This window comes from Ovis canadensis, chromosome 2, assembly GCF_042477335.2.
Source record: "Ovis canadensis isolate MfBH-ARS-UI-01 breed Bighorn chromosome 2, ARS-UI_OviCan_v2, whole genome shotgun sequence".
Lineage (NCBI taxonomy): Eukaryota > Metazoa > Chordata > Mammalia > Artiodactyla > Bovidae > Ovis > Ovis canadensis.
This window is the reverse complement of record NC_091246.1, coordinates 149,530,038-149,674,216: the sequence shown is the minus strand read 5'-3', so window position 1 is coordinate 149,674,216 and position 144,179 is coordinate 149,530,038. Positions and strand designations below refer to the sequence as shown.

Here is a 144,179-nt window from a genome sequence, read left to right as displayed (position 1 = left end):
AAGTTCAGCTCCACTAACACTCATTGTCATGGGCAATGCTTGGCACTAGATGTTCTGAGAAAAATGCCAACTGTACAGTGGCAAACCCAGTGTTACCAAACTTAGCTTCAAGAATCCAACACTGAGACACAAGTGTTGGATAAAAGGAAAGATAACTATTGAGGAAACTGTCAATTCTGTGGAGAAGGTGGACACTTAAACCTTATCTATTTCAGAACTTGATGTGTATTTGCCTCCATCTTTTCCTGAATAACTCTTGTTGCAAAAAAACCAACTCCCCATCTCCCCAGGTTTTGCTCAGAGATTATAAAGGGAAAAAAGAAAGAGTTACCTGTTGGAGACAGGGTAATCTTCTATTTTCAGAGATGATTGTCTTGATCATATGGTTCCAAGTAGCCATGATGTCTCGCTGTGACCTGAGGCATAAGTCTTTGGTCAGCTAGCCTTTCTGGTTCCAACTCACCTGGCCTCTATACACTTGTCAATATACAGTCACTGTTTTCCACCTGGTGGGGCTTTCAGTATCTGCAAAACATCTCAAAGGGTAGGGCTCAGAAAATTGTCCATAGCACTTGAGAAGGATCTAAAGGTCCTTCCTTGACTTAATGGCTAAAGTGTTGTTACTTTTATTTTTTTGACTGTTTTCCTTTTTTTCTGTATTTTCTTACTTCTCTGATTAAATTTATTCTTTGGTTGGAGTTTTTCCACAGACAGGAGGCAGGTGAAGGACATGGGGTGGGAGAGGACTGTCTTGGAAGGCCCAGGGGGCTCTTCTCAGTTACATATCTGCCATCACTTCTCAGCTCAGGGTACTTTCAAGGGATTATATTCTGTCTGGTTTTAAGTATTTCCCTTTGAGAAATACTTATTTTATAATGTTGTAATTTTCTAGTAAGTCATAGGAAGCACAAGGCAAGACTTAGAATATTTTTCAGATTCCTGCTCTAAGCAAATATGCTAGAAGAATATTTGAGAAAGAGATAATTGAGATAATGGGGGGAGAATTAAATAGAAGAGAAAATTCCAATATTGATCAAGACATGTTTTCTTGGATAGAACTCCAGCTTTAACAGTATTTTAACCCAACTAAACCCCAACTCAGTGATCTTATCACACTTTCACTGTTCTTAATGTCCTCTTTCCTTTTATTAAATAAATTCTATGATCACTCATAATAATCACTCCTTACATACACACTTAACAAACTCTCCCTCCCTCTTTTTTAAATTTTCTGGTGAAATCCCCTCCTAGTTATATCCAACTCTCCCCTTACTCCGTGTGCAACCATGTAGCTGATCACAAGCACAAAACTCAAGTGGGCCCTTGATGCCACCCAGCAATCATACCACTGTTCCCTAGACCACTCATATCCCAGTTTCCTGGGCTTGGATTTCATGCCCTTTCTTTTCCTCTCAAACCACCAATACGTCCTACTTCATGTTCGCTCTTAGTCGACAACGTTGTTTCCTGAGAAAACTGAAACAATCAGAAGATATTTTTTCCTTCAAGACTTTCCTCACTAAATGCATTCCCCCACCAAGTTCTGCACCCACATATTCTGACTTCCCACCTGTTACCTTAAATCAGCTACCTCTGCTTCTACCTAAAACAATCCATGATCTGCGAACTCGACCCTCTTCCTTCTTACCTACACGAGACTCCACTTCAGCAATTTTTTTCTCTCTCTCCTACACCAGTAGGTTTAGCTTCTTACTGTATGATCATGCAAACATTTTATTATTACTCCTATATAAAAATTTTTTCTTCCTTCACCAACTACTTCTCCATTTCAGTCCTCCCCTTTTCAAAATTACTTATCAAGAGTGTTTGTTATATTCTATGTCCATTTTTCTCCACCCATTCTCTTTTAGTGAAGTTTTCACTCTCACCATTTTACCAATTCTTGATCAGAGTACAGGAACCACCACATTGTCCGATGGTCCACTCTGTCTTTGTCTTAGCTGAGCGCATTGCTGTATTGGAAATAGCGCATCATTGCATTTCCCTTGAGATGCTTCCTTCTCTTGGATTCCAGGACAGCACATGATCTTCCATTCACTCCTCCACATCACTTTTCTCTTTACTCTGCCTTTCCAAAGTTCATTACTTATGAGTGTCCCTGATCCAGTCCCTGATTCTCTTTTTTCCCTCTATCTTCATCACCTTCTTGTGATTCACTGAGTCCCGTGGCTTTAAATACCATGCAAATAATCATAATTTCCAAAAGACTTATGTGTCCCACTGCTTATTTGACATGTTGACTTTGATATCTCAAAGAGAACTCAAAGTTAACATGCCCTAAACTATATTTCTGAATTTTCCTCTCCCTGACCAACCTGATCCACTGCCCTGCCTTCCCCATTTTACTTCTTAGGGGATAACTCTAGTCTTACTTTGGAGAAGGCAGCGGCAGCCCACTCCAGTACTCTTGCCTGGAAAATCTCACGGATGGAGGAGCCTGGTAGGCTGCAGTCCATAGGGTTGCTAAGAGTCAGGCACGACTGAGCGACTTCACTTTCACTTTTCACTTTCATGCATCAGGGAAGGAAATGGCAACCCACTCCAGTGTTCTTGCCTGGAGAATCCCAGGGGCAGTGGAGCCTAGTGGGCTGCTATGGGGTCGCACAGAGTCAGACACGACTGACGCGACTTAGCAGCAGCAGCTAGTCTTACTTATCCTCAGGCTAAAAGCTTTAGAATCACTTTTGAATGTTCTCTTTTTCTCATATCCTATATCCATTCCCTACGGAATTCCTGTTGATTTCATCTTCAGAATACATCCAGAAGCTGACTACAACCTGGCATCTTGACTACTACTTCCCTGGCCCAAGCCATTATCATATCTCTCCTGGATTTATGCCTTAGTCTCTTAAAACTGGACTTTCTTCATCTGCTTCTTCTCCTTCTACTGTCGACAGATGGGAGTAAGATTGTGCCGCGTCTCTGCTCAAAATCCTCTAAGTAATGCTTCTGGCTCTCAGAGTAAAAACTACAGTTTCCGTTAAGATTCAGTTGAATCTGGTCTCTGTCACATTATTTCTCTGACATTATCTCCAATTTCTCTTTCCCCTGTTCATTTTTACTATTTCTTGAATGTTTCAGGAACACTCACGTCTTTAGGGAGGTTCATCTTCCTGGAAGGCTTCCGCCTCAGATATTTGCATAACTAATTCCTTCACCTGCTTCAAGTCTGTGTTCAAATGGCATTTCTAAATGATGTCTATTCTGACTATGCAATTAAAAATATCAGCTCCCTCCCCCTACTCCATTCTTTTGATTCCCCTGTACTCTGCTGCACTTTCTTTTTACTTTTTGCTTTACCTTTTTTTTCTTTCATTTCCTTTTTTTCATTCCTTCCCTTCTTAAAAAAACTTACAACTTCTAGCACACTGTGTAATTTCTATCTGCTCTGTCAATAATGTAAACTCCAAATGGACAAAGATTATTATCTTTTTGGTGCACTAATTTATCACATGTGCTCAGAATGGGTTCTGACATATAGAAGTAAATAAAATTATATTTGTTGAGTAAATGAATGAACCAACTTAAATTGTATTCCTTTGAGCGTGCTTAGTGGTACTCTCAAGCACCTAGTCCACTGCCTGGCACATAAGAAATTTTCAAAACATACTAGATTAATCATAGACTGAAAATAATGAAAATTTAATATTGATCTAGTGTATACTATGTGTCCTGAACTTTCTCCATGTAGATTCCTTTAATTCTTGCAACAACCCTGAGGAGGAAAGTGTAATTTTCATTTTTACAGATGTGATAAAGTTTTCATTTTTACAGCTGTTTGGGCCGGGACTCTATTCTTTCTCAACTATTTCTGTATCCTCACTGTATAATCTTCAGAGACTGTATCATAGAAAGTTAAATCTATTCCCTAGTTTAGAGATGACTAGAAGTAACAGTTTAGCAAATCTTTAGCATTGTGAATAATAATTAATTTTCTTTTGTTGTCTTAATAAGTTAGGAATACTGACTTTATATTTGTCCTTTTAACTCTGTAACTGTTATAAAATTATTTACTATTTAATATACATCAATCACCAGGATTTTTTCCTATTTTTGTTGTGATATAATTGATCCATAACATTGTGTAACTTTAAGGTATACAACATATTGATCTGATACACATATGTTGGCAAAATATTACTAATGTAGTGTTAACTAACACCTCTATAATACTACATAATTATTGTTCCTTTTTCTGTGGTGAGAATTTTTAAGATCTACTCTCTTAAATTTTTGACTATGTAATACGCTATTGTTAATGATAATTTAAACAATAATTACAACACTGTACATTAGATCCCCAGAACTTGTTCATCTTCCAAATGGAAGTTTATATTCTATGACCAGTATCTCTCCATTTTCTTCACTGTGTACCCCTAGGCCTTGATAACCATCATTCTCCTTTTTTAAGAGTTTGGGTTTTTTAGATTTCACATATAAGTGATATTATACAGTATTTTTCTTTCTCTGACTGACTTCGCTTAACAGAATTCCCCAAGCCACTCATATTGTCACAAATGGCTGAACTTTTCTTCCTCATGGACGAATAATATTCAGTTGTATATAGAATATGATATACGCCACATCTGCTTTATCCTTTCATTCATTGATAGACACTTAGGTTATTTCTGTGTCCTGGCTATTGTAAGCAACACTGCAATAAGCAAGAGAATGAAGCTATCCCTAAGATATTTGGTTTCATGTCCTTGGATATATGTCAAAAAAAGGATTACTAGGTTATATGATGGTTTTATTTTTAGTTTTTTGAGGAACTGCTGTACTGTTTTCTATTGTAGTTGTACCAATTTATATTCCCATGGATGGTGCACAAGGGTTCCCTTTCTCCACATCCTCACCTCTACTTGTTATCTCTTGTCTTTTTGATTATAGCTGTTCTAATAGATGTCAGTGATATCCCATTGTGTTTTTGACTTACTTTTCCATGATGTGATGATCAGTGATGCCAAGCACCTTTTCATGTATCTGTTGCCCATTTGAATATCTCCCTTGGAAAAATTCCTATTCGTGTCCTTTGACATTTTAAAATAGGCTGAGTTTTTCCTATTGAGTTGTATATGTTCTTTATATTACTTTGGATATTGGCCTCTTATCTAGTATATGGTTTGCAAATGCTTTCTCCCATTCTGAAGGTGGCTGTTTCGTTTTGTTCTTTGTCTCTCTTGCTGTGCAGAAGCCTTTTAGTTTGGCGTAGTCCTTTTATTAATTTTTGCTTTTGTTGCTTATGCGTTTGGTGTCATATCCCTCCAACAAAAGTTGTTGCCAGACAAGTGTCAAAAAAAATTCCTATTTTTTCTAGTAGATTTCAGTTTCAGATATTATGTTTTAACTCTTCATTTCAAGTTAATTTGTGTATGTGGTGTAAGACAGGAGTTCAGTATCATTCTTTTGCATGCGATTTTCCAGTTTTCCCGGCACCATTGATTGAAGAGGCTATCCTTTCCCCACTGGGTGTTCTTGGCTTCTTTGTTAAATATTAGTTGGCTTATATGTGAGGGTTTATTTCTGGGCTCTCAGTTCTATTACAGTGGTGTATGTGTGCATTTTTATGCCAGTGTCTTTCTGTCTTGACCATTATATCTTTGTAATATGGTTTGAAATCAGGTGATGCAATTCTTCCAGCTTTATTCTTCTTTCTCAGTGTTGCTTTCACTATTTCAGGTCTTTGGCATATCGCACTCTCACAGAAGTAGTTTTGCTTGTGGACAGATGCCAAATTTTTGTTGTTGTGTGGGAAGAGAAATACAAGGGACATCTTATGATGACATGTCATTAAACCACTATAGTTGAATTGAAATTACCCAGTTTAGCTGTTCCAGAGTCTTCATTGATGTCTTCTAAATTTCAGCTTAGATATTTGTCTTTAAAGGCCTATATGTGTCTTTATTACTTTATTTGTAGAAAATTCTGTCTATAAAATATATAGTCTATAAAATATATGTCTGAAATATATGTCTATAAAATATATAGTCATATAGAAAATATATGACTTTCTAATTAATCATACTGAAAGATATATCCACTGAATATACTTATGTCCTCAATAGATTCCAGGGTTCCAATGAAACAATTTTTTAATAATATTCCATGCTTCAGAATACATATGTGAACTTTTGCCCTAATTAGATCTAACTTAAATGTCACTTCCTTTATAATGCTGTCTCTGATGTTTTCACATGCAATGCCACATTTTCCTCTAAACTTCCATTGCATCCTGCAGCTCTCTCCACACTTGTCATAATGTGGACTAGACAGATTTATGTGCACCTGGGTCATCTATCATGTAAAATTGTTTACCGCATAAGAACGGATGTGTGTCTTATCAGCCTACTGATCTATCCAGTTCCTACATATACTGTCTTCCATAGAAGGTGATCAGTACATTTGCTGAGCTGTGGTCATTTAAAACAGTCATGAAGGTACTATTTGAAATGTCTTACTTTGACAGCATAACTATGTTCTACTTTAAGTGAATCATTAAAATAGTTTTTAATTGTTTGCTTTAATATAATTGGCTTAAATGGCTTTTAAATTTTGTGTTTTAATAGATTACCTGGTGATGTGTAAAAGAATATGGATGCAGAATATATTTTAAAATTTCAGAGAATAGTAATAAATATAGTTGTAGGGGTCTCTCTCTTTCTGTCTCTCTCTCACACACACAGTGTCTATTTCAAGATATCATTCATAAGGAATTCTCTTACTCCGTGACTGAACAAGGTTTATAATCAATAACAGAATTAATCAGTGATGGTCACACAAACACATATGCATACACACAAATATCTGTGGTCTTTCCCTCTATTATTATTAAAATATTATAATCATTATTATCAAACTTTAAAAATGCAACCTAAAAAGTAAATTGACCAAATATCTGGAGGAAGTAATAAAGTGTAGATTGCAATACTATTCTGGTGTCATGTCACAATAGTGAGGGATGTGTATCTTGTAGAATGCATCAATTCCTTAATTGCAGAATTAAGACAACACTTTACTCAACCAATACAGTTTTTTTTTAATGTTTTTGAAGGTCTTATTTTGGATTAATTTTAGGTTTGAAAAAGAGTTGCAAAGATAGTGCAGAGCATTACCCCACATATCTGTCACCCAGCTTCCACTAATGGAGACCTCTTATAAAAAAAAATAGGACATTTATTAAAACAAAGAAATGAGCACTGCACTATACTGTTAACTGACTACAGGTGTTAGACTGCTCTGTTCTGGGTCAGACCCAGAACAAAGCATAGCATTAGTCTCTCTGCCCCTTTGTCCCGTGCAATCTGTGACAGCTTCGCAATCTTTCTTTGTCTCTCTTGACCTCAAAACTGCTGAGGAGTGGTCAGATATTTCCTAGAATACTCCTCAGTTTGGGTTTTGTCTGATGTTTTCTCATGTTACACTCAGATTATGGATGTGGAAGAAGAGTACCCCAGAGTCGGGTGTTTTTTCCTCATACCATGAGGGGTGCCTGCTATCAGCATGATTTGTCACTGATGATGGAAACCTTGATCACTTGGATAAGGTTCAGCCAAGAAATTTAATCTCTGGTTCCATGTCATTCATCATTTTCCCATGAGCTTATGGTTTCTCAAATTCCTGACCTTGGCTAAGTCTTAAGAAAAATAGTGACATAATTGTATTGATGTAATTTTGATTTGAAACAGACATTAACAAGTAAGAAGGTTTCTTTTATTTCTCTGACAAAAAGAATGTATGATAATTTATAAGTAAATATGAGACATTAAATGCCATTTTAGCATCTGGATATAGTTCATATTCTCTATTGATTCACTGACATAATATATTTCATGAATATATTTTCTAATATTGTATTATTTTTTCATGGCTATTTTGGATGTTTCTTTTCGGTGTGCTATTAAGTAACAAACAGATTTTGTTTAAGATTTTTGTATCTGTTATCACTCGGAGAAGGCAATGGCACCCCACTCCAGTACTCTTGCCTGGAAAATCCCGTGGACGGAAAAGTCTGGTGGGCTGCAATCCATGGGGTCGCTAAGAGTCAGAAACGACTTCACTTTCACTTTTCACTTTCATACACTGGAGAAGGAAATGGCAACCCACTCCAGTATTCTTGCCTGGAGAATCCCAGGGATGGGGGAGCCTGGTGGGCTGCCGTATGGGGTTGCACATCACTAGTGGTGTTGGTTGTAGATTCCATTTCTGGTAAGGTTTTACTATGAAGTTTATATTTGTTTCTTAAGTCTTTCAGATAATTTGTTTACCTCTGCTTTGAGTCAATTTAAAAATGTGGAAATAAAGTGCTTCTGTATAATGTCAATATTTATTTTCTAGAAGATATCAATAACTTCTGTAAAGCAACACCTTTGTTGTTATTATAACTTAGTTTTACATATTTTTTCAATTAGTTGCCTTATAATTTGTCTGATCAAATTTTCTACTTCTTATACGATATTGACAATTTCATTTTCATGCATGTTATACATTTCAGAGAGAAAGTTAAAGATTTATAAATTTCAAGATATGTTTTATAATGTGTTGTAGCCAAGGAATGTGGGCTAGGTCTGAAAATTCTACCTTTTAGAGTTTATTAAGTTAGGATATTTTATTTGTTTAGTTGGTTTGTTGCTTTGTTGCTATGCAATTGATCAGTTTTAGAAATTATAAAAGAACTTTTCTCTGTGCAGTAGAAGGATTGGTACCTAGTTATTAAAACAACAGTAACAATTATTTTATTCAAATCTTCAATGCTGCTATCTTACTCTTATACTTGATCTCTCAAAAACTGAGAGAAATGATATCTTCAACAGTTGTGTTGATTTATGTTGACTTTCTAAGTTTTGCATAACAATGTACTACTATTCACTTTACAAATTGATGACTAGTATAACTTTACTGGAAGATTTGCCTTTCTAAATATAAAATTACATTATTTATCCATTTATTATTTTTGCCTTGACATATATTTTGTCTCTAATAACACTGTAAAAACCTACATTTTTGTTTGTATTTGCCTGTTATATTTTTGCCCATTTTTTATTTTTAATTTTGGCAAATTTTTCTATGCTTCTTTTAAATAAACAGCATATGTTCAGCTTTTACTTTGTGATCTAATTTGGTATTTTTTGTTATTTAATGTGAATAAACCAAATCACAATTTATTATCATAAATTTTAGGTATATTTGGCCTTTCTGTTTTTTCTGATAACTTGTCTTGTTGTTTCTACTTTTATTCTTAGTGTTTTTCCTGATTTTTCCTGGACTGTATCAACTATCATTTTTTGCTTTCCTTTTTTCTCTCACTATTTTTTCTAGTTTTTGGATTACATTTATAGCCTCATTTTATTCCATAATTTTAAAAGAAATTGTCACCATCATAAATGAAACAGTATCTATTAGCTATCCCCTTATAAGACAAAAATATTAATTTTTCCTTCACTTTCCAGCTATTCCCTAGTGTTTTGAAAGGTAATCTGGAATTTTATAAAAATTTATATAAATGTCTTAAAAAGTCTATTGTTTTATAACCATCTTGACAACAGTGATTTACATATTGCTCTATAGTTTAACTCTACGTCCTGAGAGTTCTTTTATATACAATTTCACCATTTTTTCCTCATCATCTTCTGTAGAGCCAAAGTATATCTTAAAATCATCTTTTTATGAAGGATACATGCTGATATATATTTTCTTAACTCTTGTTGTGTGAGACTGTTTCTCCAGTGCCTTCATAGGGTAATAACACTTTCATTTGGTTCAGTTCAGTTCAGTCGCTCAGTTGTGTCCGACTCTGCGACCCCATGAACTGCAGCACGCCAGGCCTCCCTGTCCATCACCAACTCCCAGAGTTCACTCAGACTCACGTCCATCAAGTCAGCGATGCCATCCAGCCATCTCATCCTCTGTCGTCCCCTTCTCCTCCTGTCCCCAATACCTCCCAGCATCAGAGTCTTTTCCAATGAGTCAACTCTTCCCATGAGGTGGCCAAAGTACTGGAGTTTCAGCTTTAGCATCATTCCCTCCAAAGAAATCCCAGGGTTGATCTCCTTCAAAATGGACTGGTTGGATCTCCTTGCAGTCCAAGGGACTCTCAAGAGTCTTCTCCAACACCACAGTTCAAAAGCATCAATTCTTTGGTGCTCAGCCTTCTTCACAGTCCAACTCTCACATCCATACATGACCACTGGAAAAACCATAGCCTTGACTAGACGGACCTTAGTCGGCAAAGTAATATCTCTGCTTTTCAATATGCTATCTAGGTTGATCATAACTTTCCTTCCATGGAGTAAGTGTCTTTTAATTTCATGGCTGCAATCACCATCTGCAGTGATTTTGGAGCCCCAAAAATGGTAGACATTTCATTTGGTATACAACTATTTTTCTTGGAAATGAATCATTTTTTAATTCCACATAATTAAAAGAGTTATATCTTCATCTATTCCCCTCTCTAGCCTAACAGAATATGTCTGAGTTTCAGTTTGTTTTCATTGATGTGGGCTTCCCTGATAGCTCAGTTGGTAAAGAATTCTCCTGCAGTGCAGGAGACTCCCGTTCGATTCCTGGGTCGGGAAGATCCACTGGAGAAGGGATAGGCTACTCACTCCAGCATTCTTGGGTTTCCCTTGTGGCTCAGCTGGTAAAGAATCTGTCTGCAATGTAAGAGACCTGGGTTCGATCCCTAGGTTGAGAAGATCCCCTGAAGAAGGGCAAGGCTACCCAGTCCAGTATTCTGGCCTGGAGAATTTCAAGGACTGTATAGTCCATGGGGTCACAAAGCGTCAAACACAAGGGAGTAACTTTCACTTCACCTTGCTGGTCCCTTATGATGTACAGAGTCTTTTTGATACAAAGATTTCATTCTTTCTGGAGATTAGAAACTGTTGAAACTATCATGTTTGCTTTAGTTTTCCTTCTGAATTGCTAGTTTTAGTTATAGTATCTTCTTGGATTTTGCCTCATACATTTTTTTGTATTTTTAATAATGATTTCTATCTCATTTCTCTTCCCTTTTTAATCTCTGGAAAGAGATTGTCTTTTCCAGATTGTCTTGAGTTTGCCTTCTGTTTTATTTAGTGTATTTAACTTCCAGCATTTTCACATCTACTTTGTATTGTTTGTATTGTACTTATGAATTCAGCTGTTTTGGGAACTATCCTTTGGGTTTCCCAGGTGGCTAGTGGGTGAAGAAGCCACCTACAGTGCAGGAGGCGCAGGAGACATGGGTTTGATCCCTGGGCTGGGAAAGATCCTCCAAAGGAGGGCAGGCAACCCACTCCAGTATTCTTGCCTGGAGAATCCCATGGACAGAGGAGCTTGGCGGCTTACAGTTTATAGGGTCACGAAGAGTTGGACACGACTGAAGTGACCGAGCATACTTGCACAGAAGTATACTTGCAGTCTCCAGTAGGACTCTCTTGCTGTCAGCTTTTCTTTCATATTTAAGCTGTCCTCTTAATTAGAGTATATTTCAACATTAGCATGTCTTGTTTTGTAGTAATTTTGTTTCATAAGGAGGCATCTCAGTCGATTATTACCAACATACACCTTATTTTGAACAATCATATGTCTGGTCATTTTTCTCTGTTCATTCGCCCTTCCAGAAAAAATTCTATGCTGTAAATAATGGATTTGTGATGATTCTATCAAGTATTGTTGATTTCCTGTAATTGTCTAGAGATCTTTTAGGCAGAAGAGAAAGATTTAAATTCCCAGTTGTTATAACTTTGCCATTTGAAAGGTCCTGTGCCAAAGGAAAATAAGAGCTAATCACAGCAGGGACTGGTAGGTTTGGCAGCCAGAATCAAATCTTGGGAAGTAAGGCATTTCTTGAATTCAGTTGTCTTCACGGAGAGCAGTATTCCTGTTCTTTACTTGACATGGCTGTCTGTACATATTGTAGGCTACACATGGACTTTGCCATCTAGTGAACATCCTAGAAATATTGGTGAAATCTGTAGTGTTCTATGATTGCTGCAAAACATACTCTTCTTCCAACATTTGTCACAGGCTCCAGCAGTGATTGTGCTATTCTATGGGCACATCTTTCATTTATTTCTGAGTAAAAACTGATCTTCCTTATGCCCGCAGTTCTGCATATGTTTGGTTTTCTTTCAGTCTGCTGCTGCTGATCTATATCTGGAAAGACACTTACAGCATGTGCAGATCTGGCTTCCTAGTTTCCAGCAATGATGCACATTCTCCCTCCCCAACTCACTTCAGAATGTGCAGTGCTCTTTTCACTTGCATCTGGCAGTTGAGAGGGTGGTGCATTGAAAGGAGAGGAATTAGATGTCTGTGACTGAGAGACTGTTTCATCCAAAAGTAAATGCCTTCAAATCCTAAGATTATCCATGAATAAAGGAAAGAGATTTAACAGAAGTATTGACTGACTTGAATAAATAGGTAGTTTTGTTTACTTAATAGATAATAAAGTCCCATTTTTATTTTCAGCTCAAATAACTTTTGTTTCTTCTCTCTCTCTGTTTTCTTTAAATCTCACAGTTTCTTTAGAGATAACAAATCATTACTAGTGAAAAGAAGACTGGACTGGGTGTTAGAAAAACAGAATTCTGATCACAGATCTGATACTATCTATACTCTTAAATTCGATTAATATAAGTTTCAATTTTATTACCATTAAAATGAAAAAAAAATGGACTACATCTCTGCAAAGCTACATAATTGCCCTAGTTCACATTATTAGAACCATTGATGATGATACATTTAAAAAATTAGAGCTAGAGGTTGACAACACTATTTCCTTCTTTAGAAAACAAGAAGTTCCTCTCACTCCAGGTCTGAAATAGTAGGAAGACATAATTTATGCAGTAGGTAGACAGTGTTCTGTAAATTACTTATCCTTGACTTTGTCCTACTAACTTTTTCTGTCCTATTGATTTTGTATCATTTCCAAAAATAAAATATGCTGAATTACCTCAAGTAGGGGTACATTTATGAGGTGAGAGTGAATTGGAGCATGCTTATACAGACTTTTTGCTGTTGTTGTTGCAAATTATCCTTAATAGAGAATATTGCTGTGTTCCAGTACCTCCTTGCATACCTTCCTCACATGCTTGATCATTTATAACTTTATCATTCTACATCACTACATATAATGTTGAATGTTTTAATTGTTTGAAGAAGACAAAGGGGATGATCTTTCTATCTCACTCAAGTGTTGATTTGTAATAAACAGTAATTTACTATTACTATTTCTTTGATTATTGTTTAATCTGTGCAATGAAAAGTACTATAGTTATCTCTCAAAAGGAATAGCCTCTATTTTTTAACTGATAATCAATGAAAAATATTGCAAGTGAAAAAAATTGTAATATCTTATTTCTTTTACAAACAACTGGAAATCTGCTTATCAGTGATAATTAATTAATTAATTATATGACGGTGGCTTAGACGGTAAGGCGTCTGTCTACAATGCGGGAGACCCGGGTTCGAGCCCTGGGTTGGGAAGATCCCCTGGAGAAGGAAATGGCAATCCACTCCAGTTCTATTGCCTAGAAAATCCCATGGACAGAGGAGCCTGGTAGGCCCCAGTCTATGAGGTCGCAAAGAGTCGGACATGACTGAGAGACTTCACTTCACATATGACGTATTATTCTTTCCTATGTCCATAGTCATTCAGGCACTCTGTCTATCAGATCTAATCCCTTGAATCTATTTGTCACTTCCTCTGTGTAATCGTTAGGGATTTGATTAGGATCATACCTGAATGGCCTAGTGGTTTTCCCTACTTTCTTTAAGTCTGAATTTTGCAATAAGGAGTTCATGAAGAACCTAGACATCATATTAAAAAGAAGAGACATTACTTTGCTGAGACAGGTCCATCAATCAAAGCTATGGTTTTTCCAGTAGTCATGTACGGATGTGAGAGTTGGACTATAAAGAAAGCTGAGCACCGAAGAATTGGTGCTTTTTGAGCTGTGGTGTTGGAGAAGACTCTTGAGAGTCCCTTGGACTGCAAGGAGATCCAACCAGTCCATCCTAAAGGAAATCAGTCCTGAATATTCATTGGAAGGACTGATGTTGAAGCTGAAACTCCAATAATTTGGCCACTGGTGCGAAGAGCCATCTCATTAGAAAAGACCCTGATGCTGGGAAAGATTGAAGGCAGGAAAAGGAGACAACAGAGGATGCATCACCACCTCAATGGAAATGGATTTGAGCAAGCTCCAGGAGATGTGAAGGCAGGGAAGCTTGGTGTGCTAAAGTCCATGGGGTCACAAAGAGTAGGACAAAACTGAGCAACTGAACAACAAAATTATTCTTTCCTGAATTTTCCAATCCAAGTCTTCTTTTTTTTTTTTTAAATCAGTATCTGCATAGGACTTTACTCAAAAAGATTAAGGTGATCAGATGAATTTGATCTTCTCCATTGTGAACCTTAATTTAATCGTATTTCTATCCATTTACTCTGATTTTGTCCCATACTTACTGTTATTTTTCTTGATTTCAAAGCTTAATGACTTCTTCTTTGTTCTTGGCCCTGTTCTACCTCATATTCCAAGAGAAATTCCCCGTAAGCAAGTACTCTCTCAATATCTTTAATTTCCTATTCTTCATTAACTCCTTTTGTTGCGCCTTTGAGCAAGTATAGCTCTTTCTTACACTGAAAAATGAGCTCTTTGGTTTGGTTTTTCTTCCCTTGAAAGTGAATTTCTTAAACAAGTTTTGCGTGCTAAATTTCTTTATTTCTTTATAACATGTGCATGCGTGCTCGGTATCTCGGTTGTGTCCAGTTCTTTGCAACCCCATGGATTGTGGCTCATGAGGCTCCTTTGTCTGGAATTTTCCAAGCAAGAATGCTGGAGTGGGGAGCCTTTCCTCCCCCAGGGAATCTTCCCAAGGCAGTTATCAAACTTGCATCTCCTGCATTGGCATGCAGATTCTTTACCACTGAGCCACCTGGTAAACTCATCTTTATAACCCAATTGTTGCTTATCCACTCTCACTACTGTATTAAAATTGTAATCTTAAATATGTACTAATATTTTATAATATTTAAGATATTTTATAATAGGCACTTTTTCCCTTAATATTTAATTTTCCTTCTTAATGACTTCAGCAAATTACACTGACTTTTGGCATTTTTTAAAATTTAATTTTATTTTTAATTGGAGAATAATTACAATATTGTGATGGTTTCTGCCGTACATCACTGTGAATCAGCCAGAGATATACACACATCCCACTCCTCCTAAACTGCCCTGCCACCTCCCTACCCATCCCAACCCTTTAGTTGTCAAGGAGCACCAAGTTTGTGTTCCCTGTATCATACAGCAAATTCCCACCAGCTATCTATTTTACGTATGGTAATGTATATGTTTTAATACTACTCTCTCAAGTCATCCCACTGTCTTCCCCCCCGACTGTGCCCATAAGTCTGTTCTTTATTTTGTGTCTCCTTTGCTGCCCTGCAAATAGGATCATCAGTACTATCTTTCTAGATTCATATATGGGTTAATGTACAATATTTCTCTTTCCCTTTCTGACTTACTTTACTCTGTATAATAGTCTCTAGGTTCATCTGCCTCATTAGAACTGATTCAAATGCATTCCGTTTTATAGCTGAATAATGTTCCATTGTGTCTATGTACCACAGTTTCTTTATCCATTCATCTGTTGGTGGACATCTAGGTTGCTTCCATGTCCTAGCAATTATAAATAGTGCTGCAATGAACATTGGGATACATGTATGTATTTTTTTATTGTGGATTCCTGGGGGTATATGCCCAGTAGTAGGATTACTGGGTTATATGATAACTTTATTTCTAGTTTTTTAAGGAATCTCCATACTGTTATCCATAGTGGCTGTGTCAGTTTCCTTTCCCACCAACAGTGCAAGCTGGTTCCCTTTTCTCTACACCCTCTCCAGCATTTATTGTTTGTAGGCTTTTTGACAGTGGCATTCTAACCAGTGTGAAATGCTACTTCATTGTTGTTTTGATTTGCATTTCTCTAATAATGAGTGATGTTAAACATCTTTCCATGTGTTTATTACCCATCTTTATGTCATCTTTGGAGAAATGTCTGTTTAGTTCTGCCCACTTTTTGATGGGTTATTTGTTTTCAGGTACTGAGCTGCATGACTGCTTGTATATTTTGGAAATTAATTTTTTGTCAGTTGTTTCATTTGCTATTATTTTCTCCCATTCTGAAGGCTATCTTTTCACCTTGTTTAGTTCCCTTTGTTGAGCAAAATTTTTTAAGCTTAATTAGGTCCCATTAGGTTTATTTCCATTAATCTAGGAGGTGGATCACAGAGGATCTTGTGATTTGTGTCAAAGAGTGTTCTACATGTTTTATCCTCTAAAATTTTTATAGTTTCTGATCTTACAAGTACGTCTTTAATCCATTTTGAGTTTACTTTTGTGGAAGGAGTTAGGAAGTGTTCTAATTTCATTCTTTCACACGTAGCTGCCCAATTTTACCAGCACTACCTGTTGAAAAGGCTGTCTTTTCGCCATTGTGTATTTTTGCCCCCTTTGTTAAAGATAAGGTGCCTATAAGTGCATGGGTTTATCTCCAGACTTTCTATCTTGTTCCATTGGTCTATATTTCTGTTTTTGTGCCAATCTACACTGTAATGATGACTATAGCTTTGTATTATAGTCTGAAGTCAGGAGGGTTAATTCCTCCAGCTCCATTCTTTTTGCTCAAGATGGCTTTGGCTATCCAAGCTCTTTTGTATTTCCATATAAACAGTGAAATTATTTATTCTAGTTCTGTGAAAAATACCATTGGTAGTTTGATTGGGATTTCACTGAAGCTATAGATTGCTTTGGGTGATATAGTCATTTTCAAAATATTGATTTTGCCAATCCAGGAACATAGTATATCTCTCCATCTGTTTGTGTTGTGTTTAATGTTTTTCATCAATATCTTACAGTTTTCTGCATACAGGTCTTTTGTCTCTTTAGGTAAATTTATTCGGGAAATATTTTATTCTTTTTGTTGCAATGGTGAATGAGATTGTTTCCTTAGTTTCACTTTCTGATTTTTCATTGTTAGTGTATAGGAATGCTAGGGATTTCTGTGTATTACTTTTGTATCATCATGCAACTTTACTGTATTCATTGATTAGTACTAGTAATTTTCTGGTGGCATCTTCAGAGCTTTCTATGTAAAGAATCAAGTCATCTACAAACACTGAGAGTTTCACTTCTTTTTTTCCAATCTGGATATCTTTTATTTCTCTTTCTTCTCTGATTGCTGTGGCTAAGACTTCCAAAACTGTTGAATAATAATGGTAAGACTGGGCACCCTTGTCTTGTTCCTGATTTTAGAAGAAATGCCCCTAGTTTTTCACCATTGAGAATAATATTTGCTGTGGGTTTGTCACATATGGCCTCTATTATGTTGAGGTATGTATGATCTTTTTAATGTGTTGTTGGATTCTGTTTGCTAGAATTTTGTTTAGGATTCTTGTATCTATATTCATCAGTGAAACTGGTCTGTAATTTTCTTTTTTTGTGGCATCTTTGTCTGGTTTTGGTATTAGAGTGACTGGTGGTTTCATAGAATGAGTTTGGGAGTTTCCCTTCTGCTGCAGTTTTCTGGAAAAGCTTGAGTAGGATAGGTGTAAGCGCTCTGAAATTTTGGTGGAATCCAACTGTGAAGACTTCTACCCTGGCTTTTGTAAAGAAGAGTGTTTTATTAAAATTTTCAATTTCTGTGCTTGTGATTTATCTGTTCATATTTTCTATTTCTGCCTGGTTGAGTTTTGGAAGGCTGTACTTTTCTAAGCATTTCTCCTTTTCTTCCAAGTTGTTCATTTTATTGGTATATAGTTGCTCATAGTAGCCTCGTATGATCCTTTGTATTTCTGTGCTCTCTTTTGTGACTTCTCCCTTTTCCTTTCTAATTTTATTGATTTGAGTCTTCTCCCCCCCTTCTTTTTTTCTTTTGATGATTCTGGCTAACAGTTTAGAGTATTGTTTATCTTCTCAACAAAACAATGTTTAGCTTTATTTATCTTTCCTGTAGTTTCTGTCATTCTTTTTCATTTATTTATGATCTTAATGATTTCTTTCCTTCTATAACTGTGGGATGTTTTTACTCTTCATTTTCTGGTTGCTTTAGGTATAAGGTTAGGTTGTTTATTTTATGTCTCTTTTGTTTTCTGAGGTAGGCTTGCATAGCTATAAACTTCCCTCTTGGCACGGCTTTTACTGCATCCTAGGTTTTGAGTTGTCGTGTTTTCATTGTCATTTATTTCTAGGCATTTTTTGATTTCTTCAGTAATCTATTGGTTATTCAGAAGTGTACTGTTTAGCCTCCATGTATTTGTGTTATAGTTTTTTGTTTGTTTGTTTCCCATATAGTATATATCTAATCTTATAGCATTGTGGTCAGAAAAGATACTTTAAATGATTTCAATTTTTAAAAAATTTACCAAGGCTTGATTTATGGCCCAAAATGTGATCTATTTTGGATCATATTTTGGAGAATATTTCATGTGCACTTGAGAAAAAAGTGAAATCTACTGTTTTTGGATGAGATTCCCTGTAGGTATCAATTAGGTCCAACTGGTCCAATGTATCATAAAGCTTGTGTCTCCTTATTAATTTTCTGTCTGAATGATCTCTCCATTGGTGTGAGTGGTGTATTAAAGACCCCCCCCCCACACACACACACACACTATGACTGTGTTACTGTCAACTTCCCTTTTAATCAGTTCAGTTCAGTTTAGCCAGTCAGTTTTGCCCAACTCTTTGTGACCCCGTGAACTGCAGCACACCAGGACTTCCTGTCCATCACCAACTCCTGGAGTCTACAAAACTCATGTCCATTGTGTCGGTGATGCCATCCATCCATCACATCCTCTGTCATCCCCTTCTTCTCCTGTCCTCAATCTTTCCAAGCATTAGGGTCTTTTCAAATGAGACAGCTCTTCGCATCACATGGCCAAAGTATTGGAGTTTCAGCTTCAACATCAGTCCTTCCAATGAACACCTAGGATTGATCTCCTTTAGGATGGACTGGTTGGATCTCCTTGCAATCTAAGGGACTCTCGGAGTCTTCTCAAACACCACAGTTCAAAAGCATCAATTCTTCAGCACTCAGCTTTCTCAATAGTCCAACTCTCACATTCATAGATGACTACTGGAAAAACCATAGCCTTGACTAGACAGACCTTTGTTGGCAAAGCAATGTCTCTGGTTTTGAATATGCTGTCTAGGTTGGTCATAACTTTCCTTCCAAGGAGTAAGTGTCTTAATTTCATGGCTGCAGTCACCATCTGCAGTGAATTTGGAGCCCCCCAAAATATAGTCTGTCAATGTTTCCATGGTTTCTCCATCTATTTGCTATGAAGTGATGGGACCGGATGCCATGATCTTCATTTTCTGAATGTTGAGGTTTAGGCCAACTTCTCACTCTCCTGTTTCACTTTCGTCAAGAGGCTCTTTAGTTCCTCTTCACTTTCTGCCATAAGGGTGGTGTCATCTGCATATCTGAGGTTATTGATATTTCTCCCGGCAATCTTGATTCCAGCTTGTGCTTCATCCAGCCCACCATTTCTCATGATGTACTCTGCATAGAAGTTAAATAAGCAGGGTGACAATATACAGCCTTGACGTACTCCTTTTCCTATTTGGAACCAGTCTGTTGTTCCATGTCCAGTTCTAACTGTTGCTTCCTGACCTGCATACAGATTTCTCAAGAAGTAGGTCAGGTGGTCTGGTATTCCCAGCTCTTTCAGAATTTTACACAGTTTATTGTGATCCACACATCAAAGGCTTTGGATACTCAATAAACAGAAATAGATGTTTCTCTGGAACTCTCTCTCTTTTTTTGGTGATTCAGCAGATTTTGGCAATTTGATCTCTGTTCTCTCTGCCTTTTCTAAAACCAGCTTGAACATCTGGAAGTTTACAGTTCATGTATTGCTGAAGCCTGGCTTGGAGAATTTTGAGCATTACTTTACTAGCATGAGAGATGAGTGCAATGGTGCAGTAGTTTGAGCATTCTTTGGCATTGCCTTTCTTTGGTATTGAAATGAAAACTGACCTTTTCTAGTCCTGCGGCCACTGCTGAGCTTTCCAAATTTGCTGGCATATTGAGTTCAGCTCTTTCACAGCATCATCTTTCAGGATTTGAAATAGCTCAGCTGGAATTCTCTCACCTCCACTAGCTTTGTTTGTAGTGATGCTTCCTAAGGCCCACTTGACTTCACATTCCAGGATGTCTGGCTCTAAGTGAGTGATCACACCATCGTGATTATCTTGGTTGTGAAGATCTTTTTTGGACAATTCTTCTGTGTATTCTTGCCACCTCTTCTTAATATCTTCTGCTTCTGTTAGGTCCATAGCATTTCTGTCCTTTATGGAGCCCATCTTTGCATGAAATGTTCCCTTGGTATCTCTAATTTTCTTGAAGAGATCTCTAGTCTTTCCCATTCTGTTGTTTTCCTCTATTTCTTTGCACTGATTACTGAGGAAAGCTTTTTTATCTCTCCTTGCTATTCTTTTGAACTTTGCATTCAAATGGGTATATCTTTCCTTTTCTCCTTTGCTTTTGGCTTCTCTTCTTTTCACAGCTATTTGTAAGGCCTCCTCAGACAGCCATTTTGCTTTTTTGCATTTATTTTTCTTGGGGATGGTCTTGATCCCTGTCCTCTGTACAATGTCACGAACCTCATTCCATAGTTCATCAGGAACTCTGTCTATCAGATCTAGTCCCTTAAATCTATTTCTCACTTCCACTGTATAATCATAAGGGATTTGATTTAGGTCATACCTGAATGGTCTAGCGGTTTTCCCTACTTTCTTCAATTTAAGTCTGAATTTGGCAATAAGGATTTCATGATCTGAACCACAGTCAGCTCCCGGTCTTATTTTTGCTGACTGTATAGAGTTTCTCCATCTTTGGCTGCAAAGAATATAATCAATCTGATTTCGTTGTTGGCCATCTGGTGATGTCCATGTGTAGGGTCTTCTCTTGCATTGTTGGAAGAGGGTGTTTGCTATGACCAGTGCGTTTTCTTGGCAAAACTCTATTAGTCTTTGCCCTGCTTCATTCTGTGCTCAAAGGCCAAAATTGCCTGTTACTCCAGATGTTTCTTGACTTCCTACTTTTGCATTCCAGTCCCCTATAATGAAAAGGACATCTCTTTTGAGTGTTAGTTCTCGAAGGTCTTGTAGATCTTCATAGAACCGTTCGATTTCAGCTTCTTCAGCATTACTGGTTGGGGCATAAACTTGAATTACCATGATATTAAATGGTTTGCCTTGGAAATGAACAGAGATCATTCTGTTGTTTTTGAGAATCCATCCAAGGACTGCATTTCAGACTCTTTTGTTGACTATGAGGCTACTCCATTTCTTCTAAGGGATTCCTGCCCATAGTAGTAATTCCTGCCCATCTGAGTTAAATTCACCCATTCCAGTCCATTTTAGTCCACTGATTCCTAAAATGTTGACGTTCACTCTTGCCACCTCCTGTTTGACCACTTTCAATTTGCCTTGATTCATGGACTTAACATTCTAGGTTCCTGTGCAATATTGCTCTATATAGCATTGGACCTTGCTTCTATCACCAGTCCCATCCACTGGTGGGTGTTGTTTTTGCTTTGGCTCCATCCCTTCATTTTTTCTGGAGTTATTTCTCCACTGATCTCCAGTAGCATATTGGGGACCTACCAACCTCGGGAGTTCATCTTTCAGTGTCCTCTCTTTTTGCCTTTACATGCTGTTCATGGGGTTCTCAAGACAGGAATACTGAAGTGGTTTGCCATTCTCTTCTCCAGTGGACCACATTTTGTCAGAACTCTCCACCAGGACCCATCCATCTTGGGTGGCCCCACACAACATGGCTGTTTCATTGAGTTAGACAAGGCTGAGGTTCATGTGATCATGATTGGCTAGTTTTCTGTGATTGTGGTTTCAGTCTGTCTGCCCTCTGATGCCCTCCCTCAGTGCCTACCATCTTACCGGGTTTCTCTTGCTCTGGACGTGGGGTATTTCTTCATGGCTGCTCCAAAGCTGGCGCTGGCCAGTGGCTGCATGGGTGCTGGTGCAGCAGCTATGCTTATGCACTGGAGCGGCTGAGATTAGATACCCTATGTCCAAGGTCAGGAGCTGCAGCCAAGAGGATATACCCCACATCCAAGGTCAGGAGCAGTGGCCATGAGGAGATCCCCTTTAATAGTTGTTAGCAGTTGCTATATGTATGGAGGCACTACTGTGTTGGGTGCATATCTATTTTTAATTGTTATATTTTCTTTTTGGTTGATCCCATGATCATTATTTAGTGTCCTTCTTTCTCTCTTGTAACTATCTTTATTTTAAAGTCTATTTTATCTGGTATGACTACTGCTACTCCTGCTTTCTTTTGATTTCCATTTGCATGGAATATCTTTTTCCAGACCTTCACTTTCAGTCTGTGTGTGTCCCTGAGGTCTGAGGTGTGTCTCTTGTAGACAGCATATATAGGGGACTTGTTTTTGTATCCACTCAGCCACTCTGTGTCTTTTGGTTGGAGCAGTTAACTCATTTACAGAGAAGGTAATTATTGATAAGTATGATCCTGTTACCTCTTACTTTATTGTTTGAGCTAAGTTTTATAGGCCTTTTAGTTCTGTGTGTCCTGTCTGGAGAAGTTCCTTCAGCATTTGTTGAAGAGCTGGTTTGGTGGTGCTGAATTCTCTTACCTTTTGCTTGTCTGTAAAGCTTTTGACTTCTTTGAATCTGAATGAGATCCTTAATGGAGAGCATAATCTTGGCTGTGGACTTTTCTCTTTTGTCTCTTTAAGTGTATCCTTCTATTCTCTTCTCTCCTGCAGAGTTTCTGTTGAAAGATCAGATGTTAGCCTTACGGGGATCCCCTTGTATATCATTTGTTGCCTTTCCCTTGCTGCTTTTAATATTTGTTCTTTGTGTTTAATTTTTATTAGTTTGAATAATATGTGCTTTAATGTGTTTCTCCTTGGATTTATCCTGTATGAGACTCTCTTGATCTCATGGACTTTGGTAGCTGTTTGCTTTCCCATTTTAGGGACTGTAATCTCCTCAAATATTTTATCATACCCTTTCCTTTTGTCTTCTTCTGGGGCAAATGAGTAAAATGTCGGGGCACTTAATGTTGTCCCAAAGGTCTCTGAGGCCGTCTTCGTTTCTTTTTCTTCTTTTTTCTTTATTCCACTCTGCTTCAATTATTTCCATCACTCTATCTTTCAGCTCACGTATCCGTTCTTCTGCATCAATTACCCTACTGTTTATTCCCTCCAGTGTATTTTTAATCTCAGTTATTTGATTGTTGATTGTATATTTGTTAATTTTTCTAGGTCCCTGTTAAACATTTCTTGCATCTTCTCATTCTGTGCCTCTAGTCTATTTATCCATGCCTCTATTTTGTTTTCAAGATTTTGGATCATCTTTACTATTATTACTCTGAATTCTCTTACAGTTACACAACTATTGCCTTCTCATTTGTCTGGTCTGGTGGGGTTTTACCATGCTCCTTCATCTGTTGCATATTTCTCTGTCTTTTCATTTTGTTTAATTTACTGACTTTGGGGTCACCTTTCTGTAGGCAGAAGGTCATAGTTCCTCTTAGTTGTGGAGTCTGCCTACCGTGGGTGGGGTTAGACCAGTGCCTTGTGAAGACTTCCTGGCTGATGGGGGGAGGGTACTTGTGCCTGTGTTGTGGTGGATGGAGCTGAATCTAGTCTCTTGGGAGGGCAATGCTGTGTCTAGTAGTGTGTTTTGGGGTATCTATGGGCTCGGTATGGCTTTGAGGCGCCTGCCTGTTAATGTGCAAGGTTGTGCTCCTGTTTTGTGAAGGATTGGTGTGGGGTGTCTTGCACTGGTAGTATTAGTGATGAAGATCCACCTGCCAGTGCAGGAGACATAAGAGTTGTGGGTTTGATCCCTGGGTGGGGAAGAGCCCTTGGAGAAGGAAATGGCAAACACTCCAGTATTCATGCCTGGAGAATCCCATTTACAGAGAAGCCTGACAGACTATAGTCCATGGAGTCACAAAGAGTCGGACACGACTGAAGCAACCTTGCATGCAAGCACGCATGCATTTCCTGCACTGCAGCTTGCTGGCTCTTGAGTAGAGCTTGGTCTCAGTATTAAGATGGAGGCCTTTGGGCATGTTCACATCTGTTAATGTTCGGTGGGGTCGGAAGTTCTCTAATGGTCCAAAGTCCTGGAGCTGAGTCTCTTGCCTCTGGGGTTCAGGCCTGACTTCTTACAGTAGCACCAAGACTTCCCATAGATGGAGGAGCCTGGCAGGCCACAGTCCATGGGGTCGCAAAGAGTTGGACATGACTGAGCAACTGAACACACACACAGAAAAGCAGGTTATAAAAATAGAAATTAAAGGAATAAGAAAGAACCATATTAGGACAATATGAGAATAAAAGGGGAAAAAATAGGGGACGAGAAATATATAGAGAATGATAGTGAGAGGAAAGACCTAGTGATTCCTCCATCTTCCTGCTCCTGTCAATTTGTGTACTCGGAAAGTCCTGCAATATACCTAGGAAGGTCTTTGGGCCTGTTGTGGGCACAGTGGAGTCAGTTCAGACTGAGATCTTCCCTAGTTCCAGTTTGAACTTGCTCTTGCAGTCTGCTGTTTTCCATAAAGGGCACAGCCTCAGGTTATTTAAACTGTGCACATGTAGCCCTTTCCTTTGCTCGTGCTTTTGCTTTGGTTTTGGTCCTACCTCTGCTTGTAGATCTCTCTCCGGTGTCTGATCTCTCCCGTGTCATGGGGGAGGGAAAGTGGCTGTTTATTCAGTCTCACTTGCTCAGTTGCACCGTGGAGAGGAAGGGATACTGCAAATGCCGGCAGGGTATGTGGGGAGTGCTGACCACGGCTGGGCCACAAAGGGGTTCCCACAGCCTGAAGCAGGTTGTGCACGCCCCCAGAGGAGTTGAACCCGGGTTGTGACACCTTTGGCAGAGCTGAGCTGCTCAGGATCCCAGGAAGATGTGGGTAGCCATTCGCAGCCACTCACAGATTGGTGGAATTTGCCATTTCTGGTACGGTAGACTGCAGCTGAATTGCCCCGCTTCGATTTTCTAGGGCATGGTCCTTTGTCCTGTGAATGCCTGGAATTAGCACAAAGAGTTAGAGCCTTCCAGCAGGAATACTCTTATTTCTCTGGTGGTCCCAGGGTTTTTCCTGTTCTGTCTCTGCTGTGCTATTTTAGCCCCCTCAGAGTATCTTCACAGCAGTTAGCCCCAGTCCTCTCCCTGAGGACTGAGCCCCAAAGCCCGAGTCTCCGCACCCAGCCCTCACTTACTGCAGATGAACACAAGCCTGTGAGCCCCTTCTTACCTGGGAATTGCTGTTTGGCCTGATCTCTGTAGTGAATTTTCTCTGTTTTGCCTTGTTGAGCTTCCTTCTGAGGATCCAAAGTTCCCCCCTTACCTCACCTGTGACAGGGTTTCCTATTGTGTGGAAACTTCTCCTTCAGGACTCCCTCCCTGGGACAGGAGTACCCATCATGAAATCCTTTGTCTCCATTTTTATCTTTTGCTATACCTCATTCTGAGGAGATTAATTTGCCTTTCTGGATGTCTGGGTCTTCTGCTAGTGTTTAGTGGGAATTATTCCACATACAGATGATTTTTTGATGTTTTTGTAGGGGAGAAGGTGGTCTCTTAGTCTTATTCCTTCACCATCTTGAAGCCACCTCTTGACCTTTGGCATTCTTTGTGACACTTTTTGCATTCTCACCTCTATTATTCTTCCCTGATTAGATATGCAATTTGCTCTAGCCAAGAACATCCACTCTAGTCCAGTTAGATCTTTTCATTTGCTCTTTCTCCAACCTGCCTTGTTCTCTCTTGTAGGTTAGAGCCAGACCCTACTTAGGGCTGGGCCTTTGATTATGCTTTCCCTTCCAATAGGATTGTCCACTTCTTCTGGTATAACCTTTAAAGCTGAGCCTACATTCTACCTCATCTAAGAAGCTTTTGTTTATCTTCAGCAGTCAATGACTTTAACCTTTTTTTAAATAGCAAGGGACATAAAATAAATTCTTGTGGGGGGAGGTAAGTCAAAATATGCAGGTTGCAGTCTTGCATCTGTTATGTATTTGCTGTGGCCAATAGCATAGGCTGACTAAAAGCTTAGTTTCTTCATCTGTAAGATGAAGCTATTCATACCTCCCTGAGCTACCCCCTGCGGTTGTTGTAAGTGATAAATATAGCATATATAAAAACATTTTGTAAGATTTTTAAAAATTTATCACAAACAAATCCACTTGTTAGTTGTATTGTTTTTGTATGTTGCTTTCTTGTGCTGCTACTGGACTCAGTGCTGTCATTTAAATTTCCATGTGTTTATTTGGAATACTTAATTAGGCATTGAATTCTCTAGGGGACAAGGAATATTGATAGTGATATGATCAAAGGCCAAAAAAAGCCAACTCCCAATTATCTTAGAACTAATTATCTTAGATACATAATTGGCTCATACTGCCCTTTAAAGTGTGAATCCGTAGCAAGGGAGCTTATACTCTTATCTTGACCACATAGAGAGAGTAAATTGAAGGTACCTGATGGGAACACTCTATCAGGTGAAAGAGGGTCAACAAGAGAGTGAACAAAGATGGGTAGCCTGTCTCAGCTTACTGAAATCTACTTCATGTAATCACAGACTTACTGGAAAACAGGAAGTAGGAGAAAGGCAGTAGAGCTTGGGCTTATCATGTTTTCTTTACAGTATAATTTGCATAAAATAAAATATAATTAGGTTGAGTCTTGACAAATGTATTTCCTGTGTAACCGCCATCTTGATCAAGATGTGGAACATCTCTATTTCCCCAGTGTCCTTTCCTGCTAAATTCCTTCTGCCCCCAGAGACAACTGCTGTTCTGACTTCTATCACCGTATTTTAGTTTTGCCTGCTCAAAAACTTTCACATAAGTGAAACCATAAAGTATGCAGTGTTCTTCTCTTGGGTTCTTCCACTCAACACAGTGTTTTGTTTTTAGATTCAACCATTTTGTTGTATGTATAAGTAGTTCATAACAATTTCATTGTCAAGTAATACTCCATTGTATAAATACGTCTTTATTTTTCACTCTCCTATTGATGGACATTTGAGTTGTTTCTGAGTTTTAACTAGTATGAAAAAGGTGCTATGAACATTCTTATATAGGTCTTTTTCATTACATTTGAGATTCTCAGCAGACTGGATAAAACACAAAATCCAATGATATGCTATTTATAAGAGACACATTTTAAAGACAATAATGCAGGTGGATTGAAAATAAAAGAATGACAAAAGGTATAGCATGTAAACACTTAGCAAAGAAAGATGAAATGTCAATATTAATATCAAATAAAGTAGACTTCAAGACAAGGAGTATTAACACAGATAAAAATGGTAATTTCATTGGAATAAAAGGTCAGATTTGTAATAAGACATAACAGTCTTAAATGTTCATGACAAAATCATGACAAAATGTATATGACAAACACCCCAAAACAGAAGAAGAAAAAATTGACAGAATTAAAGTGAGAAATACACAAATAGGTACATAATTATTTTTAGAGATTTTAACAATCTTCTTTCAGTAGTTGATAAAACCAGTACAAAAGAAAATCTGTAAGGATATAGGAGATGAATAGTATTCTCAGTTATCAAACATGAGGCTCTAATTTACTTATAGAATATTCTATATTCTGACCTTTTATTCCAATACACTTTCTTTTTTTAAATTTATTTATTTTAATTGGAGGATAATTGATTTAAAATATTGTAGTGGTTTTTGCCATACATTGACATGAATCAGCCATGGGTGTACATGTGTTCCCCATCCTGAACCCCCCTTCCACCTCCCTCCTCATCCCATCCCTCTGGGTCATCCCAGTGCACCAGCCTTGAGCATCCTGAATCATGCATCAAACCTGGACTGGTGATCTGTTTCACATATCATAATATACATGTTTCAATGCTATTCTCTCAAATCATCCCACCCTCTCCCTCTCCCACAGAGTCCAAAAGACTGTGCTATACATCTGCGTCTCTTTTGCTGTCTCACATATAGCGTTATTGTTACCATCTTTATAAATTCCATATATATGTATTAGTATACTGTATTGGTGTTTTTCTTTCTGAGTTACTTCACTCTGTATAACAGGCTCCAGTTTCATCCACCTCATTAGAACTGATTCAAATGCATTCTTTTTAATGGGTGAGTAATATTCCACTGTGTATATGTACCACAGCTTTCTTATCCATTCATCTGCTGATGGACATCTAGGTTGCTTCCATGTCCTGCTTATTATAAACAGCCAATACACATTCTTTTTAAGTGTATATATAGCATTGGCTCAGAGGTTAAAGCGTCTGCCTCCAATGTGGGAGACCCGGCTTCAGTCCCTGGGTTGAAAAGATCCCCTGGAGAAGGAAATGGTAACCTACTCCAATATTCTTGCCTGGAGAATCCCATGGACAGAGAAGCCTGGTAGGCTATAGTCCACAGGGTTGCAGAGTCGGACACGACTGAGCGACTTCACTCTCACTTTCTTTCAGAGCATTCACCAAAAATTATATGCTGGGCCATAAAGTAAGTTTCAATCTATTTGGTTATTTGGCTACAATGGAATTAAATTAGAAACCAATAACAATAAATTATATAGAAAAAGTCCTTTTTTTTTTGAAAAATTTAGCAACACTTAAATCAATCTATGAATAAAAGAAATCATAAGAAAAAGTAGAAAGTGTTCTATACTGAATGACAGACAACTACAACATGATAACAGTCTGAGTTTTCTCACACTGGTCAGAATGGCCATCATTAAAAAATCTACAGACAATAAATGCTGGAATGGGTGTGAAGAAAAGGGAACCCTCTTACAGTGTTGGTAGGAATGTAAATTGATGCAGACACTATGAAAGACAATGTGGAGATCCCTTAAAAACTAGGAATAAAGCTACCATATGTCCCAACAACTGCATATACTTTGAGGAAAGCATAATTGAAAAAGACACATGTACCCCAGTGTTCACTGAAGCACTATTTACAATTGCTCAGACACTGAAGCAGCCTAAATGTCCAGCAGATGAATGGATAAAGGAACCGTGGTATATATATGCAATGGAACACTGCTGCTGCTGCTGCTGCTAAGTCACTTCAGTCGTGTCCGACTCTGTGTGACCCCACAGATGGCAGCCCATCAGGCTCCCCCATTCGTGGGATTCTCCAGGCAAGAACACTGGAGTGGGTTTCCATTTCCTTCTCCAGTGCATGAAAGTGAAAAGTGAAAGTGAAGTCAGTCAGTCATGTCTGACTCTTCGTGACCCCATGGACTGCAGCCTACCAGGCTCCTCTGTCCATGGGATTTTCCAGGCAAGAGTACTGGGTAGGGTGTCATCACCTTCTCCAGCAATGGAACACTACTCAGCCATAAAAAGGAATGCATTTGAGTCAGTTCTAATGAGGCAGATGAACCTAGAGCCTATTATACAGAGTGAAGTAAGTTAGAAAGAAAGAAACAAATATTGTATTTTAATGCATAATATATGGAATCTAGAAAGATGGTGCTGATGATCCTATTTGCAGGGTAACAGTGGAGACACAGACAGAGAGACAGACTTGTGGACATGGCAGGGGAGGAAAGAGAGGGTGGGATAATGGAGAGAGTAGCATGGAAGCGTACACACTGCCATATATAGAATAACCAGTGACAATTGGCTCTATGACTCAGCGAGCTCAAACCAGGGCACTGTGACAACTACAGGAGTGAAGTGAAGTAAGAGATTCAGAGGGAGGGGACATATGTATACCTATGGTTGATTCATGTTTGATCTATGGCAGAAACCAACACAATATTGTAAAGCAATTATTCTTCAATTAAAAATAAATTAATTAAAACTACAAAAAGAAAGCTTGTGTGTTTATGGTTTTTAATTACAATGTTTTCTCAAGAGCTGATTAATCAAGTTAACATTACATTTTCTTCAGAAGAACTTGGGCAAGAGAATAGGCAGAAAAGCAGTGTCAACTGAAAAAGTGATGCACAACATGACACAGTTGCAAGTTAGATTTTATTGGGGGCAAAATGAGGACTGCAGCCCGGGAGAAAGCACCTCCAACAGTTTTGAGAAACTGCTTCAAAGGGATAGTTGGGGAAGGTCAATATATGTACTGAGTTAAATTCACCCATTCCAGCCCACTTTAGTTCGCTGATTCCTAGAATGTCGACGTTGACTCTTGCCATCTCCTGTTTGACCACTTCCAATTTGCTTGATTCTTGGACCTAACACTCCAGGTTCCTATACAGTATTGCTCTTTACAGCATCGGAGCTTGCTTCTATCACCAGTCACATCCACAGCTGGGTATTGTTTTCACCTTGGCTCCATCCCTTCATTCTTTCTGGAGTTATTTCTCCACTGATCTCCAGTAGCATATTGGGCACCTACTTCCTGGGGAGTTCCTCTTTCAGTATCCTATCTTTTTGCCTTTTCATACCATTCATGGTGTTCTCGAGGCAAGAATACTGAAGTGGTTTGCCATTCCCTTCTCCAGTGGACCACATTCTCTCAGACCGTTATATCTACTACTGCAGGCAGGAAACCCTTAGAAGAAATGAGTAGCTATCATGGTCAACAAAAGAGTCTGAAATGCAGTACTTGGATGCAATCTCAAAAATGACAGAATGATCTCTGTTCGTCTCCAAGGCAAACCATTCAATATCACAGTAATCCAAGTCTATGCCGCAACCAGTAATGCTGAAGAAGCTGAAGTTGAATGGTTCTATGAAGCCCTACAAGACCTTTTAGAACTAACGCCCAAAAAAGATGTCCTTTTCATTATAGGGGACTGGAATGCAAAAGTAGGAAGTCAAGAAACACCTGGAGTAACAGGCAAATTTGGCCTTCAAATGCGTAATGAAGCAGGGAAAAGACCAATAGAGTTTTGCCAAGAAAATGCACTGGTCATAGCAAACACCCTCTTCCAACAACACAAGAGAAGACTCTACACATGGACATCACCAGATGGTCAACACTGAAATCAGATTGATTATATTCTTTGCAGCCAAAGATGGAGAAGCTCTATACAGTCAGCAAAAACAAGACCAGGAGCTGCCTGTGGCTCAGATCATGAACTCCATATTGCCAAATTCAGACTTAAATTGAAGAAAGTGGGGAAAACCGCTAGACCATTCAGGTATGACCTAAATCAAATCCCTTATGATTATACAGTGGAAGTGAGAAATAGATTTAAGGGACTAGATCTGATAGACAGAGTGCCTGATGAACTATGGACGGAAGTTCGTGACATTGTACAGGAGACAGAGATCAAGACCATCCCCATGGAAAAGAAATGCAAAAAAGCAAAATGGCTGTCTGGGGAGGCCTTACAAATAGCTGTGAAAAGAAGAGAAATGAAAAGCAAAGGAGAAAAGGAAAGATATAAGCATCTGAATGCAGAGTTCCAAAGAATAGCAAGAAGAGATAAGAAAGCCTTCCTCAGTGATCAATGCAAAGAAATAGAGGAAAACAACAGAATGGGAAAGACTAGAGATCTCTTCAAGAAAATTAGAGATACCAGGGGAACATTTCATGCAAAGATGGGCTCGATAAAAGACAGAAATGGCATGGACCTAACAGAAGCAAAAGATATTAAGAAGAGATGGTAAGAATACACAGAAGAACTGTACAAAAAAGATCTTCACAACCAAGATCATCATGATGGTATGATCACTCACCTAGAGCCAGACATCCTGGAATGTGAAGTCAAGTGGGCCTTAGGAAGCATCACTATGAACAAAGCTAGTGGAGGTGATGGAATTCCAGTAGAGCTATTTCAAATCCTGAAAGATGATGCTGTGAAAGTGCTGCACTCAATATGCCAGCAAATTTGGAAAACTCAGCAGTGGCCACAGGACTGGAAAAGGTCAGTTTTCATTCCAATCCCAAAAAAGGCAATGCCAAAGAATGCTCAAACTACCGCACAGTTGCACTCATCTCACATGCTAGTAAAGTAATGCTCAAAATTCTCCAAGACAGGGTTCAGCAATACGTGAACCGTGAACTTCTAGATGTTCAAACTGGTTTTAGAAAAGGCAGAGGAACCAGAGATCAAATTGCCAACATCCACTGGATCATGGAAAAAGCAAGAGAGTTCCAGAAAAACATCGATTTCTGCTTTAGTGACTATGCGAAAGCCTTTGACTGTGTGGATCACAATAAACTGTGGAAAATTCTGAAAGAGATGGGAATACTAGATCACCTGACCTGCCTCTTGAGAAACCTATATGCAGGTCAGGAAGCAACAGTTAGAACTGGACATGGAACAACACACTGGTTCCAGATAGGAAAAGGAGTACGTCAAGGCTGCTTTTTTAACTTGTATGCAGAGTACATCATGAGAAATGCTGGGCTGGAAGAAGCACAAGCTGGGATCAAGATTGCCAGAAGAAATATCAATAACCTCAGATATGCAGATGACACCACCCTTATGGCAGAAAGTGAAGAGGAACTAAGAAGCCTCTTGATGAAAGTGAAAGAGGAGAATGTTGAGCTTCAGAAAAGGAAGATCATGGCATCTGGTCCCATCTCTTCATGGGATATAGATGGGGAAACAGTGACTGACTTTATTTTGTGGGGCTTCTAAATCACTGCAGATGATGATTGCAGCCATGAAATTAAAAGACACTTACTCCTTGGAAGGAAAGTTATGACCAACCTAGGTATCATATTGAAAAGCAGAGACATTACTTTAGTCAAAGCTATGGTTTTCTAGTGGTCATGTATGGATGTGAGTTGGACTGTGAAGAAAGCTAAGTACCAAAAAATTCATGCTTTTGAACTGTGGTGTTGGAGAAGACTCTTGAGAGTCCCTTGGACTGCAAGGAGGTCCAACCAGTCCATTCCGAAGGAGATCAGTCCTGGGATTTCTTTGGAAGGAATGATGTTAAAGCTGAAACTCCAGTCCTTTGGCCACCTCATGGGAAGGGTTGACTCATTGGAAAAGACTCTGATGCTGGGAGGGATTGGGGGCAGGAGGAGAAGGGGACGATAGAGGATGAGATGGCTGGATGGCATCGTAGACTTGATGGACGTGAGTCTGAGTGAACTCCGGGAGTTGGCAATGGACAGGGAGGCCTGGCGTGCTGCAATTCATGGGGTCGCAAAGAGTCAGACACGACTGAGCAACTGAACTGAACTAACTGAATATATGTAGTTTTGGTGAAAGAGGAGTTCACACCATCAACACTTCTTTTACAAAAGGTTTTCTGCTATTCAGAGGAGCTGATGTCAAGGAGGAGATGTGAGGATTGGGATCATGATATCAGTTTCTGAAAATATCTATCTAAGGACCTATTCCGCCAGTTTTCCTGGAGCACGAACTGCCTGATTCCCCACCCTGAAAGCCCCTCAGGGCTTTTGGAAGGTCAACAGCTATAGCAGCGCAGGATTCAATCTCCCAAGTGGCATGTGGCAAAATGTTCTCGGCAAGTGACAATTTGTAGTTACCAGCAGACTTCAGGTTTAGAATTGTAAGGATCATGCTTACTATTAGCTAATGGTTTTATTTTACTACAGTTCTTATTGAGTCACTGTATCTTGTTTGAACTAAAAGGTACTATCCTTTCAATGTTAATAAACAGAATGCTAAGTAAATGTTTTGGCAATTTTACCTTGATAAATCCCATACAGGGGTGTATATGGTGCTTCTCTTTCTATACAATGAAACACTGACGGAAATAGTCTGGATAGTGTTAATATTAACAGAGCTTATAACTAAAGAGTAAGTTAGATGGTGTTTAAAGTGTTGAATAGACAACCAAGGAAAGTTGTGAAATCTCTGTTCCGAGATCTGAGACAAAGCCATCTGTCTCTGATTTTAGTTCAGTCCTTAATGAATAGAAGTAGTCTGACTAAATGATCTCTTTGGAGGCTCCCTTCCAAACACAAAACCTATGATTTTAATTAGCATTGGGAAATGGCACCCCACTCCAGTGTTCTTGCCTGGAGAATCCCAGGGACAGGGAAGCCTAGTGGGCTGGCGTCTCTGGGGTCGCACAGAGTCGGACACGACTGAAGTGACTTAGCAGCAGCAGCATAGTGCCAATACAAGGGGAACTTTTTTTCTCAGTGCCATAAAGAAAGTAGAGGTTTAACTCTGAATATAAATCATCTCTTCTAATTTACAAATTCTTTTATTTGGATGAACATTTTCTTTGTATTAATAGAACTCAAACCATTCTCTATCTCTCTCTCTCTGTCTCTCTGTATTTTTTTTTTACGAGAAACCAAAAGAAATTTCAGTTTGCAATTTGTGATCAAGATTTGAACTTTTTAAAAAAGTGTGAGTCATTTCTTGCCCTTCAATAATTTCCAAGTGATGAGGCTGCTTTTACAGATCAGTTCTTGCTTTTCATGATTTCATTATATTTTGTCTGATTGGAAGTGAGAAAAGCAAATGGGAAATGTCATTCATGAATATGAGCCTGGAAATGAGTATGTAGAAGGCAAATGGTCACTTTGCTGGGGGAGGTGGTATGTTTTCCTCACTTTGCCCTTTTCCCTTCTCAGACCTGCTGTCCTTCCTGCTTTCGTTTTCAGGTGAAACTGCCACAGCAGTATGGCGGGATGGAAATCACGTGACCTGTCATGTGTGGGCTTGCGCATCTATGTGCATGGATAGAGAACTCTTTAGAATGTACCCATCTTAACGATAACCCTGTATGCGAGACAGCAAAAGAGACACAGATGCATAGTACAGTCTTTTGGACTCTGTGGGAGAGGGAGAGGGTGGGATGATTTGGGAGAATGGCATTGAAACATGTATAATAAATATCATATAAGAAATGAATCACCAGTCCAGGTTCAGTGCATGATACAGGATGCTCGGGGCTGGTGCACTGGGATGACCCAGAGAGAGGGTACGGGGAGGAAGGTGGGAGGGGTTTCAGGATGGGGAACACGTGTACACCCGTGGCGGATTCATGTTGATGTATAGCAAAACCAATACAATATTGTAAAGTAATTAGCCTCCAATTAAAATAAATAAATTTAAATTTAAAAAATAAATAAAATCTAACCATCTTATGAGTTCTAACCATACTTTTATAAATCACATACATGGAATTATATAGGGAAACTTTCAAATATAGAATGCAAGAGGTCATTTCATTTAAAAAACTCTTGCTCCATTCATTTCTACTGGCAAATTATGTTTTAATAATATTAAGAAAAAGGATAAACAATGTTATAATGCTTTAAAGTTCAAAAAATGGTTTACTGTAAATAATCAGAATTCATCCCAACAGCAACATTATGATTTTGGTCAGGATGGAAGTTATCCTTGTTTTAAAGGTTAGGGTGGAGCAGGGAGGGGGATGAAAGAAGAAATAGGGAGAGACGGGAGGGAGGGAAGAGGTAAGGAGGAAGCCCCTAAGACTTAAGGGCAGAGTGGCTGATTCTCTATTTGTTCTCTCTAAAATGTATTAGGAGTGGTTAGAAGCCAGGGAATTTGCTAGTGAAGATAGCTGCCAACAGATTGAATAGACAAATGTAATACCAGCACACTTTTTACACATAAAAATGAAAAATTTTGTAGCAGTATCTGTTACACAGTTTTAATTTTAATTGGTGTTATATCGTTTAACAGGTCTATTTTAAAACTGCGTCCTGGTCCACAAAAAATACCCCTTTTCTAATCTTTTAAAATTGCAGCAAATATTTCCAGGCATCAAGGATAGGCAACATTTTGCTTTGACTGCTTTACTGACGTTGAGCTGTTTCTAGCTGCTAAATTTGGCCTCGTACTCCCCATAGCTATCCATAACTTGGTTCTCGGGTCCCACCCTGCAGATGGTCATCCAGGCTTAGATTTTTCTGAGCTGTCAGGAATGGCTATCCTGCTTTCAACATCCCTTTTTGTGCTCAGGCTAAAGGCACTGAGTGACAGTGAGCTTTTCTATCTGTTTTGATCGCTGCTTCTCAGGGTCTGGCTTGGGCTCTGATCTTGACATTTATGTCACAGGTGTCCCCGGTGAAACTGCTGGGCAACCAGATGGCAGGCCTAACTGAGGCTGGCAGCGTCTGCTGGTGTACGCACTGTCCCCACTACCTGTTCCAGTTTCTTCTTCCTGTTGACATGGTGGTGTTTTTGTGCGGTCATTTCACTCTTTCAGTGTTACTTACCTTGCTATAGGCCTCTCCAAACGTGAGTACCTTCCTGTAACTCTGCAATGCTTTGGCTCTGCTTGGAATCACATCATCCTGGAAGGCTTATGATATGGCTGTCTTCCGTGAATCCTTCAAGGCTTTGGCTTAAATGTTACTTCCTCAGCAAGACTTTCCTTGACCACTCTATTTAAAGTTACCCCATAGCCTTCTTCTCCCTTACTCTCTACATTGGTTTATTTATTTATTTTTTTCCTCTCTCTTTCTTTTTTTCATAGCATGTACCTCTTGCCTTCTATATTCTATATGTAATTTTCTTATACATAATCTGTTTTATTAGGATACATAAAATATAAGCTCCATAAAGGCAGATTGTCTGGAAGCATCTGGACAACAGTGGCCTTTAGTGAGCACTTAAAAGTTTTATTTGTTAAATGATGGACTGGATTGTAAATTGCAAAAGATTGGACTTCAAGCTTTATATGTAGGCTTATTTATTCTGCCTCATACAGTATTATTTGGAAGAACTTGAAGGGTGTAGGAAAAAAGTGGGATAAGTAACATCCTCTGTGTGTGCTGGGTAACTTATTTCTTCAATTCTCACTATAATCTAAGTACTTTTGCTCAAAGAACCATAGCTGGAAAGTAGCAGAGTAAAGATGCAAACTAGTTCTGGCACCAAAGTCATTGCCTTTTCTTCAGAAGCCTGGTGCTCACCAAATAACAGTAAGGCAGTTAGAGTACCTCAAAATGAGTGATGTTGCATAAATCAAGTGTAACTAGAAGTTGAGTGCCAAAGAAGTTTGGTGGGAAAAAAAAGAACTCTAAATTATCTTCCTAGAAAACAGGCAACAACCCCAAAAGAAAAAAAATCCAAAATTGTTTATAGCCATAGCCCTCTTGGCTTAAGTGCCTGGACCACCAACACAACTAATTTTAAAAAAGAAGACGTGTATCTGGACATATATTTTCACATTTTTGCTGAAAATATGTTGTTTACAATGTGAACTCAACAAAGATAAATAGATTCATTCTCGATCCTAAAAAGAGGCAAAAAAACTTCTTAGTATTGCTTTTCAGTGTTTTCTTATTGCAGTCCCCAAAGCAGTAATTGATTGTTATTTTTAAAGCAAGTCAGCTTTTATTGTTAAGATCCTTTTTTTACTGTGTCCTCTTTCTGACCTCTTTTGGTCTAGTTATGCAAATGCAAATTAAGTCTCATTTTTAATTCAGTTTCACATATTTATGGGGAAACCACATGATACAATGAGAAATGGAGAAGGAGGTGGATAGCAGTTCCAGACGAGCTCCCTGCCCTCATGCTGCTCATCACCAGGCAGCAGCAACCACTGATCAGGGAGGCAACATGTCTTCTCACTGACTTCTGGATGTTGAATGAGCTCTAACCCAGAATTTATGTAAAAAATCATAATAATTCATTTAATTCTGCCTTCATTTTTCTCACTTTGGTAAAAGATAATTAGGTGCTCTGCTTTTTTAGGCAATCATACAATCTGGAGGTTGAAAATATTTTTGGAATTATGTATTCCAATTATTTGCCCAGACAAGCATCCTTTCTATAGTACCGGCTTGAGTATCTCCAGTAACTGAGAATTACTTCTTATTAAAGAGTAGTTGTTTAGATTTATGCAGGTCTAATAATTTGAACATTATTATTTATAGTGAATCAATTTTTTCCTATGACATATTCATCTTAGATCTGTTCTCTAGAGTCTCAAGAGCCTGTTTTACATCCAGGACCCCTTCAACGTCACATGCTAAGCTGCTTTAATTGTTTCTGATTCTTTGCAACCCTATCGGCTGCAGCTTGCCACGCTTCTCTGTCCATGGGATTCTCAAGGACAAGAATACTGGAGTGGGTTGTCATGCCCTTCTCCAGGGGATCTTCCCAACCCGGGAGTGAACCCATGACTCTTACATCTCCTGCATTGGCAGGCAGGTTTTTTAACACTAGTGCCACAGATTATTCAATACTGCCTTTTGGAAATATTCTGTTGTTTAGTTCTTTTGTCTACTTTGTACAAGGTATTTCTTTATGAACTTTTAGAGTTACCAAAAGGAGGGCTTCATAGACTTACTTCAAAGCAGTCACATTAATACATCAAATAGTGTGTAAGAAACAAGTATTATTTGGCTCAAAAGTGAAAGGACGTATTCAGATGGAAGGATGTGGAAGTACTTATGGAAAATGTAGTACTTGAGATTTAAAACTGCTATTGTTTTATCAGGTTGAATTGCTAATATAGTGAATTTCAGGTCATGAAAACAGCATAAACACTAGCTTGGAAGTGAAAATATAGAAAACATGATGCAAGTTTAGGAAAACTTGAACAAATTATTGTGTCTTTACAACAGGTTGTAATAAGGGTTGACAGGAGGAAAGACTGGAAAGGACATTTGGAATATTCTTTAAATATCAGCCAGGAGAATTTGTGCTTTATAATATGAAGTGGTAATGAAGAATCAGTTGATAATAATCAGATGAAAGTGACAGATGTCAGGCTATACTTTCATTAAAACTGACCAAGAAGTAGTTTTAGGGACAGATTAACGCAAAGAAAAATATATGTCAATGTATGCATTAAGAGGTTAATGCTGTGATATTTTTTCTTCTTTAAATATTGATATAATGGAAATTCAGAAGAGGAAGAAAAATCTCCAGAACAATGGCTTGTGATGAATTGATAAGATTGTGAAAGGTAGATACATGAATGTTGAACTTCCTGGGCTGCTGAAATAAGCTAGAGAAGCAGAAACAAACACATCTATATATATGTGCATGCATGTGTGTGCATATGTGTGTGCACGTGTGTGTGTGCGTGTGCATGTGTGTGGTGTGTGAATGCACATGGGTTGGACGGAGAGGGGAGGCAGTGAAGATAGTAGTTGCCTTTAGGTTAAGGGCATGGATTAGGTAAAGTAAGCTTAGTATATGGAGGTGCCATAGATGTACGAAGTCACCTGTAAAGTCCTATATAACTGAAACAACAACAACAAAATCAGAAATCTAAAATTAGTTGGTGTCATGACGCAAAAATTATCCTGGAAGGAAACAAAGACCAACCAAGAAAACTCCTGAATAAATACGGGGTTACAACTGTTAATTCATTGATAATTTACTGAACACTTTATCTCAGATAAGTACTATGCTAGACCCTGGAAACCACAAAAGATGGGATAAAATAAGGAAGATGGGACAATGGAGAGATGGGCATTACAGAAATAACTTTAACAAAAAGTTGAAATGACAAGCAACAGCATTAAGGCATCTCTGAAAAAAGGAAAAAAAAATACCCAGCATTTACTAAGCATCTACTATGTCTCAATCATAGTGCTTAGTTTATTCTTTTTAAATTTGTTTCATAAAACTCAAAATGAGCCTTCATTTCCACTGATGTGAAATCTGAGGTTAAGAGAGTTTAAATCTTATTCCAGTCAAGCTAGCCTCACGATAGCAAGATTATGAAGGGGAAACAGTAATTCCTGGTAGGCCACCAGTTTGTTTAATAGTAGTGGGTCTAGGGTGGGCTTCCCAGGTGATGCTAGTGGTAAAGAGTTCACCTGATGACGCAGGAGATGCAGGACACGCGGGTTCAATCATTTGCTCAGGAAGTCCCCCTGGAGGAGAAAGTGGCAACCCACTCCAGTATTCTTGCCTGGAAAATTCCATGGACAGAGGAGCCTGGGGGTGCTACAGTCCATGGGGTCCCAAAGGGTCTGACTCAACTGAGCACCCACGCAGGCATTCACACACCCACAGGCGTAGAGTATCCTATGAATATCTGAGCTATAGATGGGGATCCATGACTTTAAAAATCACATGTATCTCACAATACCCTTCTCAGTTTGTGAATCAGTGGTACATTTCACACTCTTGATGGAAAACGGGACAACGAAGTTTATTTAGAATTTGACATCAGACCCATGTGAGTTTAAATGCAGGCTCTGTGTGACCATGCCAGGTTACATAGCCTATCATAAGCCTGTGTCACACCACACATTAGGAAAGTGACAATACTACTACTTCTTTCACGAAATATTACAAGAATCAAGTGTGGTAGCCAGTAGAACCAAGTAGACTGCCAGAATTTAGACCATGTTAACGTGACATGAAGAAACAAATCTGTGGCCTCTTTATGCATTCCTTCTCATCTCTCTCTATTGCTCTGAGGCACACACACGCATCACATGCGCACACACACGTGCACACACACAGTGGCATGCACAAGTTTTGTATCTAGGACACTCTGGAATGCACCTATTTTTTGAGAGCACTGTTTTTTCATTCCAAAGACCTTCTGCTCTTGGCTCTGCTTGCTTGTTCTTTCCTGGGGAAGATGCTCTGACATTCAGATCTACTATCCCACTTCAGAGTTTAGAAGGCACTTTTTTCTCTCCTATTAAAGAGGATGGAGGGTGAGGGGGACAGTTTTGGGTAGCAGTACTCAGTGACACGGAAGGACTGAAGAAAACTGAGCTAGAAATATTAAAGAATTTGGAGCACATGGAAATGTCTCATTCTCATAGGGAGGAACATACCTTAGGAAATTTTCTTCCTTGCTTGACTATTAATATCCAGAAGTAGAATTCTGTAATTCCAATATGATTAATCCATCGAAAAGCAAATAGGTATGCGATCAGATTAGAGGTGGACTTCCAGCTGATAAGTCATTTAGGCAGAGTTGAAGTAGTTCACAGATATGAATCTCTGTTTAATACATCTGAAAATCAAGAAAGGGTGTAGAAACAAGTTGCCACTCTACTTTCAATAAAATAAAAATGCTTGTATAAAAATAGAGACGTATCTCATATATAATGCTTTTTTTTCCAGGAAATTTTTTTAAAGTGATTATTGTTACATCGAATAATATTTCCCAGGGATCACGATAACATCAGAGTACATTTCTGTTAAAGAAAAACAAAATGTATTTAAAACATAACAGTCATTTAAAGGAAGACTGAACAGAACACACTGAGCCTATGTCTTTTGTTTTCTGTTATGTTCTTCCTCTAATCTGTAAACACATAAGTCTAGTTACTCAGATCTTTCTTGCTCTTATGAAAATTGTTAGTTACAGAAATGAGCTAGTGGATCAAGGTTAAAAAGATAAGGATACGCAGAAACACAGCAAGTGACAACCAGAGAGTTTGTGAGAAAATAGACTCAAACCTATGGAATAAAGAAACTAGAAAATACAGAAAATAAATCTTCAGGAAATATTTAGCATATCTTTCCTTGGCTTGTTACCAGTATTAATATGCTGAAGAAAACTCAAAATAACAGTTGTAAAATAGAATTAAAAGATCACTTTCAAAAAAAGAGATCCCTTAGTCTTTCTCAGCTTTTTTAACTCTTGGTTTTTAAATCCTCTAAGTTTTTAAAACACTATCCACAGTCAGTAATTATGATATAAACTTTTATAATTATTTGTTTATGAAATGTAATAAGTCAATAATTTTCTTCATATGAATTTAACTTTGGAGTACTTATTTATATAAATGTAGATCTTCATGGAAAGAAATTAAAGTCATATACTATTTATTACTTCTTTGTTTTGTTATTGCCCTTTCATATAAATGTAATACTATTTTATAGATATCATTATGTGTAATAGCATGGCTTAATTTTTCTTTTATATTTCAATCTAGAAAATTAATATTCCTCTTTTATACTAGACAAATTTTAAAAAGAAGGAACTGAAAAGGAAACATAGAAATGTCATCAGAATCTAGAAATCCAATTCTAACTATTTTTCCAACTACTTAAAATAACATTGCTTGCCTTTCCCATTATTTATAGGTCTTCCCAAATATAGCCTCTGGCCGTGAAATTTGTAATACAAAATCTTCTGCCTATAAACTAGTACAACTAATGAAATTTAGCATTCTCATAAAATGTCAGTATGATGTTAACCAAGGGCAGAGCAAATGCAAGAGAAACTAATACGCGTGACTTCTGAAAATCTCATCCTAGAAAACCAGAAACAAGAGACTATGATTCCTATCTATATTTTACAAAAGTCAATTTGAAATGGAAAAAATATTTAGATGTAGTTCATCATATGTCTTGGGTGTTTTGGTAAAATATTGTTGGTTTATCCTTTTAAATATCCTATGACACATTCACTGACTAGGAGTAATGGGAAAGAAAGGGGTGACCATACAACTAATGTAAACTCACATATCTTGGAGTGTTTGTGAGAGTGAATAATTCTGGAAAATGACTTAAGAAGCAGCACATGATGGTTAGAACATAGATTCTGTAGCCTGGGAGCATGGGTTCAAATCCTGATTAAACTTCTAACTGTGAGAATTTATATATGTTGCAAATTACTTAACTTCTTGATACCCCAGTTTCCTCTTGTTATAAGTGAGGATGATCACAATATCCACTTTATCAGATAGTTATAAACATTAAATGGTCCAATATTCTTGCCTGGAGAATTCCATGAACAGAGGAGCCTGGCAAGCTATACAGTCCATGGGGTTGCAAAGAGTCACACACTTCTGAGAGGCTAACACTTTCTCTTGGGCTTCTCTGGTGGTTCAGATGGTAAAGAATCCACCTGCAATGCAGGAGACCCAGGTTCAACCCCTGGGTCAGGAAGATCCCTTGGAGAAGGGCATGGCAACCCACTCCAGTGTTCCTGCCTGGAGAATCCCATGGACAGAGGAGCCTGACAGGCTGCAGTCCAAAGGTTTGCAAAGAGTCAGGCACAACAGAGTAACACACCTCAACACAACAACATAGTTCTTAAAATAATACCTGGCAAAAAATAAACACTATCTATGTTGGTCACTGACCCCCAAATATATGGCAAAACAGTTTGTAAATATTTTGCGTCTTAGTTTACTTTTTGAATTATTAACAGACTCTTTTGTATAACAAGGTAGTCTATTGTTGAGCACATCTGTAAAATAAGACTAGAATATTTAGATACAGGCATATCTTGTGTTTCTTTTAATTGTACTTTGCTTTATTGTGTTTTTTACAAATTAAAAGTTTTCAGCAACCATTTGCTGAGCAAGTCTATCATCATCATTTTTCTAACAGTCTTTACTCACTTCCTGTCTCTGGGTCATACTTTGGTAATTTTCAAAACATTTCAAACATTTGACTATTATTATATTTGTTATGGTGATCAATGATCAGTGGTCTTTGATGTTACTGTTACAAAAAGATTATGACTCACTGAAGGCTCAGATGATTAGAATTTTTAGTAATTTTTAGCAATAAATTAAGTTTCAATTAAGGTCTGTACATTTTAAGACATAAAGCTATTGCACACTTACACTAAAATATAGTGTAAACACAACTTGTATATGCACTGGGAAACCAAAAAATTCCTGTGACTGACGTTATTGTAATATTCACTTTATCGCAGTGGTCTAGGACCAAACCTGAACTATCTCTGTAGTATGCTTGTGTTCATTTGCTAAATGAAGTTAGTGCTCATCATAGAGATTTGTAAAATATTTTATTGTGGTAGGACAAGTTACTCTGAGGAAGTAATCTAAATTTCTTGCCTGGTTTCTAAGTTTTTAAAATGATATACATGGAAGGCAATGAAACTTTTCCTAATGAAAATGATGAAGCTATAAAATGATATAAATGTATATACATACCCTCCATGCTCTCCATACATATGTGTATATACACCTACACAAACACACACAGAGCTACTCTCTTGAGTATTGAGACACGGCAAATATGACCACTCTCTGACCAGCGTGCGTAATTATTTGCTTGCTTGTTTTTGTTGACCAGAATCAACCCCCTTTTGTTCCAGTAATAGTACACAAGCTCTGCATTTCAGGAATGTTGCTGTGCCACCACCACAATCCTCACTGTTCATAGGTTTCAAGTAGAACTTCCTCCTAGTTCCAGGATGAGGCACTGGCTTAGGAGAAGCCAATCAAAGCACAAAGCATGGCATCTCCCTGGACAGAGTGATTGCTTCAGGGATAAGCATGTGACCCAGCTGAAGCTAATGAGATGCAATGAGATTTTTTTCTGGGTCTTTGTCCCTGTTGGACTTAAATCTGGGAGACTGGGAAGCCAGAGATGCTATAGCATCTTACTATAGCAAGGAACGAAAAGCTATCACCATAGAAGTTAGAGAGAGCCAAAGCATACAGCATAACTAGATTCTGGTAACATCAGTTGGGCTTTCAAAGCATTTTATGCCTATAGATAGCCTTAGACAACAAACCTTGGCAATGAATTCCCATGTTCCTTTTCCTTTCTTTTCTTCTTTTTCTCCCCTCCCTCTCTCCCTCCCCACTTTCCTCCCCCCACCCCCCTCCTAATCTTTTCTTCTTCTTCTTTTTTCTTTCTCTTACCTAAGCCATTTTGGGTCATTCTTTTGCTTCTATTACCAAAAGAGACTTGCTAGAATGAATTACAAAATTATTTTTTGGCAATATCTGCTTCTTGCCCATCTTAAACAGTTTTTCTAAAGATACAAATGAACTTACCTGTGAAAGTAAAAGAAAAAGACTCAGAGACTTAGAAAATACACTTTTGGTTGCCAGTGGAAGGGATAGTTAAGGAGTTTGGGAAGGTCATGTACACAACACTATGTTCAAAATGGATAACCAACCTATTGTGTAGCATATGGAACTCTGCTCAACGTTATGTGCCAGCTTGGGAGGATGGGAGGGAGGAGGCGTAGGGGAGAGTGGCTATGTGTGTGGGCGTGAATCCCTTTGCTGTGGACCTGAAGCTATCACAACATTGTTGGATCAGCTGTACCCCAATATAAAGTGAAGAGTTTAAAGTTTGAAAAAAGAAAATCACAGGTCTGACACTTAAAAAAAATACCCTTTCTAATGAAAATGGTGAAGCCAGAAAATATGCAAAAAATGTAGATGTGGTCAGTTGCTCAGTTGGGTCTGACTCTCTGAAACACTACGGACTATAGCCCACCAGGCTCCTCTGTCCATGAATTTTCCAGGCAAGAATACTGGGGTTGGTTGCCTTTTTCTACTCCAGGGGATCTTCTAGACCCAGGGATTGAACCCTAGTCTCCCGTGTCTCCTACACTGGCAGGCGAGTTCTTTACCACTAGCACTCCAGTTATGACTGTTTCTGATTATAATCGTTTCCTCTTACTGATTTTATTTAATCTTTATTTTAGGTTTACTTACATAAGCAGGTGTTTCGGTTTTTGTGTTGTGTATAATTGAATAAAGCTCACACATTTTGAGTCTGAATCCTGACTGTGTGATTTGAGGTAACTTCCTAACCTCGATGTATTTCCTTTCTTAGATTTTAAAATAAGGATCATGAAAGCCTTTATCTGATGGGATTATGGGGAGATGGAATGATACAGTATATGCACACTCAGCCCAGTCAGTGACTGGCACAAATTAGCCCTCAAATCTTAACTATGTTATTAATCTAAGTACTGGAATTTAGCCTCCTTTTGGCTTTCAGGTTCTTCTGGTTACTTTTCAGCCACTTAAATTAGAGATGAAATAAGATTGGTGTCCTATTAGTTTAATTTTATTTCTAGGGAAAGTTAGTTTAGCTAGGTCTTTGTTGAACTAGCAAAGGCCTTTATTGGATTTCAGAGACTCTGGGGCTGAGGTTAATGTTAAATCCCATGTAGGTAAGACTTTCATTAATATAATTGCTGTTTTATAAGTTTTTACTTTTAACCCTTTATTATTTACCTTCTTTTTACTTTGAATTATTTTTATCCATTCAGTGACTTTTGGCTTAGCAAATAAAAAGCATGAACAGAAGCATTATTCATTAACAAAATTAGTGATTGAAACCGGCTAAGTCTTAACGTTCGAAGAAAAGCCTTTAGAAGATCACAGCTCCATTACTGAGAGCTTTGAGCTGCTTCAAACACGCTTCTGTGTGTACATTGAGGGTTTTCTCTTCACAGCTCCTCTGCCCTCTAGTGGTAGCTATAATAATGCCATTTTGTAGTCCACACACAGGAAATGCCTGGTCTTACTTCAGTTACCAGAATCCTTTCACAGGAAGTTAGGTGTGGTCTTTGAAGGAGAATTTTTAAAAAAAAATGAAAAAAAGAAAAAAAAAAAAAAAGCATGATGGAATTTTAGCTGCAGTCTTCTTGGTGCCAGCTTATCAATCCTAAACTCTGGGTGTAAAAGACTCTGCAGGGGTAATGTTTTAATATTCTTATTATGCTTATTTTCTGTGATGCTTCTCTACCTTTACAGTAGAATCCTGGGGGAATCTGCAGAGGACCACTTTCATTTTGAAGCTGCTGGCTGCATGTTTTAGCATGTCTCTTCTATTAGAGCATCCAGGCATGGCAGTTTCCTCCCTCAAGTGTGCCGGGACCTTCTTCATTCCTGTGCCTGTCGCTAGGCATAAGGGTCTCTGGGGATGGGTGAGGAAAATGAGGGATGTTTTAGAGGCACTGTGATTCTAAGAGGGCAGTCTGCTAGCTGGTGGCTGAAAGGTCCTGGTCTACTTCAAAAAAAAATGTGGAAATGATGCAGTAATTATGTTATTTTAGATTTCCCTATTTGGTCTGACATATGCTGCAGGAGTGACCTGGATATGAATGAATTTTACTCTTAGATAATGCACCTTGTATAATTAAATGGTAATGCTCATTCCTGTAGGGTAAGGGTTAAAATGGACTGATATTTTGCAAAGAAGGAAAATAGATAAGTGATTGCATATAGGTGGCATTCAGGAGTCAAGATTTTAGTTATATTATTTCAGAAAGCACAGAAACTCTTGCCACTGATGCAGAGATAACGTTTGAAATGATTGGTGTGCTCACTTAAGTTATATATGCTAGCCCAGTAAAATATGGTTAGAATACAGGAAAACCACATTTATGTGACCACAAAAACCAAAATAAATGGAGCTCATGTTAAAGATAAACTATCTTAAACTTATTATTTTTTCAAGTCCAAATCAGCTATGTGGATTTTTAAGAAATGGGTACCATTTGAGAAAATGAGCTATCTCTACAGTATTTCCTAAGGTACTGCAAATTTGTTAATTTAAGAAGCAATTACACTAGCTAGCAGCAGGTGCTCAACCAGGGGGTCCAAGCTCCAGACCTCTGACGTGGGTGACTTCCTGCCTGGTTTGGCAGGAGCCAGGTCCCTTCCTGTGTAGCTTCCGAGCAATTCCAAATACAACCGGGCATTCCCTGCTCCTTCCCGCTCCTTGCTTTCAAGCAGAATCTACCTAGGTTTCCACAGCCTGGCATTTCAGGATTTCCAGAGCTCTTTACCAGGTGCATTGATTTTCAAATCAGCTCTTTAAACATGGAGAGTGGGCCAAAAGGAACACGGAAAAAAAAAAATGGAGAGATATATGCAAGATCTTCACACACCCCAGTTCTACAATTTTGAGTGATTATTCATCTCTTGTTACGGATCTCTGATATTTTCTTTTTTCAGAAAGGATGCTGAAAAAGATGGCTGCCAAAATAATTCACACAAGTGAAGCAGCAAGCACAAACCAGTATTATCCATTTCTGAGCTCCGAGTTGGATATTTTCACTTAAAACATTTTGGGAGTGGGAGATTAGATTACCTCATAGACACCTACTGAATGTGAAAGATAGATCTCCATGCAAGCAGACGAACGCATGCAGGCGAATCCCCTGAATGCCAAGTGCAGCTTCCTTAGTAAAATATTACAGATAGCTTCATTTATATGTATGTTATCTCAATATCATGTCATTGCCCTTTTATCCTAATGACCATTGCTTTTTTTTCCCCTCTCTGTCTTTCTCTCTCTCTCTGTTGTTTCCATAGCACTTTCTTATGCAAGGAGCTAAACAGTGATTAAAGGAGCAGGATGAAAATATGGCACAGTCAGTGCTGGTACCGCCAGGACCTGACAGCTTCCGCTTCTTTACCAGGGAATCCCTTGCTGCTATTGAACAACGCATTGCAGAAGAGAAAGCTAAGAGACCCAAACAAGAGCGCAAGGATGAAGATGATGAAAGTGGCCCAAAGCCAAATAGTGACTTGGAAGCAGGAAAATCCCTTCCATTTATTTATGGAGACATTCCTCCAGAGATGGTGTCAGAGCCGCTGGAGGATCTGGATCCCTATTATATCAATAAGAAAGTGAGTTCTTAGTCAAGTTGCCTTTATTTCCTCTACTTCTAATTGCTTCTGGGCTAGTGGCAGGCATGTTAGGTGGAGAATGTTGTGCCGCCTCCCCTCTGTCTGAAGCATCCCTATGGTAGTAATGGGCTTGACCATGCCATGGCCCTGTTGCCCTAGAGTCTTTGGGAAGCGCTTATTCGAACCCACAGCCAGGACAGGCAGAGAGCTGAAAGAGCATCTTGCAGTGGGGGAAATGAGGAAGGGCAAAAGTCTGCTGACCTTACAGTGTCGTGAAGCAGAGAGTAAAGACAAGGAGTTTATTTTTTATGCATTAAAAACAATATCTTCAGTAGTATCCAAAGTCCTCTTTACAATATCTAGCTCCACAAAAGGTACTTTGATCTTCAGCAGGTTTCTTCCTTAACAGCATAAATTTTGCCCATTCCATGGTTCCCTCAAGAAGAAATAAAAGCAGGTGACTTCTAAGTGCCCCCTAAAAACATTTGATCAAATAGCACCTCCAGAAAACACTGAAGTTCCTGTGAGAAGGCTTTTATCAAATTGAAAAAGTAATCAAAGCCTCATTCTTGAGCTCTTTGTGAATTGTAAGTACAGTTTGAAAATACTGATATTAAAACTTGATGGTGATGCTAAGTATTCCTTGGGTAATAACTATACATTTTCTTGTTCTTTAAACCCTCATATCTCTCACAAAATTAGGGGAGTTTATAGCATTCAGAAAGAGAAAATACGTAGCATCATGTCATATGTTGGTAGTTTATTATTATTTTATAAAATCGTATTTCTAAAAAATCGTGTCACTTTTTTCTCAAGTTGTTCTTAGTTTTAATATTGCATTTCTAAATTCTGTTTTATGTGTTTGTTTTCTTTTTCAGACATTTATAGTATTGAATAAAGGGAAAGCAATCTCTCGATTCAGTGCCACCCCTGCCCTGTACATTTTAACTCCCTTCAACCCTATTAGAAAATTAGCTATTAAGATTTTGGTACATTCATATCCTTTTTTCAGTCACTTATATGATTTTGCTCTTTGACTGACTTACTGAGTTGGGAATTTTTCAAAAATGTATGTGGTTGGCAACATTATGTGCTCTTTCTTTTTTTCCCTCTTCCTCAACAGTTTAGCGTTATTGCCAAATGGGATCATAGGTAAGTGAACCACTTTTCCCCATCTTCTAAGTATTTCTCCTCTTCTTGACTCACTATTTATTTCTTTCTTCCTCTGCTCCCTTCTGAATTGCCTACTACATTCAAGGCTTCTTCATTAACTTTGACAGTGTTACCAGGCTCTCCTTTTATAAGTCTTCAGACTTTACAAGGTTGTATAATGGATAAACTCTGTGAACTAATTTTCTTTACTACTTTTACATTTGGAATATATCTGCATAATTTGAATTATACAATTTTATTTCTTTTTGATCTTAATTTTTTACTTTCCGCTTTTCACTTTAGTATTTGAAAGCTTTGAGTTACAAATGTTTATCATTGTGATATGACTGTGTATGCATTAGTCTTTCAATTATTTCTTCCAATTCTTTTCCTAAGTGTCATTTGCATTGATTTTCTATTTTATTTTTCTTTCTTTCTTTTTTTTTTTTTTTGGTCACTTGTTCCTGTGTTTTATTCGACTCACAGGTCCTGCTGCAGTTATCTCTTCCCACGTACATTCTCTTTTTATTCTTTATTCTCCTTAGGAAGTATCTACTTCCTAGAAATGGAATTGATGACACCTTGGTGGGAGATAGTGATTTCATTTACGCTAAATAGAGTAGTTGTAAGTGAGAAGTTTTCTTCCAGACCAGGGACAGTGGTCTGAGAAAGCCAGGCCTGGAAAACCAAGGAGGCAAAGATTTGGAAGACAGGCTATGTCAGTCAGGGACATTTACAGGAAGAACACAGAAGCCTTGGGATAAGGAACGGATACATGTCAGGAACCAGAGGTAAGGAAGGGGAAACCGAAACTTAAGCAAAGTCTCAGATAGGACAACTTTAAATTTTGTTTCCTAATTAGAAAGAGTCATCGCCTTTGATTTACAACATGGTCAGTCCAGGGCCTCCTTCAAGGCTTACAGTGTAAAAGCTTACTTTCCCTAGCAGGCCTAGAAAATAATTCAATTTGATATGGTAGGGAGTTAGATAAGATAAGGCATTCAGGAGATAGAATAAACTTGATACAGGGAACTCGTCTCAGTTCTGGGTGTTGGGCTGTGAAACATGTCCCCAGACTTGCCTGGCAATGTGGCAAATGACATCTGTAGAAGCATGGCATTCTGGAATTCAGTTTCCTTTCAACCTCTGGGTCATTCCTCTCCATTACCCCCAGGTTTTGCATAGACATATTTTAATTTCATATTTATGTTTTAAGATTTAATAATTTTCTTGTGAGTTTTTTTAAGCAATAATGATTCCTTACGTCTGCTATTCAAATAAAAGAAACATTTTACAGAAAGAAAAAAATGTTTTTAAATGAATAATAAGCTTTAGGAATGAATAATAATGTTGAGATTTAGATTTGAGTCTCATGAACTATAAGTTATGGTCCATTATGATGTTTGAGTAGTTAAAATCTGTACTCTGAATAAATCTTTCCATAAATTATTCGTTGTATCTAAAAATAATTGTTCATCCCTATGTAATTGCAATTTATACATGAAATCATGTCAAAAAATTCAGACCTAGCCCGTTGCTCTGTTTATAGTAAATACTGGGAGAATATGAATTGAAGAAGAAGTGACAAATGAGTCAAGAAGTTAAATGATTAGATGCAAAACAAGTGACAAAATGGAAGTTTTGAAGAGGTCAGAAAAATCTATTTTGCCTTCAATATGAATGAAGAAATAACATTAAGAAAGCTCAGTATTAAAGAAAAAAGGCAGGACTGTTGTTGTTATTGTTGTTTTAAAACTTTTGTGGGGAGATAGCATATTTTTTTGAAAATTTCATGAAAACTATTATATCATTGCCACTCCAAAACATTCTAGGAAGTTAGAAGACCCAGGAATCTTAACACTAAAGCCTTCTGGGAAAAGAAACTTCCAGTGGTAGAGGATGAGAGTAGATTTAGAAGTTCTGAGCAGAGACTCTGGGCATTGAAGACCAAGTTTACGGTGGGCTCTCTTTAGGAATCAGGATACTATTTGAATTTGAAGAATTTGAAAGTTTGCACTTACTTCTCAGAAGAAAGAAAACCTTCAAGGGGCACAGCTGTCAGGAGGGCTGCAGTGGTGTAAGTTGAAATGTGAAGGCAGCCGGATAAATCTAAGATTTGCTGAACTGAATGTTTGACTCTCCTAGAACCTTACAAGTGGCATGGAGCTACACATTTCTTCCAATGCAGAAAAAGTAGATTTTTTAAAAATCTCTGATTGCCTGAATTAGAATATTCTATCTCAGCTATCTTACCTTGGAGTAGAGATAGAAGATAGACACATTCTTTGGTCTTTTGGTGATAATGCACATTTGACGGTATGTCCTAGTAAACTTTGCTGTAAATAATACTGGACAGTGGCAGGTAACTTTCTCAGTGGCTTTGTCTTATTCCTCACAATGCACAGCCTAAGCTCAAATCCTGGTTTTCTAATTTTAAGTGCCTTTTGCTATAAGATAAAAATGCTTGAGGTTGCTATCTACATTTTAGGCATAGTTAAGAGGGCATTGTGTATTTATTATCATTAGTTTATAATCCATAAAATGGTCATTCACAGTTTAAAAAAAATGGCATTTTAAACCTAGACTGGTATCTCTATATCCAATGAAAACCTTGACTTATTTCTTAAGGAGCTGTTATCTTCATTAGGCATTCTTGCATATCAAATTAGCTTTGTGTCTTGATTTTGGCAGAAAAATCTTAGCTTACTCTATTTTTGCCAGAGTATATTTTGAAAACTGAAAATCCTTTTGATGTGCCTATTATCTTGTTTTGATAGTTAAATAAAATATGGTTATATTTTCTAGATAGTAAACAAGTAAAAATGTATCCTTATTCCTAAAATTTCCTATCAGAATTTTCAGTGTGTTGCATGTCAGTTTTTTATTATTTTAGCTTAATATGCACACTCTCCTTCACTTTGCATTTGTTATTCATTTTTTCATTCGCAAATATTTACTGAGTACCTACTGTGTGGCAAATGTTCTTCTGGACACTGTGATGCAACATAAAACCTGCTAGTCCCTACTGTCAAGTAGTTGTATTCATGTGTATATGTGTGTTTGAGAGGAGAGAGATAACACAAACAATTCAGCTAGTGTCAGCTAGTGATAAATGCTATCAAGAAAAATAAAGCTGTATAAAAAGAGAAGAGTAGCGAGGTACTGTTTTATATCATATGATCAGGGAAGTCCTCTCTGAAAAGATAGCATCTGAGTAAAGATCCAAAGGAAGTGAGGAAGTGCAACGTGGAAATCTAAGGAGAAATGTGACTAGCAAATATGAAGGCAAAGGATGAACATAGAAGTGTACCTGGTGTATTTGAGAGTCAACCAGGAGCCCAGAGTGCCCGGAGAAGAGTGGGAAAGGTAGAGAGTAGAAGGGGATGAGGCCATTGAGAGTGGAGATCAGGGCTGACATTGTAGGTGGTTGGTAAGACACCCAGTTTACCCTGAATGAGATGGAGAGAGAAGACCAGAGGGTTTTCAGCAAAAGAATGTCATCACCTGAGTCAGATTTGAAAAAGATCACTCTGGCTGCTGTGTAGAGAATAGATTGTCTGAGGGGAAAGGGTGGAAGTAAGAAAATAGATTGGGGGTTTACTGCCTTTATGAAGGCAGAGGATGCTGGTGGCTTTGGTGGAAACGATGAGGGTAGCAAATGTCATCAAATTCACTTGTGTTTTTCAGAAAAGCTGAAAGGTTATGCTGATCAATTGGATGTGGGGTGTGGGGGAATGAGCAGGACTAAGGAGGACTCTAGGTGTTTAGCATGGTCAAGAAAGAAAAGTGTAGCTCCTTGAGCTTGGGACAGACAACATTAGGTGGAGAGATATACTGGGTAAAATCAAGAGCTGGAATTTGAACATTTGTTTGTTTATTTGTTTTTGAGAAGCCTGTTAGACACTCAGTGGAGGAGCAGAGATGTTAAATGGAATGCAAGTCTGGAGTTCAGGAAAGGGTTGGGCTGGAGGTAAAACAGAGATGTAGTCATCGTGATGTTGCTGTACAGATGGTATTTGAAGTGATGAGAAAGACCTAAAACACTCCAAATCACACAGTAATGCAGAACTGCCCGTCATTCATACAGGTTAGGAAAATCAAAAACAGATTTCGGAATCAGAAAACCGGAATTCAAACCCTACCTCTGAGATTTACTTATTGGCTCTATGACCTTGGTCTGAGTTACTCCAGATGTTTTGAATCTCACTTTGTCCATCTATATTTTGCGATCATGATTTAAACATTAATAATAACTAGATAAGTACCTGACACTGTGACTAGCACTGGGTTGTTGTTCAGTCTCTCAGTCATGGCGGACTCTTGCAATTCTATGGGCTGCCTATCCTTCACCATCTCCCTGAATTTGCTCAAACTCATGTCCATTGAGTCGATGATGCCATCCAACCACCTCATCCTTTGTCGTCCCCTTCTCCTCCTGCCCTCAATCTTTCCCAGCAGCAGGGTCTTTTTCCAATGAGTTGGCTCTTCATATCTGGTGACCAAAGTATTGGAGCCTCACCTTCAGCATCAGTCCTTCCAGAGAATATTCAGGGTTGATACAGCACTTGGTTTGATGACTTGTAGCTAGGACAGCTATTCTTGGTAGTACTAGCTACAATTCTAGGAGCAAGTGCTGCAAGATTAGCAAAGAAACAGTTTCATATTATTTAAGGAATTCCACACACAAATTCCGTACAAATCTCTAGTCTCTTGAGGCTTGATTTTGCAAACAGAATGTTTATACAGCACCAGAGTTAGAAGCTGCTGAGTGGCGGAAACATAATGTGGTCAGTCCCGACCACAATCTCACTTTGCAGATGAGTTCACTGAGGCCCAGACATGTTTAGTCACTGTTTTATAAGACTGCATTTTATGCAAGTGGCAAGGCCAAAACTTCAGACTGTCTTTGATTATCAGCCCCGTATGCTTTGCAGTTTTTATCTAACAGACACTGCAGTTTCTATCTATCTTTGCTGTTTCTATCCAACAGATTTCTAAGCCCTCAGGTATGAATTATGTATTAGGGGTACATAATTTACCTACCTGTGTTTCTGTGTATCTCAAAGGTTGTTTTCAGTGGCTCCAACTTACTAACGATGAAACAGGAAGTGAGCTTTTTAGCTCATCCCAAAATTGTATGGTATCTAGTAGAAATCAAAAACAACATGGTTTTCTGTACAAATATCATAGAGGCCCGTGGGAAAGGAGGCTGCACATCTTACTGATTCTGTTTCTCTTGCTCTTGATGCTCAAAAGTTACCACGGGTCATCACATGGTTAGGAATTTGTTAATAACAAAATTGAACAATTCAAGAGTTAACAGTATACATGTGACATTTAGTTGACATTTCTGCTGCCTTGCAAATATGTACGACTAGGTAGAAAGAGGCCTATCTTACTTTGCTTAAATTCTCTGTGTTAGAAATCTCTTAGATAAAACTATCTTCTGCCTCTAGTTCATATACATTTTAAGTAAAAAATGTCTCTGCAGCTTCTCTGGATATTATGTATTATTACAAAATCCCTGAACAGAACAATGCCTTTCCCTTCCTTAAGAAAACAAAGAGATGCCCTATGTTTTTATATTTAATAAACAAAGGATTAATAGTAATAAAGATAACTATTCACTAAGAAAAGTATTGGTATTATTATCTGTATTTGCATAAGAAAACTGAGCCTTAAATAATTAACTTGCTGAAGCCCATGTGACTGGTAAAGGATGCATCTGATCCACAGTTTATTGCTTTAAAACTCAAGCTGCTGCACCCTACCCACGTGGATATAGGGGTAGGCATGCCAGTACTTTAATCATCTAGTTCCCAGGTCAGAGGTTATATAAAGCATTTTCAATACGAATATGAAGACATCTTTCCTCATCATACACACAGGAAATATTTAAGACTTGCCAGCTGACAGGTTGCTACCAATCAAAATGTTAACACATTTTTATGAATACCTGGTACAGAGAAATTAATAGATTTTAAAAATCCTTTTTTTATTGATATTATATGAGGTTACCCTGCCTCTACTTTTATTTATATGCAAAGTCTCATAAGGAAATAATATTCTAGGATTCATTGTTCTTCTGAAAAAATGTACTTTATGTGCTATATATTTAGAAAATAAATACATGCATTTTGGGCTTTCCTGGTGGCTCAGTAGTAAAGAACCCACCTGCCAGTGTAAGAGACAAGGGTTTAATCGCTGAGTCAGGAAGATTCCCCGGTGAAGGAAATGGTACCCTACTCTAGTATCCTTGCCTGGGAAATTCAGTGGACAGAAGAGCATGGTGGGCTATAGTCCACGGGCTTGCAAAAGAGTTGGACACAACTTAATGACTAAACAACAACATATGCATTTTGTTACTAGTTCTGGCCCTTTGAAATCTGCCTTGATGTGGAATTTCCATATTTTTTCAGTGTCTGGTATCACCAATACCATTTCTATACTTTTTTAAAATATTTGTATATTTGTTATCATTATCTGAAATCTTACTATTTCAATCACTCACCAGACTCCAGGTAACTTAAAGGTATGAGACTCCAGGTATGAGACTGGTAAAATAAATTTATAGTGATTTTAAAAAATAATGGATTTTGAAACTCTTTATTTGGAGATTATCTATTAAACGAAAAGCATAAAAAACAGACTCTAGTTATCTCTTATTTGATTTAAAAGAAAAATAGTTTCATTTGGGTTCCTTTTTGATCATTTGTCAGGATCGTAAAGTTAAATATTTTTTTTAATTAAAAATAGTCATTTATTGATAGTCATTCAATGTACAAAACACTAATTTGAGTGTAACAATTTATTCATTTTGACTTACTGGGTAATATTTACTCTTTCTATTTATTAAAGTTTAAATATATATTTTACTTTATTATATATACTTAAATTTTATCATTATAAGCAGTAAATTTTTTAAGGGACATAAAACCATGGCTCAGTGTATCATGTGACGTAAATCTCATGAGCCTTTTAATTTCCACTTTGTATTTATCCAGTGTTCTTTCTTTCAAAAAATATAGAAACCTGTGCACTTGATATATGTGGAAACAAATTTCATGCTGTATTTTTGATCCATATTTATAAATATATCACTAAAAAGGAAAAATGTACTTCACTAGTAGGAAACAAGGTTCCAAACTAACATCATTCAATAGTCGACTGACTGTACAAGATGGCAAGGGTGTATGATGGTGAACCATATAGACATGGACCTCATGAAGTTGACCATCTAGTGGAAAAAAAAATCAGTTAGGCACTCGAAGAATAGCATCTGGTGCTACAAGGATATATTACTGATGGATATATTACTGATAATCATGAAAGGTGCTATTGTGCACAGATTTTACTGAAAATAACTTCTAATCTGAGTGCTGGAGGAAAAGTTTGAGTTGGCGTGAGGTAAAGAGCATATTCAGGGGAAAGAGGTAACATTTGTTAAGATCCTGACTTGAAAAAGAGTTTGCTTCATTCCATGACCTAAAACAATGGCAATAATATCAGCCTTGGGAAAGTGAAATGAGGACTAAGGAAGCTGAGCTTAGGGTGGACAAGAATTAGACCTCCTAGACTCTCTACTGTTTGTTTGTTAATATATTTGGTCATCATCCTAAGGTAGTAGGAAGCTATTGAAATGATCCAAATTAGATTTACAAAGGTCATTTTGGTACAGTGTGCAGAAAGGATTGAATAGAGTCAAGCATGGGTTCGGAAAGAACAGCTTGGGTGAAATTACAGTAATTTACATTAGATTTGATGGATACCTAGACTAGGTAGTGTTATGAGGATTGTGGGAAAAGTGCACTGAAACCAGGCATAGCAGGTAGAATTGACAATATTTGGTGTTAAGTTGAATGTGGAGGTTCAGGGAAGAGAAAAATGCAAGATGGCTCCTAGGTTCCTGGCTGAGTCAGTCAGTCGGTTCAGTCTCTCAGTCATGTCCTCCTCTTTGCAACCGCACGGCTGCAGCACGCCAGGCTTCCCTGTCCATCACCAACTCCGGAAGCTTGCTCAAACTCCTGTCCATCAAGTTGGTGATGCCATCCAACCACCTCATCCTCTGCCATCCCCTTCTCCTCCTGCCTTCAATCTTCCCCAGCATCAGGGTCTTTTCCAATGAGTCAGTTCTCATCAGGTGACAAAATCTCACATTCATCCTGGCTAAATCATGTGACATTATGATACAGAGATGTCAAAGAAGCAGTGTTTGAGAAGAGAAGAGGGATAGGAAAAAAACATTGTTAGTTTATTTTTAGAAATCAAAAAAAATGTGAAGTGTCAATGAAATAAGTGCATGTAAGTGCAGATGTAATATGGAGTTGGGTGATATGGATTACTGAGTTCAGAAGAACTCCAAATGAAGTGAAAGTAGCCAAAGTGAAGTAGCTCAGTCATATCCGACTCTGTGACCCCATGAACTGTAGCCTACCAGGCTCCTCCATAGGATTTTTCAGGCAAGAGTGCTGGAGTGGGTTGCCATTTCCTCCTCCAGGGGATCTTCCTGATCCAGGGATTGAACCCAGGTCTCCCGCATTGCAGGCAGACGCTTTACCATGTGAACCACCAGGGAAGCCCATAGCTCCTCAAGCTAGAGAGGGCTAGTCTGGAGAAAAACACTTGAGATCAGTATGTATGTAAATATATTTGGAGCTATGTGTGTTAATGAGCTCTACTAGGATAAATACAGCAAGAGAGGGAAAATGACTTGGATAGCCTCTGTCCTTCTTTTTAAAAAGGGAAATAAAACATTTCAAAAGATATTAAAAAATTGTTGCCCATGAAGCATAAAAAATCAAAGGATTGGGATCTCATGAAAGCAAAAGTAAGAGAACATAATTAAGAGGGGAAGAATCGGGCCTGTCACACTCTATTAGAGGACAAGTCAGATAAGAACTCAAAATTATCCTTTTGTTTTCAGTTACACAACATGAAGATGTTTGTCATATTTGGGAAGAAAACTGGTAGGCTGAGGATGTGGTAGATAAATGAAAGAAAGTAAAGATAAACATCTCTTCTAAGAAGTTTGGCTGTGAAGTTGGAAAAGAGAAGTCTATAAGTGGTTAGAGGATTGTGGGCTATAGGACAGTATTCTCTTTTATACCAAAAAGGTAAGAGAGAATTAAGCAAGTTTGTGTTGATTGTAAGATCAGATAGAGTTACTAATGGAGATATTAAAGATAAGAGAAGAAAGTGATAAGAGATTGCTGAAGTGTTCTGGAAAGGTGGAAGGTGTCCAGAGTTTGGGTAGACAGGTTGACAACTCCCTCCATTGAAATGGGAAGGAGGAAAAATCTCAATACAGAGAGTTTGTCACTTTGGGGTTAGGAAGTAAAGATATGACCTTCTGATGCTATCTCTTCTCTCAATAAAATAGGAAATAAGGTCATGAGTTTGAAATGGGTAGCGAAGGAAGAAGATTGGAGATCAAAGAAGTGGAGAATATTCAGAATTATCTTTGCAGAGTAGTGGGGACAGTGAAGTGGAGAAATATTTAGACTGTGTTGACCATGTTTGAGGCTGGGAACTATGTATTTTGAATGATGCCAGTCTGCCAAGGGGTTGTTTTCTACAGTAGGTTATAATTGTTCAGTCGCTAAGTCATGTTCAGCTCTTTGTGACTTCATGGACTGTAGCCTTCCAGGCTCCTCTGCCATACACTGCTGCTGCTAAGTCGCTTCAGTCGTGTTCGACTCTGTGCAGCCCCAGAGATGGCAGCCCACCCAGCTCTCCTGTCCCTGGGATTCTCCAGGCAAGAACACTGGAGTGGGTTGCCATTTCCTTCTCCAATGCATGAAAGTGAAAAGTGAAAGTGAAGTTGCTCAGTTGTGTCCAACTCCCAGCGACCCCATGGACTGCAGCCCACCAGGCTTCTCCATCCATGGGATTTTCCAGGCAAGAGTACTGGAGTGGGGTGCCATTGCCCAGATTCGTGTGCATTGAGTCAGTGATGCTATCTAGCCATCTCATCCTCTGCCGCCCCCTTCAGTAGGGCCAGCAACCTAACAGACACAGGATCCGCTAGTTTTATATACTAATGATGAAGTCAACTTTAAATTTATCTTATTTTTTGTTTCTTTTTAGCAAGAAAGGAAAAATATTTCTTCTTTGAACTGGTGTTCTTCTGTGTTCTCTAGGTCGTAGTGCCCTCACGTGGCTGATCCTTATGAGTGTTTTCATGTGAACACATTTGAACAAGCCTTAATTAAGCATGTGCCTTGCATCACTACCAGTCAAAATGAAAAATCAGTGATTGCTTTGACCAAAGTCAGTTGAAGGTGCAAAGAAACGTCTTTTATAGATTAACACAATACATAACACAACATATTGGCAACACAACGCTGTCTATTTTACTGCACTTAAAATCATGTAATATTTTGCTATATGTAAGTAATATGAAAATTTATGATTAAAAGTAGAGTGAGAAGGGACATTAATTGCATTTGTTCATTCTGGAATTTTTATCCATTTTCTAAATGTATCTTGATAAAGCTCTTGTTTTGCAAAACTACAGCTGAATCCCTCTTGTGCTCTTTATTAACTATGAAAGAAAGTTATTTCAAATATTTGACTACCAAATGCTTTCTTAAAGAATTTTTTTGTTGCTGTTTTTCATCACAAAGGAGGGTGAAGGGCATTGGCTATCTCTACACACATGGGCAAAGTGGGGTAGAATGAGAAAAACCAGATATTTGTCATAAATAGTGTTCCCTATGATTTAGGAAATTAGGAAAGTAATTTATTGATTATCTACCATATAAGGCACATTAAGTTGCAAGAGATTTAATATATTTTAACTAATTTGATCCTGACAGCAATCCTATGAAATGCTTTTTCTTTTTCCGTAGTGTAGCAAAATGAACCAAGGCTTAGGGAAAAAAAATTGGTAATTTGGCCACAGTTGCAAACCCACGAAATGCCAGTACTAACACCAGTCATCTATTTTTTACTATCTGGAATTTAATGATCAATCACTGTGTATTATATACTCCACTTAGAATTTTATTAAGAATATTCCAACCAGGTTATCCTTAGGATGGATTATAATACATCCAGTTACAGTTGGCCCTCCCTATCTGTAGGTTTTATATCTGTGGGTTCTATATCTACAGATTTAACCAATAGTAGATGGTGTACAGTGTTCAAGATCCATGGTTTGAATCTGAGGATACAGAACCCATGGAGACAGAGGGGCCTTATGAGGTCTGAGCATCCTTGGGTTCTGGTATCTACTGTGGGTCTTAGAATTAATCCCCCACAGATAATGAGGAACAACTGTTACTTGAAATCTCCTTTTGAATTTTTGTCAAAGTCTTCATATGTGCTGAGCTTGCACTTTAGTTGTTGAGTCTTTAAAGAAAAACAAATTGATGAATTATTTACCAGTGCACTGATTTTTTTGTGTTTAATCTTTTTCAATACCAAGATGGCATAAATAGCCTCAAAATAGTTCATGGCTTGGCCTGACATGACTTGAGTATGGAGTTGCTAAAATTACGGAAATGGAAAAAGCAAGCTCAATAATAAAATCATAGGGTCATAAAAGTTCTAAACTTCATAATGCTAAAAGACATAGCGGTATATGAAAGTGAAAGCTCACACTGACCTTTGTCTTCCTTGACGGTATTTCTCTACTTTATTCAATGTGCTCATTATGTGCACTATTCTTACCAACTGTGTATTTATGACCATGAGTAACCCTCCAGACTGGACAAAAAATGTGGAGTAAGTAGAAGATTTTTTTAAATCTTGCAATATTGTTGTCCCTTTATGTTTTGGATTGTGCTTCTATCACCTTCACACCTCTTCAGTTTCTTCAGCAAATTGTACTGGCTACTCCAAACCGGTTACACAATGACTCAAGTTGATTTCAACCACTGATTTTCTGTAGTGCAAAGCTTGCACTGGCTCCTTCAGCTACTCAGATTACTGCACTGATTTGACTGCCCTTTATCTTCCTCATGAGTCTCACACTGTTTTCAAGATCATCAGTGATTGCTAGTATCTGATGATAAATTGATACATAGTTTATATGTTTTTTTCCTCATAGCTATCACTTTTCTATGATTTATTAGTTTATATTTCATGGCTCTTAATGATGCACACTTTATTAAACAAAAAAGTCTTAGTTTATTTTTGTATTAATAACTACTTGCTTAAATTAGACCAAAGCCAGAGTATTTCATTTAATATGTATAGAATCATGTTATTTGGGCCTTAAAATTGATTAATGTAAGCAAGTATAATACTCATATATAGTCAATGAAAATGTCTTTCAGTATGTAACGTTTCTTTTTTTTTTTTTCCTTAAGCCCTAACTATGGTCTAAATCATGGGAAGACCAATATAGACCTATATAGAACCTTCTAATTTTTATTTGTTGTTTTTCTCCTTTAATATATTTACATGTAAATTACCTTCAGGATCTTTAATGTGGGCTTGGCTATTTTCTCTCAGGTACACCTTTACAGGAATTTATACTTTTGAATCACTTATAAAAATACTTGCAAGGGGCTTTTGTTTAGAAGATTTCACATTTCTACGAGACCCATGGAATTGGTTGGATTTCACAGTCATTACTTTTGCGTAAGTACCTTAATACATTTTCTGGCCAGGAAGACTAAATCATTAGTGGAAGCCTATACTGTATTTCTCCTTGGTGGCTTCCTTTAACAAATCAAGCATGTTTCTTGGTTATCCTGTGAATTTAGGATATTTTTTTCTTCCAATCAAATTATGCACTTTGGAGAAGTTAGGGACTATCATAGTAAATTACATGGCTTTGATTTCAATTAGTGTATAAAGCAATAAAATGTTTCCCGAGTAATAGAGATTATGATCAACAACAATGCCATTTTCCTCTTAATTGGAAAATATGATGGCAACACTCATTGAAGTTGAAAAGGTCTTGTTGAAAGACCGACTTAGATTTCCCTAAATTCTGAATAACTCTGATTTAATTCTACAGGTATGTAACAGAATTTGTAAACCTAGGCAATGTTTCAGCTCTTCGAACTTTCAGAGTCTTGAGAGCTTTGAAAACTATTTCTGTAATTCCAGGTAAGAAGAAACTGGTATAAGGTGGTAGGCCCCTTATATCTCCAACTGTTTCTTGTGTTCTGTTATTGTGTTTGTGTGTGAACTCCCTATTACAGATATGTGACAGAGTTTGTGGACCTGGGCAATGTCTCAGCGTTGAGAACCTTCAGAGTTCTCCGAGCTTTGAAAACAATTTCAGTCATTCCAGGTGAGAGCTAGGTTAAACACCGAGGCTGACTTCAGCAGCATTAGTGGTACAATCACAGCTTTTGTGCGTAAGCCTTGCTGCTTTTCACTTAGTGCAAATGTTTGTAAAAAAAGCAAGAATCAATACATCCCGTTTTGGATGGATTTGATTCTTTGCTTTTACTAGTTGTTTTCTTTAAAATGATCAGTTCTAAATCAGCCTTTGAGTTTAACAAGTTTTTGCATGAGGCATTTGCAGTGACAGGCTACATGGTTTGCGTCCTGTAACATCAAGCTTTCCGCATAGAAGCTAAACTATGAGGCATTTGAACTGATGCAAATTTGACCAGTTAGGTCTAAAATTGGTAATTATGTTAACTTCAAATAAATAAAAGAGCGAGAGATAGCATGAGTGCTGCATGGGACTCAGTTTTCAGATGTCTTCCTTTTTTAACCCATTCTCAAGCTGATAGAATTCACCAATATATAACCTCATAATTCAGTGACTTCAAGATTTCTTACTATATTATTCATACAGATTTTCTAAAACCAGTGAGAGGTTAGGGAGTAAGACATCTGCAAATAAAAGCAAAGTCTTTATACAAGGTTAATGTTTAAGCATGAATATCAAAACCATTTCTTTTGCTCTGAGGAGTATTTGGAAATATACTTTTGGTTTGTTTCCATTCACAGTTTTCTAATGAAAATACAAATTCTGCTTTCATTCATTTTCACCAGCTGGCGGGCTTTTCATGAAAGTGTTATTCAGTCACGAACATTAAACTAATATTGTTGGCATTCTGCATGACATCTTTATTTTCCAGGACATGCTCCTGATGTTTTTCTCTATAACATAGCTGTTGAATAGTATACTTAAATTCCTCCCTTTGATTTTATTTGTAGGCTTGAAGACCATCGTGGGGGCCCTAATCCAGTCGGTGAAGAAGCTCTCAGATGTAATGATCCTGACTGTGTTCTGCCTAAGCGTGTTTGCACTAATAGGATTACAGCTGTTTATGGGCAACCTGCGAAACAAATGTTTGCAATGGCCCCCAGATAATTCTTCCTTTGAACTAAACATCACTTCCTTCTTTAATAACTCATTGGATGGGAACGGTACCACTTTCAATAGGACAGTGAGCATGTTTAATTGGGATGAATATATTGAAGATAAAAGTAAGATATACTCTTTTAACCATTAAGCTATTTAGTCCTTTAAATATTAAAAAAAAGTATATATAGTGAAAATTGTCTCAATTTTGATGTGAACCAAATTAGTTAGACCAGTTTAAAATAACTTAATATGTATGATGGGAAGTCCCCTGGTGGCTCAGTGGTGGAGAATCCACCTGTAATGCAGGAGACACCAGTTTGATTCCTGGGTTGGGAAGATCCCCTGGAGGAGAGCATGGCAACCCACTCTAGTATTCTTGCCTGGAGAATCCCATGGACAGAAGAGCCTGGTGGGCTACAGTCCACGGGGTTGCAAAGAGTCAGACATGACTGAGGCAGCTGAGCTCACATGCATGCAATATATATGATATAGAAATCAAATGATACCTTACTCCTTTTTCCTTATCTTTTGATCAACATGATAAAAGCTACCATATGAAGACATATTCTTTTCCCCAATGAGTCTTGAGAGCACTACAATATAATGCTGTATAAACAAAAATATTTATTTGAAAGACATTGATCAAGAGTTTTCAGTCATCTTAATAAATAAATCAGTAATTTTAAGTATTCAGTATATTTTACTGATATGGATTGCTAAGAAGACTGAGGAATTTGACTCAATATATGTACTGAGCACTTAATATGTATCTGGGGGTAGAAAAATAAAGATGAAATCTGAATTTTGTACTCATCAGAAAATTAAATTAAGCAGCCTTAGTCCAACATCACTTATTAATGAGAAAGTATAAACTCAAAACCTACCTTTATAATATTTTTATTCCAACTTATCTCTTTGGTATCAATCATTGTATTAGAATTGTTTAATTTTATTTTAGAGATGGACTTAAAAACATAGTAATGATATACTTCAATATAGGGCTTCAATAGTTTAGCGGCAAATAATCTGCCTTCCAATGAAGGAGATGTGGGTTTGATCCCTGGATTGGGAAGATCCTCTGGAGAAAAAAATGGCAACCACTCCAGTATTCTTGCCTGGGAAATCCCATGGACAGAGGAGCCTGGCAGGCTACAGTCCCTGGAGTCTAGAGCCAGACATGACTTAGCAATTAAACACACACACATACTTCAGTATAATTTCTTACTGAAGGCATTGAATTTGTCATTGTAATGTCCACATTCCTCATTCTCTGTGTACAATTAACTAGCCAACTTCAATTGGTCTCTTGATTATCAGTATTCTACAGGGATGCTTAGTCTGAGGTATCTTTCATGACTTTTAGAACTATATGAAAATTTATCATTTCCCACATTATATTAATGTTTTAAAAGTTAGTATTGGTATGAAGATTTATACTGGAGAGATGAAGGTTCACTGGCTAAGTGAACAAATAAAACAAATCATTTCATTATTTATGGGCTTTCCTATTTATTAATATTATAATAGCAGCATAGTGACAATCTTTGCACATAAATTTTTCATGTATTTCTGATTGTTTCTTTCAAATAGATTTATACTAATAGAATTTTGAAATGCTATAGAGTTTGACCATATTAAAGCTTAGTTCAGTTCAGTTCAGTCACTCAGTGGTGGTCCAACACATTGCGACCACATGGACTGCAGCATGCCAGGCTTCCCTGTCCATCACCAGCTCCTGCAGCTTGCTCAAACTCATGTCCATCAAGTAGGTGATGCCATCCAACCATCTCATCCTCTGTCGTCCCCTTCTTCTCATGCCTTCAATCTTTCCCAGCATCAGGATCTTTTCCAATGAGTCAGTTCTTCACATCAGGTGGCCAAAGTATTGGAGTTTCAGCTTCAGCATCAGTCCTTCCAAGGAATATTTGGGACTGATTTTCTTTAGGATGGATTCATTGGATCTCCTTGTAGTCCAAAGGGCTCTCAAGAGTCTTCAACACCACACTTAGAAAGCATCAATTCTTTGGTGCTCAGCTTTCTTTATAGTCCAACTCTCACATCCATACATGACTACTGGAAAAAACATAAGTTTGACTAGATGGACCTTTGCTGGCAAAGTAATATCTCTGTTTTTTAATATGCTGTCTAGTTTGGTCATAACTTTTCTTCCAAGGAGCAAGGGTCTTTTAATTTCATGGCTGCAGTCACCATCTACAGTGATTCTGGAGCCCCTCAAAATAAAATCTGTCACTGTTTCCATTGTTTTCCCATCTACTGCCATGAAGTGATGGGACCGGATGCCATGATCTTAGTTTTCTGAATCTTAAATTTTAAAGCCAACTTTTTCACTCTCCTCTTTCCCTTTCACCAAGAGGATCTTTAGTTCTTCTCTTTCTGCCATAAGGGTGGTGTCATCTGCATATCTGAGGTTACTGATATTTCTCCTGGCAGTCTTGATTCCAGGTTGTGCTTCATCCAGCCTGGCATTTTGCATGATGTACTATGCATTAAGTTAAATAAGCAGGGTGACAATATGCAATGCTGACATACTCCTTTCCCAGCAACAACCAGTCTGTAGTTCCATGTTCAGTTCTAACTCTTGCTTCCTGACCTGCATACAGATTTCTCAGGAGGCAGGTCAGGTGGTCTGGTATTCCCATCTCTTTAAAAATTTTCCAGTTTGTTGTGATCCACACAGTCAAAGGCTTTGGCATAGTCAATAAAGCAGAAGTAAATGTTTTTCCGGTATTCTCTTGATTTTTCAGTGATCCAGTGGATGTTGTCAATTTGATCTCTGGTTCCTCTGCCTTTTCTAAAACCAGCTTGAAAATCTGGAAGTTCACAATTCATGTACTGTTGAAGCCTGGCTTAGAGAATTTTGAGCATTACATTGTTAGCGTGTGAGATGAGTGCAATTGTGTGGTAGTTTGAACATTCTTTGGCATTGCCTTTCTTTGGGATTGGAATGAAAACTGACCACTTCCAGTCCTGTGGCCACTGCTGAGTTTTCCAAATTTGCTGGCATATTGAGTGCAGCACTTTAATAGCATCATCTTTTAGGATTTGAAATAGTTCACCACTAGCTTTGTTCGTAGTGATGCTTTCTGAGGCCCACTTGACTTCACATTCCAGGATGTCTGGCTCTAGATGAGTGATCACACCATCATGCTTATCTGGTCATGATGATCTTTTTTTTTGTATAGTTCCTCTGTGTATTGTTGCCACCTCTTCCTAATATCTTTTGCTTCTGTTAGGTCCATACGATTTCTGTGTTTTATGTGCCCATCTTTGCATGAAAGATGGCTAGAGAAGCATAGTCTCAAATTCTGCTCTAGAGAGATCAAACTATATAACTCCTATAGCAGTGTCTATCTTACTGAATTCCCATTAATATTAACTGTTACTGTATGGTAGAGAGAAAAGTATATCCTCTTTTTAATTATTAATGTGGTAGAATTTATAATATGTTTATCAGTAGCATTAGCATTTAATATTTTTATATAATGTGAATTATCTGTTGGTATTTTTACTCATTCTATAAAAGTATAGTATATTTTGGGAAATTCATAAGAATTTGATAATTTATCAAGTATGTTAACCTTTTGCCTTTTTTTTTTTGCAAATGTATTCTCTAGTTTGTTTTTCTTCTCATTGTTTTGATGCCTAAATGACTTTGATTTTTAGGCAATCAAGTCATCAAATTTTGAGGTCTTTTTCCCCCCATATTTAAGTTTATAAATGCCTCTGGATTCAGAGATAATACAAATTTTCACCTAGATATTCTGCATATAAAACAGCCTCATATATTCTACATTATAGAAAGTCTTTATATTTTTATATTAATGGACTTGCCTCTAAATCTTTATAATTATTTTTTGATATATGTTATGAGGTAATGATCTAATTTTTTTCATAAAATTATGACTCAGATTGACCTATGTAATCAATTAAGATATTCTTTGAATATAGACTCTATGTATTTCTGAAAACTAAAAAATAAATTGGTGAGGGATATGTGTGTGTGTTTAAATGTGTTTATGTCTGTGTGTTTTTGTATGTGAATATGTAAATATGTATGTTTATGCATTTGTCTGTTTCCTGAGATATTCACTGCTTATTAGCATCATGTATAAGGTATTCCTTAAGAATAAAAACTAGGTATACTTAGAAAATCTTTATCTCCAAAGGGACAAGTTTATCTTGAAAGACAATAATCAAGCCAAAACTCAAAACAAAGCACTTATTTATAGCATCATGGAACGGGCAAACAACTAAGCCCACTTTTCACAAGAACCTAAGTTAAAAGTGGCGGGAAAAACATGTCTGAATCCATTTTGACAACATGTAGACTAAAATGTTATTTCATGGCAGCATTTAGAAGCAACAAGGCTTTTCTTTCTCTCACTTTATGTGCCAAGTAAAAAATATCAGTTTGACAACTATTTTTTAATTATCTCGCCTGGGTTCGATCACTGGGTTAGAAAGATCTGCTGGAGAAAGGAATAACACTCCAGTATTCTTGCCTGGAAAATTCCATGAATGGGGAGCCTGGCGGGCCACAGTCCATGGAGTTGCAAAGAGCTGGACATGACTAAGAGACTAACACTTTCTTAAGCGATTTGAGTTATATTTGCAATAAATACTGATAAGAAATGCTATAATAGTTACATCTTAAAAATTTTCTTTTTAAACAGATTTTCTAAACATTTGTTTAATCAAAAATGTTTGTGATATTTGTATAGTATTAGTTATTATTTTCATTTAGCCATACACATATTTGGGCTTCCCTGGTGGCTCAGCTGGTAAAGAATCCACCTGCAATGCAGGAGACCTGGGTTAGATTCCAGGGTTGGGAAGATCCCCTGGAGAAGGGAAAGGCTACCCACTCCAGTATTCTGATCTGGAGGATTCCATGGACTGTATAGTCCATAGGGTCGCAAAGAGTCAGACACAAGTGACTTTCACTTCATTTCACTTCATACACATATTTATTATTTTATCAGTTTTATTATGCTTTAAAAAAATGTAAGCTTTATTACCCAGACACAGTGGCTGAAGTGTTTTGAAGGTTCTTCAAAATAATTCTTTCTATTCTTTGCTCTTTTAAATAGGTCACTTTTATTTTTTGGAAGGGCAAAATGATGCTCTGCTTTGTGGCAACAGCTCTGATGCAGGGTAAGTGCTGTTTTGTGTCGAGCCTCAGTCCACACTGCTCCCTAGGCCTTAACCTGCCACTTCCTGCCCACCCTGCCCCCACTTGCTCCTCATTCAAAGCCCTCCATAAATTCCACTTCACGATGACTCAAAATAGCTGGGATAAGTGTGGATTCTCACCTCCTTCATACACTCATGCAGCAATTATTTTTCCATACTAGGTCACAGCTAATCTTCCAAATTAGTTCAATGGAAAATAGAAAGAAAAACAATACATGTACATAAAAAGCTCAAGTTAATAGAATTCATAACCATGTTCTTTTATAAGTGTGATATTCTATATATACTAATGTGGTCTCCATGGCATAAAATATATCTGAAGATAATATCAGTGTCTGATCTGTGGTGAGTCCACATTTAGCATATTTTAGCAAAGTGGTTAAGAGCATAGACCGGAGAGTTTACACAAATTCAAACCCGAACCTCACCATATAATGTCACCTCTCCTTGCCCTGATTTCCCCATGGGATAAGTGGGAATAAATTATAAGGTGGCTGTGAGAATTAAATGGATTAATGAATGTATAGCTATTACAGCATTCAATAAGTACTTTTAATTATCGTAACTGGCATTATGTGAATGCTTGTTTTTAAGAAGCATTTTCCCTGGAGCTAAAGCTGGGAGGAAAATTCAGAGAAATAGTTCTTTCTGTATTTACGAGATTTTAGAATCACAAATGGAAGTCTGATGTTCTTTCTGAGGGAGGTGCTATTGTGGACACTAGTAACTAGTACCTGTAGCAGAATCCCCAATGGGAACAAGCTTTGCATTTAGCTCATATGATATTATGCTGCGTTTATTTCCAGATCTTAATGATAAGTAAAACAGACTGATTTTAACTCTTCTCTGTACTGTACTAAGTGTTTTACATATGATGCCTTATTCAGTGATTGTAACTTTGGAGGCAGGTTCTGTTATTAGCCTTTTCTTACATGCAAGGTGTTCCAAACCAGCAACTTGCCCAAGATCACACAGCCCAGAGTGTCAAACACAATGTTGAGGCCAGGTCAGCTTAATCGGTAAAGTCATACTGTGAAACGTTCACTCTGCAGACTCATTCACTCCTCTTGGTATGCACCCCCCCCCCATCTTTTTCTTACCCCTCTTTCCTACCTCCAGATCCAATACACTTCTGCCTCTAGATATCTTCAGTGAAAATCAAACTTTCCCTTGCAGACTTATTTTTCTGTTCATCTTCACAAATCTCAGAAGATAATAATCATAATATGATTGCTCTTATAGGGAGGCATGATAAATATAATAATGGCAATCGTGAATCACAGAGAAATCCACAAATAGACTTAGCAGATCCTGTTGTTATGTAAATCAGTCCCCTTAGTCCTGGACTCAGCACTGAGTAAAGTGAGAACAATCTGCTTTTTCTTGTGTTGCATAAAATAGACATCAGGGTCCACAAAAACAGGAAAACCAGCCATCCAACTTTCAGTGACTGATGTCCCCTCTTTCTTTTCACCTAATCACAGCCAGTGTCCAGAAGGATACATCTGTGTGAAGGCTGGTCGAAACCCCAACTATGGCTACACAAGCTTCGACACTTTTAGCTGGGCTTTCCTGTCCTTATTTCGTCTCATGACTCAAGACTTCTGGGAAAATCTTTATCAACTGGTGAGAACAATGAAATGATTCTTCTGGGAAGCATGAACTCCTGAGATCAAGAAAACTGCTGTAAAATACTTTCTTACTGAGAGTGCATGCTTGTAGCATTCTGTATAAAATTTAATAAAATATCTCTTCCATTTTTACAGACACTACGTGCTGCTGGGAAAACATACATGATATTTTTTGTGCTGGTCATTTTCTTGGGCTCCTTCTATCTAATAAATTTGATCCTGGCTGTGGTGGCCATGGCCTATGAGGAACAGAATCAGGCAACGCTGGAAGAGGCGGAGCAGAAAGAGGCTGAATTTCAGCAGATGCTCGAACAGCTTAAAAAGCAACAGGAAGAAGCTCAGGTATAGTAGCAAACATAGAGCCCCTTTGTGTTTATCTCCATCCTCTGACCATACTGTCAAGAGCACAGATATTTAAACACACAAAATCAGCAGTGATAACTGACATTAGGAACATGCCATATGTGTTTAATAAGCGTTAGGAGCCTATTTGGTAATTAGAGACTTATTCTTTTATTTTGATGATTACTTGGGCTTCCCTGGTGGCTCAGACTGTAAAGAATCCACCTGCAATGCCAGAGACATGGATTTGATCCCTGGGTTGAGAAGATAATGCTGAAGAAGGGAATGGCTACCCACTCCTGTCTTCTTGCCTGGAGAATCCCGTGGATGGAGGAGGCAGGCAGCCTACAATGCATGGAGTTGCAAAGAGTCATACATGACTGAGCTGCTAACATCACCTAACTATAGTAATAGCATACGAACATGGCAAATTATAATGAGATTATTGGCAGTTTTTTTCTCCCTTGTGACCCTGCATTCACTCAAGCTCACAAAGTAGTTATACCTACATGCCTTCAATTGAACTATTTTCTTAATCTTCTGAAGAAGCAGAATTAAGTTCTGGTTGCTTCTTCTTTAGAGTCACTAGAGGTGGGAAAGTTCAGAAAACCAAGGTCAAACTGAGAAGATTATTTTATAGAGTCTGGAAAAAAAGACAAAGACCTATTTAATATTTATTTTCTATTTGAAGAATTCAAATGTAAGTTTGTGGACTGCGTAAAGGAAACACTGGTACATAATCATGCTAAATCATTACGTTCTGTGCCCACTACCCTGTAAATCTTATAATTCGGACTTTATGAAGTTTCAAAATAATTTCTCTAGTTATATGTGCTTGACTTAATGTTGTTAATCCAATCACCTATATTCATTTTTATTGAATGTAGAGTACAATTCCCTTTTAACACTGAGTATCCTAATATGTAATAAAGATCAGATAAATAAAATTATATTGGAATAGCAGCAACAATATTGAGCACTTTATCTTTCCAAAAATTGTACTGTTGTAATTTATAAATTCACTCAGATGCCATGATCGAGGGTTTTCTTATATACAGTCTCTAACTTGTTTTCATTGTGCATTTCTTAGTGAAATAATCATTTTAAGTCAAGGAGAATAAAAGGTTTATTAAAACAAAATACTTGACTGAATTAAATTTAAATATTTATACTGGCACTAAAAGTCATTGTCAAGTGGAAGTGTGCTAGATCAGGTTAAAATAGGAAACCTTTAGTTCTTAAATTATTTGCTTCTTATGACATTGTTTAAATAATAGAAAAAATCTTTATGATATTTGAGTGTCTTGTGCATTTTATTAGATAATTAGAATGTGTAGTGTGAAGACACAGCTTGAAGATCTTCTTTGAAGTCACATGTGCCATCTTTCACTTTTCTCTTAATTTTAATTCTTTCATTGGCTTAATGATAATGTGTGTGTGTGCTAAGTTGCTTCAGTCATGTCTGTCTTTTTGCAACTCTATGAACTGTAGCCTGCCAGGCTCCTCTGTCCATAGGATTCTCCAGGCAAAAATACTGAAGGGGGTTGCCATGCCCTCCTCCAGGGGATCTTCCCAACCCAGGGATTGAACCTGTGTGTCTCTTACATTGGTAGGTGGGAATTTTACGACTAGCACTACCTGGGAAGCCCGACAATGACAGTATATGAGCTGTTTTCCAAAATACATACTAGAATGGAGAATCATTTTTTAAAATCACATATTCATGATACCAAAGATAAGTGAAGCAGTGACATGGATAGAGGTTTTCAAAGTTTATGCGCAACTGCCATTTCCCTTGGACCCTTCTAGGCAGCAGCTGCAGCAGCTTCAGCTGAATCAAGAGACTTCAGCGGTGCTGGTGGGATCGGGGTTTTCTCAGAGAGTTCTTCAGTAGCATCAAAGTTGAGCTCCAAGAGTGAAAAAGAGCTGAAAAACAGAAGGAAGAAGAAGAAACAGAAAGAACAGTCTGGAGAAGAAGAAAAGGAAGATGGGGTCCACAAATCTGAATCTGAAGACAGCATAAGAAGAAAAGGTTTCCGGTTTTCCTTAGAAGGAAGCAGGCTGACATATGAAAAGAGGTTTTCCTCTCCACACCAGGTAAACATATGATATTATATAAATTGCATTTGTTATAGCAAACACATGCATTTAAAATATGCCAGAATTTGGTTAGAGATAAAACTGCCTTCCTCCTTGATGACACGATACTTTCAGAATGGTAATGATTGATGAATAAGTTTTGGTTATCATCTCAAGGAATTTGTGAGTTTTACAACTTTTTGGAATTCCAGGAAAGCATTTTTAGAGCATAGATCCCACTGCACTTGGGAAGACTTGTGATTTTGAGATTTCCCTAAAGACTGGTAAGCATCTCAGGGCAATTTTCCACCTGAAGAATAATCAGCAGATGGTTCCCGTCCCTTCTTAGCTGTGGTGCCTGGACCCAGTAACTGTCAGTTTTCTGAGTAGCAGCTTCCTAGAACTGAAGAGTGGATTCTCTCAGACCGTCTGTGCAGTTGTTCCCATCCACCTGCCAACTTCATATGAGGAATGTATTCTTTGTGTTCTTATTTCAAGGGAAACCAGAGCAACATCTTTTCTAAAAGTGTCATCAAAAATTTTAGGTAGATGCACACTGAGGAAGATCTATGATGCTAAATAAACAATTGTGGTTAATTGCACTTGATTACCTGTGTCTCATGTTCAAGGAGACTTGAATGAAAATAATATGTTGACTTATATAGTACAGAAAATGTTATCTAGATGCTTCTGGCTTATCTACCAACACCAGTTGCTGTAACTTTGAAATTTAGGATCATTAATTGTTTTTAAAATTATCAAAAGATTTACAGGTTTTTGGTACTGAAAAACTCATGTCCATACAATTAACAGTAACAATTTGAACACTGACAGCATTGATAATAGCTAACACTTACATGGTGCATTGCTTCTTACAGTATAAACTTATTGAGGCCACTCACTGCAGCCCTAGGGGGTACTGTCATCCTCATCCCCAGTCTGCAAATGTGAAGACAAGGGGAGGGGTGGTATTTGTTGAGTGCCTGTTTTGTGTTTGGCATTCTTCTTCTTCTACCGTAATTAATGTTAACAACTCTGAATATGACTGTTTTCACCTCTTTTTAAGCTCAGTGAAGTTAAATAATTGCCCAATGTCATATAGTTATTAAACTATATGTCATATAGTTATTAAAGGTTGAAGTGGCATTCACAGTTGGCCTGACACTGAAACCCTTGAACTTTCTGCTGTATTAGGCTGACTAGAAAGAATATTTTTTAAAAAGTCTTAAGAAACTGATGAGAAAACTTACAATTTGATTTCATTTAAAAGATATGTATATTTAGGATTATATATGTTCTTTGTATCCACAGTCTCACATAACATTATATTTAATATGTATATAATTTTTATAGGTCAACCTCATTCACTCTAAGTCTAGGTAACATTATGAGATATGCTAAATGAAAGGATTAGTGTAGTTGAATTCAAATTTGAAGTCGAACCTATTTTAAATTAAGTACCAGCATTTACTCACCCTTGTTCATGTTGTTGTCATAATAATTAAGATTCCGTTAGTAGAGACATGAATCTCAATCAATGTGAATGTAAAGAAAATAAAATCTCCCTTTTAGAGTATTGTTTGTTTTGAAGGAAGGGAAGAGGGAAAAGAGAGAGGGAGAAAAGAAAGGAAATCGTTAGCTGGGGAAAAACTACCAAAATTTGAAACTGAAAACCAGATACCAGATGCCACAGAGAGTCACCCCAGTGTGCTTTATTTTGAGGCCAATGGAACTAATTCTAGGCGGAATAGTAAAGTCTGAAAATGTTAGGTTCTAGCTCACCTTTTTCTGTACATGTTATCCAAAGACGTAACATTTTCCCCATACCGTCTTCTTAAAACTTCTGCTTCCTAACTAGCTGGATATCATAGGTGATGACTGACTTATACAACATGTAATATCTGGCTCAAATGGATATCTGTTTCTGAAGTGGTATTTGTATAAAAATAGAACTGAAGATTTTTATATGATAAATAAATAATCAAGCAACTAATTAAGACGATGGAGAGGGCAATGACGATACAAAGAGAGAGAGAGAGAGAAAAGGAGGGGGAATAGGGAGGGATGCTGAAGTCATACTAATTTCACTTTGCAAGACCCTGTAAGTAATACTGAAAATAGTGAGCCTGGGTACAGTGTTGAAGAGTCCATAGCTTTTGCTAAGTTTTGCAAGGGCACAAGGCCCAAATGTATTAAAAAAACTATTGTTTTATAGGGACATGATGGGCAATTGTATTGGTAACCATTGATATTTTCATATGAAAAAATATAATATATACTTTTACCACTGGATTATAATTTCCTCAGAGCAGGTTGATTGTATGAAATACTTTTTAGACTTCTTAAGACTTCTTATTGTGGGATAAGGGAAAGAAGGAATTCAAGAGTGCAGTTTCTAACCACGGCTCAAGATAATCTGGATATTTTATTTTTAAAGCCTTTATAAGATACTGTTGGCCTTCTGAAGTTATTATTTCCTTCTGTATTTGTGATAAACCAAAGATCCACTTATTATGGCAGATTGTTTTCTTATTGTCCATCCATCCTCTATTTGAAACAGGATATTTGATTGCTATCAGTTCAGTTCAGTTCAGTTCAGTCTCTCAGTCATGTCCAACTCTTTGTGACCCCATGAATCACAGCACACCAGGCCTCCTTGTCCATCACCAACTCCCGGAGTTCAGCCAAACTCATGTCCATTGAGTCGGTGATGCCATCCAGCCATCTCATTCTCTGTTGTCCCCTTCTCCTCCTGCCCCCAATCCCTCCCAGCATCAGAGTCATTTCCAATGAGTCAACTCTTTGCATGAGGTAGCCAAAGTATTGGAATTTCAGCTTCAGCATCAGTCCTCCCAATGAACACCCAGGACTGATCTCCTTTAGAATGGACTGGCTGGATCTCCTTGCAGTCCAAGGAACTCTCAAGAGTCTTCTCCAACACCACAGTTCAAAAGCATCAATTCTTTGGTGCTCAGCTTTCTTCACAGTCCAACTCTCACATCCGTACATGACCACTGGAAAAACCATAGCCTTGACTAGACAGACCTTTGTTGGCAAAGTAATGTCTCTGCTTATGAATATGCTATCTAGGTTGGTCATAACTGTCCTTCCAAGGAGGAAGCGTCTTTTAATTTCATGGCTGCAATCACCATCTGCAGTGATTTGGGGGCCCAGAAAAATAAAAAGTCTGCCACCTTTTCCACTGTTTCCCCATCTATTTGTCATGAAGTGATGGGACCAGATGCCATGATCTTAGTTTTCTGAATGTTGAGCTTTAAGCCAACTTTTTCACTCTCCTCTCTCCCTTTCATCAAGAGGCTTTTTAGTTCCTCTTCACTTTCTGCCATAGGGTGGTGTCATCTGCATATCTGAGGTGATTGATATTTCTCCTGGCAATCTTGATCCCAGGTTGTGCTTCTTCCAGCTCAGCATTTCTCATGATGTACTCTGCATATAAGTTAAATAAGCAGGATGACAATATACAGCCTTGACATACTCCTTTTCCTATTTGGAACCGGTCTGTTGTTCCATGTCCAGTTCAAACTGTTGCTTCCTGACCTGCATATTGATTGCTATAGATTTATGTAATTAATGTAAGCAGTGGAAGTTGAGGCTAACACATGGAAAACAATCATTTTTCATATAGCTGCCACATACACCTTTGAACTTTGACAAACATTGTGTCTAATTGTATAACTTAAACTTATTTCTCTCGAAATCATCTACTGGCACTAATTGAAGGCAGTACTTGTACTATAAAAATATAAACTAAGAGTGGTACATATACATAATTTCTACTTTATTTCCTGTTGTCAAGCATTTATTGTCTGGCTTTCTTTCTGAGGTGATGCTAACCAGTAGGTCATAAGTTCTGTAGATATTATGTCCTTATATCTAATTCAAAGTCCCTTGTAAATAGAGAAAGGAGACATGAAAGAAACTGGATAGTGTAGGAGAGATTTTAAAAATATTCATATGGAAATAATAAAGGAAATGAATTATTTTACTAATGAAGTTGATAATAGGATGAAAAAGCATGAGTGTAGGAAAAGAAGAAATAAGTTCTTCTGGGAGAGTAGATCAGTATTCTTAGATGTGATTCTTTCTGTAAATAATGACTAAGATCATATAATATAAGATAGTATTTAAAGATTACAGACATTTTATAGATGTTCATAGGTGTCACTGAGAAAATCATTCTTTAGCTGAAAATAAAATTAAATGAATACTTATTAGTCAGGTAATATAAAATATATATAGGTACAAAATAATAATTTTAGTTAGCTTTAAATCCTTTGGAGATAAAAAGATGAAACTAGTAATGCTTAAATGATGGGTTGGTATTCTATTAATAATCATAGAAATCCAACTTAAGCCAGCTTAAGCAAAAAAGAGAATTAGATCATGAAAATAATATCAATGAGTAGATTTAGGCACAGCTGGACTCAAGGGCTCAAAACATGTTACTAGGGCTAAGTATCTCTCCACATCTACAGATTCCTCCAATATGGTGATAAGATGCCCACCATGGCTCCGAACTTATAGTCAGTGGTTTTTAGCAACCTCAATAAAAAATGCACCCCTTTCAGTTGCAAAAGAAATTGGTGACTGTCAGTGGACCATTCAGAGTCCTCTACCTATTTCTAAACCGTCTCCATGGCCAGAGGCATGGAATACACTCATTGGCTAGACCGGGATCATGGGCTTGCCAGAGACCATTTCTTGAAGATAATCAGGGTACTGCCAACAGACAAAGGACAAATGGACATTGGAGAAGCAGCAACAAGTGCTCCCTAGAGTGAAGTTGCAGCAGCAGCAGCAGCAGTAAACAGCATAGGATTCATTGTGCTCAATGCTACTGTGCTTGAGAATCAAGGTAAAATGAATGATGCCAGTGACATTATAGCCATCTAGAAAATTGTTAAATGATTGTGACTAGACACTTAGTGAAAACCAGGTTTTCGTAAATATGGTGCTCTTCAGATTTCTTGAAACAGACAAAAGAGTGAAAATCAGGGAATGAATCATACAGTCTTTCAGTTTGATTTGTTTAAAGTATTTATGAGGACTGTTATAAAATATGCAAGGGGAAGGGGAGAAATTGCTCCTTGTTACTATAATTAAACAGACCTACTAGCAAGATTGATTTCATTTTTCTCTGTGGTGAGATCTGCATTGGGGTGTGGTCATGTGGTCACTAGTGCACTCTTACTGGTGTAGTTTTGACTTCAAAGGAACTAAATGTAGTTGTGTACTTAATTGCTCTCTATTGGATTGTCAAATAAGAATAGTTTCTAGAGAAGAGTTTAGTAAAGATTTCAGTTCTGAGTGCCAGAAATGAAACTAAACAGTCTTCAGGGATACTTCTGACTGTCTGAAGTCATGGGTAAAGTAGAAGAAAATGACAGAAAATCAGAGCTCAGAAGATGAAAATGAAACAGGGAAAGCAAAATAAAAGAGCTGAACCCAGGAGAAAGTTCCAGAATGCCACCAGCAGTTACCATATAAGCCCTTGATCACACCCATCCAGTGCCTTTTCTTAGGTAAGCCAGCTTTATGAAATGATGAGTCCTGGCTCATATTTTCCAGAACACTTCATTCTGTTCATCTGTTTTTGTACCCTTCCTTGCTGTTGATAGTCTCTACTGAGCATCCGTGGCTCCCTGTTCTCTCCAAGACGCAACAGTAGGGCGAGCCTTTTCAGCTTCAGAGGCCGAGCCAAGGATATTGGCTCTGAGAATGATTTTGCGGACGATGAGCACAGCACCTTTGAGGACAACGACAGCAGAAGAGACTCTCTGTTTGTGCCGCACAGACATGGGGAGCGGCGCCACAGCAACGTCAGCCAGGCCAGCCGTGCCTCCAGGGTGCTCCCCATTCTGCCCATGAACGGGAAGATGCACAGCGCTGTGGACTGCAACGGAGTGGTCTCCCTGGTCGGGGGCCCTTCTGCCCTCACATCTCCTGCTGGGCAGCTCCTCCCAGAGGTGAGACCAGTGAAACCTGCAGCTGTTGGGAAGGGAGGTGTGGCTGGTGCAGGCAGGAATGGCTTTCTATTTCCACCTGTATGAGTTTTAGTGAGTCTACTCTTCAAAGGCCAAGGGTCAGTTCAGTCAAGTTATGAACTTATTTTGTCAAATCGTTCCTTTCAGACTTTTCTACAAATGAATTAAAAAATAGGTTGGATCTCATAGACTATAATGAGAAGCCCTCCATCGTTATTACCACAGTATCAAACTTGCCAAAAATACAGCAACAATTTATCATGCATTATTTGTAATTAATATAAGCAAAATAAATGCAAGAAATGATATAAATACCCATCTTTAGCATCTTGTTATTTCTGATCCTTTAAAAGGAGAACTTGATACTTGCACTTGAGGTAGATAGTATACTAAATGCATCTAAATTCTGCAACACAACGTTCTTCCTCTTGGCATGTCAAGGTGCTATAACATTTTAGCACCCAATCAAATGACCATCGTACATTTATATGGTAAAGGAGCCACTCGAAGTACCTGGTAAAGTAATGTGTTATAACTTAGAGCAGATTTCAACTTTTATATTACTGTCCTGAGTTTTTAAATAAACATAATGGCCATAGATCATGCATACGGAACTTAGTGGGATTTAGTTTCAGCTAAATACAAGACACTGGGATATATTATTGATATTTCCTTTGTAAAACATAAGCGCTTTTTAACTTTGGTATTAAATAAGATTTAAGATTTCATTTGCCAGTACAAAAAATTCTAGCAATTTGGTTGTACTTTATAGTTTACCAAATCATATTAAAGTCTTCTTTGTATGATTTTTTTTTTTTTTGCAAAATTTTACTCATTATAGTTGGATGAGCTCTGTCAGTCACATTAAAATCATGTGGAGTCAGCTTTCAGTCACCTAATAGAAGAACTTCTTACTTTGGATTATAGAAACAGCCATTGATCATCTTTACTTTTGTGGCCTGGCCTCTCCCCACCACTTCTCCCAGAGAGATATTCAAGTATCCTAGAATCAGATCAAACTATGAATAAAAATATAACTTTGTTGTGAAAAATCTGGAAAAATGCAAAAAGAATATCAACTTCTCTTAAAAAATAATCATGCCTATGTACCAGACAGTGTCCAGAACATTTTACTTGCATTAATTCATTTAGTCCTCACAATAATACTTTATCATAGTTATTAATATTATCTCCATTTTACAGAGAGGAAACTGAGGCCTATGTATGATGGAGCTAGGATTTGACCCTATATTTGCTGGGTACTGCACCTACAATCTATCCATATTGCAATATTACCTCCCATTAATTTTCTTTAAATTTTCTTAAATGGAAAAGAAGAGATCATTAAGGAAACAAACACTTTCATTTTTACCCAGTGTTTCTCAAGATAAATTTCGTCATCAGCCTACTTGCCTCAGAATTCCCTGGGATACTTCTTAAAATGGAGATTCTTCATTTTCCCCTCCCTCCACCCCTGGCAGCTACCATTCTCCTCTGCTTCTCTGAGTTTGATAACCAAAGGGTCCAGCGTTTCAGTTATGCAAGATAAATAAGTTCTGGAGATCTACCATATGGCATAATGACTAGAGCTACGAATACTGAATTGTAAACTTAAAATTTGCTAGGAAGATAGATCTTATGCTGTGTTCTCAACCCAAACAGCAACAGCAACAATGATAAAGTGGTGGAAGGAAACTGTAGAAGGTGATGGAAATGTTTATGAACTGATAGTGGTGATGGTTCACAGGTATATACTTATCCTTAAACTCATCAAGTTGCGAGCATGAAGTATACATAGCTTTTTACATGTTGATAATACTTCACAAAAGCGGTTTAAAGAAAGAAATGAAGACTTCTGGGCCCACTCAGGTTTACTCAGACCCAGACCAAAAGGCCAGGAATCAGTGATTTCTTCTTTCTTGACAAGCATCCCACATGGTTCTCACACATAATGAAGTATGAGTATTTCTGATCTTGATAAATGTTAATTGAGAACACAAAAATAAATCTACAACTTCTTTACATAAATGCAAGAGAATTTCAGTCCATCAGAAAATATTTAGTGTTTATCAGTAATTATCATTCCTGTCCTATCACAGAGGGTGGAAGAAATCTCTGAAGGTAAATTCGGGCAGTTTAAACAAAGCCTAGTTTAGTATCTGTTTCCTGCTGCTTGGTGTCCATCCTTCAGTGTTGCAATCAAGTGCTGTGAGGCAGGGCACCGCACCATAGTATAGCAGGAGCTGCAGAGGCAGACCAAAGATGTGGCTTTGCAAGACTGCAGAGAGAAAGAAGAACAGAAAATAAACAGCTGTGGGCAAATGCTGCCTTCCAGAGCACACAGTATCCTGCATTTTCACATTAATTCAATTGAAGCAATTTAATTTAAGAAAGAATTTCCTTGGTAATATCATTAGAGAGTTTGAAGTCTAACACTAAAAATTAGACAAATATCGAATAACATACATGATTTTGTATAGAGCAGAAGGGACCAGATGGCCTTTAAGTGACCCCATTTTTTTCCTCCAAACTTTGACTTTCTCTGATGAGGCAAAATATTTTCATTTCTGATGCAACATTAATAGGATGTTACATTCTTAATAATTAACTAAATAATAATTAAACTAAATTTTATAACTTTATCTTACACTTACAAGAGAACCCATCCTTGGCATTGAAACTCTAATTTAAGGCAAGACATCATAATAGGGGATCTTTGATTTTTAGCAATGATATAATGAATTGATTCTTTTCTATTCCAAAAAAACTCATCAGAATTTCAATATGGGCAGAAATTTATTCCTATTTCAAGAGTTTAAACAATGAAGTTAGTGATCATAGAAGAAAAAAGGGGCAAGACTCAAGCATTTCTAATGCAATTCTGAGTGCTAATAATAAAGAAGTGAAGTGAAGTGGCTCAGTCGTGTCCGACTCTTTGCCACCCCATGGACTGTAGCCTACCAGGCTCCTCCGTCCCTGGGATTCTCCAGGCAAGAATACTGGAGTGGGTTGCCATTTCCTTCTCCAGGAGATCGTCCCAACCCAGGGATCGAACCTGGGTCTCCCGTATTGCAGGCAGACGCTTTACCATCTGAGCCACTAGGGAAGTCAATAATATAAAGTCACTTTTATTTCACTAAGGATGTTCCTCATTTATAAAATAGCAATATGAGTACTGTTCACCTACTTTATTGTGCTATCAGTAATTAGCATTATTTTATTAACCTGTGTACCTCTAATGCATACATAGTCAAAAGCAGAGTTTCCACTCAATTGATAGTGAAGTTAACAATCACAGGAGAAAAAAGGGGCAACACTCAAGCATTTCTAATGCAAGTCTGAGTGCTAATAATAAAGAAGAAGTCACTTTTATTCCTCTGAGGATTTTCCTTATTTATATAGCAATATGAGTACTGTTCACCTACTTTATTGTGCTATCAGTAATTAACATTATTTTATTAACCTTGTTACCTCTAATACATACATAGTCAAAAGCAGAATTTCCACTCCATTAATAGGATTGTCATTAATGAGGATGAACATTCATTTAGGTCACCCTAAAATTAATTTTACTATGAAAGAAAAGTAAAATTCATGAGAAAAAAATAACCCCTCTCTGAAACAAAGCTTTTTAAATAAAACAGTTGTCTCTTAGAATTGAAAATATTTAGCCTCATCAGGGAAAGGCAAAGTGTGAAGGTAAAAAATGGGGTTGCTTAAAGGTCATCTCGTCCCATCTGCTCTATACAAAATCATATGTGCAGTCCTGTATCTGTACCTGTCTGTAACAAACAGAAGGCTTTTAATATGGAATTCACACTTTAGGAGAGCTACTACTGATGCGTATTAGGGAAACCTGTAAAGTTCTTTTCATTCATTAAACCACATGAATATATATAAAGATCTAATAAGATGTGAGTAAATCAAGGACTAATATGTTTCAGTTTGAAGCTCTAGATAGGATTGACTGAAATGCTAAAAGTTTCTATCCTATAAGAAGCAAGATCCCTCCAGCCCAAAGCTCCAAGCTGGAGGAATTAGAAAAGTCCATCTTGATCACAAACCCAGGCATCCCTGAATTCTGAGAATATGATGGGCTTTCAAACCCTTCCCAAGAATGATGATTCTAGCAATGTCTTAGTGAGCTGTTTATATCTGACAAAGCATGGTGAATATTTAGCTAAATAACACCTATTGCGGGAACACTTTGGGTTTTGCTGCCCTTTAAAAATAATAGTTATTTCATATGAAATTTTATTTTTAGGGCACAACGACTGAAACAGAAATAAGAAAGAGACGGTCCAGTTCTTACCATGTTTCCATGGATCTTTTGGAAGATCCTACGGCAAGGCAAAGAGCAATGAGTATGGCTAGTATTTTGACCAACACCATGGAAGGTATGTCAAAAGTCTTACAGCACAATTACTTGGTGGTGCTTTGGTAATGGTGATAAAAAACTTTCATAAATTCTAAGAGTTAAATTCTTCCTGAATTGATACCACAATACTATTATTTCTTTTACTAAATAAAAGTAAATTCTATATGCAATACATGGATTCTGTTGTTTCATATAGATTTTTACATTTAGCCTCCAGGAAGCTACTGCAAACTCAAGGTATACCTGGAATATAACCTTGGTAGATTAAGTTCCTAAACTGTTGAAGTTTGTCATGTGCATGACATCAAAAGGAATGTAATGATAAATGTTTATTTTTATAGTGATGCTAACACAGGTGAATTGTATTAACTGCTTGAGACTCAAGCTATAAGCTCGTTTGATTTAACCAGAAGTATAAATGAAAAAAGTGGAAACTAGGGTTTAATATTAACCACTTTGAAGCCAAGTTTTCAAAATTTTGTAAAACTACTTTTGCCTCTCTCTCTGATCAGAGTTTAATAATATCTCAGCTTTCTCTTTAGTTCCTGATTATATATGAGTAATTAATATATTGTTAAGAGGTCTGGATGTTATAATTCCAAAATAAAGAATTTGGGGACAGCTTGGTTTGTGATCAGTTATTGGCTCTGTGTCTATATGTGGCTCTGTAGTTGCTTCTTCATCAGTAAAGTATTGATAATGATGTTTAGAGTAACATTGTTGTAAAGACTAAATGAGACCTCATCCATAAGATACCTGTGTTCCTGGCATGTAAAAGGCAGTCAATAACTAGTATTATCAGTTGCTTTGTCATTGTTTTGTTAATGCACATGTTTATCCCTTTCTGTGCTGTTAATGAATTCAAACATCAACTATCAATTTCACCTTGGAAAACACTTTCATATAAAATGTATTTTATCATCCTCCCTTGCCCTCCTTTGCCCTTCTCTCCCTTTCACTTTATAACCCTCCCTTTCCTTCCCCTCCCAAGTGTGTGTGTGGGTATATGTGTGGAAGGAAAAAGAAAGATGGAGAATGAGAAGGAGAGAACACAAGCATGTGCGCGTGTTTCTCTGTTAGTCGCAGTTTCTATTAATACTGGATAGATTCTTGGAATAATTATTTTCCAGTCTGAATGCAAAGATCCCGTGATATTTAATATCAATACCCAAAACCTGAGAGTCACAGCCAGGAAAATCTCACAATGTAGATGGCCATATATATCACAGCCATGTCAGTTACTACAGCCCCAACATTCGTAATGTCCTAATGCAGTATCAGAAATCTTTTCACTGATTTCTATGGGATATTAAACTCAGTACGTTCTTCCCCAACCTCGCCTGCGTTAGCTTGCACTCCCTCTTCCCCCCCAGCTGCCAGTAGCTTGCTCCTCCCTGTCCCTCCAGGTAAATCTTTTGAAGATTCTCTGGTCTTCTGCTCCTTGCCATAGCAAAACCACTGAGAGGAAGCTGCCAGTGGTTCTGCTACCGATGTCAGCAGCATGTCTGCTCCCTAAAGCAAGAAGTAGACAAGGAGACAGGGTAAGTCTTAATTAACACTAATTTGCACTACTGATGGCAAGTTTGAATTAACACTAATTTGCACTACTGATGGCAAGTTTGAATTAACCTGAGAAGTTACTTAAAAACATCAAGCCACCACCACAAAATTGAACTTATCCACTAAGATACAGAGTTAAAAATGAATGCACACATTCCCGTATCGCCCTCCGTGAGTATGTGTCTCATGGACTTGCTTAGAGTGAAATGATGTCCTAGAGATAAGAATAACTTAGGAAGCAGGAGACTGAGTGTTTGGCTTTACTATCTGCAGATATTTTCACTTGATATTTTTGCGAGGAACATGGCTGAGTTTTCATTCTATTTTTCATTGATTGTGTAGAATGCAAAGCATACTTTATTCACTGTATCTAAACACTTTGAATCTGGCATTAATCAAGGCTGGTTGTTAGCTACATAGTGCACACAGGCAACTAGAACTGTCTTTAATGTAGTCCTTTTTGGTTCCTGATAATGGTGGAAAAGTGTTAGGTTGACATAATCTGTTTATTTAGGGATCCTTTCTTCTAAGTCTAATCGTGTTTTAGTTCACCTTTGCTTTTTTCAACCAGGCTTCTTGACCCACGCTGACAACTTTTGTTTTCCCTCTGTTGAACTACAGCTCAGTTTCCATTGTCCAGGGTTATGAATAGCCTCCTACTTAATGACACTGTAGGAGATACACAGAAATGAATTGTTTCCTTTTCAGGTTTTTAAAATGCAAAAACCACATGGAAATATTTCCTGGTCACATCTTTGGGAAGAATGATGGGAGGTGAGGGGGAAGACTGGGGAATTGAGGGAAACCAGCAAAGATCTAAACTGAGTTGTAAATGTGTCTCAGTGTGGATAACCCACCCAGGAATAATGGAGATGTGGCTGTAGTTCTCGCCTGAGTGCTTTGTTTTGTTTCAAAGTGTGATAATTCTTTTTCCTTTTTGGCATGAGTAATTGAATGATTTTATTTTAGAACTTAACAACTCGGCTCCACTTTTTCCTGGTGTCAAGATGAGCAACACTGGCTGTGTTTTCCCGTTTGAACTTTCCTCTTATTTTTTTCCACACAGTTTCCATTTGCTTCTCTTTATCTACTAAATTGCAAGTAGCATTTTAAAAAATACTTATGCTGACTGTACATAGGCAAAGAGATTTTTTTCAGTTCTCTTTAGTTATTTACTGTAAATTATATTGTCCTTTTATCTTCAGTATGACTTTATTTGGGAGTCTTAAAAGCATCTACAAAACAGCACATAAAAACTATATGTTTTTCTTCTGATTTACAACTTAACTATTCTTTATTGTTTACAAAGTTACATATTAAGAGAAATGGAAATAAATTGGGCACTTAAAGTATTTCAGTATCTAAGGACACAATTGAAGAATCTCCTTCTAATGGAATTCTATAAAAATAATAAATTCTATGGAATAATAATAAATTCTAATGGAATTCTATAAAAAATAATCAGAAAATTAATTTACTTTAGTGAAGTAACAAACTATAAAATTAGTAGTAAATGTTTCTCAGCAAAGCAAAAATCACTGCTTATGGTAGTCCTTGTCCATTGTATGAATTCCCTTAAAAAGTTTAATTCCTGTCCCAGATTTGGAGAGATATTCCAGTTGCCACAGTAGGAATACTAAATTGACCAACCAGAGTCAGTTATGCTATTGATGAACAAAGAATTTTTCCTCAATTTTAGTGCTCATCAGTGCTAATCAGGTCTCACATTTGGCTGAGCAAGTGATAGAGAGTGATATTGGCAGAAAACAACATCTGCATCCTTTTCTCACTCAATAATTGATTGAGATAAATATACCAAAGAAAAATAGTAGATAATTTCCCACTTTCTAATTCTCCCAAATTCTTTGCCAATATTTACTTTTTCAGTATTTTGAGCATCACCTTACAGATCCGTGCATTTCTGTCTTCTCTCTCCTATTATTTAGTTGAAATTCTTTTTTGAAATTGTTATACTATTTTCTTCAGTAAATGTGCTTTTATATGAAATCTTTTATCATAGGTTTGGTGTGATTCTCATTTTAACACATTAAAATAAATGCATTTCATGAAAATTTATTGATTATACATATGTGACATCTAAAATCCTCTTGCATTTTACCAGTAGTGCATCAGTCACATTTTGTGAAACAGCGAGGATCTCACTTTCTTAGGGTGGATATTTCCTCTTCTTTTGTGTCGTCCAGTTAAATCAAGAAATGTGGGGGGGGGGGAAGAGTCTTGCTAAGTTTAATACATAATACTATATCTAATTAGGTTTAACCAGAAACTTTTAAGATTGGTGATACTGACAAAAGTCTTTCATTAGAATACCCAAAAAACGTATCTAATCCAGGGAACTGAAATTCATCATGACTAATAAAGGTTTTAAAGACTTCTCCTGAGAGAAGTCTTTCATAATAGAAGTGCTCTATCTGGAACATAGATGACGTTTAAGTATACTCGACACAAGTCCTACCCATTAATTTATGGTAGCCTTGAAGATAATTATCAGATAGTTTAATGTTATAGATAGAATCTTGGAAACCATGTTTAACTAAGATACATTTGTAAAGTTTACTAGCCTGTCCACATTTTTTTTTTCCTGTCCACATTTTTTATGATGGCTAGTCTATCAGTGCTTTCCTGCTCAACCATCAGATTAATCTATAATGCCTTTTAACAACTTCAGAATTTTTTAAGAGTCACTTTCAATTTAAACCAAAGGCTTCTTAAAAAAGAGGAAGCAGTTTTCATAAGTATCCTGTTTTCTTCCAGAACTTGAAGAATCCAGACAGAAATGCCCACCGTGCTGGTATAAATTTGCTAACATGTGTTTGATTTGGGACTGCTGTAAGCCATGGTTAAAGGTGAAACATGTTGTCAACCTGGTTGTGATGGACCCTTTTGTTGACCTGGCCATCACCATCTGCATTGTCTTAAACACCCTCTTCATGGCCATGGAGCATTACCCCATGACGGAGCAGTTTAGCAGTGTGCTGTCAGTTGGGAACCTGGTAAGGCTCACTGAGGGCTACTCTACTCATTGAAAGAGTTTATGGTTACTTTAATGAATTTCACATATCACTCTCAAATTAAATATGAATTAATTGGCCATATTTACTTGGGCAACAAAAGTGCAGCATTATTTTTTTTATAACAAATTGTATTGCTTCAGGTAAGCAATAGAAAAGAGTCAAAGATTTTATTTATAGTTTGACAGAATTAAATATAAATTCATTAAAAAGATCATTTTGAATTACAGGGGACATAGATCTATGGTAAAATGCTGATGTGTTCCTCAGGTATTTAGAATAGACTCTTTCAGACATGTTTACATTTGTCAAACAAATTAAGTCAGATAATTTAAAAATATCTGTTCATACCTGTAGATGGATTTTTAAGGGAAGAAACATCATATAGAGGTTATTATTTCTGTTTGAATTTGTCCTATACATTTAGGAATTTATAAATAATTAAGTTTTGCATATTTTTTAACTTAAAATTCTATACTAACATTCGTGGCTACATGGTAGAGTGAAAGAAATTGAAGTCAATATAAATAAATTCAGGTAACATATATTGATATCAATGTAAGAGGTTAATTAAGTTCCCATGAACCTCCCACCTTGATAAATGAACATATAAACAGGTTCTATATGGATAGTAAATGATATATTCTGAAGGATGGTACACAATATTTTTAGACTCTGAAGTAACCATTATTGTTCTATTATAACCAGATAGGTCTTAACTGATAAAGTTACAATATATATGCTGACCACTTATTTTGCACCAAGCATTGTGCTAAATGGTTTACATAAAATCCCACTTTCTAGGTACCCACAAAGTCAGCCCTCGGGTAAATACTATGAATGTCTGCATTTTACAGTGAGGGGATCTATACCCATGAGAAATTGACAGAGCAATGAAAGCTCTAAATACTGTATGTATCAGAGACTCTAAAAGATATTTCAGAGACTGTTTTAAGCTATGCCCCCAAATCACAGAACTTTAGGAAAAGACAATAATGTTACCTAGTCCAAATATTTTCATATATGTAGGAATCACCTCAACATTATCTATAAAAAAGTGAGCAAGGGATAAAATAAGCTTTTTGGAGATGAGTATTAGGAAACAGCTCAAATGGGCTTAAGCAAAAATAAGCAAAATAAATTTTAAAAAATAATTCATTACTTCAAGTAACTAAAGCCCATTTGGGCATAGCTCCAGGTTTTAATCTGTCTAGATTCAAATTCTCAATCAATGTCATTGGGAGTTAGCTTCTTGCCAGCTTTTTCCCAGTGTTTCTTTTATCTCTAGCTGAATATTCTATTGATGGCAGTGTTCTACCAACTTCTATCCTACTGACACAGCTCATTAAGCAGAAGGAGTATGCCTCTTAACTGGTATTTCTAACACAAGCCCAAGTATTGAATACCATCAGCCTGGTTGGAGTTACAGAACCATTTCTAAACCAGTCAATCTGGTTCTAGGGTTAGAATGAATGCCCTAATAGGTAATCATCTGGTGAGTTTTTGGAAAGCTATGGAGATCAGAGGCAAAGTCAAGGTGTTGACTGCAATGAGTTACCTGAACATTTCACTTAAGAATATAAAAGTGGAATATTAGTTTTATTGTGTTAATTCTTATATTCTTCATCACTTGATAAACCTCAGCTATAGTAAACAATTAAATATCAACTTGAATACAAACCATTTGAGGATACTAATTTCCTGGGTCTAAATCAATTTTTAAAACTCAGAACTAAATTGCGATTTGTTGGGAATAAATTAAATTGCTTAATAATTATTTATGCTTTCAAGAGTCTTCGTTCGTGTAATAAATATTTCTCACTTAGGTCTTCACTGGGATCTTCACAGCAGAAATGTTTCTCAAGATAATTGCCATGGATCCATATTATTACTTTCAAGAAGGCTGGAATATTTTTGATGGTTTAATTGTGAGCCTTAGTTTAATGGAACTTGGTCTGGCAAATGTGGAAGGACTGTCAGTTCTCCGATCATTTCGACTGGTAAATTAACTGAGAGTAACCATAATATTTTTATAAATAATTTAATTAGTAGTCACTCTTTTCTTGTGAAAATTGAAAGATTTCCCATAGCTTTAATTTTTTTAAATATATTTCTAACAAAACAGATGGTAGTTTCTTCTTCATTACAGTTTTAATGCACAGGTTAAGTTTAATTCAAATGAAAAGCCAATAATTCTCTCCTTAGTAAGTGAATGTCAAGGCTAATGGGAAGAGAGAAAATGGAGGTCATACATAATCCCAAATCAAATTAAACAACACAATACATACCTCTCAGCTATATGCGGTTTGCTTAAACATAATAAGGGGCTTGATTGGGGCTTTGGATTGGCTACCAGCGGCTAAGAGATTATGGAATTGCCCACTTTGCCCCCGTACAAGACTAGGGACTGGGTAAAGTTCACAGAAAAGAGGACAGAGCTCCTATTCATCTGTGCCTTTAGCCAGGTCAGGAAGTCACCAAATCCACTCTCTAAGAAAAGTTGCCTGTATAACATTTTAATTTTAGGAAAGGCTCTTTCATTTGTTCTTTATATTTGATAAGTTTAGGCCTCTTTTTAAATTAAGAGATAAAATATCACTTGACCCATTTCCATTTAAAATGTGATATGTTTTATTGTGCTGTTTATTTGAGTTGGCTCCAACTTTTTGTGATTTATTTTCAAACAACAGACATTGTATATAGCTGGTAAAGACAGATTCCTATAGGCAACCTATCTTAATGGTGATTAGTTTCAAGAATTTGTGATCAAGTCTGTTTAGAAATTTCCTTACTACTTTCAAATATTTGTTAAGATCCTTAGAGCTGTGATTTCCTTTCCTAGTCTTTAGCTGTGGATCTAATTTGAAGCTAGAAGGATAAAAAAAAAAATTAGCAGTGATTATATAACAAGTAAATATGGGCAACTACTTTTAAAAAGCTTAGTAGGTCTTTATGATAATGTGATGCAGTTTAGGAAGGTACAAAGCATAATATCACTAATGTCTTGCTTAGTATATCAGGCTCTTTTGGATTAATTATTCTCAGGGAATAAATTAAAATTTTTGGTTTGTATCTTTGCTCCTTTGGGTCACTTAGTTGCCATTAAATAATGCACTACTCTTAGCCTGACATTTACTGAAGCATCAGAAATAAAATGCTGATGCTGTTTAATGGTAAATAGTACTCTAGAGGCTTCTATGACACACTATAATGAGTTGATTAATTAAATCACTGAAGACCTAAAAGTTGACAAAATACAGCTTTTCATACAAGTCCAAGTATTTCTTACTTGAGTACAATAAATCTCCTTTAAAATACAGCCAATATTACAACACGCTAAAGGTCAAAGCAGTCTAAGATTTAAAGAAATTAGTTGGGTTTTCCCTTGTATCTTACCTAATTTAAGTGTTAATGTTGTTTACATTTGTGCATTTCAGCATGATATTCCAAGTACACTGAAAAATATATCCATTTGGGACTTTTAAATAATGAGAGCCTCTTCTAGAGCCTCTACTTCTCTGAAGCAGTTTCTGCTAATTAATCACCATTAATTTTAGGTATTTCAGCTCCTTACAGAAAAACAAAAAGAATAATATAAATGCTTATGTAAGATTATGGAATTTAAATGCCAATTTAAAAAAAAACTGTATTCTTATTTTATTTACAATATATGCTATTTCCGAATGAAGAATATAGACAATAGTTTGGCACACAAATAACCTATCACCTAAAACTGAGACACTGTAGATTTTCCCTATAAACAAATATACAGATTCTTCCAAATGCAGAGCAGTAATGACCTTGTTTCTGTTTTCAGCTTAGAGTTTTCAAGTTGGCAAAATCCTGGCCCACCCTGAATATGCTAATTAAAATCATCGGCAATTCTGTAGGGGCTCTGGGTAACCTCACCCTGGTGTTGGCCATCATCGTCTTCATTTTTGCCGTGGTCGGCATGCAGCTCTTTGGTAAGAGCTACAAAGAATGTGTCTGCAAGATTTCCAATGATTGTGAGCTCCCTCGCTGGCACATGCATGACTTCTTCCACTCCTTCCTGATTGTGTTCCGGGTGCTGTGTGGAGAGTGGATAGAGACCATGTGGGACTGCATGGAGGTCGCCGGGCAAACCATGTGCCTTACTGTCTTCATGATGGTCATGGTCATTGGAAACCTGGTGGTATGTGGTAAAACATTTTTCTCATTTTCAGTAAAAGATAATGTAACCATCAGGAATGTTTTGTATATTTTTTTTAATCAAATTTCAGTTCTTCATGATGGCAGGAGTCAGTTATAGATCAGACTATAGAAATCTACATGAGCTTTTTTTAATATTTGTTTACATTATTTTAATTTTTTTCCCTTTATATCGAACTGTAATTGACATGTAACACAAACTCTTAAAATATCTTTTGAACCAAAGTTGTTCTTCATCTCTGTATCTCTTACTGTTCCAAGGAGGGCCATTTTTGGCTTTTATCTTTCAGTTCTTGTGCTAAAGCATGGCAGTGCTATTAGATAGTCATTCATTTTATTTATAAATACTAACAATATTGTCACTTGAAAATGTTTCACATTTGGGTTCTCTGCTAGTTGGAGTTAAAAAAAAATAGCTATCATCTGTCCATTGAAAGCACATCAGTATTTGTTGCATAGAAATGACAGTATGAATGAGTAATACTGACTCAAGAATCATTTGTTATCATTTCTGTGTAAAATGAACTATGCCCAACACACCTCTACTGAGTTCTGGGGGCCTGGGAACGATGGTAGGATGATATATATGGCACAGTGATAAGACATTTACTCAAACAGGAATAAAAAGAGTAAGTGAAAAAAGTGTTATATGTAAAGTTTACAAGATGGAAATGTTGCTTTGCGATGGCAAGGATCATCACAGAAGGCTTTGTCAAAGAGTTCAGACCTGCACATATCTTTAATTGAGATGTGAGAAGAAAGTAGACCATCCCAAGCCAGGAAATAGTGGACCCAGTAGTTGGGTAAGAAAGGACAATAGATTTATTTGAGAGGGATCAGACTCTCATATGTTAAATTTATTATACTAAGTTGCTTGATCAGGCCCCAACTCAGTGGAATAGAACAAGGACTATCGTAACCAATATTTTAAAGTCTGCAATTTATAGACTTCACTTTCTTTCACATTAAAAGTAACCTCCAATCCCCCAGTCAGTTCACTTCAGTGACTCAGTCGTGTCCAACTGTTTGCACCTCCATGGACTGCAGCACGCCAGGCTTCCCTGTCCATCATCAACTCCCAGAGCTTACTCAAACTCATGTCCATCAGGTTGGTGATGCCATCCAACCATCTCATTCTTTGTCATCCCCTTCTCCTCCTGCCTTCAGTCTTTCCCAGCATCAGGATCTTTTCAAATGAGTCAATTCTTTGCATCGGGTGGCCAAAGTATTGGAGTTTCAGCTTCAGCATCAGTCCTTCCAATGAATATTCAGGACTGATTTCCTTTAGTGTGGACTGATTTCCTTTAGTGTGGACTGATTGGCTCAGTCCCCCAGAGGAGGAAAAAAGGGAAAGGGAAAAAAAAATTATCATTTATTTCTATTTTTTGCAACATTTCAGTCTTATCAGTATCCTGTTGTTAACTCTGACCTATTCTTAAAATAACAAGAAACATGAATAGTGTACAGTTCAGAAATGTGAACAGTGGCTTATTACAATACACATTTATTAATTATCTCATAATTTCTGTAGGTCAGAAATTTGGGAACCACTTATCTAGTTCTGGTCCTGGGTTAGTTAAAAGATTTATATCCAGATGTTGATGGGGGACAGTTATCTTGACTGAGATTGAAGAATTGACTGCTAATAAGGCTCACTCTCATGGCTGTTGCTGAGAGGTCCCAGTTCAGCCTTACTGGCTGTTGGTAGAAGGCTTCAGTTTCTCTCCACATGGATCTCGCCATAGAGTTGATTATCTTCATGACATGGCAGTTGGCTTTTTCTTCCAGAGCACAAGACACAAAGCAAAGGGCAAGGAGAAAGCCCTTTTTATGTTCTAATCTTGAAGTCACATTCTGTCACTTCTGCAGTATTCTATTGACTAGTCATTAAAAAGAGCTCACATTTAAGAAAAAGGGATTAGACTTTAACTTTTGAAGGGATGAGTATCACATAATTTTAAGACCACTACAATTCTAGATATAACTTGCTTGCTTTCAGAAGATGCAAGAATACATGGAACAGGAAGAAACGATCACAGGGCTACATAGAAGAAAAACAGAGAAAATGTCATTGGTTTGTATTTTAGATTTGGTTTGATTTCGTTTATATATTTGACATACATTGGAAGAAGAGAATGGAAGGCAGAGAAAACGATCCTTTATGACAACAATGAGTGAGAAGACGGGACACAAGCAGTGAAAATTCATAGTGGGGGTAGCAGAAAGTGTTTGAGGCCAGACTGAGTAGAGTTTAATTTATGAAAAGGCTGATTATACATTACCAAATTGAATATTTTTTCCTGTAGACAGTTGAACGCTACAGATGTCTTTTTATCAGGAAAGTGGCAATGAGAAAGTGGAATTTGGGTAGAACTTATGGAGCCAGAAAACACAGTGAATTTAAAGAAACTCAACATACCACATATGATCTTTTGTTTACTGAAATAGGGCACATCTCTCTAACTGTACAAAGGATTCAAGTTGGAAAGAGAATTTCAGGAAGTATTCATACCTATGGATGTCATTTATATTAATTTGGATTGCTACATATACCTAACATGGTATAACAGATAAAATAATAATTTCCATCTATTGTCATATATTTAAATTCTGTACCTTTTTAAAAAATTAAAGAATCTCCTTATTTACTATAAGTTAAAAAGTATTCCTCCTTTTGTGATATCTTGTATATTTTTTCTAGAGTAACTAAGGTAGTAATAATACCTGTCATGTTTATCACTATCAAGGAGATATGTTCATATCACATTTCCTTAAATAAGATTGACTGACCTGGTGCACTGCTTCTTACAATTCTTCCTTCTCATCCTCACCAAAAAGGTTAATGTCTCCCAAAGACAAGGTGACATAACCTCCTGTAAACACACATAAACTCCCATGTAATGCTCGATTACTTAATCACTGCCTAGTCCACAGACAAGACAGAGGTGGGGCTATCGATTGCCTTTTCCAGGCTATCATCTTGGTTTGCTAATGCTATGGCCAGAAATCCTCTTACAGGTTCAAGACAGGGGCTGCAGAAAAAGAATACATTTTTTTTTTTTAAGATTACCACATCTAGAAGTAGTCACCTCTATCTCTAAGTGGGCCATTAGCACACAAGAGGGATATGAAAGGGAGTTTTTCTCACCAATTAAAAATCAGGCTAGAAAAAGTATTGATACAGGCAATATGTTTCAATCTTGAATCCCAAGTGGAAATTATTATTCCAAGAGAATAATTTGGGGACACATGAAAGCAAGATTCTGACTCAGTGAGCTATTAAGTCTGTCCATGACCATGTGTGAACAGGATCCCAGGTTTCAGTTCCTGAGTAAGCTTGTTGAACTGTATTTCTTTAAATTGCCTTTGGTCACCCCCACCACCTTGGTCAGCTGTTACACTGATCAATACCCTTTGGTAATAAAGGAGGTCTAGAAACAGAAATGAGATTGAAAACAAAAAAAGGTAAATTGAAAGATAGTATAACAGAGAGTAGGCTGGATCAAAGTAACAGTGATATAACAGCTAAACTGTCTCAAGGGTTTACCATGCCAGTCGCTTTGTGAGGGCCACATGGATCCCTTAGCTGAATCATCAGAACAATCTTGTAAGCTTAGCACTGGGAAAATTGACATAAACTTGATTCTTACCCAATGCTTGAATTCTAATATGAAAAGGGAATGGACCATAAGATATAACAGTAAATGACATAATAGATACCTGCTCCAAAGCTTTGAGAGGAACTATAGTTGGATCTCACTCTGGGAAGGTTGACTAATATTTGTCAAGAAAAAGTTCCTAATAGAAAAAGTTCATTAATGAACCTTAATAAATCAAATCTAGAAAAAATTATGGTACCAAAATTCAGTTTTATTAGGGATAAAACCCAAAATGTAACATTTAATTTTTTCTCTTTCATCTATTTTTATCCAAACAATACATTCAAGGCAAATCACAATAAACTATAACTTTACTGGTAAATTTCAGATGTGAAGGAGCAGGTCTTAGTACGAATACTAACAACCATGGTATAGCATCTGAAAGATGTCAGTATAGACTCACAGAATTATGTGCAGTCCTTGTTGGATCTTATACGATTTTTTTACCTTTCTTAACACCATTGGTGAGACTGACTCATAACTGGTTAGACAAAGGAACTCTGAGGCTCATTAACCTGTTAGAAAGGTAGGAATCCAGCAAGAATGCAGCATCCTTTTCGTTGGAGTTCTGCTTAAAACCTTTCCTAGGACTCCTCTTCTGCACTACTTCCTTTTTGTCTTTGGACTCCTTCAGGGCCATATCCTTTTTTGTCCTGTTCTGTCTGTTTCAGTGACCAAGGACTCATATACTTGGTCTTGTGCCCATGAGAGTGCTCTATTTCTTAGTAAATTACCTCTTTTTGAGTGTACATAGCAGATTTATGGTCACTAATCTTTTGCTAACCCATATCAGTGGGGCCTATTTTTGGAGACTCAAGTTGTTAGAGTAATCAGTGGTCTGTAACCATTTCTTTATACTATTTGCAACTACTGTATAAATCTAGTGGCCATGATTTTCTGAACCAAAAACTGAGATTTTTGATCTAGTGGTAAATATATATATATTTCTAAATTGATAAGTTATCTAAAGTGCAAGAATATATACAAACATAAAAATAAAATAATATTTAAATATAGTGGAATCATCTTTGGTTCAGGAATAAAAGTATAATAAATTATCAGTGTCCTGGAAAACCCAGGTTACATGGGGAAAATACTTAACATCGCAAATAAAACTTTTTTTTCCTTTTTCATTGTATAGTTATCTAGATAGCAAAAATTTTTCATTTGGAAATGAACTTAATATAGAAGCTTTAACAGCAGTGGTTGTAGTAATTTTGCAATGACTAAAATGTAAATAGTGTTAATGTCGTATTATTGGCTAGGTATTTTTTTTCCAGGATAGTTTATCATAAATTAGGAAGAATATCTATTAGCAAAAAGTGAGGTGTAAGAACAACTTTGGAAAATTAGTAGTTCAGAGCAATAGAAATAATGGAATGTTTTGATCACCAGCTTTCCTATTGTGTTTTAGGTTCTGAACCTCTTCCTGGCCTTACTCTTGAGTTCATTCAGTTCTGACAATCTTGCCGCCACTGATGATGATAATGAAATGAATAATCTCCAGATTGCTGTGGGAAGGATGCAGAAAGGAATCGATTTTGTTAAAAGAAAAATACGTGAATTTATTCAGAAAGCCTTTGTTAGAAAGCAGAAAGCTTTAGATGAAATTAAACCTCTTGAAGATCTAAATAACAAAAAAGACAGCTGTATTTCCAACCATACCACTATAGAAATAGGCAAAGACCTCAATTATCTCAAAGATGGCAATGGAACTACCAGTGGCATAGGCAGCAGTGTAGAAAAATATGTCGTGGATGAAAGTGATTACATGTCCTTCATTAACAACCCCAGCCTCACTGTGACTGTACCAATTGCTGTCGGAGAGTCTGACTTTGAAAATTTAAATACTGAAGAATTCAGCAGCGAGTCAGATATGGAAGAAAGCAAAGAGGTAGGAATTTCTACATAAGAAGATATTTTGGTATTATGTTTGCTTTAAACAATCCAGACTTTTAAAAATTATTTTCTTTCTATAAAAAATAGGAAATACCTATCGATACAATTTCTGTGGCAAAACTGGTGATAGATTAATTGACAATATAAAAGTATATAGCTAAACAAAATATAGTTAACATTCTTTCCAGTAGTCACCATTTTGAGTTGCTGATAATATTCAGGTTAATATGAATTTTTTAAAAGATTTTAAATAATTTTTGATTTGTGAAAAATGCCTCAGTTTATCCACTTTCTTCCTTATAATCTTCCCACAATGGTATTTTATTGCATATATTAGAAAAATGCTTGGTGAGGGGCAGTTCCAATCCTCATTTTGCTACATTCTTTGCTTTTATGGAATAACATGAAATGTGATTTTATTTAGTTTTCACAGGCATATATTTAATGGAAGTATCATTGGGATCTTGGCTTGATATTTACTTGTAGTTTCATGTTTCCAGAAGTAAACAGTGTTTTGAAGGAAGTGAAGGTAGTGATGAAGAATCAGGTTGAAAATATTTTTAACCCTACTGAGCACAGTGCATGCTGTCTAAATGTAAAATTCTAAATTTTCCAATTCTTTGATTTACTAGATGAGTATAAATACCAGGACATTTTCTTGGTTTATTTATAGATTACTAAGCACAGAGTTGGGAATAAAGAGAAGGAATTTAAACCCTTAATGTTTGTTTACACAAAAATGAAGCCAGAATTCCCAGCAATTAACACTTGCATGAACAAATAAAAATAACAACCAAAAACAAAGATTTATTCTTTGTTGTTGTTTGAATTGATTGGCAAGACACAGAAAGACCTCTATTATTATTCTCATCCTAAGAATGATGATTTGGGAGAGTCGGACACTGAAGGATGTAATTTAAGTAGTGAAACAGTGTCACAAAAATTAGGGATCAGTTAATAAAATTAAAAGCAAAAATATATTTCTAAGAAAGGACCCTTAGATTGTTTAATCAGTTTTACTGTATTTATCCTATATAATTATGGGAAAAGATGCTATTTCTGTTTGTTCTTTCTGTAAGATAGTATTGCTAATTCAGTGATTAGGTGGAAGTAGGTATTGAACATTAACTTCAGAGAAAGTTTAAATACAGTTACTAAAAGTAGCATTTAGGTAGCAAGACCATAGGTACTAGTCTCACAAAATAACAATGAGATTCAAGGGGGGAATTTAAAAAGCTTTATAGCCCAGAGCAAATAATTGCTGTAATTAGTTGAACTCAAATGTACACTAATAAGCTGAATAATATCTTAATATCTAGTTAATTAAATTTGGATAAGTGTGTTTGGCTGGGCTATGCTGAAATGGTGGGGCCTAATGTTTTGTATTATAAGTTTCTAGAAACTAAGGGTTAGTCACTCAGTGTCTGACTCTTTGCAACCCCATGGACTTGCCTGCCAGGCTCCTCTGTCCCTGAAATTATCTAGGCAAGAATCCTGTAGTGGGTAGCCATTCCCTTCTCCAGGGGATCTTCCCCACCCAGGGGTGCAACCCAGGTCTCCTACATTGCATGCAGCTTCTTTACCATCTGAGCCATGAGGGAAGCCCAGACACTAAAGTCAGCATTTTACCTGATAGTAAATATCTCCTTTAGAGTAAGGGAGGCCAATTTTTACTTTTATGTATGTTTAAGTTAGCTCAGCTGGCAAAGAATCCACCTGCAATGGAAGAGGCCCCAGTTCAATTTCTGGGTCGGGAAGATCCCCTGGAGAAGGGATAGGCTACTCACTCCAGTATGCTTGGGCTTCCCTGGTGGTTCAGAAGATAAAGAATCCACCTGCTGTGTGGGAGACCTGGATTCAATCCCTTGGTTGGGAAGATTCCCTGGAGGAGGGCATGGCAACCCACTCCAGTATTCTTGCCTGAAGAATCCCCATGGACAGAGGAGCCTGGTGGGCTACAGTCCATGGGGTCGCAGAGTTGGATATGACTGAGCAACTAGGCACAGCACAGCACATGTTTAACTTATGGTGTTAACTAAAAATTAATAATGAAGAATCAAATGTTGACTTCACCAGTCCATTTAAACCTTTGGCTAAGTTTGAGTATCTTTTGAGGAAGGATAACTTGACATTCACCATTCTTAATTTTCAGAAATTTTAAAACCTCAAACTTCTCCAAAAGAGCATGTATTTTGCCTCATCTCAAACCATTGTGTTTCACATTAGAGAAATATCTAGTAAGGTGGGGCTTATAGTAGGAAAAATCAAAACTCTCTTCTCAGTTTCTCTTGTAAACATTAGACTTTTTCATGTGTTTTCCATTTGAGTTAGGTATTCCAAAATAACACATGTGAAGTCACTACTTCAGAATTGGAGGTAGAGAGCTGATCTGCCAGTTGAAGGTAGAATTATTTTGTTGTTTTAGCTGTGTAGTCCTTTTAATGCTTGTGTAGAGATTGCTACTTGTGTTTTAAAATTTATTATTTGGTAAAATTTTCAATTATGGCTTTATGTAAAACTTCTTAAATATAAACTCATAAACAAATAAAGGATTAGAGCAATAGTCTAGGAAGGGCCTATGTTCAAGTTACAATCTTCTGGCATTTTGGTAACTCTATACTAGGAAACAAAAGAGAACTGAAATAAGTATCCAAGAATTGCAAGTATTCCCACCTGAGATATCTTTTTAGGGTTCTGCCTTCAAGTTAGTTTTGTCTGGTCATTTTCTTAATTGGTAGGGTTGGATTGTGGTATTAAATATCACATGTGAAGTATTAACAAATGGAATAAGATATTCATACTAAGTGATATTCTTTCTAACTGATATAAAATAGTAAAGGGAAAAAATGCAGCACATTTTAATTTTTGGAATGCCTATAATGAATCCCTTCTTATAAGGCAGACTAACCAAGTGGACACAGAGGTCATTGAGGTGTTTGAACTAAATCCTCTTCTATTTTACCTTTGCCAAATTTGTGTGATTCTTTGACAGCTTTCTGTAGATTCTCTATAGAGTATATCATTTTAAATTCATATGGTAATTGTATGCTTTAACTCAAGTTACTTTGACCGTATGTAATGTCATTCCTTTCATGCTTTTGATTTCCAATGCTTGATTTCTTTTATAGAGTTTTAATAATTTAAGCCATGCTTGAATGATTATTTTTCAGAGTAAAATTTACTAGTGCAATATGGTGACCTTCACTGCTTACCGTTCTTACTTCTCACAGGGGTAAAAGCAAGCTGGAGCCATCAAGAATGCAGCTCTGGTGTTTTTTAACCAGCCAGAGACTCCTGCCACCACTTTTACCCAGGTTACCTAAGCAAATTGTACATGTATAAATATTAGTTTCTAAATGAATTTTGACTGGCCTGCATGTTACTCAGCTACATTCCTTGCCCATCCATTGGCAGTAAAATAAAAACATGCACAGCTGCTCTTATGCTGAGTCATAAAGCATGGTCAGGCAAGTCTGGCAACCCTAACTTTTTAAATATTAAGGTAGCTGCTAATTTTCTGACATAGATTTTTATAGAAATTACATTCAGTGAAAAATAAAAGTGCATGCGTTTATAGATTATTTAATTCCATTTAACATTACAGAGTTTTGAACATGCTAAGGGTCTAAAGGAGAAATATAAGGTACTCTTTGAAAAGCTCTTACAGGATGCTTTCACTCCTCTGTCCTTTTCTTAAGTAATTGAAGCCCTTATGAGTGTACTTTGTTGGTAATTTGTTGTTCAGTGTCATATTAAATTTTTCTGAAGGGTAATCTGCAAGTTAGAGCAATCCCTTATTCATGTGCAAACTTTCTAAGGGATGTTTTAATGTGAGAATAATGCAAATGGAATGTTATGTTTTTGCTTCCAGCAGCACTGGTACAATTTTTATCTGCTTCATTTCAGAGAAAATGGTATTGCTCTATTTAGCACTTGACCAAGAGTATTTTGCCTTTAGAATACAAGTCTCCTGGAGAATCTGTTGATATTTACCCCTAAAACTCCTGAGAGTAAAAGAAAAGGAAATGAATTTCTTTTGTACACCAAAAAGGAAAGATAGGAAGGAAAGAAGGAAGGAAGAAAAAGAAACAAACAGAAATGTTATAGATGGTATATGCACTCTGAAAAAAGATCTGATATCTACTTTCTTCATTGTATTGCTTTTTTTGTCTCTCTTTTATTTCATCTAGAACTTCTGGGAAACTTTCTCTTAAAGAATATTATTTAAATATATCATGCAACACAAACTCATATAGAAAGAAAACCAATGTGAACTCTATTCCTTTCATACTTATTAAATAAAGGGACCTACTAGTCATTCACCTAAGGCAGTGAGTGTAACACCATTCTATAGGCTCCATTTAGCAGAACTTTCATTTCCTGATATTTAAATCACAGTTTTCTCCTAAAATATGTCAGCCAAATTGCTCAACCCAATTTAATTTCTTTCGAGGAATGTTAATTAAATGCTTTGTAATTTAGATGCAGCTTCCTCTCCTTCTGCCATTAAAAGCATAAAACAACCCTAACATAAGCACATTCGGCTCTTTGGGTGGAGCAATGATCACGGATGTGGGGGAGCATTTTTAAAATATTTCAGAACAAAATATTAAGTCACTGGCACTCTACATTAATGAAAGATAATGCCCTATATACTAGAGGAATGAGGCCAATATCAGTAATCATATAAATTAAGACCCCAAATAAAACAGATACCCATATACACAGTAACTAGAGAGAATTATTTTTTCCTGTTATGCATTAATTCTTCAGAAAAGGATGAAATTTGACTCCTTAAGATAATAGCTTCTTTTTCCTAGTTTCTTAGAGGTAAGATTAGTTTTCTTATTCTCTGAGTTATTATTGTTGTTTAGTTGCTAAGTCATGTACAACTCTTTTGTGACCCCATGGAATGTAGCCCACCAGGCTCTTCTGTCCGTGGGATTTCCCAGGCAAGAATACTGGAGTGTGCTGCCATTTCCTTCTCCAGGGGATCTTCCCAACCCAGGGATCGAACCCTAGTTTCCCGCACTGGCAGGCAGATTCTTTCCCACTGGCCCACCAGAGAAGCCCTGATGTGGCAGTATACTAAATTCTAGTACAAGGAATAGGAGAGGAGGGCAGGCTGTGTAGAGAAGGTTTGGGTAAGCAGTGGTAGAATGGTTTCAGTAAAAACCCATCTATAAATTTATCCTGGAAAACGCATAAATCTTCAAGGGAAAGTTTTCCAGTGGGATAGTGATTAAAGGAGTTTTTTAAAAGCTCTGAATAGCCTTAATGTAAGCAAAAAAAATTGACCAAACATGAGTCTTTGGGACTTAAGGGTTATTTTTGCCATCCCAAGAAAGATATTTAAAACTTTGCTATTTATGGATTACAGAATTTTGTAACATGTCTGATATAAAGACAAAAGTGATTATCTGAATAATGTAATATGATGATAATAACAGTTTTGAATTTGCTTTTCCTTACTAAGAAGAATAATTCCTTCCTATTATTAATGTGTCACTTTGGCCTATCCCATAGGAACCGTAACCATCACTTTCATTACTTTGATATTAAGATTTTTCACATAAAATAACGTAGAATTCCTTAAGTACAGACTAGAACTAGGATCCACATGGATCAAAGAATTGTTATTCTTGGTGACCAAAATAGATATGGAATACTTGATTTAATCTATATTTTAATTATCTCCCTTTAAAAAAAAATCCCAATTTCTTTTATTGACTAGGATTAGCACATACCTTTTGTCCAAATTATATACTTTATTTATTGATTATTTTTTTAAAAATATCTTAACTTCATAATAAGAAAAAAGTGTACCTTTGAAAAACTTAATAGAAAATGATGTTTTCTGTCCCTTTTCTGTGTTATGTTTTAAAAAATGCTTCTACTTTCTGAGAGAAGGACTATGAGTTTGGCAGATGTCTGATAATAGTTTGTCAATGATGTGGAAAGTAAAAGTTGGAAGTTTAGTGTTTAAAAATAAGAAATAAAATATTGTATCTTGATATTTATTTATTAGATCACTAAGCAAAATACAATTCTGCCCTGCTTAACTCCTATGATTATGATGACCCAGCACTTTGAGGAACCTGGCAGACTTTCAGTAGTAAGAACCCTGTAATATGAAATTTTCACTTAAATTAAAAAAAGTTCAGCTAATATTTCATCTGAAAATAAATGATTGCCAATGCCAGGTATAGCAAATAATTCTTTATGTGTGTTTAATTTCTTGACTATCCTGACATTGGGGGATATCCATATTTAAGGTTTGAGTAGGGAAGGGCTGTACTAACAGTATCATTCAGTTCACTTGTCTTTCAATAAATAAGCATAGATTATAATAAGGGAACCTAAACATCTAAATTTTACCAAAGCAAAGAAGAATTGGTTTTATTTCTAACTGGTTAATTTTTTGCTCTCTTACTCATGTGGCATTTTGCCATAAATGATGCCTACATTGGAAACTTTATAGAGAAGCTTTATCTGAAAGTTATTCTTTTAAGTACATAAGTACTAATAATTCCATATAAATGATGTACATTTGACAGTTTAATTGGTGAATTTGTACTGTAGTTAGAATTAATCATGATTATGACCTTATCGGAAGCTGAAAAGTTTTATATTCTTAATTTGACTCATTTGGATTTTATAGACTCTTTATGCCTTTTAACTGTTTTAGTTAACACATTTTATAATATTATGATATTTGCCTCATGTGATTTTAAGAAATTCATTGAACTGATGTTGTCAGGAAAGGTTTTATAAATCAGAATTTTTTGCCTGCAGCTAAAGATTGTTATTTAAAGTAAGCTTTTTAATGAAATGTCCCAATGCATATTTAGCTTTATATCAATACATATAAGAATATGACTATAACAAGCTACTACTAAGTTCATGGTCATGACACCTGGGAATCAACAGTATCCCAAGCACTATCTTGAACCGACAATGTTTAGTTACACATCATATCTACTAAATGTTTGAAATTTGATAAAGATTGGCTTAACTCATGAATCATCAAATAGTTTTCTAGGGAATCCTAACAAAGTGGGATACAGAAGACCTTGAATCCAGCTACTAACTTCAGTATGCCTTTTGACAAGATAATGAAAGCCACATTTCTTTCTCTAACTAGACACTGGATTGGTTAATGTTGAGGATTACTGTGTACCCTAGCTTTTTAATTTGTAGACCAAGTAAAGGTATTCAAGTAATACAGGTAACAGGTAGCTCCTATGCTATTCCACTTGAGGAGGAAGATGGAGAAGGATAAGATTTCCTTGGAGAGACTCCATTCACTGCTGGGATTGTACATCCATGTACATAGCGTAGAAAGAGGAAAAACATTGTCAAAACGAGTTAGTGTTAGTTTGCCTGACTCCAGAATTAAAGTACAGTTTATTTATTTAATAGCTTATTTTATAGTTTCATCTTAGGTTTGATTAATTGGAAGCCTGATGTTTAGACAGCACTTCTGGTTCTAAAGGTCATTGGTCATTACTTACGCAAGTTAGAATCTGGAAGAGATTTGTGTTTCTCTGTACTAATGTGAGAATGTTAGGTGTATTCCCTTGAATATGAACTTAAAAGATAGGAGGTGTTAGAAGTAGTTAGTAGTAGAATGAAAGAGTTCCTGAATTGGGCATCCATTCATTTATTCAATGAACATCTATTAAGCACAAACATTAGTGATAGTTCCTAGGGATACAGAGATGGCAAAGCATGATCTTTGCTTTGGAGAGTTAAGTCTGGTGAGATATATATTCTAGAAACACAAAACTTTTATGTTGCACCTTTAAAAAATAATCTGACCTCTATACAAATATCTGACTTCAATTAGAAAGATATCTATTAATTCAGTGTCGGTACTAAGACACCACACTAAATGAAAGGTATTGTAGTTGATGTTACAGAGATCATCTGAAACTTTTGAATATTTTAAACCAAGATTCCACGGAATGCTGTCTGGTGACTTCTGCTAGTCACTATCAAGGACTAGCCTTCCTTCTGTTACGAAGAAGCTCATTCATTCATTCATTTTTAATTTTTTAAATTAATTTTAATTGGAAAATAATTACAATATTGTGATGATTTTTGCCATATATCAACATGAGTCGGCCACTGGTATGCCTTTTTCCTACTATCCTGAACCTCTCTCCCACCTTCTCTGAAGAATATTTAGAGAGTACCTGAGCTGTATATACCTGGCACTGCTGAAAGTTCTGATGCAGCCATTCACCAGTATGGGGTGCCCTGAAAATGGGTCATCAAGGAAATTCTCTAGGGAATCCTGGCAAAGTGGGGTATAGCAAACCTAGAATCATCCCCTAACCCCTAACCAACCCGTAATTAAAGTGTGATCCTTTTTCCTAGTGTTTTCCATTTCTTGTTTGGGCTGTTTATAGTTAGATTAGATATAACTAAGCTTCACTTATTCTGATTATCTATGTCATGTTTCAATATCCAGTAAATAATATGATCAATATTTCAGGTCCCAAATACTGCAACATCTTCATGTAAATAAGATTAATAGGATAATTTAGCTATAAAGGATAGGAAATTAGAAAAAGTCATGTAATATTTCATCTAAGAATACTGTATATTCAAATTATAAAAACAAAGATATTATAATTCAGTATGTGTTCAGTGTGATATAATTGGTAGTTAGAAAAGAAATCAATAAACTTCAAGTGCCTTTTAATATGTAATCCTTAATTTTAAATGGTTTGGTTGAATTTAAAAATAATCCTGAACTAGTTATAATGGAGGAGACATATGATATTTATGCTTCTATCAGTGGTATTGTTAAATTACACACAAAAGTATTTTCTGTTATATCTATAGTGTGTATAAATATTTTTACTTTATCAGCACCATTATGCCAAGGAAATATTTTATATAAAGAAAATTATTTTCAGAAAATAAAGGAACCAGCTTCTTAGGGAAGTCCATAGAATCCTTACCCCAAATATAAATAAAGTGTTTCTAGTACTGACTACAACATCTATTTTATAATGGGTTCAACATACTTCAATGTGCATTATACCATGTGCTTACCTCATCCCCTTTATAAAGTAGCTCCTATCAGCTCAGCCATTTCCTAATGTTATACACTAATAGTAATAACATTGTAACAGGTCCGAGAATGCTGTGGCCCAAACTACTCTGATTCCATGTGGCACTCATACCTGGCCCTGTGTCGTTCTGCAGCATTTTAAGACCGGGTTAAATACTGGATCCCTTCATTTATGCTGATCCCATGAACGACCTGACTTGGCTAAAGTTTGTTGCATTTCAAGATTTAAAACAACCTCTTTCTATTATATTTTTCTTTCGGTGGTATTTGATTTAACTCAAAGGAAAACAAAACAACCAAAGATTCATTTCTGCCTTTATTGACTGGAGAGGTAAGAGTGCCAGAGTAACAAGTAGTTTCCAAATGCACAATGAAACACAGGAGTGCATTGGCCAAAGAGAATGCAAGCAATCAGCTCTTGCTATAAAGCTAACAATGTGCTGCTCTTTTCAGAATTAGAAAATTAGAGAATATGTTTAATAACAACCAGTGGTATATGTTTTCATGTCAATGAAAAGTGGATGAATTTAGACTTTGCTATTTATGTGCGTTTGATCAAATCTTTTCTGCATTTGACATGAAAATACACTTGTGCAGCTTCTGTTGGTTGGGTCACAATTTTAGAATAAAACCAACTAAACTGCTTCAGAAAAGCAAGATCACAGCCTACCATATGACTCTGGCAGCTTATGTAAGCTCTGCATGATTGTATTTCAGAATCTCTCTATATACAGGAGCTTAATCAAAGATTATTTAAGTTGTTAGCACCACATTTTTAAAGGAAAAAAAATACTGTGGTGCTGTATCTAATCTTGTGACCCCCCACCTCTACCAAAGCGGACTGGCATTATGTCTAAGATATTCTTAAATTACAGATCAAGGAAATGAATACAGAAGACTTAAGGGCACACCTTTGGAATTTTTATATTATAGATTAAAGAAACTATTTTAAAAGCTTTTCTGTGGAATTGATTTTCAGAAGCTAAATGCAACTAGTTCCTCTGAAGGCAGCACAGTCGATATAGGAGCTCCCGCTGAGGGGGAACAACCTGAAGCTGAGCCTGAAGAATCTCTGGAGCCTGAAGCCTGTTTTACGGAAGGTGAGAAGCATAGCATGTACGCTCTTAGACCTCTCTGATCTAGCCATCTCTTCCTTCCCTCCGTGGTTCGTTCTAATCCTCTATAGGTATCCAGCAACTGTACATTTACGTGTTGGTTGGTTGCTTTTTCTATATCAAAGCATAGATGATTTTTGAAAAATGAAGATTTAATTTATGGCATCAGATGCAGTTTTCTGTTTTTGTGAATCCTCTTCTACTGTAAGAAATGCTGCTAACTATCTCGGTTTTTTGGTGGCCTTGTTGAATCTTTGATAGGCAAGAAAACCAATCATACATATCTCTCTCTACCTTTAAAAAATAAAAGAAAAAAATTTAAGTTGAAGGAGTAATTTATTGTTTACTGTTTTGTCAGGTTATAATGGTATGAATTGATTAATTTACATTTAAAACTGTCCATGAACACTTTGCCATTTGATACTGGAACACATTCTTAAATAAATGTGGTTATATTATTAAAAAGGAACTGTCCATGAATAACAATTACCTGTATCTGTCAAGGTCAAATATATATTATTAGTTCTAAATGATACTAGATAATCAATAATGAAATATCAAAATATACTGAGTGATACAGTATGGGGCACCATGTCACTGGAGTAATACTAACAGGATTTTGTGAAGAAAGCTAGAATTATGTTATTTGAGGTGTGGATCAGTTATCTCTGGAACAATAATGTGTATCAAACCACTCAAAACATATCATATAACAAAAAATGTATCTTTGCTCACAAGCCCATGGCTGGCAAGATGATTTTGGTGATCCTGGTTGGGATTAGTCATAGGGCTGAGGTCTTAGATGAGACAACTGCCTGACTCCGCTCCATCCACACACTGGCCCAGGCTTGTTCTCATGGTGAAAGCAAAGGAGTGAGAGAGGAAGCCTAAATGCTGAGCACTTGTCAATCCTCCACTTACATCAGGTTTTCTCAGTTTTGTTCACCAAAGTGAAAGTGCCAATCCAGATTCAATGTGGGAGTAGAGTACAAACAAAGAGGCATAAAATACTAGTGCAATAGCACAGACCATGACAAATCTCTCGTGTAGGTACAGAACTGTTTCGCTAAAACCCTAGGGATCACTTCATCCTTAACTCATTTTTTGGTTAGTATCTATTTAATAATTCACCCTATGTCTTAGCCCCTAATTCAATATCATATAATAAATGCTTAAACAAAAGTTTATTTTAATAATGATGGTAGTAATGCTATTTAATTACAACTAATTCTAGAAGTGTTCCCTTCATTTTCATTTCATTTAAGAACATTAAAGCTGTTTAATTTGAACTTTAAGCTAATTTTTAAAATATGTGATTATGCAAGTGTCAAAATTGATGTCAATAGATTTAAGAGTTTTGCAGATGAGTAGGTTGCACACACCTATTGCTTTTGGACTTGAATGCATTAGAGAAAACAAATATTTATGTATTCATTGTCAATTTTTAAATTATTTCAGAGGAAGAGATATTTTTTCAGCGTGTTATGAGGGAAGCCACTTTTTTCTACTCTTTCCTCCAAAATTCTGCACATATTTCATTGAAGTTAGTTGATTTTGAAAAAAATTACTTTACAAAACATTCAAGAGGTTAGATATACCACAAAAATAATTTATGTAGCATTAGTTGTTATTCTTTCCCAATTAGCTTATTTTTAGGGTCACAATATATTAATAATAATATTTATGGTAATATCAACATTTGTTTTTTGTGAAGTTAAAAAACATTTCAGTATGAAGCATAACCAACCATAACATTATAGAACACAATAATAAAAAATACTTTGACACTCACCAACCAACGAGAAGACAATGGCAACCCACTCTAGTACTCTTTCCTGGAAAATCCCATGGATGGAGGCAGCTGGTAGGCTGCAGTCCGTAGGGTCACTAAGGGTTTGACACGACTGAGCAACTTCACTTTCACTTTTCACTTTGCTGCATTGGAGAAGGAAATGGCAAACCACGCAAGTGTTTTTGCCTGGAGAATCCCAAGGACGGGGGAGCCTGGTGGGCTCCCATCTATGGTGTTGCACAGAGTCGGACACAACTGAAGCAACTTAGCAGCAGCAGCACCACCAACCAACTTTACCAATTTGAATATTTTTGTTGTATTTGCTTCAGGTTTTTTGTTTAAGAATAAATCAGATACAGATTTGACCCCTTTTGTACCCTTTCCTTATTTCTTCCTTTGCTTCCCTCTCAGAAGTGAACCAATGTCCCAAATTTGGCATTTATCCTTCCCACTAACATTGGTCTTTTTATATTGAACAGTATTTTTTCATCTCATATCCTCTTTAGGAGAAAAAAAAACTAATTTCAGTTCCATCTAGTTCATTACAACAAATATTTTCAAGGCATGTTACTCTTCTTAATCCTTTGGGAGACAGAAATGTGAAAAAGATCACCCTCAAAGAAACAAGAAATATATGCTATTTATTTATTACTTGAGAAACTAATAATATTTAAGAGGACTTCATTACATTTTCATGAAACAAAGTATGTGATCTGGCTGACATTATAAAGTAGCATCTGATAATTATCTGTGCATTAAAATACTATGCTTCTTCAAAATGAGGTTTCCATCTTTCTGTTCATTGAACAAGATACCTCTGTCAGAGTTAAACCTCTATATCAGGAATCTTCTCTTTCTCACACCCCAGCGCCCCCATATACATGTGCTGCCAGGTCCTGTCAACTTAGGAGACTCTTTTGGCCCTGACCATTGTCACCACCATTACCCTTGTTTTCACCTTCTTTCATGTTACATTGGCTGAATCTTCTAGGCTCCTGACTACTTGTCCATCTTTTGTCTTCTAGCCATCTGATGCCTTGTACAGGCATAGATCATTCTGAATCAATATTCTTATCAGGTGAATCTTTATAACCCCCAAATAAACCCTTCAGTGTTCTCCCCATTAGATAGCACACAAAATCTAAGTTCTCTAACTGAATCTTTCAGGTCCTTTTCAGATTGGCTGTAGCTGTCTTTTCTGGTGGTAATTCCCAATTTTCTGCTTCATACAGTTTCCAAACTTCCCTGCCATTGCTTCTCCATTCCTTTTCAGCTCTATGTACTAGACCTGATTCCAACACATCCTTCAAAGTTTAACCCCCAATCCACTTCTGTACAGCTCAGTATTAGGAGTTAACCTGCTAGTAAACTCTAACAAGATTTTTCTTTCTATAACGATGATATCTATGGACAAATCTTCCCTGCTTGAAATGCACACTGTTTTTAGAGAGACACTGTGTTTTGCATATTCTAGTATTATAATTGTCCAGTATAATTCCTTGAATAAACAGGTATGCAAAAAATATTTGTTGAGAAGCCTTTGATCTAGTGGACCACAAAAGTGTTTGTTACATTATTGCTGATAATGGCTGGAGGTGCAGAAACATACATATTCAATAATAATAGGATCTTTATATCAATTCTTGTTTATCTCTGGTTATCTTATTTAGAGAAGTATTGTGAAACTTTCCAAAATTCTATTTACTTGTGACTAAAAGGGAAATGTTTACATTGTATCATTAAGTGAACTAATTGGAAATCACATATAAAGTTCAAATATGAGTGGAATTATAGGATAGGGATAGGATGGAAATACTAACCTTTGGTGATTTCTTTCTTTCTCTTCTTCTGTACTGAGGTTTTATAATGTAATACATTGTACTATACTATTAGACCATTATACTAGCCCCATAAGCACTAAAAAATAGTTTTTGGATGAATGATTTTAAAATGTATAGATGATTTCTATGTCTACAAGTGAAAGCCATCTTAAAAAATAAACTTATTTATAATGTATCAAGTAATAATGTAGGTGAATCTCCCACCCACACAAATATGCATAATCAAAGAGTGATATTTTTTCTTCATTTGCTTTGACATATTTTAGACTGTGTGCGGAAGTTTAAGTGTTGTCAGATAAGCATAGAAGAAGGCAAAGGGAAACTCTGGTGGAACTTGAGAAAAACTTGCTATAAGATAGTGGAGCATAACTGGTTCGAAACCTTCATTGTCTTCATGATTCTGGTCAGCAGTGGGGCACTGGTAGGTAACATGATCTGCTCCTTTACTTTTACCTGAAACCCTTTAGCTTTCCCCTCAATCAACCTCCTATTGCACGTTTTCACAAGAAGGTGTTTGTGAAGATGGGAGATATTGTATGATATTTTTAGCACAGTGTGAGAGGCTGGCTAAGTAGCAACTTTTATTGTTCTGCTGTAGGCCTCAGATTGAATCAAATTTAGATCAGTATGATTTTTTGTGAATATTTAAAGAACAACCCTTCTAACTTTTAGTCATCAGAACCAGTTCCTATTAAGAATCAATATGTAGACAGGGTATGGGATTATCAGCTAAATATCAATCTGCTTAACATAAGCTCCTGGAAAAGGCAATGGCACCCCACTCCAGTACTCTTGCCTGGAAAATCCCATGGACAGAGGAGCCTGGTGGGCTGCAGTCCATGGGGTCGCTAAGAGTCGGACACGACTGAGCGACTTCACTTTCACTTTTTGTTTTTCTGTATTGGAGAAGGAAATGGCAACCCACTCCAGTGTTCTTGCCTGGAGAATCCCAGGGACGGGGGAGCCTGGTGGGCTGCCATCTATGGGGTCGCACAGAGTCGGACACAACTGAAGCGACTTAGCAGCAACAGCAGCAGCGGCAACATAAGCTCCATTGCTGTGTTCCTGCCCGTTCACTAGTGCCATCCACATTGAAGGGTAAATAGATTAAATTACCCACAAGTAGCAAAGTGAGATCATTACAGACTTATTTTATATCTGATTTCGCTCAACAGAATGGTCAAAAAACCAACAAAAATAAAAACCAATTTCTCCTTTTTCCTTGATCCAGATCACCAAGTCCTGATAGTTTTTCCTGTACAGGGATTGAGTTATTAATACACAAATGTTTTTTTCATTCCAGAAGACCCAGGGACTCCTGCAAATGAGTTCCCTTGCCCTTTCCAAAGAGCTCTGCAGAATAGTGGCAAAGGGAGGTTCCCGACAACTATATTCATGCTCAGACTGAGCTAGAGAAATAGAGAAAGCAAAAGACTAGTCCTTACCCCTTCCCCAAGCTAAGGGGACTCCTTATCTTACATTTTCATCACTAACTGGGTTTAGGGTTACAGTTTTAGGGTTACAGTCAAGCAACTCTGCACTGAGCAAAGCATATATGCTCGCAGATGATTTTGTGCCTCCTATTGTAGACAGAAGCAGCTGACAGTGTCTCAAAAATTTTAAGCTCTGATGGGATATCCTGATACCAAAATTTAAAGATTATTTGAATTAATTTGTTGACTGAAATGCCCAGTTAAGAGTCACTTGCATATAGATAGCTGTAGAGCAAAATGCAGCTCTGGGAAGCATGAAGTCTTCCAGCTTTAGGCACCTGAAAAGATGCTTGCAAGCATGATATTTTCTAATAACATACCAGTTAGAGACAGTTTATGACAATGAAATTCAGTGGAGTTTTTTCATTTACAGGCCTTTGAAGATATATATATTGAACAGCGAAAAACCATTAAGACCATGTTAGAATATGCTGACAAAGTTTTCACTTATATATTTATCCTGGAAATGCTTCTCAAGTGGGTTGCATATGGCTTTCAAGTGTATTTTACCAATGCCTGGTGCTGGCTAGATTTCCTGATCGTCGATGTGAGTATTCTGCATGTTCTTGTTTCATTTCACTGGCATGTGAATGGTAACTTCTAGTCCTCGCTTGGTGTCTGGCACATAGTAGGTACTCAGTACGACTGCAAGACCCCAAATATAAATGATGGGTCCCATCTTCCCAATAAGAAAATGCCCCAAAACATTTTTTGCCAGAGTTTCACAGACAAAATAGTTAAATTAATATTTAAAATCCCGTTACACAAAGCAATATATAAATGTAGAAGTTTTGCTTTATCACTCTCACATATAACTGTATTTAAATTCTTCACGGGCGTCTTTGATGTTAGCATTTTTGTCATCTCCAGAACCTGTTGCAAAGTGTGTCCCACAGGTGGATTAGTAATTACAAAGGAATATGAAAGTCCAAGTAGCAAGAGACACTTCTTGATTTGTATGATTGTAGAAACAGATTAGCTATGGGCCAATTACTTAAGAGTTTTATGAAACTATATTGGTGTTGAAAATAATATATTAATAAATGCAGTGCCAGAAAGTAAGAGGCTTTAAAAAGTATGAATGTGAGTTTATTCCCTTACTTCTGAGGGAAATTTTTGAAGAAGATCTTAATCACACAAAATTTTTTAAATAAATTTTATTTAATTTTGAAGATGTATTTCTTAAATGCCTTTAAATTAATAGTTAATTTTATCTAGAAATTTAAGGCCTTTTGTCTAGGAGAAAACTAGGAGAGCCAGAGGGAACAAGGGCCAGGAAACCTGGAGAGAAGGGATAGAATGATACTCAGATTAATTAAGAAGAAAGACACTGAAATTTTTAGGAAAGAAAAATGTGTGCTTTAAGTACTGAACTTTAAGATAATATTCTGTTGATTATAATAACTCCTTGGTAATTAAAGAAATATTATGATATATAAAATTTACATATACTAGAAAAAGAGAAAAATGGACTCTTTCATGGAGAAAGTTTTTATAGTTGTAGTTGAAAAAAATTCAACTTAATTTAGTAGGAGCTTTCTAGTCACCAAACAGAAAAAATTTGTAAGAAATAGAGATTTTTTTGAATTTAAGAGACTAAAATATCTTTTCCTTTTGCTGAATCTACATAAAGCAAGCCTATTATTTATATTAACATATAAAGCTACATGCAGAATTATATCAAAAGTTTACTGGCAATAAGATGACAATAATACTTTAAATCACATGTGTTTGAGCAACTACAAGCAAAAGAGAAACATACCATGACAATACCAGTTCTTTTATTCGTATAATGATTATAGATGATACTTTATTTTCTGCCTGTGATTATGGTACACTGTAAATTTTTAATAAAAATATCTTATGTTTACTATATCCATGTAAAAATAAAGGCATTAAGTCAATACTACCTAAATATAAAGAAAATCTTAAGAGAAATGTGTGAGCTGCTGTTCATGTTACCTAGTGTATTCTGATGTTTACCTTCTTGGATTTAAGAAAATTATTATGATAATACATTAAGCTAATTAATGCCTTGATTTATGTCAAACATATTTATCAGTCATCTATTTTCTATGGAAGAGACAAATATGTATGCCATTTTCTGGGCCTATGGGAGCTTACAGGCAACTAGTGAGGATAGATATGTATACAATGAGAAGATGACATCTGTATTAGAAGTTTCATCTGCTTCGCTGAGGAAGAAGCACAGGCTTCATGAGGGCAGTGCAGTGTGAAATGGCATTTGAAGGATGTCAGCCAGTACAGATAAAGCAAGGACATCAAAGCCTTGAAGACACTGCTACATGCCAAGCAGGGCTTGTTCAACCACCAAGTAGTCCTATAGGATAAGCTCTGTGCCACAGGATGAGGGAATTAGTTGATACTTTGTCATTGGTTGATAAGAAACGTAAGTTGGAGAAGAGCTTGAAGGACCTGAGATGCCATTCAAAGAGATTTATTAATAGATCTATGATTTAGCGATTTAGTAAAGAAGCTATTGAAGAGTTCTCAAAGATACTCTTCTGTTGAAGAGTATCTATGGAAAGTGACAAGAAAAGCTCACCCAAGAAATTTGCTGCAGATGTTAGTGATGGAATGGAAGAAAATTACTATTTAGAGGCCAAAAAAAGAAGACCAGAAAGAGAAGATCTACATGTATCTCCTTTTCATATTCAGCAACACAAGACACATAAAACTGAATGTTTACTACTGCTTTAGCTAATAAATACTGCCCCTGATCAGAATTTTTTTCTTATGTCTAACTTTCATTTTTCATTCTTTAATTTATACCTATCTCTTTTTCATTCTGTCTTCAGAGAAGATAAAGTACTATAAGTCCTCATGTTTTATACCTAGAAAATCTTCACAATAAATGATAATTCAGTAACTTTACCTTTCATTTGTCTTTGAAGAGATTTGCAAAGCCTAAAAATTTAGATTTTAGGAAAAATATAGAAACTCCTTAAGAAAATTTTATAGATACATTTTTTCCAAATTTAATGGTTTTTCTATTTCATATTACATGTAGAAAATTAGTTTGAATAAGTCAAGTTGTGTTGGAAAATATTTTTATGTGCCTCATTTACTTCTCTTAAAAAAATGTAATACCACTAACACCATATTCTTAAAAGCTATATTACACATCTGTTTTCATTTTCCTGCTTTTGAAATTCAGGTGCACTTGAGGAGAAAATATCTTGTCTTTAGCTTATATAGTTTTAATGGGTTTTCTATGTATTTTCAAAGGGAATCAGACATTTCTGTGCCACCTGTGGCAGTTATTCTTTTCCTTTTTCACTGTGATGTTACAACTTATATCAACATTACATTAGCCATCAGTATAAATAACTAAAGAAAACATTGTTCTGACAGTTTCTAATTAGTTATACTAAAATCTCAACTTTTTAAACTTAATGATTTCAGTTTTCCCTAATTAATGATCTTAGGCCTTCACACTGACATTCACAAGACTAAACCACTGTTTAGAAATCGAGATCTTTCTGAGTGTGTTTATATTCAGAGTCAACTGTATCTTGCATACTTTGCTTGCATACGTGTACTAGGTTTTCTTTTCTCTTTCAGGTCTGCTAAATAACATGAGAAATGATAAAGTTTTATAAATCTATAGATGAAAGTTTCATTTTGGTGTCATTCTTTTTCTTTACATTTAATTCTTTTAAATTTTCTTGTCAAGAATCTTGATAAAAGGAGCATATATTGCTGCTGCTTTTTCATTAAGTTTATAGCAGTGGTTCTCAAAGTGTGGTTCACTGGCCAGTATCATTAAGCTTAAGTGGGAACTTAAAGAAATGCAAATTCTCAGGTCTCATCCGAACCTTGGCCAGCCATCGTGTTTGCAACAAGCGATTTTGATACTCACTAAGTTTTGGAACCGGTTTATTGCAAACAGCAAGGCTGAGTTGTGTAAGCTTTTTTGCCTATAAATAAGAAAATTGTGTTGCTTTTTTCTGTATAGGTCTCATTGGTTAGCTTAACTGCAAATGCTTTGGGATACTCAGAACTTGGTGCCATCAAATCCCTCAGAACACTAAGAGCTCTGAGGCCGCTGAGAGCTTTATCCCGGTTTGAAGGAATGAGGGTAAGACCAAATGCTTTAGTATTTGTTGGAATTATAATTCAAAACAGGGTTTCTCTGATGGCTGAGGTGGTAAAGAACCTGCCTACAACATAGGAGACCCAAGTTCGATCCCTAGGTCAGGAAGATCCCTTGGAGAAGGGAATGGCTACCCACTCCAGTATTCTTGCCTGGAGAATTCCATGGACAGAGGAGCCTGGTGGGCCACAGTCCATGGAGTCACAAAGAGTCAGACACGACTAACACTTTCAGTATAAACTGCTGTTTTGAACCTTAGACGGGACACATCCAGGTTAAATTTGTCTTCTACATTCATATTCATGTAACCAATCAACCAGTAATATTTGTCAGACATCCATAAATGACACTGTTGGAGGCACTCACACAACATAATGCCTGAATGATGGCTTCTAATTAGAAGCAATGAGATTGCCTCTACCTAGACTTTTTTACTCTGTGGGAAATTTCCAGCATGTTGTGTAGACTTCTGATGTGCGTTAACATTAGTTATGTTCATTCCCGTTTATAAATGTGAAGAAAATCCCACTCACCATAATTTGAAACCACCAAATCATTCCTCATCATTTTTCTTCCCTGCTCCATACGATGTCTTCTGAGCCTTTTAAAGTCCAACCCTGGCCTTTTTGCTCTCAAACAAAGGCTGCGCTAGCTAAAATGTAGGTCAGCTGTGGAAATCTAAAACTCATTTAGAAAGGTGGTAGAAAGGAACCAGGAGGCATTTGTACTGCCATTTGTCATCCCCTGAGGCATAAAAGCTGAGACTACACACCCTCAGCACTGAGGAAACAATGATGCCCTGTTCAGGTAGGTTTGACTATTCAGAAAGGAACTTTTAGGTGTTGTTTTGTGATATTTTAAAATACTTAGGGTTTTCTTTGAATGTTGCGAACGCAACCAGAAATGGATGATATGTGGAGATATATGTGCTTCTGTAAATGTGTGTGTGTGGTATCATAGAAAGGAATGGCTAGCTATTAAATTCTTTTCAGTTTACCAATTTAAAAAACTGTTTTACAGTAGCCATTTTAATTTTTTAAAAAGAGAATCAAGCTTTCAGTACTAAAATGATTTTTATATTTTCTCTGTTGAGTTTTCATGTACAATGACCTAAATTTCTAGTTCTCCTATAGATCTGACTCTCTTTTCACTTCTCGTCCCATCTCACTGCTGTGCCAGGTTGTTGTCAATGCTCTTTTAGGAGCCATTCCATCCATAATGAATGTACTTCTGGTTTGCCTGATCTTTTGGTTGATATTCAGTATCATGGGAGTGAATCTTTTTGCTGGCAAGTTTTATCACTGTATTAACTACACCACTGGAGAAATGTTTGATGTCAGCGTGGTCAACAACTACAGCGAATGTAAGGCCCTCATAGACAGCAACCAAACTGCCCGGTGGAAGAATGTGAAAGTCAACTTTGATAATGTGGGACTTGGGTATCTTTCTCTGCTTCAAGTAGTAAGTAAACACTTTATTATTCACTGTGATGTGTTACTAAAATGAGTATAAAATTCTTACTCACTGTTTGCAATACATATTTCCCTAAGCCCATCTGCCTAGATTCTTCCTTAATCATGGATGAACTGTCTTTCTGCACCATGTTGGAGACTGGATGGCTGTATAAAGTTTAAAGTCTCCCAGACTATGCCTTAGGTTTCCAAAACAAGTCTTTGTTACTGAAATTTCTATGTAGTTTGCCACTGTCTTCCCCAATCTGAGCAAAGTAGAGGCATTGGCCTGAGGATGGGATTGGAAAGGTAGGGGGAGGGGTGGTAGATTTCTGTCCTTCTCAGATACCAGACAGTATCTAAACCCTTGGCAAGTCTCCACTCACCCAACTTTCACAAACACCATAACCAAATATTCCCCTCACAGGGAATCCTACCTTGATTTCCATCTTACTGCCTGTTGCTTGAATGCTTTAAGATAGGGAGATTGCTCTCTTGCAAATGAAAACCTTCCTATCAAGTCTATTATGCCTGCTATAATTTCATAAATCTCCATGTAGCTTCTCAACTGACCACTCTAAGCCATGTTCACACACTCCCTGAGTTGATCCACTAACACGATACCCAACACTAGATGAATACTGCAGGGTCCTGTGGCATTAAGAAACTGAAAAACAAATGTGCATGACTTGTCTTCAGAATTACTATGTCTCTTCAACCAAAAATTTTAAAGAGTAAATTGCAGTTAGGTATAATAGTTTTTAGATTATAAAGTTTCTTCTTACAGAATAATTGCCCAAAATAGTATATTTGGCAATTTTAAGAACAAACCATCATGATTGGTGGTTGATGATAATATCATTTAGAAAATATAAGCAGAAAAGACAACCTTAAGATCAAATAATGCAACATATTTTTCAGTTTGTCTGAAGATAATACTATATACGTGAAATTATTTCATGTTACATTCTTGTATATATACATAAGGGTCAAAGGTTGTTGATAATTGCTTTTATGATAGCACATTGTTATAATCTATCATGATTTAAGTATAGATGTTAAAGTCACATATAAAGATGTTATGAAAGAACATGAAGGAAGAGTTTTCAATGCATATGTTTTAAAACTTTGCCAAAAGAGTTTAAATATTAATTTAAAACTTTTTTATATACCTGTTTTTGAATAAATATTGCTTAATAAATCTGATATTTAGTCTCTTCTAGAATTATAATTTGCAAGGGGAAAAAATTCAATGGTGTGACTTTTTTTTCAGGCCACATTTAAGGGATGGATGGATATCATGTATGCAGCAGTTGATTCACGAAATGTAAGTCTATTTAGAGGGAAATTAGATCTAATTAGATCTAGTGACTATTTCTACAGTGTTGTAATTTACTGATATTGTCAACAAAATAAAACCATGGGCCAATTTATACAGAATATCTACATTAGAAAAATAAAATATTCAACCTTACATTACTTCTTCCAAAATTTGATTTGAATGTGTTTCTCTGTTCACTGTGAATGTTCTAACATATCTTTCCTAGTGTCTAGAATAGCAACTGGCACTTAAAAATTTGTAGATTCTATTTGTTCTATTTGTAAATAGAGACATTTTATTTTTGGTTCTAATAGTTCTAGCCATGAATTAAAAGCCCTTACAGACGCTTTCTTCATCTGTCTCAGATTTCCTCCAGCTTTTGATATTTTTTTGTGATAGGAAAGTCTGAATAATGACAAAAGAAAAAAAATAAAATAAAATCATATTTCTTTTTGGAAAGTTAAATTTTATGATAGAAAGGGCTTTTATAATGTATCTTACACACATCAGCACTTTTGAAATTTTTTGTGGTAATCTCCATATAATTTCTCACTATTTAACAATAAGGAAGGAAATCACATTTTAAAAAAGAGATTGGTTTCTCATATATTGTCAGAGCATAGTAATTAAGCTCAAGATGTTATATCCCTGACACCAAAAACGGGTGGTAAGTTAGAGAGAGTTCCTGAACTTTTTTCACCTTATTAAAAAAAAGAAACTATAAGAGCTTGACACCCTGCATTTTATCTCTTTTATTATCAGGAGTCCCATTTATAGGCTCTTTTGAATAATATTAATAATTTATAATTTATTACCACTTACTGTGTTAAAGGCTTTCTTACATTATCTCATTTTCTACGGTAGTTTCCTACCTATTTGATTAATTCAAAGTTCTCTCCACTTTTTAAATCAATAACCTACATGACATGCAAATTATTTTGTTTCTTCCTTAATAACTTAGCATACACTAATGTATTTTGTTGTTCAGATGCTCAGTCGTGTCTTACTCTTTGCGTCCTTATGGACTGCAGCACATCAGGCTTTCCTGTCCTTCACTGTCTCCCAGAGTTTGCTCAAACTCATGTCCATTGAGTCTGTGATGCCATCCAACTATCTGATCCTCTATTGCCCCCTTTTTTTTCCTGCCTTCAATCTTTCCCAGCATCAGGGTCTTTTCCATTGAGTCAGCTATTCGTATCAGGTAGCCAAACTATTGGAGCTTCAGCTTCAGCATCAGTCCTTCCAGTGTTGATTTCCTTTAGGATTGACTGGTTTGATCTCCTGCAGTCCAAGGGACTCTCAAGAGTCTTCTCCAGCAGCACAGTTTGAAAGCATCAGTTCTTCAGAGGTCATACTAGTATATAATCCCTCAGGATTCAAACACCTTACATAAGATGAAATACAATTGGCTTCTAAAAGTATGGAAAGTTATTCACCCTTATTCTCATTTAGTCAAAAGAGAAGTGCAAATTTAAACCAAAATTAAATAGTACCTACGTACTTTCCTGATTGGCACTATTTAAAAGTCTGACAATATCAAGTACTGCCAAGAACTGCAAGAACTCTGGTATGCTGGGGGTGGGGTTGGGGAATGGGAAATGGGTAAACAGTCCTTTAAAAGGCCTCCCTGAAAAAAAATAAAAAATAAAAAAATAAAAGGCCTCCCTGGTGACTCAGATGGTAAAGAATCCACCTGTAGTACAGAAGACCTGGGTTAGAACCCAGAGTCGGGAAGATCTCCTGGAGAAAAGAATAGCTACCCACTCCAGTATTATATTTTTTAATTTTACTTTATTTTACCTTACAATATTGTATTGGTTTTGCCATACATCAGCATGAATCTGCCACAGGTATACACATGTTCCCAATCCTGAACCCCCCTCCCAAAACATCTCTCTGGGTCATCCCAGTGCACCAGCCCCAAGCATCCTGTATCCTGCATCGAACCTAGACTGGTGATTTGTTTCTTAAATGATATTATATGTGTTTCAATGCCATTCTCCCAAATCATCCCACCCTCTCCCTCTCCCACAGAGTCCAAAAGACTGTTCTATGCATCTGTGTCTCTTTTGCTGTCTTGCATACAGGGTTATCATTACCATCTTTCTAAATTCCATATATATGTGTAAGTATACTGTATTGGTGTTTTTCTTTCTGGCTTACTTAACTGTGTATAATCGGCTCCAGTTTCATCCACCTCATTAGAACTGATTCAAATGTATTCTTTTTAATGTCTGAGTGATACTCCATTGTGTATATTTACCACAGCTTTCTTATCCATTCATATTCTGATGGACATCTAGGTTGCTTCCATGTCCTGGCTATTATAAACAGTGCTGCAATGAACACTGGGTTACATGTGTCTCTTTCAATTCTGGTTTCCTCGATGTGTATGCCCAGAAGTGGGATTGCTGGATCATAAGGCAGTTCTATTTCCAGTTTTTTAAGGAATCTCCACACTGTTCTCCATAGTGGCTGTACTAGTTTGCATTCCCACCAACAGTGTAAGAGGGTTCCCTTTTCTCCACACCCTCTCCAGCATTTATGGCTTGTAGACTTTTGGATTGCAGCCATTCTGACTGGTGTGAAATGGTACCTCATTGCGATTTTGATTTGCATATATCTGATAATGAGTGATGTTGAGCATCTTTTCATGTGTTTGTTAGCCATCTGTATATCTTCTTTGGAGAAATGTCTATTTAGTTCTTTGGCCCATTTTTTGATTGGGTCATTTATTTTTCTGGAATTGAGCTGCAGGAGTTGCTTGTATATTTTTGAGATTAGTTGTTTGTCAGTTGCTTCATTTGCTATTATTTTCTCCCATTCCGATGACTGTCTTTTCACCTTGCTTATAGTTTCCTTTGTTGTGCAGAAACTTTTAATTTTAATTAGATCTCATTTGTTTATTTTGCTTTTATTTCCAGTATTCTGGGAGGTGGGTCATAGAGGATCCTGCTGTGATTGATGTCAGAGAGTGTTTTGCCTATGTTTTCTAGGAGTTTTATAGTTTCTGGTCTTATGTTTAGATCTTTAATCCATTTTGAGTTTATTTTTGTGTGTGGTGTTAGAAAGTGTTCTAATTTCATTCTTTTACAAGTGGTTGACCAGTGTTCCCAGCACCACTTGTTAAAGAGATTGTCTTTAATCCATTGTATATTCTTGCCTCCTTTTTCGAAGATAAGGTGTCCATATGTGTGTGGATTTATCTCTGGGCTTTCTATTTTGTTCAATTGGTGTATATTTCTGTCTTTGTGCCAGTACCATACTGTCTTGATGACTGTGGCTTTGTAGTAGAGCCTGAAGTCAGGCAGGTTGATTCCTCCAGTTTCATTCTTCTTTCTCAAGATTGCTTTGGCTATTCGAGGTTTTTTGTATTTCCATACAAATTGTGAAATTATTTGTTCTAGCTCTGTGAAAAATACCGCTGGTAGCTTGATAGGGATTGCATTGAATCTATAGATTGCTTTGGGTTGTATACTCATTTTCACTCTATTGATTGTTCTGATCCATGAACATGGTATATTTCTCCATCTATTAGTGTCCTCTTTGATTTCTTTCACCAGTGTTTTATAGTTTTCTATATATAGGTCTTTAGTTTCTTTAGGTAGATATATTCCTACGTATTTTATTCTTTTCGTTGCAATGGTGAATGGAATTGTTTCCTTAATTTCTCTTTCTATTTTCTCATTATTAGTGTATAGGAATGCAAGGGATTTCCGTGTGTTGATTTTATATCCTGCAACTTTGTATATTCATTGATTAGCTCCAGTAATTTTCGGGTGGAGTCTTTAGGGTTTTCTATGTAGAAGATCATGTCATCTGCAAACAGTGAGAGTTTTACTTCTTTTTTTCCAATTTGGATTCCTTTTATTTCTTTTTCTGCTCTGATTCCTGTGGCCAAAACTTCCAGAACTATGTTGAATAGAAGTGGTGAAAGTGGGCACCCTTGTCTTGTTCCTGACTTCAGGGGAAATGCTTTCAACTTTTCACCATTGAGGATAATGTTTGCTGTGGGTTTGTCATATATAGCTTTTATTATGTTGAGGTATGTTCCTTCTATTCCTGCTTTCTGGAGAGTTTTTATCATAAATGAATGTTGAATTTTGTGAAAGGCTTTCTCTGCATCTATTGAGATAATCATATGGCTTTTATTTTTCAATTTGTTAATGTAGTGTATTACATTGATTGATTTGCAGATATTGAAGAATCCTTGCATCCCTGAGATAAAGCCCACTTGGTCATGGTGTATGATCTTTTTAATGTGTTGTTGGATTCTGATTGCTAGAATTTTGTGAAGGATTTTTGCATCTATGTTCATCAGTGATATTGGCCTGTAGTTTTCTTTTTGTGTGTCATCTTTGTCAGGTTTTGGTATTAGGGTGATGGTGGCCTTATAGAATGAGTTTTTGCCTGGAGAATTTCATGAACAGAGGAGCCTGGCAGGCTACAGTCCATGGGATCGCAAAGAGTCAGACGCAACTAAGTGACTAACACTTTCACTTTCATTTCTTTAAAAGAGTTGAGGATTATCAACATTATTCATACTTTAAAAAAAAAAAAACAGAACTGTGTTGGATAAGAGAGCACATCATTGTTACAGAAACAGTCCTTAAGACCTGCTAAGTACAGTGAATCAATAGACTCATTTTCAGAATGGAAAGATCCTACTGATATACTTATGTCAACACATATGGTAATAATTCTAGTCTAGCAAGAGAAATATATAACAGAAATCAAACCCTTACTCTTACCTATTACTATTGGCCAGGTTCTATTCTAACACTTCTCATATAGTAATATATTTAGCCTTCTGAACTACCATATTAGAGTTGGTTCTGTTTTTTTCCATTTTACTGATGAAGAAACTGAGTCAGAGAGAGTAAAATTTGAAAGTTTTTAACATAAACTAGTGTAACTGTAGCATCTCTTCTATAGGAAGAGGAAGTCCTCACCCCACATGCCCCATTGGGGTCTTAAAAGTGCATTCATATCCTAGGCATTTATTGGGTGAAATGAATTTTAATTATTCAGACTTTTCTATGAGTTGTTTCATGTTCTCAAGTCAATGAAAGAGTTTGGAGACTCTTCAGTAAGTGTGTTAAACTTGATCTTTCCTAAAATCTGTTTAACTTTTTAAAAATTTCTAGTGATAGAGATATGCTTTGAGAATTGAAAATTCACTGATGTCTTTTCTATGAAACAAGTTTTAGGTCTAATGGTTATCATTTTTTATATTTTGTAGGTAGAATTACAACCCAAGTATGAAGACAATCTGTACATGTATCTGTATTTTGTCATCTTTATTATTTTTGGTTCATTCTTTACTCTAAACCTTTTCATTGGTGTCATCATAGATAACTTCAACCAGCAGAAAAAAAAGATAAGTATACTAAAACTTCATCTTTGCTCTAAAGTGCTAACTAAACATATCACACTGTTTCCTTTTGGCTCCAAGTGCAGTCATCAAAAAGAAAGAATATAAAATTCAGAAATTATTTTGACTTAATCATCTATGAGTTTTTAAGTGATTGATAATTCAGATAGCTGAATTACTATCAGCTGTCTGAAAGTACTGATATTTCCAGTACAGAAATCTTACTAATTTACACATTGAATATATGCATATCTAAAACACATGTTAGTTAGTAACTTTAGAATAGAATGTGGAGACATTTTTGACACAATTACTAATATGGATTTTATAGCTAGCAAAGAACATGATTTTTACAAGTTTTCCTTTCATTTCTTTACTTTGGAGGTCAAGACATTTTTATGACAGAAGAACAGAAGAAATACTACAATGCAATGAAAAAATTGGGTTCAAAGAAACCACAAAAACCCATACCTCGACCTGCTGTAAGAATAGCATACTTTCATCATTAATAAAAGCTATGTTATCTATCACTTTTATAGTCCAAATTGCTAGATATTGGTTTTCATGTATTTGCAAAACAGTTTCTGCCTTAGCAATGTGACCAGATAGCCTCAATAGTCTAAGTATTTGGTATTTTTTAGATACATAATATGTAGAAATTATGTAATATATTTTATACACAGACATAAAATATATATAAGTAAAAATGTTCAGGCTATATACCAATATTATTCCATAGGATTGATGTCACTGAGGAGCTTCTAATAATGTAGAGAGGAAAACATATTCGTATATACATAGTGTAGAAATATTGAATGTTCTCAGAGTGCAGTGAGGACCAATTGGGATAATTGATACATCTTGGATATGCCCCATATTCTGTCCAGCTCTGCGGTTTGAATGGAATCATTAATGAAACAAGTCATAGGTCTTGTTTGTTCCTGGTTTTTAAGAAAAGTTTCCTATTTCCTCCAAGCATCTTGCCCTAAATCAGATGACATCATTCTCTATGGCTCTTTATGGTGATTGCAATTGTATATTTGCCAGTGGCTACTGGTCTGTTTGGTTGCTGCAAGGAATTGTTGTCAGAAGAGTCCCTGAGTTCTTTCATGTTTCAGAACTCCTCTCTGAAGGTATACAGGGTACAAGGTAATCATGTGTTCCCCAGGAATCATGACTCTATGACTCCATTAGTGATGATGTAAAACTAGCTAACCTAAAACTGGCCATGCCCCTATTCTGTTTGTAAGATAGCCAAAAGCCCAAAGAAAGTAGATGGTAATATTGGACAAAACATAAGGAATGTATAATTTGAGCCTACTTTTTGAGAAATAATACCACTTGAATGGATAAAGGAGCAAAGCAGCGTAATGACTTATATGAAAAAACAAACTCCAAAGTCATGGAAATAAATATTGCAGTGGAGAACAGCAGTATATTTTTGAAATAGTAAATAGGAAACACAAGGTTTTCTGGGTTAAATGAATCAAGCCCACTATGAATCCGAATAAATCCATCTTAATTTAGCCAAGTAAAAATATGATACAGTTAAGTGAATAGCATGGTAATGTGAAGAAAAAGAGATTTTTAGAGACTGTTATGGGGGACCAGGAGGAGAAGGGGATGACAGAGGATGAGATGGCTGAATGACATCACTGACTCAATGGACATGAGTTTGGGTGAACTCCGGGAGTTGATGACGGACAGGGAGGCCTGGCGTGCTGCGATTCATGGGGTCACAGAGAGTCGGACACGACTGAGCAACTGAGCTGAACTGAACTGAACTGAACTGATGGGAAAATGTTAGACACAAAGTAATGCTGGGCCTTAGACAAGAAGATGAACCCTTACATACAAGATGAGTCCACAATATAGGGTCATGCCAATAGGACTGGAAATAAATGAGCCAACAAGAAGGCTCAGTGGGATGAAGAACCTATAAAATATAGGAAAAGAGGAAAGACATATAGATAAATAAATAATGTAAAGCAGTTAATGTTTTGTGAAATTATTGATTCTGTTAATGTAACTGAAAGTTCTGTAAAGGCGTTTGGAAGATTAGGTCTTATGAATATGGGATAAGGATTTTAGAGTTGTCATTGTCATACATAATTCACTTGAGCTCTAAAGCATAGGTTCATTTTTGAAAGATAATTATACCAAAAAAAAAAAAGTGCTGAGCGTGAAGCCTTGTGCACTTCACCATCATAGAAGAGGTAAATTAGTGAAAGAGTGAGATTTATTAGTAAGGCAGCACATACATGTAGATAATGAGAAAAAAATGTAATGGCTGTTTAATTACATCAGATAACATGTAGATTTACTTTAGTAGGGGTAGGGATGCACAGGAAATGATTAGTGCATTTAGCTAGAATATTATTGGAAACCATGTGGCAAATTAATTCAGTCATTCATTTACAATGTATGATGCTAAGCATTTGGAATTCAATACTAAACAGAGAGTCTATTTGGTAATCAAATAGTCACACCAACAAATAGAAATATCCTAGAAGGAAAGAATCCATTTAGCTATGAGAGCTAATAAGAAAGAAGGGTCTGATTAATCAGAGAAGGCTTTTCTGAGCATGAGCCTAGGCCTGAAGAATGAGGAAGTGTCTATAGGCCATGTAAGAAGATAAGAGGGATGTATATGTGAAGGTCCTGAGGTAGGAAGGCCAGTGAGGCTGGAGTGCAGAGGGTGGGGGTTCATTTGGGACATGGTGAGAATGAACAGGTTAGGATGGTCCAGACTTTTCTGGGCTTCTTAGGCCACATTAAGACAAGTCTTTGTCCTTAGAGCAAAACGAAGCGATTGAGCAGAACCTGGTCAGTTTGGGTGTCGTGACTGTCACAAACCAGCATTGACAGAGGCAGTGTGCGCAGTACAGACTCATTGTGGAACTATTTCAGGGGTGATAGCCTGAACCGGAGTGGTGTGGAGATGAATAAAATGGATTTGTGAGCTATCATAAGAATGAAATGAAAAGGTTTACTAATTGAATATGAGAAGTGAAGAAGGAAGCAAGAAAGATGACTTATGGGTTTCTGCCTTACATACTAGATGAAGAGTGGTGTCACACAGAATAAGAAGTAGGGACATGAATGGAAAAAACAACTGGAGATGCTAGTTTACAGAATTTGAAAATCAAAAGGGGATTCTGAAAGAGAATGAATGTTAGAAGTAGTAGTAAATTTTCTAAAGTAGTAAAGTTTCTAAAGATTGAGAGATTAGTTTCAGAGCAAAGCAGCAATTCTAGAGAGGAAGAGATTGAAGAGAAAAGGAATAAATGTAGAATAAAACTGCACAGGATGTGGCTTAAAAACAGTGTAGATTCGGTTACAGAGGGAAAGGGACTGAGTCCTCCAATGATTTTGGAGTAGTACAGAAAAAGATAGGTGTGGAAATCAATATAATATAAAATGACAAAAAGGAAGAGGAGTTTCTTTATGACAATTGACTTTGGTGTTCTCAAAAAAGAAGTAAGAATAGAGGGCAAGAGAATAGGAAATTTCTGAGAAGTTTGAAATTATCCTGGGAGCAAGTGAGAGACAAAGAATTGCTAATCATTAGGAAGAGCCAAGACAAAGTGAGAGAAATAAGGCTCTAGGGAACATGGCTTCCTCCAGCATATTCTGAAATTTAAATATGAGACAGTGGCTGTGCAGTGGAGTTGTATGTTGATCTAACCCACTGGAAAACTCAATGGGTAAAGAATCTAAAGAGATTTTTACTGAAAATGCTGATATGAACATGAATAGCACATTGCTGCTTTTCAGCCATTTTGAATCTGCTTCACCCTAGGTGCTATATCTGTGGAAGAAAATTGATTTTTTAATTAAATAAAAGCAAACCATTTGCAATAAAATGTCATAAATTTTATGAAAAATGTAAGCACAAAACTGTCTGAGATCACAGAGTGCTTAAAACTTAAAACGGAGTTAGGATGCACCAGACTGAGAAGGGGAGTCTAATAATGCCCCTTGACAGAAGCATTATGACAGAGAGGGATAAACAAGATAAAACAGTATGGTACAAGAGTGGTAGCAAGTATCAGAAGGGTAGAAATAAGGGGAACATAACCAGACTTGGAAAGGTAGACTTCAGTACACAAGAGCTAAGAACAAGGGGCTTAGAACTGGAATTAAATGCATTTAAGTTGAAGGAGGCCCTTGAAGAACAGATCCAGCTGAAACAATGTAAGTCCAGTCCATCAGGCTAAATATGTATTCAGAGAAAATACATATTTTATTCATGTGTTTTTTTATGTAAAAATAAAATGTTGTTTTTGCAAAATATAACAAACCAGTAGTATTTGATATCCCAGAGTTAATGGATACCTCTTCTAGTCGGGCAGGGGCAGAACATTAGCACAGAGAATCCAGACCAATAAAGGCATCCATCTGGAATGCAGACTGTGAGCATAGATATAGCAGAAGGTCTGTAGTTCTAGTTGAGAAGGTAGAGGACGACCTAGCAGTGGTGAGCCAAGTTCCAGGCTCTAGGATGATGAATATTGAGCACACAGAGGTGAAAAGAAGAAAAAAAAACAGGGGGCAGTGAACATAATTGCTTTACAAGATGAGGACTTAACTTCATAAAGAAGACATAAGGCTAGTTAGTGCTTGGAAATTAAGCCCAGATTGAATAGGGCAAAGTTTGGACATCTAAATTTTAAGCTATAATTTTTTTAAAGATGATTTTATTCTTGTAGCAGTTACCTCATATAAACTTCACTCTGCTTTCCTTTGTCTTAACATCTTACATAACCATAGATGGGTCAGCAAAACTAAGAAATTTACCCTGGTATGATACTATTAAATAAAATATAGAATTTAACTGGATTTTACCAACTGGACACCAATGTCCTTTTACTTGAACTATAATTTTAAAAGCATCTTCTCAGCTGAACCTTAGGGTAAAATTTAAGATGCTGTGGCTTTGCTGCACATAGTGGGTGGGGAATATAAAGCAAGAAACTAGGGGGGAAATGACCCAAAAAAGCTAGAAAAGTATTCATTCATTAGTTCTTCAAAGTTAATTTTGATGCTCACCCCAAACATAGAAGATAACAAAGATTCATTATGCTGCTGCTGCTGCTAAGTCGCTTCAGTCGTGTCCGACTCTGTGCGACCCCGTAGACGGCAGCCCAACAGGCTCCCCCGTCCCTGGGATTCTCCAGGCAAGATCACTGGAGTGGGTTGCCATTTCCTTCTCCAATGCAAGAAAGTGAAAGCGAAGTCGCTCAGTGTCGGACTCTTTCCGAGACCTCATGGACTGCAGCCTACTGTCCATGGGATTTTCCAGGCAAGAGTACTGGAGTGGGGTGCTATCCCCTTCTCCGAACAAAGATTCATTATAGTGATCAATAGTTACTGTCTACTGTACACATGGTTATGTTTGAGGCACTGAGAAACTAAAAGGTGGTTCTTAACATAAAATCAGTTTACAAAATCTGCTATCATAAACAGTATAAATAGAACAAATACATTTGGAAAGAGCTGGATATTCCAGTATGCAAAATTTTCTTCCAAGTGTAAAACAAACATGGAGTGTTTTATAATAAAAGCTATATTTTCATATTGCTATGTTAAAATCAGATAACTTGGACTTGTTTTGTTTTTCAGTCTCTAAGGGAATTTCACATACTCTTTTTTTTGCAGAACAAATTCCAAGGGATGGTCTTTGATTTCGTAACCAAACAAGTCTTCGATATCAGCATCATGATCCTCATCTGCCTCAACATGGTCACCATGATGGTGGAGACTGACGACCAGAGTCAAGAAATGACCAACATTCTGTACTGGATTAATCTGGTGTTTATCGTTCTCTTCACTGGAGAATGTGTGCTGAAACTGATCTCTCTTCGTTATTACTATTTCACCATCGGATGGAATATTTTTGATTTTGTGGTGGTTATTCTCTCCATTGTAGGTAAGAAGAGGTGCTTTCACTCGAGTGAAATTTTTAGGAGTAAAAATTTGTGTTTTAAATCTTTAAAGTATTTTTAACTAATACTTTCTCATTCATCCCAAAATTTCAAATAAAGTCTAATGAAGAGTCCATTCTCAGCTTGTCATTTATCTAACTGTGTGCTGTGCATAAAACTATATGTTAAAAAAAAAGAGAGAATTTATTTATATTTATATTATACACGCAGCTTTCATGTATCATCTTGTCCCATGCCAGAAGAAAATAACTGCAACTTTGGCATAATAAACAGTCATACTCCTGTGGTATAGACAAGTATTGCTTTGAATAAACAATTCACACACATGTACACATATTAATCAGTAGAAGTAGTCAAATAATTGTCCTTGATAATTGGAATAACATGTTGTGTGCTTATATATATTTGCACTCAAACGAGCCTCATGTCATCTTTGGGTTCAGATAATTTTCTACAGTGCATAATATTCTTTTTCAAAAGTAGACATTTTGTTCAAAAAAATCAAAGCAGATTCATTTCATCAATACATATTGCTTGTGTGTTAAATCAGGTGCTAGAAGTAAAGTTCTGCCTGTTTGAGGCAGAATAGTAGTGAATAGTAGTATTCCACTGTTTATATACTTTTGCTAGTTAAATAGAACTTTGAAATAAGGTGTCATTCCATTTGATCCCAATGATGGTGCTATAGGGAAGTAATGTAGTGATTAAGGGAGGAGACTCCTGGGAGACAACCTGGTGCATCCATGTTTTCACTCTTTACCAGTTCTGTGACCTATGGCAAGAGGAATCTCACCTCTCCGATCCCTGGTTTCCCAAGAAATATTTTTGTAAGGTGGTGTTGTGAGGATTAAATGAAATTATGAAAGTAAATGCCCTTAGCACTTATATATAGCACAAAGAGAAGACTTAGTAAATGTTAAGCCTAACCACCACCAACAAAACTATTTAATAGCTATTATCACCATTTGGCAATGGATAAAATCATTGCCAGGATTCAGTCCCAAGTATGTCTGTCTGGAAAGCCTGGGTTGTGTCTTCTGCCACCTCCCAAATAAATTGATCAAACCATCTGAGAAGAATAAGTCTCATATTCCTAATCTAAAATCACATGCTTTATCCATTAGTCCTTATGCAAATACTAGTATAAAACTAGTATTTCAGAAACATAAATCCATTTCTATACTTGGCTACCATATACAGTGTCTTTTGGTATATGCTTTACTTGAACCAGGAAAAATGACCATTAATACCTTCAGTTGGTATAAAACTGTTAATGTTATAGCACTAAACATACCAGTTTCATTTTGCTAACTGAATATTGCAGATTATGTATATGTAAATGTGTGTGTGTGAACCAAATTCTCATGTCCACATTTTATAAAACTAGTATGTGCTTGTGTGTATGTGTATACCTAATTCTCATGTCCACATTTTGTAAAAATAGTTAGTGCTTATCTTAGAAATGTACATTTTCGTTTGCTGCCATTACATATAACATTATTTTTGTTGTATCTTGGCTTTCCATAGGTATGTTTCTGGCTGAGCTGATAGAGAAATATTTTGTGTCCCCTACCTTGTTCCGAGTGATCCGTCTTGCCAGGATTGGCCGAATCCTGCGTCTGATCAAAGGGGCCAAGGGGATCCGCACGCTGCTCTTTGCTTTGATGATGTCCCTTCCTGCGCTGTTTAACATCGGCCTCCTGCTCTTCCTGGTCATGTTCATCTATGCCATCTTTGGAATGTCCAACTTCGCCTATGTTAAGAGGGAGGTTGGAATTGACGACATGTTCAACTTTGAGACCTTTGGCAACAGCATGATCTGCCTGTTCCAGATTACCACCTCTGCTGGCTGGGATGGATTGCTAGCACCTATCCTCAACAGTGGACCTCCAGACTGTGACCCTGAAAAAGATCACCCTGGCAGCTCAGTTAAGGGAGACTGTGGAAACCCATCTGTTGGGATTTTCTTTTTCGTCAGTTACATCATCATATCATTTCTGGTCGTGGTGAACATGTACATTGCTGTCATCCTGGAGAACTTCAGTGTTGCTACTGAAGAAAGCGCAGAGCCCCTGAGTGAGGACGACTTTGAGATGTTCTATGAGGTTTGGGAGAAGTTTGATCCCGATGCCACCCAGTTCATAGAGTTCTCCAAGCTCTCTGATTTCGCAGCTGCCCTGGATCCTCCTCTTCTCATAGCAAAACCGAACAAAGTCCAGCTCATTGCCATGGACCTGCCCATGGTCAGTGGGGACAGGATCCACTGCCTTGACATCTTATTTGCCTTTACAAAGCGTGTTTTGGGTGAGAGTGGAGAGATGGATGCTCTTCGAATCCAGATGGAAGAAAGATTCATGGCATCAAACCCCTCCAAAGTCTCCTATGAGCCCATTACAACCACTCTGAAACGCAAACAAGAGGAAGTGTCTGCTATTGTTATCCAGAGGGCTTATAGACGCTACCTCTTGAAGCAAAAAGTTAAAAAAGTTTCATGTATATATAAGAAAGACAAAGGCAAAGAAGGTGAGGGAACACCCATCAAAGAAGATATCCTCATTGATAAACTAAATGAGAATTCAACTCCAGAGAAAACCGACATGACCCCTTCCACCACGTCTCCACCTTCCTATGACAGTGTGACCAAACCCGAGAAAGAAAAATTTGAAAAAGACAAATCAGAAAAGGAAGACAAAGGGAAAGATATCAGGGAAAGTAAAAAGTAAAAGGAAACAATATTCCATTTTGTGATCAATTGTTTACAGCCTGTGATGGTGATGTGTTGGTGTCAACAGGACTCCGACAGGAGGTCTATGCCAAACTGACTGTTTTTACAAATGTATACTTAAGGTCAGTGCCTATAACAAGACAGGGGCCTCTGGTCAGCAAACTGGGACTCAACAAACCAGAGAAACAGCATCGACAGGAGGTTTCTGTGTCCACAACCAGCTGACACTGCTGAAGAGCAGAGAGTAATGGCTACTCAGACTCTAGGAACCAATTTAAAGGGGGGAGGGAAGTTAAATTTTTATGTAAATTCAACATGCGACACTTGATAACAGTAATTGTCACCGCTGTTTATGTTCTAACTGCCACACCTGCCATATTTTTACAAAATGTATGCTGTGAATTGGTCACTTTTTTTTTAATTCACAGGTTGTTTACTATTATATGTGACTATTTTTGTAAATGGGTTTACGTTTGGGGAGAGGGAGTAAAGGTAAGAAATTCTATGTTTCTCTATTGTATAACTGGATATATTTTAAATGAAAGCATGCTGCACTTCTCATTGTCACGTAAAAAAAAAATCACGTCACAAAAGGGAAGAGTTTACTTCTTGTGTCAGGATGTCTTCAGATTTTTGAGGTGCTTAAATAGCTGTTCATGTTTTTAAGATGTTTCATCCAGAAAAATTTTACTGTGCCTGTAAATGTTCCATAGGATCCACAAGCATTAAAAAGTTGTTTTATTTTTACATAATTCATTACATATACATGTATATATGTATATGTGCATGTATATACATATATATGTATACACACAGAGAGAAACACACACACACATATACACACACCATTACATAGTCATTCTGAGTCCTGGCAGCATGACTATAACGTTTTTGATAAGTGTCCTTTGGCATAAAATAAAAATATCCTATCAGTCCTTTCTAAAAACCTGAATTGACCAAAAAGCATCCCCCACCACCACTTTATAAAGTTGATTCTGCTTTTTCCTACAGTATTGTTTAGCCATCTTCTGCTCTTGGTAAGGTTGACATAGAATATGTCAATTTAAAAAATAAAAAAGTCTGCTTTGTAAATAGTAATTTTACCCAGTGGTGCATGTTTGAGCAAACAAAAATGATGACTTAAGCACAGTATTTATTGCATCAAATATGTACCACAGAAGTAGAGTTTGCAAGCTTTCAACAGGTAATATGATGTAATTGGTTCCATTATAGTTTGACGCTGTCACTGCTGCATGTTTATCTTGCCTCTGCTGCTGCCTCTTATTCCTTCCACTGTTCAGAAGTCTAATATGGGAAGCCATATGTCAGTGGTAAAGTGAAGCAAATTGTTCTACCAAGACCTCATTCTTCATGTCATTAAGCAATAGGTTGCAGCAAACAATGAAGAGCTTCTTGCATTTTATCCTTCCAATCTTAATTGAATACTCTATGGTAAAAAGCCCAATGTACAAACAGGTTGCAAGCTGCTTCATTCTGTTGAAAATATATGGTTAGAGTTTTCTAAGAAAATATAAATATTGTACAAAGTTCATTTTATTTTCTTTTTCAGCCTTTTTGTACATAAATGAGAAATTAAAAGTATCTTCAGGTTGATGTCACAGTCACTATTGTTAGTTTCTGTTCCTAGCACTTTTAAATTAAAGCACTTCACGAAATAAGAAACAAAGAGTAAAATGCAGTGTAGATTCCTGCTTTTTATTAGTACTGTAAACTTTGCACACATTTCAATGTGAAACGAATCTCAGACTGAGTCCAGCATTTATTTGCTTTCATAGTGATGCCTTATCATCGAAAGAGGCTTAAGGAATGATGAGTTGATATTCTTGGCATTGCTTGAATCAGATGTTTCCACCTAGTCTTTTTATTCAATAAATCATCAGTCTTTTCCAGTGTTTGTTTACACAGATAGATCGTATTCTTACCAACCCATATGACATTAGAACTTTATCAGATATGATAGGAGATCCAAGCTTTATTCCACAAAAATCATATAAATGAAATTATATTACCAGTCACAGCAAAACATTTTGTGTTTCCTTCACAAGCGACATTAAATGTAGATTCTTTATACTAAAGCTATTGACTTGTAGTGTGTTGGTGAAATGCATGCAGGAAAATGCTATTACCATAAAGAACGGTAAACCACATTACAATCAAGGCAAAGAATAAAGGTTTTGCTTTTGGTTTTGTATTTAATTGTTCTTTGTTTCTCTCTTGGAAATGCCATTTAAAGGTACATTTCTATCATGTAAAATGATCTATCAGAAAAAAATGTAAAAAATACACATTAAATATAATAATTCACCTTTAAATTTTTTCATGGAATGGAAAGTAATTAAGAAGAGTGTACTGGATATCTAGTTTTAATATTGGCCAAAAACCTAGATACGGTATTGGATAGAGTAGTGGAAAATTACAAAAATTAATAAAAAATTGACTAACATTTTAGCTTGTGCATCCTTTCTCCTGCCTGTCTGCCTGCTGCTCTGTTTTTGTCTTGTTATTCTCTCTTCCCATTTTGGTTCCTTCCCTGTGTATCCTTGATCTACTTTTCTATATACTTTTCATCACTTCCTTAGGCTCTCAGTATTTTTCATTAAGGGTATTCTCTTTGTTTCTTTTCTGCTTGCCAAAGCTTTTGTTTGTTACCATCTATAGACAACAGCATCTGTATACTTAGACTTCTAATAATCTGCTGCACCACAAAAAGTCCATATATCTTCATATCTATAATCTTGGAGGCAAAAGTTCTAAGTGAGCTTGGATCTCACTCTTCATAATATATAAACATTCCCCAAATGGCACCGATTTAATTATGAAAAGTTTGGGAAAGATTTCTCAGTTCTGATTACCTATTAGAAATACCTGAGAAGCTTTAAAAAAAAATGCCTTTTGGACCAAAGTCAGACCAACTGAATTCATATCTCTGAGGATGAAACTTAAGCATCTAATTTTTTAAGGCTCCCCACTGATGCTGATTCATACTTAGGTTGAGGGCCAAGGAGTTAGCGTATCCTTGCTCAATATGAAAAAAGTATCCTATAGAAAATGTCCCTGTCCCCTTCAGGGCTTCATTGTATAAATCATCAGATACAAGTTCCCAATATGATGACATTGGAGGTGCTTATCTTGTAGTGAAAGAGGTGTTTATTGTTTTTCAAATTTTACTGAAGTAGAGTTGATTTACGATGTTGTGTTTAATTTCTGCTGTATAGCAAAGTGACTCAGTTATACATACATATGTATTCTTTTCAGTACTTTTTTCATTATGGTTTATCACCAGATACCGAATATCGTTTGCTGCGCTCTACAAGAGAGAGGTATTTATCTTCAGGTGTGACACTGTCCCATTTATATCAGGGATTCTCTTCTAGGACTATAGTTAGTTGGTGGAAACGATTTTCTATCAGAATAGTTTAGAGAGCTTCTTCAGATTATACATACACACTCACATACAAAACTGTACCCCAACCATCCCTAGTGCATAGAAGGATGATTAAGGAAAGAGTGTGGACTCAGAATAGCTGTCCAGATGCCCTGTTGGGTAAGAACCATTAGGTCTGGACAAATGAGAGGCAGCTTATATGAAATATTCATTTAATTTGTCATTGTCAATTCACAAATCTAAACAGGAAAGACTTTCCATTTTTGTGTTGGGCACCTCTTACCATCACTCGTTTTCCTAAGCTTTGAATAATATAGATCAACTTACAAAGAGAAGGGAGGAGTGAAGAAAAGCAGGGAGAGGATGTACAGGGAGGGGAAAAGGAAGAACAAGGAAGAAAAAAATGGGAAAATTGAGGAAAGGAAGGGAGTATAAGAAACAGAAGGGAATTCTTCATAATTTATCCTCTGAAAAAATAAAGTATTTTGTTGTTGCCATGCACAGCAATAGAGGGAAACAGGAAAAGAAGAGCCATGTGGGAAAGAAAGTTTGCTTAGTTGTCAATGCATTAGATCCACAGTGTAAATGTGTTCCTACTCTCTGTTTTTTTCTCAGAGAAAAACATATATTAAAAAAGCTGGAAAGGACATTATGCAAGTAAATGTCACAATGGTTGCATAAATCATGATTTTTTTCTTTCACCTGAACCAAATAAATATTTTAGTTCTACTTCATATTAGCTTTGTGATAGGAGCTGAGAGATCAAAGATGAACTTCACTGTCCAAAGGAACTTTGTAGCTTAAGCTGAAGAATTTGAAAGTTATACTAGAGTCTGAAATTTATTCTGTTGGCAGCAGGATGTGATTGATTGCACCAAAGCAATATAATGATCAGTAAAATCAGATACATCTGTGCCTATTTAAGATGATAGTAATAAGGGTACATTGACGGATTTTTGCTAATATTTAACAGAGATTTCATTTCCCATCTCTTTTATTTAAAGGTATCTGTATTTTTACTTCTTAGCATATCTTTTTAAAAGAACATATTTTTTTAAAAAGCCAACCTGACATTTTCTATTAATAGCCTATATTATCTTACGTTTAATTTATGTACAGATGTATTTGATTTTATTTTTATCACCTTATTTTGTACTTTTGATTTTTTAAGCTTTTCTTCCTTTTCTTTTCAATTGTCCTCTTTTGCATTAATTTTATCATTTCCCCTCCAGCTCTACTGTTGTGAAGATACATACTTCCTTCCTTCCTCCTTCTCCTTTGCTCCTTTTTATGTGATTACTTTAAAATTTTAATGTGCCTGCTTAAATAGTGAAATACAATCAATAGTTGAACCCTTATCTGGAACAATGAAGTTCCTAGCTGATTTCATATCTTTGCTTACTTCTTGTGTTTTTATTGTCTACTATTTTAATACTACTACCTTGTCTGACACCCAATGAATTAAACAGTATTATTATTGTGGATTTATTTAGGCAGTGCTTATTTAGACTTATTTAGATGTTAATTATAATAATTTCTTTAAATTTGCTTCTGCTTGGACTGCAAGGAGATCCAGCCAGTCCATTCTGAAGGAGATCAGCCCTGGGTTTTCTTTGGAGGGAATGATGCTAAAGCTGAAACTCCAGTACTTTGGCCACCTCATGCAAAGAGTTGACTCGTTGGAAAAGACTCTGATGTTGGGAGGGATTAGGGGCAGGAGGAGAAGGGGACGACAGAGGATGAGATGGCTGGATGGCATCACTGACTCGATGGATGCGAGTCTGAGTGAACTCCGGGAGTTGGTGATAGACAGGGAGGCCTGGCATGCTGCGATTCATGGGGTCACAAAGAGTTGGACACAACTGAGCAACTGAACTGAACTTCACTTTGTGCTCTACTTCCTTCTGGAAATACATGAGAAATTCTGTTAGTGACATTTGTGGACAGCAAGCTGACTTAGTTTTTCTTTTTCTAAAATGTCAGCCACATTTTTAATAGATTAGCTTAGTTATAGTTATTTTTTAATTATTTTAGATTTTTTGTGTCATTATAAAATTACTTTTGTTAATCTGACAGAATTCATGCTAATATAATTTGAAGATATTCATCAGGATCTTTAAGAAAATTTCAAAAACACTAACTTTCAGCATTAGAGATATAGTCTCATTTCATATTTTTTGTTCTCTCCATCTGGAACTTTTGAGAGTTACGTGTTAAAATTTCTAAATCTTTCTTTCATGTTTCATAGGGTCCCTCATTTTTAGTGCTCTTTCTGGATAACTTGCCGGGTTTTAGTATCAGGATAATGCTGTCTTCATAGAACAAATTAGAAAGTGTTCATTTCTGAAAGAATTTCTAAAAGAGTGGAATGATTTCTCCATTCCATATGGGGCTTCCCTGGTGACTCAGATGGTAAAGAAACTGCTTGCAAGAGACCTGGGTTCCATCCCTGGGTCAGGAAGAGCCCTTGGAGCAGGGAATGGTTACCTACTCCAGTATTCTTGCCTGGAGAATTCCATGGACAGAGGAACCTGGCAGGCTACATCCATGGGGTCACAAAGAATTGGACAGGACTGAGTGACTAACACTTTCACTTTTCATATTGATAAAACTCACTAGTAAAGCCATCTGTAACTTGAGTCTTCCCTGTGCAGAAGTTTTAAATTCAAGACATTAATCTGTTCAACAAATATAAGGCTATGGAAATTGTTTCCTACTTTTTTTTCTCTCTTTTAGTTTTGGTAAGTTACACTTTTTTAAGAGTTTCCTCTAAGAATTCCTAAGTTATTGCATTTGTTGTATAAATTGTTCAAATCTTCCCTTTTTTATGCTTGTGATGTCTGTGCCCTCTTTAGCCATATCCCTTTTTTCATTTCCGCTATTGAAAATGTGTGGTTTATCTCTTTCTCATAATCAGCTTATCTAAGTTCAGTTCAGTTCAGTTCAGTTGCTTAGTCATGTCCGACTCTTTGAGACCACATGAATCGCAGCACGCCAGGCCTCCCTGTCCATCACCATCTCCCGGAGTTCACTCAAACTCACATCCATCGAGTTGGTGATGCCATCCAGCCATCTCATCCTCGACCGTCCCCTTCTCCTCCTGCCCCCAATCCCTCCCAGCATCAGGGTCTTTTCCAATGAGTCAACTCTCGCATGAGGTGGCCACAGTACTGGAGTTTCAGCTTTAGCATCGTTCCTTCCAAAGAAATCCCAGGGTTGATCTTCAGAATGGACTGGTTGGATCGCCTTGCAGTCCAAGGGACTCTCAAGAGTCTTCTCCAACACCACAGTTCAAACGCATCAATTCTTCGGTGCTCAGCCTTCTTCACAGTCCAACTCTCACATCCATACATGACCACTGGAAAAACCACAGCCTTGACTAGACGGACCTTAGTCAGCAAAGTAATGTCTCTGCTTTTGAATATGCTATCTAGGTTGGTCATAACTTTTCTTCCAAGGAGTAAGCGTCTTTTAATTTCATGGCTGTAGTTACCATCTGCAGTGATTTTGGAGCCCCAAAATATAAAGTCTGACACTGTTTCCCCATCTATTTCCCATGAAGTGATGGGACCGGATGCCATGACCTTCGTTTTCTGAATGTTGAGCTTTAAGCCAACGTTTTCCACTCTCCTGTTTCACTTTCATCAAGAGGCTTTATAGTTCCTCTTCACTTTCTGCCATAAGGGTGGTGTCATCTGCATATCTGAGGTGATTGATATTTCTCCCAGCAATCTTGATTCCAGCTTGTGCTTCTTCCAGCCCAGCGTTTCTCATGATGTATTCTGCATATAAGTTAAATAAGCAGGGTGACGATATACAGCCTTGACGTACTCCTTTTCTTATTTGGAACCAGTGTGTTGTTCCATGTCCAGTTCTAACTGTTGCTCCCTGACCTGCAAACAGCTTTCTCAAGAGGGAGGTCAGGTGGTCTGGTAGTCCCATCTCTTTCAGAATTTTCCACAGTTTATTATGATTCACATAGTCAAAGGCTTTGGCATAGTCAATAAGGATTTCTGCAATTTCGCTAATGTATTCAAAAATGCCAACTTGTGATTTACTGATTTTTCTCTACAGTTTTTCAGTTTTCTATTTTACTGATTTCTGTTCTTTTTAATCCTATTACCATCATTTTCATTTTCTTCCCTTACTAGACTGCGTAGACATCCATTATAACATTTAAGGGGTATGATGATAATAGTTAGCTTGTTTACTTTCCATTTGAGTTTGAGGCATATTTTAGTTGTTTACTATTAAGTATGCTGTTTGGTATAGGTTATTTATGTATTTATTTTTCGCCATGTGGCATGTGGAATCTTAGTTTCATGACCAGGGTGATGGAACCCAAGACCCCTGCATTGAAAACACAGGGTTTTAACCACTTGACTACCAGGGAAGTCCCAGATGTAGGGATTTCTTTTTTGTCATATTAAAGAGTATCTTTTTTAAAGTTAATTTTTAATTAGAGTGTAATTGCTTTACAATGTTGTATGAGTTTCTGCTGTGCATGGTGAATCAGCTGTAAGTATACGTATATCCCCTCCCTCTTGAATCTCCCTCCGGCACCCCCAAGCCACCCCTCCGGATCCTCACAAAGCACTGCACTGAGCTCCCCGTGCCATACAGCAGCTTCCCACTAGCTATCTGCTTGATGCACTGTAGTGTATATACGTCAATCCTAATCTCCCAGTTCATTCCATCCTCCCCTTTTCATCTGTCCATTCTCTATGTCTGCCTCTCTATTCCTCCCTGCAAATAGTTCATCTGCACCATTTTTGTTACATTCCGCATGTATGTGCTAATACACGATATTTGTTTTTGTCTTTCTGACTTACTTCACTCTGTATGGCAGATGCCAGGTCCATTCACATCTCTACAAATGACCCAATTTCATTCCTTTTATGACTGAGTAGTATTCCACTGTATATATGTATTACATCTTCTTTGTCCATTCATCCATTGATGGAAATTTAGGTTGCTTCCATGTCCTGGCTATTGCAAACAGTGCTGCAGTGAACATTGGGCTACATGTGTCTTTCTGAGCCATGGTTTTCTCAGGGTATATGCCCAGTAGTGGGATTGCTAGGTCATATGAAAGTTCTATCTTTAGTTTTTAAGGACCCTCTATATTGTTCTCCATGGTGGCTGTATCAATCTACTTGCCAGCTTTCAGCTATGTCCTGAAAAGTGCGGAATATGCCCTCTGCTTGAGAGTCACTTAAATCCATCTTTGAATGGTACCAGTCTACCACCACCACTTCTAATACTACTTTTAGCTATGAGCTGGAAGAGAGAATCAGGTCACTAATATCTGATCTCCTTCTCGTCTTAATTTTTTCTCTTCTGTTCCACTGACGAGTAACAGGAAATGTTTTCCATTTCCTGTGAGACAAGAACTTCCCTTATATAATGTACTACTCTTCCTATTTTAGAGCCTATACTTTATTCAAATCTCTGAACTTTGAGTCTTAATATGTAAAAATTTAACATTACTGTAAATTTATAAATATCAAGTTTGAAGAGGACCCTCTAAATTGATATAATTGATATCTGAATTCCTGTTATTTGAAACAAAAAAAAAGTCATGTTTTTCAGATGAAAAGGAGTCAAGAAAAAGGAGAAAAACTTATTTAGAAGTCAAAATACAATAGGTCACACAAACATCTTGACATACTAAATAATCATATATATTTTAATTGATAAATCTTATAGCATATCATTGAAGTCAGTCTTTATGGGAAAAGGAGGATTATCATCCCATGTTAAATTCTAGAAAGGCTTTCTGTAAAAGATTGGCATTATTAGAGGGAAATATAAGTAACTATAACTATTGTCATTATTTTCCCACATGAAGAAGCATTCTCTTGCAGAACATGACAGTATTTTAGAAAACCACATTCTGATGTGTCTTGGTTGGCCTTTTCGCGTGTGTGGTTCCTCAAAAAATTAAACACAGACTTACCACATGACCCAGCAATTAAACTGCAAAGTATTTACCCATAAGAAATGGAAACATACATTCACACAGAAACTTGTATACAAATGTTTATAACAGGATTAATTGTAACAACAAAAAGGTAGAAACAACCTAAATTTCAACCAGTGAATGAACAGACAAGTCAATTGTGGTATATACATACAATGAAATATTCAGTTCAGTTCAGTCACTGACATGAACCTCAAAAATATTATGTAAATGAGAGATGCCAGCCACCAAAAATCACATTCTGTATGTTTCTTTTAAATAATATATCCAGATTAAGCAAATCCATAGAGACAGGAAGTAGAGTAGAGCTTGCAAGGGTATGGCAGAACGTTGAATAGGGAGGGATTAGCTAATGGACAGGGAGGCCTGGAGTGCTGCGATTCATGGGGTCGCAAAGAATCGGACACGACTGAGCGACTGAACTGAACTGAACTGAACTGAGCTAATGGTTATGAGGTATTTTATGGAATTATTAAGAAGTTTTGAAACTAGAGAGAGCTAGCTGTCTCACATTGTTAATACACGAAATACCACTTAATGGTACACTTTAAAATGGTAATATTTTCGAATTTCTCCTCAAGGGAAATTTGTTTGAAAAAAAGTTTACATTATTGCAACTCTATCCACTAGAGGGCGCCACATCCATTGAGAAGCATGACACTTTTGGCAGAGAAGGAGTTAGCCTTGCAAAAACACTTACTTTGCATCTATTTTAGATTAAAAAAAAAAAAGAAGAAAGATAGCAAATGTACATTTGGAAAAATTCCTGGAAAAACAATGGTTTACATTTGAACATACCTCTTCAAGAAAAAAGCGTTTGCAAAAGGTGTGTTAAGATATCGTTTCTTGAGTATA

The 144,179-nt window shown here is 36.8% G+C and overlaps 1 protein-coding gene across 1 annotated transcript; it reads left to right on the top strand.

Annotated features, from left to right (window-relative positions):
• The first annotated feature begins 46,205 nt into the window (after window positions 1-46,205).
• On the top strand, window positions 46,206-135,550 carry LOC138432777 (sodium channel protein type 2 subunit alpha). The gene is made up of 27 exons (XM_069574304.1): window positions 46,206-46,308; window positions 47,933-48,250; window positions 49,129-49,247; window positions 61,040-61,129; window positions 61,862-61,990; window positions 62,560-62,651; window positions 63,533-63,805; window positions 68,795-68,858; window positions 70,382-70,523; window positions 70,664-70,870; window positions 72,680-72,967; window positions 78,589-78,936; window positions 83,219-83,351; window positions 87,668-87,906; window positions 89,751-89,924; window positions 91,742-92,098; window positions 97,189-97,668; window positions 107,738-107,858; window positions 111,773-111,927; window positions 113,373-113,546; window positions 116,979-117,101; window positions 118,296-118,577; window positions 119,841-119,894; window positions 125,131-125,268; window positions 125,640-125,744; window positions 130,924-131,194; window positions 132,738-135,550. The coding sequence occupies exons 2-27, from the start codon at window positions 47,984-47,986 to the stop codon at window positions 133,931-133,933; spliced, it is 6,021 nt and encodes a 2,006-aa protein (XP_069430405.1). The 5' UTR covers window positions 46,206-46,308; window positions 47,933-47,983; the 3' UTR covers window positions 133,934-135,550.
• The last annotated feature ends 8,629 nt before the right edge of the window (window positions 135,551-144,179 follow it).

Coding starts and splice junctions, on each gene's coding strand:
- LOC138432777 (XM_069574304.1), top strand. CDS start 47,984: ATGGCACAGTCAGTGCTGGTACCGCCAGGACCTGACAGCTTCCGCTTC. Junction 48,251..49,128: donor CCTATTATATCAATAAGAAA/GTGAGTTCTTAG, acceptor TTTCTTTTTCAG/ACATTTATAGTATTGAATAA. Junction 118,578..119,840: donor ATCTTTCTCTGCTTCAAGTA/GTAAGTAAACAC, acceptor CTTTTTTTTCAG/GCCACATTTAAGGGATGGAT.